The 136,051-nt window shown below is 47.9% G+C and overlaps 7 protein-coding genes across 17 annotated transcripts; 6 read left to right on the forward strand and 1 right to left on the reverse strand.

The window, feature by feature from the left end:
* Positions 1–5,218: 5,218 nt before the first annotated feature.
* LOC144159514 (ras-like GTP-binding protein rhoA) lies at positions 5,219–45,844 on the forward strand. Of its 4 annotated transcripts, none has more exons than XM_077691058.1 (5): positions 5,219–5,745; positions 35,126–35,280; positions 40,051–40,254; positions 43,902–44,084; positions 45,213–45,844. In XM_077691058.1, exons 1-5 carry the CDS (start codon positions 5,742–5,744, stop codon positions 45,261–45,263), a joined length of 597 nt encoding a protein of 198 aa, XP_077547184.1. In that variant the 5' UTR covers positions 5,219–5,741; the 3' UTR covers positions 45,264–45,844. The 4 variants fall into 4 exon arrangements, with proteins under 4 accessions (XP_077547184.1, XP_077547186.1, XP_077547185.1 ...); XM_077691060.1 differs by lacking the exon at positions 5,219–5,745 and adding an exon at positions 20,659–21,410; XM_077691059.1 differs by lacking the exon at positions 5,219–5,745 and adding an exon at positions 20,665–21,401.
* Positions 45,845–47,343: 1,499 nt separating this feature from the next.
* On the reverse strand, positions 47,344–61,615 carry LOC144159513 (ras-like GTP-binding protein Rho1). 4 transcript variants are annotated; one of them, XM_077691053.1, is made up of 5 exons: positions 61,449–61,615; positions 51,950–52,169; positions 50,624–50,824; positions 49,204–49,386; positions 47,344–47,983 (listed from the first exon to the last, which is right to left on the reverse strand). In XM_077691053.1, exons 1-5 carry the CDS (start codon positions 61,460–61,462, stop codon positions 47,936–47,938), a joined length of 666 nt encoding a protein of 221 aa, XP_077547179.1. In that variant the 5' UTR covers positions 61,463–61,615; the 3' UTR covers positions 47,344–47,935. The 4 variants fall into 4 exon arrangements, with proteins under 4 accessions (XP_077547179.1, XP_077547180.1, XP_077547182.1 ...); XM_077691054.1 differs by lacking the exon at positions 61,449–61,615 and adding an exon at positions 54,846–54,980; XM_077691056.1 differs by lacking the exon at positions 61,449–61,615 and adding an exon at positions 52,553–52,683.
* A 4,153-nt stretch (positions 61,616–65,768) lies between these two features.
* LOC144160131 (uncharacterized) lies at positions 65,769–69,007 on the forward strand. Its single transcript, XM_077691734.1, has 7 exons — positions 65,769–65,914; positions 67,565–67,612; positions 67,710–67,799; positions 67,884–67,952; positions 68,040–68,075; positions 68,514–68,564; positions 68,664–69,007. Exons 2-7 carry the CDS (start codon positions 67,610–67,612, stop codon positions 68,910–68,912), a joined length of 498 nt encoding a protein of 165 aa, XP_077547860.1. The 5' UTR covers positions 65,769–65,914; positions 67,565–67,609; the 3' UTR covers positions 68,913–69,007.
* Positions 69,008–70,036: 1,029 nt separating this feature from the next.
* LOC144159519 (uncharacterized) lies at positions 70,037–72,082 on the forward strand. The gene is made up of 6 exons (XM_077691068.1): positions 70,037–70,058; positions 70,158–70,556; positions 70,656–70,928; positions 71,003–71,050; positions 71,150–71,209; positions 71,903–72,082. The coding sequence occupies exons 2-6, from the start codon at positions 70,554–70,556 to the stop codon at positions 71,945–71,947; spliced, it is 429 nt and encodes a 142-aa protein (XP_077547194.1). The 5' UTR covers positions 70,037–70,058; positions 70,158–70,553; the 3' UTR covers positions 71,948–72,082.
* A 196-nt stretch (positions 72,083–72,278) lies between these two features.
* LOC144159518 (chitin deacetylase 7-like) lies at positions 72,279–91,410 on the forward strand. 2 transcript variants are annotated; one of them, XM_077691066.1, is made up of 6 exons: positions 72,279–72,309; positions 72,659–72,761; positions 80,568–80,940; positions 81,304–81,516; positions 88,583–88,825; positions 89,333–91,410. In XM_077691066.1, exons 3-6 carry the CDS (start codon positions 80,573–80,575, stop codon positions 89,868–89,870), a joined length of 1,362 nt encoding a protein of 453 aa, XP_077547192.1. In that variant the 5' UTR covers positions 72,279–72,309; positions 72,659–72,761; positions 80,568–80,572; the 3' UTR covers positions 89,871–91,410. The 2 variants fall into 2 exon arrangements, with proteins under 2 accessions (XP_077547192.1, XP_077547193.1); XM_077691067.1 differs by lacking the exon at positions 72,279–72,309 and having other exon boundaries at positions 72,660–72,761; positions 80,635–80,940.
* Positions 91,411–91,697: 287 nt separating this feature from the next.
* Positions 91,698–115,173, forward strand: LOC144159515 (chitin deacetylase 7-like). Of its 3 annotated transcripts, none has more exons than XM_077691062.1 (5): positions 91,698–92,119; positions 105,324–105,696; positions 106,055–106,267; positions 111,504–111,746; positions 112,406–115,173. In XM_077691062.1, the coding sequence occupies exons 2-5, from the start codon at positions 105,329–105,331 to the stop codon at positions 112,857–112,859; spliced, it is 1,278 nt and encodes a 425-aa protein (XP_077547188.1). In that variant the 5' UTR covers positions 91,698–92,119; positions 105,324–105,328; the 3' UTR covers positions 112,860–115,173. The 3 variants fall into 3 exon arrangements, with proteins under 3 accessions (XP_077547188.1, XP_077547187.1, XP_077547189.1); XM_077691061.1 differs by lacking the exon at positions 91,698–92,119 and adding an exon at positions 99,603–99,719 and having other exon boundaries at positions 105,319–105,696; XM_077691063.1 differs by lacking the exon at positions 91,698–92,119 and adding an exon at positions 99,603–99,719 and having other exon boundaries at positions 105,319–105,696; positions 112,468–112,581.
* Positions 115,174–118,359: 3,186 nt separating this feature from the next.
* On the forward strand, positions 118,360–127,067 carry LOC144159517 (chitin deacetylase 7-like). 2 transcript variants are annotated; one of them, XM_077691064.1, is made up of 5 exons: positions 118,360–118,490; positions 121,092–121,464; positions 121,872–122,084; positions 123,014–123,256; positions 123,854–127,067. In XM_077691064.1, exons 1-5 carry the CDS (start codon positions 118,436–118,438, stop codon positions 124,389–124,391), a joined length of 1,422 nt encoding a protein of 473 aa, XP_077547190.1. In that variant the 5' UTR covers positions 118,360–118,435; the 3' UTR covers positions 124,392–127,067. The 2 variants fall into 2 exon arrangements, with proteins under 2 accessions (XP_077547190.1, XP_077547191.1); XM_077691065.1 differs by having other exon boundaries at positions 123,916–124,079.
* Positions 127,068–136,051: the final 8,984 nt, after the last annotated feature.

Consider the following 136,051-nt stretch of genomic DNA (forward strand, 5'->3'; position numbering starts at 1 on the left):
GCTAAGCTTTGTTAAGTTTTGTTTCATTTTGCGATGTTCTTGTTAGGCTATAGGCTAAGTGTTGAGGGGTGAGGCCAAGTTTAACCGGATTTTACAAGGCCGTTTCGTTCAGTACCCCACACTGATAGCGGATCCCAGGAGGGAAGATGCTAGGCCAGCCCCTAGCTGCGCTATTTCTCCAGCCTTGCTTCACTAGTTCATGCTGCGACTTTTTTTGCGTTTTAGTAGCCCAAGAGAGTCTATCACCTTTAAAATGGTGTAGTAAGGGGTGCGCATACGCATATGCCACTTCTGATCACACTCCAGCAGGCGCTAAAGCCGGCTTTACTGTTATAATACCACATCTGCGGTGATTCACCCTTTACAGGCGACGTGGTTTTTTTCTTGGTTCTTTTTGCTAATGCCACCGGACCAAGCACAAGCTTGAACAGCTCCTCTGTTAGAACAGCGTGTGCGTTTTAGGGGCGAAGCCTCTTAGGGGCTCAGACTGTCGGCGTCTCCTGTCGTCGCCGTCGTTCGTCGTCGCCGTAGTCACGGTACTAAAACACCGGGACACTCGTTTTCCAACGCCTCGCGCTAGAACGCTTCGTGGTTCAAGCAAAGCTGTATACCTCTACCCACCAACGGTTTCATCTCCGTCGGCAATAACACCAAGGTGCCAAGAATACACTTATAGACTGCATGCTTCGCTCCTCCCCAGGTTTCACGTTAGGGAGATGCCCCGAAATTTTCCCTTAATTATCGCCCCGCATAAAGCAGCAACGAAGGGAAGCAGAATACACGCTGCCTAGGGGACTGTTATTTGTCGACTCTACAGACGGCATGTGTAAGTTAAGGCAGTGCTTAGGCTCTTTCAGCCTTGAATTTTTCGTTTCGAGCAACGTTTTCTGCGCTTTTATAAATTCGCGGACACCCAGCTTTCAACTTTAACCACGTAAGATAACAAAGAAATTGAGCTAGTAGTGCAAGTATTAACAGATTTACAACCATGTCGTCTAATTAGGACATCAGGTAACCAGAATCGTCAAACTGAGAAAACAAATTTTCGCGTGTTCCTCTTGTTGTTAGCCCTCCTCCCTCCAGATACCTGCTTACTAACGAAAAATAAAGCTGGCTATAACTGGGGCGTTTCCAAGCATGGCGAAAACACTGCCACTTGAGTTTCGTGACCCTCCCCGTCGTCAGCCTTGTCTGCACCAGAGCTGCTTTTTGTTGCGCCCAGCTACGCGAAAACGAAAGAATGGTGATGGTTCATCGCAGTGGCCATTCCTCAGGAAGCTTTGTGCTTTGATTTCGCTTTCAAGGCTCCACGGGAAATTTGGTGTCGTTTCGTCAGTCCACACTGCCAGAGCCGACAGGGTTCATATCCCACTTTTCTTTGCGCATTCACCTTCATAAAAATTGTCGCAGCTTGCACGAGTGGTGCAAGGCTGGAGAAGCAGCAGAGCTGGCGGACCCTCTCCCTTAATCGGAGACCCGGCTGTTGCACCTCACATGGATTTCCGAACTTGCTGCTGAAAGTTCTCCATGACTGGCAGGCTGGATCGTTCTGTCCGCAGCCTTTCACATCTCTCCCGAAGTGGACCGCGTTAGTACGCGCTAGAACCAGCAGCGGCAACCGGCTTCACGAACTCGGCGTCGCTAGCACGAACTCGGTGTCCGTGCTCCCAAATTTAGTCGGGAACGCTCGTGAACTGGCGAAGAGAAGAGCACGCGAAAGATCACGCCACGAACGCTGGGCAGAGCGTTCTGGAAGGTTGAGCTGGACGACGCCCGGCGCTCCTTACGAGGTTCACGCTCACGTGCGCTCAGTATTTTTATTTGTATTTTTTTGCGAGCTCCGCACGTGGCGCAAGCCTAAACGACGCTGGACGCTCCTCACGAGGCGCACGCTCACGTGCGCTCAGTATTTTTATTTGTATTTTTTTTGCGAGCTCCGCACGTGGCGCAAGCCTAAACGACGCTGGACGCTCCTCACGAGGTTCACGCTCACGTGCGCTCAGTATTTTTATTTGTATTTTTTTTGCGAGCTCCGCACGTGGCGCAAGCCTAAACGACGCTGGACGCTCCTTACGAGGTTCACGCTCACGTGCGCTCAGTATTTTTATTTGTATTTTTTTTGCGAGCTCCGCACGTGGCGCAAGCCTAAACGACGCTGGACGCTCCTCACGAGGCGCACGCTCACGTGCGCTCGGTATTTTTTCTTGGTATAAGAGGGGAAGCACCTTACGGCCGAGGCTTGCCCGTCCGGCGTCCGTGCTCACGGCACAGCACCGTGTAAATCGAAACATCTGATTTTGATTGATTTTAGGGTTTAACGCGCCGACGCAACGCAGGCGATGAGGCGCGCCGTAGTGGAGGGCTCCGGATTAATTTTGACCACCTGGGGATCTTTAATGTGCGCCGAGATCTCGTACACACGGGCGTTTTTGCTGCGGCCGCCGCGGCCGGGAATCGAACCCGCGACCTTGTGCTCAGTAGCGCAACGCCTTAGCCACTGAGCCACCGCGGCGGGTTAAATCGAAACATCTGTGAACAAAAGGTTCACCAAAGGTTAACAAGAACAAAATAAAAGGTTCACAAAAGGTTAGAGATAGATAGATAGATAGATAGATAGATAGATAGATAGATAGATAGATGGATAGATAGATAGATAGATATAGATATATATATATATATATATATATATATATATATATATATATATATAGAGAGAGAGAGAGAGAGAGAGAGAGAGAGAGAGAGAGAGAGACGTGCTCCACATGCGCGAGGATCATTGGACTGGATTGAACTGGATTGGATTAAATTGAATTGGATTGGATTGGATGGGAAATCGTTTGACAGCAGTTAGCACTCTCACGGGTGATTTACGGTGAGAACGATCCCGAATTTTTTTTATGGTAACCTTCGACGGCAGAACTAAAAGCTTAAACAGCTCCGACTACATCCGATGCGTTGAGTGCTTTGCCCAGATTAGGGCGCACAAGCAGCGGAAGGCAGACGAGCCTCCCTCGGCGGAGTTCCGGCGCCGTCAGTTCACCGGGGATGATAAGAGCGGAGCGGACGAACCGCCCTCCATTGCTGCACTGCGCATCGGCGAACCGCGACGCCGACACATGGCCCCTCTTCGCCCCATAGCAGTTAGCTTTTCTGTTGATCTGCGAGGCTCCGTTTCCTTTCCCGAAGTTTTGTCGGGAACTTGTTGGGGCAGAGGCTGGCGAGACAATGTCGCCCTTCGAACACACTTTCACAGGACGCGTGGAATGTATGAAGTATGGTGGGACAATCGCAGAACCACCGCTACCAAGACGAGCAGGCTGTATTTTAATGACCCACCAGCGTCTGTTTATATATATATATATATATATATATATATATATATATATATATATATATATATATATATATATATATATATATATATATATATATAAGAGAAGAAAAACTTCGAACAAGGTAAAAGCACGATTGTGGCCTACGTTTCAGCAAAGAGAACTTGCTTCCCTCAGGGCAAGTTCGAAGTTTTTCTTCTCTTGTGTTCTCTACCATCTTCAAAGTTCTACTACTCCCTATATATATATATATATATATATATATATATATATATATATATATATATATATATATATATATATATATATATATATATATATATATATATACTTAGCTGTCAGTGCACTGCTGATAAGGCACTCGGAAAGAATTAATTTTCGTAGTTTTCAGCACGTTATACTGTGACCATAAAATTTTGAGTTACCTAGCAGAGTGGATAACCGGTACTGGCACGGTACCCGGTCGCGTGTTTCCAAACGCTTTGCTGCACAGCGCCCCACGTGACATGTGTGATGTCACTTCGCCTGCTGTTGTATTGAGCTGCTGCTAAAGCGATCCCGCCGTTCGGCCTCTGTGGACTCCAGGTAGAGTTATGGGTACTTGCGCTGGCGGCCTGGGTTCGAGCTTCAGCGGGGAGCTACTTTAGGTTTTAGTGGAAATTTCTTTTTCTAAACTCAATTCTGTCTTTTTATAGCGGAAGAACTCAATTCGTGTTGTGCTTGCTACAAATAGTGATTTGGTATGTTTTAGGTCGCAGCCTATGACCTTATTTAATTAACTTTCTGCATGGCGCGAAGACACATGCCACGTGTGGCGCTGTCATACAAAGCGTTTGGAAATACGCCACCCGGTACACCTGCGCATGCGCAGAACGAGCTTTGCCGTCTCTGCGCAGTATAGCGCCGGTCGCGTACCGGGTGCCGCTTTGCTATAACTCTCTAATAGAGAGTTTTAGCAGTCCATCTGTTCCGTCGTGTACGTAGTTACCGCGTTGACCGGGACCCGACTGCGCCTGCGCGCGCGGAAGGTCGAGGAGGCGCACCCCACCGTGACGAACGCGCGGACATGGCGAAGGCCGGCCCGCGGAACTAATAACCCTACTGCGACGAATGCACAAGTGCCTAGACGTGTCCCGGTCAACACGGTAACTACGTACACGACGGATCATACGAAGTGCTAAAACTCTATAGTGGATTATAGTGGATTACCGTTCTATAGTGGATTATACCGTTCTAGTGAATATACGAGTGGTCGGTACGGCAGGTGGTAGAAGCAGTATATATGAGTCATTTTGGTGGCGGCGGCAGTACAGATGCTTGAAGCAATGGCTGCTTCGGGCAAAGCTGCTTCGGGCCTCGTGTTCAATTCCCGGCTGGCGGGCTATGTGCTGTCTAGCCTGCTGAAGCGGGGCTATAAGTCGCGGGGATATCACCTGCAAGGAAGCGGAATAATTATTTCTGCATACATCTTAAGGTGCGCTGGATGAACTGAAAGCTCGTGCATGCAGGCAGTTATCATCATGTTACACCTTCATGCGATACCGAAACTTCAGAAGTGCTGGCAACACCAGTAAAAATAGAAATCGTAGATAACTATTGCTGCTGCAGCTGTTGCTGCTGCTGCTACTACTACTATTACTACAACAACAACTACTACTACTACTACTACTACTACTACTACTACTACTACTACTGCGTCACTTCAATTCCCAGCTTTGTGTTTCGCTCATCACATTCACCCCACGCAAAGTCGCCGCAGCGGCGTCCTCCGCCGCGCGAAGCGTCGTCGTTTCCTGGTAGCAAAGGAAACGGGCCGCGCGATGCCACGCTCCCTTCCCCGCCCGGGGATTACCTCACGCCGTCGTCGGCGTCAGCGAGAGGTACGCGGGGCAAGGCGGACACCCGGACGGGAAGCGCGACAACTACGCGGCGACGTCGGCGACGACTCCGCGATACCGTCTCGCCGCCACCTCCGCTGGCGCCGACGCCGAAGCGCACGAGACCGAACCGCCAGCCGCCTGCTGCTGCCGCAGTCAGGTGTCCCTCGACTGACACCCATTGACGCCCGCTCGCGGGCGGAGTGTTCAGCTTGTAGTCAATCGTTTGTGACGACAGGACGGCGCTGTTCGAGAAAATCCGTGCCACGAGCGAAGCCGAGTGTGAGAACGAGTTCGAGATCGAGTTCAACAAGGAGGTGCCTCGTGTGTCTGCCGACGCGGAGTGACTAACGTAACTGCCGGCGAGCCCGCTACTCGGAGTCCCACCGTTTGACAGCGCCGGGCGATCCCTTGGCACGAGACCTGCTGCCCGAGTGACAGAAGGAGACAGTCACCACGCTGTTCCGAGCAGCGGTGAAGAAGCGGGAACCGTTCGCTTGTTCCCTGACAAAGGCACACAAGCGGACACGAGATGGGTGAGACGCGTGCTCTGTGCATTCCGGTCTCTCTTTAGCTCGATAATTTGGTCGGGCGTGTCCTAATTTGATTGTGCGTGTATGATAGGTAGGCTCATTTATTGATTGATTTGCTTATTAATTCATTTGTCCGTTACTTTGGATCTTAGTAAGGTAATTACGTAAGGTAATTTGATGCATGGCTAGATACCCGGCATTTTATTCTACCAATTCGTGGAAGGTTTGACGTGCAATCTGGTGGAAACGGACTGTAACACAGAACTACGAGGAAATAGCATGTGTAATCTGTGCATGGGGTATTCATCATCTCAATGCGCTGTAAAAACACACCGGGCAGTACTCTTGTCGCCTGTAACAATGCATGCCTCAAAGAAAGTCTTGATAAACGAAATAGGCGAACGGGCTCGTTCCTCTATATAGACACTCTAAAACAACCCCGTGGTTCAGCTTCACCACAATGCAGTTTAGTCAGCAATCCATGCCACACAAAAAAAGGAAATTTGGCGAATGACAACAACGCGCATACCATTTGCCTCAAAAGTGTCGTCTGCAGGCGCTCGGGCATAACGCAATACGGGACGTCACGCTTGCATTGCGTGATGATGTCACCATGCACGCAAACCCAACCGTTGCGTCAAATCGTGCGTTCGACATCGTCATTTTCCGAAATTTTATTGTCGGCAGTATGGATTGCTCACTAGACTGCATTGTGGTGAAGCTGAACCACGGGGTTGCCTTACAGTGAATGGTCACGCGTGGGTATGCGAATGTGCACCCGAAGGTGCGCAAATTTTGCCATGACGTTGCTCACTTGTTTTCCATTTTATATCATCATTACCGACCCTCGTATTAACCGCCCTCAGAAAGAAACAACGGAGGAAAAAAAGTTTTTTTTTTCGCTATGTTTTGTGCAAAGATAAATTTAAGTGTCTGGTTCTAACAGCAGGGATATGTTGGATTCCTTCTGTAAAGTACAACTTTCCGACTCGCAGTTCTTTTAGAAGTAATTACTTTGGAGTAGTTCAGTGTAATTAAAATTCTTTTCGCACGGTTATATTGAGGGCAAAAGCTTGCTTCCCGCACAGTTTCAAGTTTAGCACGTTGCTCAACCAGGTTCCAGAGCCATGAAAACTAGCAGCTGTAAATCTGAAATCAAAGGTTGGATGGAAGCCCGTCTGGTCAGGAAGACACGTGACAACAATTAAAAGCTGGCACCGACCAAGAGTGTTTACCAAAACCAAAAAAAAAAGTTTCGGCTCCCGTACGGGTGCCTTGGCACCCGTACGGGAGCGGAAACGTCTTTTTTGGATTTTTAAACACTCTTGGTCGGTGCGGGTGCCTTGTTGATGAACAAGGCACCCGTACGGGAGCTCAAAACGTGTTTTTTTTTGTATTTGGTAAACACTCTTGGTCGGCGCCATCTTTAAATTGTTGTCAGTTGTAAATCTAGAGGGCGATGCCGTTATCGTTCATTCAGTGTGGTTGCGCTTACTGCCTTCGTTCCCTTGTTCAAAATTTCAGCGGTTTTACACTCTAGCTATATCTGCCGCATCAACTATTGTTAACCAGCTTTTGACACGAATTACATAAAAACTACTTATGGCTGTGCAAAGTATTTTTACAGGGTTCATATCCCAGTAGACTGCTTACTCTGTGAGAATATAGCTTTTCTTCGATGGTTTTATCGGGTTCCTGAACGGTCGGCCTCTTGAGCGAGAAAGCTGGGGATGGTTTCCCAAGAACGCATGCCAGACACGCTGGACGCAGACATGCGTCTCGTCCTCTTCCGTTCGCACCAAAATACGAAACATTGAGAAACGGTAGGCCTTGCACCACGTGGTTCTCAGAATCCCGGTGTCAATAGTGATGTCGCGCGACGCGTTGTTATTTATACCGGGAATGCAGCAGCAGCTCGCGACGAGAGGACGTGACGTCTCGGCGGGGCAGACAGTTTCACGTTTCCTTCTACAGGTGCGTAGAATCCAGAATCCCTAGCGAGAAGCGACGCTTGCGTGTGCACTGCGAGTTCGTCCACCTCTTTACTTGAAATGTTTCCCCTTGCGCGGGCTTCGCGAATGCTCGTGATGTTCAGTGATGTCGCAACTGAATCGTCACTTCTCCTGTTTCGCCTTTGTTTTAAAGCTCACACTACCACATTTTTCGCGTGGCCTTGTTGGCAGTTCATTGGGAATTATGTGCGAGATTGTATACGTTCATCTCTTCTTGCATTCCGTCAAACGCTAAAAGGTGCAAACCTTGAACTACGTGCATGTTGTTGTCTTTCATATTGTTTGCTTCGAGTAAACAATATTAAGTGGTAATAATCAAATGTCGCGCTTAACAACGTGATTAATTAGTCGAGTTAACTAGTAATTAGTTATGTGCAGTGCGCGAGGAACTACGTTCTGTGTCTCCTTATTGCCAATCCTTCTTTGGGCAGATGTAACCGGATCCCTGTGCAGACTTATGAAAATGCGCCTAAACGTAAGTTGTTCTGGCAGTCAATCTATTCTTGACAAGCAAGTACACGGGGCAAAGCGATTTTCTCCTGTGTACTTGTCTCCAGTCCCCGTCGTTGTAGTGCTTTTCCCACCATGAACATTTACCAACAAGCGCAGGTCGCAGTTATTCTTGATCATCCTGCCGTTAAAAACGTGTGTGTGTTCTTATAATGAGTCGGCCTGAGAACCACAAGAGATATTCGAACCTGCTAAAAAAAGTACTGCCGAAGATTGTGAATGAAAGCTTGTGAGCGGAAAGCCTGAACAACAACAACAAAACACGTACTCAACAGCTTGTACGGAACTTGCGAAACATGTCACTCACGGCTTGCAAGGAAGTGTATTGTCGGCTTTGCCTTACACATCAGAATCTAGAGAAGATCCTAAAACAAAAAAGATAACGAACATGTTTAATTTCCGCAATGGCGTACACGACCCACTCTGATTTCGGGAACCGTGGGAATTCTGATCTCACGCTTGCTGGAATTGGCCATAAGTCATTGCGCAGAGAAACATCAGCTGTGCTGCATACTGTCGTTAACGGTTCACAATAAAACAAGTTAAAAAGAAACCTTCAAGCCTATTTTAGAACCTTCATAGTATACTTTAGCAGAAGAGTCTCATTTATTGTGAAATACCTTTTTAAGCGGATGAATGTCCGGCGACCGTCCCATTTGTCGCTTGGGCTCGATATTAGTCAGAAGTCCTCTACTTCGGATTTTCCCTTAGCGTACGCAACTTCTCAGCGAAGTGGAATCCAACGTGACGGCTACGGCCCCATTCAAGCCATTTTACTCTGACCGGACCAGGAACAAGATTTCTAGGATGGCTCCTGCTGCGACAACAGCTTTATCAATGGTCATTGTTGTGGCCGCCATTTGCGCCTGTAAAGCGCTGGCTATTTTATCTAAGTACGCATGCGTGCTGCAACCCCTCCAGGCTATGGCGAAAAAAAAAATAACTTTATCGCATGAATACAAGGTAATAAAATGCGTCCACAGAAGAGCAATCGGACCTTTATACGCGCAAGAGGAACACCTCATTCACCCACAACGCCCTAAAACTTAAAGGTTCTCTCCGAAAATTTCTCAATGGCTCAGTTCATTACGCTGTACGGCCGTAGCACACAACAGGCCGGCCCCGTAGAGGCCCCCCAACAGCGTCGTGTGCATCTTGAACGCGGTGCAAGGTTGCCACACGGCGTCTTGCTCAGTAGCCGTGTACAAAGACGCGTAAAAATGAATACGCAGGGGGAAGGGAACAAATTAAGAGGGCTCTGTCCGTAGATGATGGCCGCGCGGCCGATTGCAAAACAAAGGATGGGAGAGCGGCGGCGTATAGAAGCGATTCACTCGCGCGGGTCCGTTGTGATGTCACGAGGCGCTGCTCCGTGCGCGTGGCTGGCGTGAGGCAGGCGCGGGGACGCCTTGCAGCTGGCGACCTTGTTTACCCCCGAGAACCCGACCGCCGTGCAATCCCCTCTTCTACGACGCCGTAGACGCCTGCTCACGCAGGAACGTGCGCTGCCGAGAGGGAGGCTTTTCCTTGGTTGTTTGCACTTTACCGGTGTTTATCTCCACCGACATTTCTTTGTTTTATGTGTGCTTGTGTGTGTGAGAGAGGGGGTGGGGGTACCTGTACACTTTGTATACAGGCAGCAATTCCTCGCCGAAACACGTCATCTTATAGGGGTGAACTTTTTTTTTTTTTCAGGCATATTATTAAAAAAATCCCGGGCCATCTCTACTAATGTGAAACCTGGTGAGAGGCGAAGCATGCAGTGTATAAGTCTATCCTGGGCACCTTGGCGTTTTTGCCAAAAAAGATGAAACCGTTGGGGGTACAGGTATACATCTTTGCTGTAAAAGTCTCTTGTCTTTGAAGCACGAAGCGCTCTAGCGTGAGTCGTAAACAAGTGTGCCGGTGTTTTGTTAATACGCGTTACGAAGTGCTCCAGCGCGAGGCGTAAACGAGTGTCCCGGTGTTTTTGTTTATTGCGCGTTACGTTCTAGCGCGAGGCGTAAACAAGTTTCCCGGTGGTTTTTTAGTACCGTGACTACATGGTACGAACGAGGATTACGACGACGACGACAGGAGACGCCAGCAGTACCAGCCCCTAAAACGCTTAGCTCGTTCAAAGCCTAATTTTACTGATACAGACTAAACAAGCCTGCGGTGCGCTTCCCTTGAAGGTGATGAGTCATTGTCACGCGCACAAAAAAACAACGCGGTTTTTTTGATTGATTGATTGATTTTAGGGTTTAACGCACCGACGCAGGCGATGAGGCGCGCCGTAGTGGAGGGCTCCGGATTAATTTTGACCACCTGGGGATCTTTAACGCGCGCCGAAATCTCGTACACACGGGCATTTTTGCTTTTCACCTCCATCAGAAAAGCGACCGCCGCGGCCGGGAATCGAACCCACGGCCTCGTGCTGAGCAGCGCAACGCCTTAGCCACTGAGCCACCGCGGCGGGTGCGAGTTATTTTTAAAATTTTTAAATTGGGTTTTTACACGCCTAATATACACCTAGGCTCGCCGTAGTAGAGGTCCATAGATTAACTCAAGCCATTTGAGGACCTTTAACGTGCGCCGAAATCTCAACACTTGGCCGTTTTCGTTTTTCACCTTGAGCAGAAAAACGGCTGCCGCAGCAAGGTTCAAACCCGCGTCCTTGGGCTCAGCAGCGCAACGCCTTAGCCACTGAGCCACTCCGTCGGTTGGAATAGCCTAACCAGGGCGTAATTTTGTCTCAGCCAATGAAAAATTGCTAACTTTCGGTTTCGCTTGCGGATGCGAAGTCGATGCGCTGTACGCCCAACCGACTGTTAAAGCGGCAATAAGGGCGCAAATTTGACGGATTTGTATTACAAGAGGGCTTCGTTAAGCGGAATGAATCAAACAAACGCGTTGAATTTTTACTTTAAAGGAAAAGAGCAATTTGCGGACGAGGTAGGGTTTTATAAGCTGCGTTAGAGACAATAATAATTAAAAATATTCCGCGCACGGAATACCATGAGAAAGCGACAAAAATAACCAGCGCGCTTGTGTTATATAGTGTTGACAAATTTGTCAAATGGCAATCACGTAAGGGTGGAAACTAATCAACCAAGCTTTCTTCCAGGACTAGCGCTCGTCCGGTGTTTTCCTTCCTTCTGTCTTCCGTCCTTTCCGCTAGTACAATGTACACAGCATCCATAAATTAATTGGGCCAACTTTCCGTCCTTAATTTCATTCCAAACTTTCTTTTACACGTGTTCCCGTCTTTTTTTGTGTGTGTGAATAATGTCCTCAATATATAAAATTTCCTCAGAAGTAAATATTCGAGTTTGGGGCTGATCTCGCTCCCTGCGCTCCCATTTTTACCATAGCACCGAGAACTTTTAAAATATCGTTGTGACAGAGTCAACTCTTAAAAAAAAGGTCGGGGCATTCACTAATGAAATACTAACAAGTTACTTGTCCCAGTATACACTAGGCACTTAGTAACTGGAGGTAGTAAATTTAGCACTAGTCAGGGTTACAAACTGAAGCAGGCAGTAAGCACCACTACCTCCACTAGTGAAGTCCTAGCGATAGCACTCTTTTGAGCTACATGCGTTTACTAACTTGCCATGCATAACCTAGTCGTAAGCACGACCTTAATCTAGTGCATACTGCTTCCTACACTCAGTTAATTTACTAACCATGCAGTTGCTAGTGGCAGAGCCTACGTACAAAACCGCGGGGTAGTAAGATTCATAAGGGGTTAGTAAATACGGCCGTTACTACCTTTTTACGTCCTTTTTTATTAAGAGTGGTATACAATTGTCTAAGGCAGCACGACTGAAAGAATCTTCTGACTTAAGGTTAGCAGCTGTACATAAGTTGAGCGCCTCTCTCCGTGTGTACGTTACTTTCGCTGATGGGTTTTTCTATTTATTTCGTCTTTCTTATTCGTCCCTCCCTACCTTCGTCTTCTTTTTTTTTTTCGTTCTTGACGCTTGAAGTAAAATAAGAACGCGCGGCCGGCTGGCACGGACTCACGTCAGTGCGTGAGTTGGGGAGTCGTTTCCCGTGTACACATTTCGTGGCTTTCTTTTTCTTGTTTTATTCCTCAATGCCAGGAACGCTTGCCATGAACGGAGCTTGGCGGTAATGAGTTTATCCGGTGTTGCGAAAGATCTGTTCTTCCTTTTCAAGGTTTTTTTCTGTGAGGGTGGAAAGAAAACTGGTTTCAAGAAAAATCAAACAGGGGGAAACACGGACGGGAGGTTCTGACGTGACATCGACGGCGTTTACCTTTGATCGGGCAAGGCACAAGAACGAACGCTTGTACGAAGAAGCAGTCAGTCAGTCGAGAGAGAGAGAGAGAGAGAGAGAGAGAGAGAGAGAGAGAGAGAGAGAGAGAGAGAGAGAGAGAGAGAGAGAGAGAGAGAGAGAGAGAGAGAGAGAGAGAGAGAGAGAGAGAGAGAGAGAGAGAGAGAGAGAGATCGTAAAGACCCAAGGTGGAGTTGAATCACGACCTAAAGGCCAATGCTAGTAGGAGAGAAAACGAGGTCAGGTCGTAAGAATTCTGTTACAGCCGAGGCAGCCGCAAGGTAGCGGCTTCGTGTAGTCTTTGCATTGGCTTCGAATAGGCTTCTTTCTAATCGCAGTATTGCAGTGTGGTCAGATAGAAATGCGCCTCCACATTTTGCATCGTGGTTATCTAGGCCAGTTCACGGTTATGACTGCGCGAGTCGTTCTACTTTGTTTGATGCAACGACGTCGGTGATTATAATGCTAATGGTGATGACGGTGCAAAGACAGATACTAATCCCTTCTTCTTTCATTAAAAAAAAAATAAACGCAAGGCCAACTTTCCTTTTGAAGCAATTGCTCAAAAAATAGACGTTATGACTTATAAATTTGCCCTCAAGAACATACGTACCTACAACACAGCGTGACGTCATTGAGGTACAGTGCCTCTGCATGCATTCGGTAGCGACTGTAATTGCAACAACGAGAATGCGTACGAAAAACTAAGGCACAAATTCCAGTACAAAAATAAAACAAAACAAAGGTAGCATAACGAATTTAGGGAAGCTTGAACTCCCGCGCGAGACTTGAATGGCGAAGCTGTTGGAGGTGGGCATTGCGGGACATATAGCTAAGTTTCAGTATCATTGGTTGTTTGCATAGTTGAGCTAGTAATTGTCGTCGTAGTTTTCTTCGCAGCGAGTGGTAGATGAAAAGTCATCCTCAGCATTGTAGACTGCCATCGGCTATTCGTCATCGACTCGAGGCAGCGGCAAGCCGTCTCGGGAAGGATTGGCACACTCTTAGCCATGTATCCGGTTATCCATAATGGCTTCTAAAGAAGGCGACGGCCGCGGTGACCTCTCACAAGCACAGTGTTTTTTTCATCTTTAGAATTAGCGGTGGAGTTTCCTTTTTTTTCTTTACATACGCGGTAGCGCTAAACGAAAACGCTGGAGTTCTTTTTTTTTTTTTTTTTTTTTTTGCGGAAGCCACTGCACGTGTCGGGGACCCTCGGCGGTCGCTGCGACGCACGCGGTCACGAGCGCTGGGCAACTTCTTAGCATTTTCCTGCAACGGCGAACTGAAGGCTTCTACAACAGCTCCGCGGTTGAAAATTTCCGGAAATGGAAATCGTGGGATGAATGTAAATGCCATTGTGCTGTACACCTACCTCCTTAAAGTTGGCTTGACGTTTACACACAGATGTATTGCCAAAAAAACATTTTTAGGGGCCGTGTAAGCAGTCAGATCTTAAACTAGGAAAGCCCCAGAGCATTTTACTAACACGCCCTTAAAATCCCACGTATTCCAATTTCCTACGAAGCGTTATGCGACCAGATGCTCTAAAGTCAGCTTCACTGTTGCGCACAAATGCATTGCTTAAAAGACTTAGTATTTTTAGGGGCAATATAGTGGCCATGTGTGAAAATATATGTTTTAGGACCTTTTTGGCATTTACTTGAGCGTCGAAAATAGGACACAGCAAGCGTTACAGACGGATATACGGCAGTCCTCGTTGATTCCGCATAGAAATGCCTATGCATTAAACAAATGGCGTGCTTCTTTCGGCAACAGATACAGCGTCTTTTCCGGAAGATGTCCACAGCTACACCCCCCCCCCCCCCCTCTTTTTTTTTTCACCGACACAAAGTAGTCTGTATACACTTATACAATTCCTGTGCTTTAAGTTCTGACCTCTAAGCCACCAAGAAAGGTATGTCGGGCGGAAGGGATTTGACATTGGGAAGTGGTTTTTCAATTTCACTTGGGGGTAACTTTTCTCTTTCTCCTCGAGGATATTCATTTCGGTTATTATTATTTTCGCAGGAAATGTTGTAATAACTCCGCGTTAGAAACGCACACATCCTGCTGCTTGAGTGGTCTAAACCAGGGGTCGGCAGCATTTGGAGGTCTAGGGCCCGGTTGCATGAAGCCGACACGACAAGGGTCGGACGTCAAATGATGACCAGGATGGATTCGGGGGGGACGAGGGGGGGGGGGATATCTTTTTTGTGCCGGTGCAAGAAAAGGAAGTGAAGACTTTAAGTGGGCAATACAAGCTTAAACCGATCTTACTTTGTTCCTGTCTCTTGGAACTTTCGAGGAAGACGAGGATGAAGCTAATCCGAGCTGAACGGGCCACCACCACCACCACCAGAAGGGTACCCGGATGAAGAAGACGACGACCTGGCTAGGCGACAAGATGGCTGCTTAGTTCATGGTTCCCTGTAAATAGAGTAAACCTATCCGCTTTCCATCGACGACGGCCTCGTTCCTTGCCTCCCCGGACGTTCTTCCACACTGTCTAATTCCATTTGAGGCTAAATCGTCATGTGAGCCTTCAGCTAGACAGGAAGTGACACTGGGAGGAAAGGTTCTGACGTCGTGCCGGGAGCCGCTTAATACTTCCCACTGGCCGCAGGTTGCCGACCCCTGATCGAAACAATCATAACATGGTGGGAGCAACGCCGGCTCAACAGCGCTAGAGGAGTCAGCGCAGTGTCGAAATTGGAGCCAGCGTTTGGGCACAACGGCAGTGTTTTTGTTTCTTTATTTGTCCGGTACGTCCTGCTTTGGCGTTGCTGGCCTTACTCATTCAGCTAGTGACGTAAACAGAAAATTTGAACCGGGACGTTGTTGCGAGTGCGAACGTAAGTGACGTGCATATCGGAGAGCAAGGGTGAGCAACGGCTGTCAAACATGTTCGCAAAAAAAAAAAAAAAAAACCGAAAGTGCTTGCAATATACACCGTCTTTCCCTCCGTGAGGCGATGTAGAACGCAAAATTTGCTTTCAAGTTCTGGGGTTTTGCGCGCCGAAGCCGCGCCTGGACGCGCTTTAGTGGAGGGCTGCGGGTTCATTAGGCCACCTGGGAATCTTTTCGCCTGCATCAGACAAACGGCCACCGCGGCCGGGATCAAGTCCGCTTCGTTGTGCTTCTCGAGAAAGCAGGCTAAGTAAGGTTTGATTCGCCTGGCTATACTGAGCATGTACGGAGTGTTGCCATCGCTGGGCGTCAGACATCCGCTAAAAAGCAATGAGAAATCCGCCAGATTCCGCTAGATTAAAAAAAATATCCACTAAATTTCCCGCTAGGGCCTATTTTATTTAAAATAACAGTGCAATTGAGTAGTATAAATACCTTTATCATTCTTAAAAGCTCCCCAAAACTACGAGAGATGAAATAATATATAAAAGAGTATTCCAAGGAGTCCAACAGAACACTTCAGGTTGCAGTGCTGCGGGAGTCGTCATTGGTCAACCACATCACAGAAGAGGCTAAAAGTTATAAATGTTCACACTGATGAAAAAAAAAAAGAACTCAAAGGTCAACGAAATAGACATCGAGGTCTTCGTCGCCGCTGTCGTCGTCTGACACCATCTCCATGGGGATCGCTGGTACTTGTTGAGGGACCAGAAAGGGGACTTGGTTGCACATACGTTGCAGATGTCCCGATTGCACTAACAACTGCTGCGGGAAGTTCGTAATCAAAACAACTTTTCTGGTGTCACTTCAGTCCCGCTCTTACGACGAGGATGGCGTTTGTCGTTTCAGGCTTCAGCTTATTCCTCATCTTGGATTTTACTATGTTAAGGTGACTAAACGTCATCTCTACTTCGGCATTTGAATACGGCAGCACGAGCATCGACATGGCAAATCCGGCCAGCTCGGCGAACGGGTTTTCGCCGCAGGCGTCCTTATAGGAGTGAACTTCACACCAGAACGACTGCGTGGACGATATTTGCTTCCAATCCAGGAGGGTGATTTTGCTCCACTGGTTTTGAATTTTTTCGATTGTCTCAGAGCCGTTTTGAAACCACACGGATTTGTTTGTCTGAGATAGGCGGAGCAAGTGAACAGGAGACCTCCTAACCTCTGAAGTTAAGCAATTTCTGCATTTTTAGAGGACCCGGACATGGTTTCTTGCAGGGCGATTTTGAATCTGTGCACTGCGTGAGGTATCCGTCAGAAATCCGCTATGTATGAAAATGGCCCGTCGAAAAATCCACTAGCCGCTAGACTAATTTTTTCCCCGTCAGAATAAAATGAAATCCGCCAGATTTAGCGGAAATTCCGCTAAATTGGCATCACTGCATGTACGTGAACGAAAGCACGCCACGCGCTGTGATGGTTTAACACGTAAAATGTATACCGAGGTTCGACGACAGAACTATCCGAATGCCATGAGGGGGAGGATAGCGAGTGAGGTAATTATAACTGAAATAAACGTAGTAGTGCGTGCAGAAACACGTACATGCACTTCTTCTGTATGTAAAGCGATATTCCCCCCTCCTGGATCCGCTGAACGACACATCGCCATGCCTTCGTGTGGATCCCGCTCCTCTTAGAGGGGCACAGCAACGAGTCAATCAACTCCCCTTTAACGAGTCCTTCTCTTTTTGTGTGCGTTTTACACTGCTTATATTCAACGTGCACTGCGTACAAGTAGTACTACGTACTACGTATTACGTGCAAAACAACTGGAAAGCAAACTTACGTCGGCTCATCGGACCATGGAACGTAATGACAGGAGTAACGCTTAGGGACAGGAAACGAGGTTCTTGGATCAGGAAGCAAACTCGAGTATAAGATATCATAGTTGAAATACAGAAAAAAGAAATCGACTTGTGCTGGCCATGTAGTGTGACGAACCGACAACCGGTGGACAATTAGGACACGAAGAGTGGATACGAAGAGATGGGTGCAGAAGAAGGGGAAGGTCATTACTCCGATGGGGAGATGAAATGAGAGAATTCGGAGACAAAGGTTGAACTGGGGCAGCTCAGGATCGGAGGGGTATAGGAGCGGTATGGGAGAGCTAGGTTTTCCTCCTGCAGGGGACTTTAATAGGCCGGTGATGATGACGTAGAGGTATAAGAATTACGGAAGATTCATTGTTTCTTTTTTTTTTTTTTGTAACAACGCCTAAGCGTTTGCTCCCTCTCTCTAGCAAACTTGAGTCTCGTCCTAACGCGCACGCCTTGCTTCAGCTTTGGCAGTGCGCCACACGGCGTTTATCGCACGCCCCTCACTCTTAATAAAAAAGGTCGTAAAAAGTTAGTAACGGCCGTATTTACTAACTCCTTACGAACCTTACTACCCCGCGGTTTTGTACGTAGGCTCTGCCACTAACAAATGCATGGTTAGTAAATTAACTGAGTGTAGGAAGTAGTAGCACTAGATTAAGGTCGTGCTTATGACTAGGTTATGCATTGGCAGTTAGTAAACGCATGTAGCTCAGAAGAGTGCCATCGCTGGGACTTTACTAGTGGGGGTAGTGGTGCTTACTGCCTACTTTGGGTAGTAATTCTGACGAGTGCTACATTTACTACCTCCAGTTACTAAGTACCTAGTGTATACTGGGACAAGTAACTTGTTAGTATTCCATTAGTGAATGCCCCGACCTTTTTTTAAGAGTGCTGTATACCTCCGTGCCAACCATGCTTTGCGTTTCTAACCGTCTCAGTGGTCCCTTTTGCTCGCTTTAAAACAAGGGCCGTTGACTGCCTGTCACGCCGCTTGTTGTCCACCAGTATTGGCAATCATTTCGTCGCCGTCACTAACATTCCATCCTATTTCGCCGTCTACTCGGCCCTGCACTCGCCCTACACTCCACTTTACGACGCGTGCAAGCGGGGGCGGGACGCGTCGAGACAAGCCATGCTTCGACTTGACTTCGCCCCAGCAACCCGGTCGGCAGCGGTGGGAATGCAGCGCCACCGCAGCAAATGCCGCCGTTGGCTGGGCTGACGTCACCACTCGCCGCACACGCGCTATCGTCCTCTGCACTGTCGCTTTCTGTCCGTGGGTCGACAACGAGAACTTGTGCGAAAATGCGTCATCTGCTGCTCACGCGATAACAAAAAATTGCGCCCACCTCCCCGCGAGGGGAACCCTGTGTAGATGCGACGCATCGTGGGGTTCACTTGGTGTTTCCGTTGGATTGATTCTGAAATTGCGTGAAGCGTGTCGGGAACGCGTATGATTATTATGTTTTATTATTATTATTATGTTTTATTGGCCAATCTTGGTCAATCTCTCTAAGTGGTATGCTTGGGGCTTCGCTGTCGCAACCACCTTTACTCCATCATTGTTGCTGTAAGTGGGAGCTTCTTTTCTTTTATTGCAAGTATTAATCATTGCCCCATCATGCGTTGTATCAGTAGCTTCTTGACGTAGTTTGAATGAGTCAAGGATATAAGGCGCGTTCGTAGCATTTGTCTCTGTTTTTTGGCGCAGTGGGAAGAACACCATGTACCTCGCGTTCCGCCCACAGGGTCGTGGGATCGAAACCGGGCGCCGCTAACTATTATTTTTTTATATAGTGTAAAGGGAGGGGTGTGGACGAGAGAGGGGCATCGGATAGGAGAGGGGGTGAGCGGCGGAGAGCGCAGCTCGCGCGGCGAGGAGAATGGGGGAGGGGCGCACGACAACATCGCCGACGCTGCATGGACAAGGCGAGTGAATGAGATGCAGTCGCATCTAATATTAGGTGGCGTTTCAGATCTTACTATGCACCAGGTTGCGGGTTCGGTTATTGGCAAGCGAAGTATTTGCATCGTGGAAGTGGAATATGAAAAAAAAACACCTATCATCCCTTCCTAAAAAAATTGAAAAAAAAAAGCTCGAAAGCTTCCTTACATGAACTTGATGATTGATTGCAGGGTTTAACGTGCCGACGCAACGCAGGCGATGAGGCGCGCCGTAGTGGAGGGCTCCGCATTAATTTCGACCACCTGGGGATCTTTAACGTGCGCCGAAATCTCGCTTTCTCACATGAAAGTTGCGTCAAAACCTTCGCTAAAAGTGCGTCCAATCGATCGTCAAACTTTCCTCATCATCATCATCACCAGCCTATCTACGCCCACTGCAGGGCAAAGGCCTTTCCCATTATTCACCAATTATCCCGCTCCTGTGCCAACTGCGACCAATTTATCCCCGCAAACTTCTTGATCTCATCTGCCCATCTAACTTTCTGCCGTCCCCTGCAACGCCTGCCTTCTCTAGGGATCCACTCTGTTACCCTTAATGACCAACGGTTATCTTGCCTTCGCATTACATGCCCTGCCCACGTCTATTTCTTCTTCTTAATTTATACTAATATGTCCTTAGCACGCGTTTGTTCCCTGACCCACTCCTATATGTAGACCCAAACTTTCCTATGTAGACCCAAGTCGTCAACGAAGAACGAACCCATGCGACGATCTTTCACGCACTCAGTAAACGTCCTCACGAACGATCTAAGTGTAAACCGATACGCGTCCTGTGAGTTAAATGCATACTATTGCACTCCTTCTTCATGGTCCATGCGTGTATGGTCTTACTTAAAAGCCTTCCTTCCTCGCGATTTTCTAGTAACCGCTTTGACACAATGGAAGCCCCCTTTTAAGCACGCGCCGTATGTCCAGCGATCTTACCAGAGCTTCTCGGTCGACCAACCGGTCTTTTACATACTTATATCAACGCCGGTGCGTCCCAAGCCGCCTAGGGGGATGAAAAAATGCGATCGTAGTTAAAGCTACCCGAAAAATGGTTGTTGCCGCCGTTACCGTTATCCTTTTTACCCGCTCTAGTAGAACCAGCCCATCGAAACATACAGCGTAACCGGTCCGAGTTCCGAAGGCATCGCAAAGAACCCGCGCGTACACCGAGCGCGCACGTCTTTCTGATCCGCGTGGGGTTCATTGTGCATCCGGGAAGCGGCGTTATGCACGCGCAAACAATGCCGCCAATCGGATGAGGAGCGTCGTGCCGCCCGCAGCGTCGAGCGCGATATGCACCTGCGGTTCAGCGGCGTCGGCAGAGCGGTGCAGCGTCAACAGCTGCTCGCGTAGTCCTCCTCATACGTACGTACTGCGCGGCCTTTGTGCGTCACCACCGAACTACGGGAAATACCTCTGGGCGTCTCACCCTTACGGCTAAACATACATCTCACCAATGTCAAATGAACGTTGCAAACAGACTAAGAACTCTCCTTGGTGAAGATTTGAATCTGTGAAATCTTCGCGGGGAACGATTGGTAAGGTGACGGGTTACCAGGCATCTTGCCTCGGAGGTGTTTGCGTACTCTTAGCGCCGCCAGTTGTGACGCAAGGCCGCGCTGTTCGCCCAAAGCGCTTCGTGCTGGCGGTGACTCGCTCGTCGCTCTCGGAGAGGGAAGAACATACGTAGTCGACGTGCGGCCTCTCGCAAGCACACCGGTGCGGTTGCATGTCGCTCCCCGGCTCGCTTGAATGAGTTTATTGGCCGTCAGCAACAAAGACAGCCCGGTAAATGCTCCCACGCCACCGCTCGCCGCGGCGGTGGTGACTTATCCGTTTTCGAAGATCGGTACGCCGTGACGTTGGGCACGCCGATGACGAGAAGCCGGGCAAGTACGCGATTATGCGCGGCAATTTAGCGGAGGCCACGGTAGTACTTTGCTCGATCGCTGCTCCGGGTGAAATGGACTTCGCTGCTCTGCTGATCCCGCGCGTAGGACGGAGTACCGGAGAGTGTTTCGCGTAGTGGCCCTCGCCGGAGAGAAAGTCATCGCAGCTGTGGCCACTTGAAGCCGCCCACTTTGCTCGGACCAAGAAGCCGGAGTGGTTAAACCGCTGCCTCGTCGGCGCAACATGCTGCCGCTGCTGCTCGTCGGGGGTTTCTCCTAACGTGAGTCATGTGCGTCCTTTCTTCGTCCGGCGTCGTTCACGCGGATGCGAACGTGTACGCAAGGTGCTTAATGTCCACCGAAGGCGCCTTCTAAGGGTGCGAAAGTCTGATTACGTCCGGTGTAGCTGAGGAACTGTCCAAGGAAACGTGTGCGGAGAATTCGGTTTAAGTTTCACGTCGAAACGGAAAGGTAGAGTGATAAAACGGGTAAAAAAGATGGCGGGTAAAACGGGTAAAAGATTGTTCACGAGATGCGTGTACTTGTGGGCGACACGCAATTTCTTTCATTACGTTCCTGATAATGTTTACCCTTATTGTCGGCACAGTTTTCTGCGAATAAATGAGGCGTTTTTTTTTTTTTTTCAAATCCACAAAACGAAACTAAGACAGGTGAAAATGCAGTGACAAGGAAAACTCAGCAACTTTCCCCTAAAAAAGAGGTGGCAAGGAAATAGGCGAGATAACGCCCTGCAAACGTGTACGGAGATCGTAGTTAGTATGAGCCCGATTCTCTGTTTCGCGGGTCAAAATGAGCCAAATACATTTGCCCAATGGGACTTTGCTTTTGGCTTAGCTGTTCGGACTGTTTCGTGAGTGTTTTCAGAAGCTTTTTTTTTTTGCTTTTCGGAGATGGCTTATTATGAATTCAGACGACAATTTTGCGGCGAAAGATCCCCCCCCCCCCCCCCCCCAGATGTCAACGACGAAGAACTGAACGGAAGAAGAAGTGAACGAAATGAACTTTCATCTTACGGCCTCTTTCCGGAAATGAATTAGTATTTTGAAGTTCTCATGAATTTCAAAAAGTGATTTAGCCCTGGCCAATACCCCCTTGTGGGTACGGGCCACAAAGTTTGAGGGCATCGTCATCATCATAGCAAGGCAATGAAGAGCTTGCTTACTTCGTGAGTGCCTTCAGGCGTGCCCAGGAAAATTATCCCACGGAAGAATTTGAAAAGGGCTGCTAATGGTGCCGAGAAGACTCACCTTCTTCTCATGTATTGTTCTACTGTTCTTGAAGCCCTGTTGCATACGTTTAATGCCTTTTCCGCCAAAAACTCCATCGCACAATTCTTGAAAGTCAATTGTAATAAAGTTTTTATAAGAATGCCCCATCAACTTGAGTGTTCGAATTCAATATAAGCCAAATCCAAACTTGTCATCCCAATATTGCTTATATTCACGGCATAACTTTTAATTACTTGTGGCCATAAACGTCCCCTGGCTGACATGTACAACATATCTTATAATAGCTTTGGCAGCGTTGCATTTACGGCCGGTAAGAAACTTTCAATTTTTCTCAAATTTAGGCGGATTTGGCTCATTTCGAAAAAGAAAACGCCTGAAACAGACTTTAATTACTTTATGGCAGGGCAATATTTCTCGCCATTGCATCTTTTGGCCACTGGAAGCGTTGCGTAGGTCATAAGACGGTCGCCACCAGTATTCTGTGGTAAGCGCGTAGTGCAATTGCGGAAAGCTTCAGACAGCTAGGCCTGCTAATAGTGTTATTAAATATCGTCAAACGAAGTCATGGGTGTACTGAAAACTGACTTCGTTATAAGCGGCATTTCGTTACAGTCGGGGTGGTTTGCTTTATTTGCACGGCACCTGAAACAGCGAAAAAAACTTCGCACAAAGCGATTTCGTTATAACGAGTTTTCTGTAGTTTGTTTGCGAAGGGATAAAATTTTACTGGCAAGTCTACCGCGCAGCCACTGCCTGAGAAAGCGATGTAATCCCAGTATGTGCCTGCTCAGCCATCATTGATACGTAAACACGTGTGTTGTTCGTGGCCAGTCATCGCACCCGATTATTGAGGGCAGAGATTAATCTTGCAGGCCGGGCTGCCGATTTCTCCTCTTAATAGCGTGTTGACAGTCGCTCTGTCGCACCAAACTTATCGCGTTGAAACACGTGTGGGCGTGACGCCTGGGACGAGGCGTCTCGCATACAGTCCAGGCACAACAAGGACTACCTTGCGGAGTGCCATTGCGGCTTCTAACAGTGCGAAGGCAGGGGAAGATTCGGGAGAGAGGTAAATGGGTTACGCTGCAATTGAGGCCGGAGACGTGATGGTACCTGGATATATGACCCGGAGTGCTGTGGCGGTGATGCCGATAACATTAACAGGGCAACCCGCCGCGGTGGCTCAGTGGCAAAAGCGTTTTGCTGCTGAGCCCAAGGACGCGGTTTCGATTCCCGGCCGTGGTGGCCGCCCGTCTGTTTGAGATTTCGGCGTACGTTATAGATCCCTGGGTGGTCAAAATTAATCAGGAGCCCTCCACTACTGGGCGCCTCATAGCCTCTGTAGTTTCGGCACGTTAAACCCTTCAATCAATCAATCAATCAATCAATCAATCAATCAATCAATCAATCAATCAATCAATCAATCAATCAATCAATCAATCAATCAATCAATCAATCAATCAATCAATCAATCAATCAATCAATCAATCAATCAATCAATCAATCAATCAATCAATCAATCAATCAATCAACAGGGCATCAGTGGGGGCTAGTTTGTGCTGCATAGCTGGAGCGGAAAAGCGCTCAAACTTGGAACAGGGGAACGAGGACAGTCAGGACAACCCGCCGCGGTGGCTCAGTGGCTAAGGCGTTCTGCTGCTGAGCACGAGGTCGCGGGTTCGATTCCCGGCCGCGGCGGCCGCTTTTCTGATGGAGGCGAAAAGCGAAAACGCCCGTGTGTACGAGATTTCGGCGCACGTTAAAGATCCCCAGGTGGTCAAAATTAATCCGGAGCCCTCCACTACGGCGCGCCTCATCGCCTGCGTTGCGTCGGCGCGTTAAACCCTACAATCAATCAATCAGTCAGGACAACAAAGGATGGCACATACTATACAGAAATGTCCATTTATGGTGTTCGCACCCAATGTGACGATTTCCCTTCGCTCTGGCACGCGGCGTGAACATTATCCGCCCTCGTATGCCCCCCACCCACTCTTTATCAACAGCGCACTGACGCACATCCATCGAGTCTCTGCAATAACACAGCCAGTGGGGCGATACTGATTGCTGAGCCACTTCCGGTTGTAGCCTCATTCCCAACTGCGCCACACTTACTAATCGCACTCCTGCACGGCGCGGGCTGCACATTTCCACGTTATTACTCAACCTCCGTGTTATTTTTGGCCAATTGACTTTGGAATAAATGTATTTCCCGAGAAAATGGACGACAGTCTGAGCTGTCATCCGTTTTCGGAATGCACCTATCCTCCCCCATATTCTTGTGGTCACTTCCAGTAAAAGTTGCCTGGTTAATTGCTTTTCCAGACAGGTTGGTAAGGGTTTGAAGGACTGCAGCCTGTGAATGTTCGCAGCACGCCCTGATTAAATGGACTCTGCAACCCCTTCTGATAAATGCCTTCACTCGTTCGTTCGGGTCTCGAAGCACTCTGAAAGCTATAGTTATCGCCAGCACAGAGCGGCACTGAGGTATTTTTTCGTCGCATCAGATCTGCCTTCCCTTTCTGCTTTGCTTTTGGGAAGCTTTTTTTTAAAAGTGGCTAACGAATGCGTTTATTGCTGCAACTAAAAGGAAGCCAGCCAACAGCCGCTACACCGCTTTACTCGCGTAATTCAAGCGCTCGAAGAATGCCAATAGCTGCAGGGAAAGAGAAAAAAGATCTTATGAGCAAGTTTCTAAGTTATCTGGTGGACATAAATCAGTAATTTTTGACTGAGGTACTTCGCAACTCCCTGCGCTAAGTACTAGATGTTCACTACAGTCTGAAAGCCATTAGGATTTAGAGAAAAGTTGAGAAAAGCGTTGCAGGGTCCCTTTAAAGCCTATTCTGCCGTCCCAGGTAAGCAGGGCCTCCCTGGTCTCCGTGCCCGCGTTTCCGCTGAAACCAGCTCCTGATTTTCGTTGCATGCGAGCGCATACGGTTCTAGTAGAAAGCGGGCATTCGCCAAAATGCTGATTATTGCGCCATATTCATTAAAACGTATGGGAACGTCTGTTTTGCGCAGAAACAATTCTCTGCGTTCTCAGTAAAGAAAAAAAGATGTGACAGGGTTAATTCTTAATTGCAAGGAATTGGTCGCAACACGGAATGGGACGACTACGACAGAAAGCGCCTTCTCCGGAAAGTATATATACTAGCGCCATGGGCGGGATTCACAGGAAGCTTCCACGGGAGCAAAATGCAGTTGTCGTCTGCTGTGCTACCTGCCGTGGATAACTCAGTTCGTACTGACGCAGTTTTTAGCGCATGATATGTTGGTTCGATTCCAACTAGTAAGTGAGTTATTTATTTATTTTTTCTGTTTGGCTGTTAAATTTTTAGGCTGGGTGCTAGAAACTGGCAGGGACAGAAGCGACAAAGTGAGTAAAGTCCGCCAGGAATGCTGCAGGTGTGATATGCGCGTATTATTCCGTCAATCTGTACAAGCATGTGCAGTCATAGACAAATGAAATGCGAACACGAAAATATGAACCAGAACACACAAATAGCACGACTTCTTTCCATGCAAGTCATATTGTCGCGTGGGTTTATTACAGTGACAAAGTTTCGAAATGTGTCTTTCCGAATATACCGCCATCGGGCCGTTATGTGATCCCCACAATTCATGTACTTTGATTTTACGTGTTCTTGTTCATATTTTCATGTTCACGTTTCATTTTTCTGCGACTGTACATGAAGTATACTGGTACCTCTTTGCTTTTCTTTCGTCATCCCAGAACAAACAAACAGTGGTGATGGTGTCCTAGCTCGCCGCAAGGCCAAGTTAACTGTCTCGTCGGCGCTGTTGGAGCGTTTTCCTCGATGTATGCGTACTGATATACAATGGCACTGTTACATCAGGCCATCAGGCTTACAGAAAAAAAATAGCAGTGGCTTAGCTAGGCTATGCCAGGATATCCGTAGCGTGAGCTAAGGTTCAGCTGGTTATTCTTAGGTTTCCTGGAAGTCTAGGATTAGCTGAATATCATGCTTACTGCTGCTAAAACGATTTCCAAACCAATCTAATCCAATCCAGTCCAGTACAGTCCAGTCACTGCTCCTCGCGCATGGCTCCTCCCGCAGCACGGCTCTCCAGGGCCGGTATTCTCGTAACTATCCCTTTTGAAAACGTCCCTTTTGCGCCCCTTCCTCGTGACGTACTTCCGGTTAAGCAGTGAGCGTTGGCAGTAAGTTTGCCGCGCTTGCGTTACGTCACTTCCGGTTGTTTGCTTTTAGCCAATCAGGGCTTGCCAAAAGGTACACTTTTGAAAGGGACGCAAAAGGAACAAAACTCGAGAATACCGCCCCAGGAGCCACGCGAAACGGCTATCAAGCGGCTCCGGCGCAGCGTCAGACTTGGCTACTGCGCAACGGAGGCGCACAGCTAGGCACGCGCCCGCGCCAGAGCTTCTGCCGCGGCTATGACGTCACTCCTCTGGAATGCGCAGACCGGCGAATGTGCAGACTCAATTCTCTACACACTCGTACTCCAATTGAATTGGATTTCAATCCAATTTAATCCAATCCAATCCAATCCAAATTCAATCCAATTTAATACAATACAAGCCAATCTAATCCGATCTGATCTAAACCAATCCAATGCCCCTCGCATTTGCGCAGACGGCCCTTCACGGCCCACGCGGAACTGCTCTACCTCGGCCAGTGTAGCTTACGCTACAAAACAGAAAAACGCGACGTGCAATCTGTGTTCCAGAGTTTGGGCGCTTTGTGTAAACACGCGTCGCGATCAGCGATGACCCCGCACCAGAGTTCAGGCCATTCAAAGGCTACGTGCGCGTGCCGTTAGCGGTATTCTCCGGAGAAACGCGCGATGTATCGGCAGACGCCAACTGGAACTGCGCGCCAAGACGACGAAGCGAACGCGGCCTGGCTCACGACGGAGTGAAATGTTTGGCACGCTTCGGCGATTTTTTCCGTGATCTCGCCCGTCAAAGTTGCTGCTACCTGTGCGGGGCCTGTTTCAGGTGACCTTGAGGAAAGTCGTTAAGAACAAGGAGGCGTTGCACGTAACCCCCGAGAGAATTGAGCCGTCGTAAACACAGACTGGAAGTCAGTTCGCTATCACCGCCTTGTTCGTTTCTTTGTTTTTCATACGGATACCCTTTGGCAAGGGTACCCGCTGTCTTGTTCACTTGTTGCCTTTACTTTGAAGTCCCTCGCGATGATGAAACACGAAGCGACGTAATCTCGTTCTCTCTGTGGTTTTTGTTCACTCTAGCTGATTTATCTTGCAGATTTTGCTGTCTGCGCACTTTGTATAGTGCTGTTGCACTACAGACCCAAGATTGTCTGGTTTTCGTAAATTGGTATGAACTTTTCTCATCTGCTTACTTTTCAACAGAAACTTGGGCTACAGTAAGCCATGAGCTATGCGAGAATATGATCAAACCGGCATACGATCTTTTATTCATTCATATGTGATTCGCAGTATATGGATGAGTTTTTCTCTCGCAAGTCCAATAAACGTAGCTCTGATTTGTAGCAAAATTGTTGTTCCCGGGCGCGTATTCCTTTTCTGTTTTCTTTAAAAGTATTGCCAATTATTATTTTCTACTGAATCGCCACCTGCTCAAGAAAAAAAAAGTTGTTTATTCTTTTTTACTTAAAATTTATTTCTCCGGCGCCACCGGCACCATTTCAATGTAGATTTCCTGTACCGTTCTGGCGTCTTTCCCTTCGTATTGCCCAGCAATGCAAGTGTGTATAGCAGGGAAGCCAACTTTCAAGAGGCTCGATGCACATCATCATCATCATCATCATCATCATCATCATCATCATCATCATCATCCTATTGGTCCACTGCAGGACGAAGGCCTCCCCCACTGACCTCCATCCGTTCCTGTCCTGTGCTGCCCGTATCCATTCTTTGCCTTCGAATTTTCTTATTTCGTCTCTCCATCGAGTTAATGTCCTTCCTCTTCTAGTCCCGTCTCGCGGTGTCCATTCTGTTATCCTTGTGGTCCACCTGTTGTCCGTTCGTCGTACCACGTGGCCAGCCCAAATCCATTTCTTTCTCTTAACCTGAACCATGATATCCTCTATCCGAGTTTGCTCCCTAATCCAGGTAGCTCTTTTCCTGTCCCTAAGCGTTGCTCCTAACATTATTCGCTCCATAGTACGTTGGGCAGACCTAAGTTTGCTTTCTAGTTGTTTAGTAAGGCACCAAGTTTCCGCCCCGTATGTCATCACCGGCAGGGCGCATTGGTTGAATACCTTTCTTTTTTAGGAATAGAGGTATCTTACTTTTTATTATTTGCAAGTGCTGGGCGAATGCACCCCAACCCAGTCCTTTTCTGTTCCGTGGTTTGGGTCAGCACTGATCATCGGGCTAAGTTAGTTATATTCTTCTACTTCTCCCAGTGTTTCGTCAGCTATGCTGAAAAAGTCGCGTTCAGCATGTTTATTTACAATTACTTTATTCATATTTATTCTTGCCAGTGCGCGACACTAATACACCGCAGTTCTTTTGGGAGAGTTCCCGCGGGATGTTTTATGACGACCATATTTGCGGTCCGTCTGCCGACCAGTTGCCGACATTCTATGCGTACATTATCAAAACAATGGGAAATCTCAAATCTACCTTGCCAAGCCTAAGCTCAAGGGAAAATACGGCAAGCGAATTATGCGAAAAATTGGCAGTAAACCAATTAGACAATCAACAGGTAGCAAGATCTCGCAGCGTCCTTTGGCATCAGCTGACCTCGGCGGCACTTCCGGCTGATGGTCGGGATTTCGGATGGTTGCCTGGCTGGGATTTTCCCTCGACGTGTGGCCGTCTGGCGAGATCCGGCGTTGCGCGTTCCGCACAGTGTCCGCACTGCGGTCACTCTGAGGCAATAGATCATGCCTTGTTTCAGTGTTGTGTATAGCGGCAATGTTTTGGACTGTATTAAGCAGGCTGCTTGGTTTTACACTTCAAATGAGCACACGTTCAACTGATGTGTTGGCGAACCAGCTTCCTGATGTGGGCTGGTGCCTTTGTATTGTGGCGAAATCGTGGTGCCGCGTGTCTTCCAGTCAGACCACAACAGGTGATGTTTTCACTGCTGTGGCGAGTAAGGTCGACTCCAAGAAGCCACTTTGAGCACTAGCTGGCAGCTTTAGGCGAGAGAGAGAGAGAGAGAGAGAGAGAGAGAGAGAGAGAGAGAGAGAGAGAGAGAGAGAGAGAGAGAGAGAGAGAGAGAGAGAGAGAGAGAGAGAGAGAGAGAGAGAGAGAGAGAGAGAGAGAGAAACTTTATTTTTCCCAGACAGCCAGAAGGGGAAGGAGTGGGATTGCCCTGCCCTTCTTTTCAGTCGTCGGCCAGGAGTCCTTGAGCTCTGGCGGCTTCTTCAGCTTCTTGGATCAGTAGTTGCTGTAGTAGTTCTTCGGAGCTTAGCAGCGCCGTCTCCCATTGCTCCTCATTAAAGATGTTTATACTTCGTGTGTCTTTTTGCTTTTCTGTGCATGCCCATATTATGTGTTTGACGTCTTCCCTTTGGCCGCATGTTTTGCAAAGATAGCTGACGGTCCTGGTGTAGTAGTAGCCATACAGAAGTGGGTTAGGGAGAGCTCCTGTCTGTATTTGTCGCCGCGCGATGGCCCGGGACCTATTCAGATTGTCGTGTGCCTTTGGATACTTTTTCCTGCTGCATCTATAGTGGTGCAAGATTTCTCTATACGTTGTGACTGGGTTTCTGTCATTCGCTGTTTCATCTGGCAGTGTGTCCGCAGGGGGCTGGGGGAGAACCCCTTCTTTAACGCTGGTCCACGCGTTTCTTAGTGGTCGGGAACAAGACCCTGAGCATCTCATAGTGCTGTATTGGGGGGCTGCTAACGTGGTTCAGTATAGCTTCTGAACTCTTTCTGCGGAGACTTGAGAACTTTATGTGATGAAGTTTTTGTAGTAGCTTGTTGTTCCTAGCCCAGGCATTTGTTCTGCAGTGTGTTGAATGCCAGGGTAAGTTAGAAACTGATTGGGTAATTTTCTGTTTTCACGGTAGCGCTGTTACCACTAGTAGCTGCGCCCTGATATGTTGTTTATATGAATTCTCTTTCCAGCTATCAGCTTCGACGATGAGCGACAGTGGTGGGCCAAGCGAGGAGTGAAAGGGTGTCGCAGTTCTTTCCATTCTGGGCCCACATGACATACGCTGACTAGCCGCAGCTTGTTTTTATGCATATGTAGTACGCCGAACAATGTCTGAGCAGGAGTGAACGATAAAAACTGTGTATATATAGAGAGGGAAGTTTAGGAGCGCGTGGAGAGTTTCGCGTTCAATCTTACCCCTTCTCCATGCCTCACCTCGCCCCACATACACACACTTTTTCTTCGCACAAAAGTCAGGAAGCGACCTTATCGCTCACCGAACTTAGCGACTCCATTGATACGGCTCCGGTACCCCGTTTACATACTCGTATCCTGTACAATGAGGATCTGTTGACGGACCCTTGCCCAGGTCAGAGAACCGCCTTTGCTCATCGATTTGCGCACATATCCTTTTACTTCGTAAGGCGTTTTGAGGGCTTATTTACCCGCCTTACGGGATGCGGTCCGAATGTGTGTCCGTGCTCCCGACTCGCTGCGTTTAAAGATTCCGACATTTGTATGGCTACACATACTCTCAAGGCATACACGTGTTAATCTTTCCCCACTTTCTGTCATTCGCTGTTAACCAACCACACATATGGTCGCTGAGACGCGACAACGACACCAGAAAGCGAGCTTCTGTAGTTTTAGGGGCGAAGCACCTTAGGGGCTCTCGGCCTCTCCTCTCGTCTCCTGTAGTCACGTTACTAAAACATCGGGACACTCATTATCTAACGCCAAGCTCTAGAACGTTTCATCTCCATGGGCAAAAGCGCGTACTAAAAGAACACAGCGGAGCACTCGTTTGCCAACACCTCGCGCTAGAACGCATGCGGAGGAGTGTAAGACGAATACAACTTACGGCCAGTCTGTCTCTCATTTAATTGCTTACATCCGGTTCAACGCATGAGAGGGCGCCACCGCCTCAGCAGCGCGCGATTGCTCCTCCCAGCGGCGCTTCTCCGGCGCCCAATCAGCGCGCGCCGTGTGGCAAAAGGGAGACTTGCAATCTTTGAATAATACTTATACCCTGCATGTTATCGCCCCCCCCCCCCCCCCCCTTCCCAGCTTTACGTTAGTGAAGATGGCCCGGGATTGTTTGGTGTCGCTTGCTGTTCGCATACCTCTACTTTCCTGCGCATTCTTCGAGGATCACGGTATTGTCCTGCTCAGGTACGCGTACTCTAAAATCACCCATGCATCGGCACAGGCCTCGGTGTGGACCGTAGCTCCTCCAACGCTGACCTCAAGGAGTCCATGGAAGGGGTGGGGATTATGACTTAAACGCGACACCCCTTCGCGCTTCTAAACTACTCACCGCTAAACTTCTAAAACGTCTCTACACACATAGCGCTTTTATCGTTCACTACCACAGCAGGAATTTCTCGGTGTAGTATGCGTATACATATATAGAAAAACAAGTTTGGATGCTAAGCAGCGGAATTTATGTAGACCCAGGATGGAGAGCCATGCGACACATCGTGCAACCTCGCTCGTCCCACCGTTGTCACCGACCGCCCACACATAAAGCGGAATTCTTTGATGCAGACGCTGCGTACCGGTGTTGCTGTGTATATCGCGTCGCAAATCCGGTTACTGTACACGTTGCCGTTTTAAATGCAATATGGCGGTGAATGACACAGCATTGCGATTGCACCATGCTTGGCCGCGGTCCGAGTATTTCCCGCTTGTTGGGTAAGCCGTAACGTTCCATCGGCGCGCTCGGAGATGCGAAAGCCTGCAACATCCGCCGATACGAAGCTGTCATTCAGACGCCTCAAGCAACAAACGAGCCAGAATTTACAGCTGGGTCATTCCATGCCAAACGTCCCAGCCGTAAACTCGACCATCACCGATTTCTTCAGTAAAAGTTGTGGCTAATCCTTGCATGTCCCGCAATTCTCTCTCGAAGCATTTTTGTCCAAAACAATAATAATCTTCAAAATTTATTCCTCTGCAAAGACAAAAAAATGTTCCGATTGAATTTTCTGAAGTAAACTGGGATGAATTCTACTAGTGAATGCCTTGTATTTGATACTTTTACTACGAGCACAACAATGCGCAATTTAGGGGAGAATATGGCCCGCAGAGGAGCTTTTTACATATTTGGGAAACATTTTCTCGCACATTTGTTCTTTTTTTCAGCGTCAATATGTTCTTCAGCAATTGTCCACAACGGTGAAATTAAGAAAAAATCTTTCATTGTCCGAGAGGGTGTGCTTGTATTTGATGAGCAGTGGGAGCGTGCGCTGGGCAGCTCGGACCTAGACGTGCTAAAAATGTTTAAAACTCGCAACATCGTGTGCAAGATGAATGGAGTAACGTGAGCAAAAAAAAAAGCAATTTTTTTAAACGCGGCATACGGTAATCCAGGGTGTCAACATGATGTCCAGGAAAAAATGACGGCGCATTAAAAAAAAAAAAAGCAAATTTATGGATTTTTCGGCAGACCTAAGTTTGCATTATGCCGTGGAGATAAATGGGCGCCTACAAAAAGAGAAAAAAAGTTTTGGACAAAAATACTTTGAGGGAGCATTGCGGATAAGGATGAGCCACAATTTTTACTGAAGAAATCCGTGATGATCGACTTTACGGCTGGGACGTTTGGCATAAAATGACCCAGTTGTTAAACTCGACCAAACATCAATACAGGCCTCGTGGAGGCTCCCCTCCTGGTGCGTTACTGGGACTATAATGCGAAATATGCGTGCGTATTAGCGCTGTAACTTTTTCTATTCGGGTATGCCACGAAATGGCACGTGCACCGCCTACATTTCACCATCCGTGAATGATTCCTGATGCGTGCCGGGAACGGTGAGAGATAAGGACGTACGACCACGTCTGGAGCTGTTTCTCGCATGAAAGAGCGTGAACTGCTCGACCTTGTGGCCACTTTTCACATTTAAAGGGACCCTGCAACACTTTTTTTAAACCTTAAATGCGTGCATAACGTGGTCAACCAACCCATCCAGTACCTAGATTAGGGATTCTCAAAGTACCTCAACCAGACATTACGACTCTATGCCTATCAGATTAACTTCAAAACTTGCTCAAAAGATTCTTTTAGGTGTGGAGTACCTTAGGACCGCACAATGTCCGTCCGCGTCCGTGCGGATAGCATTTACAATCTAAAAAAAAAAACAAAAAAAAAAACACACGCACTGGCAGGATTCGAGCCTGTGTCTTGTAGACCAGAAAGAGTTAGTGTCAGTCGTCTTACCCATACGACCATGAGTTTTTTTTTATTAAAAAATATATATAAAAAAAATACGACCATGAGTTTGTACCCGAGAGTCAAACGGCTTACTCCCTCGCCTGTAACGGTGATGAGTATCTTAGGACCTCCCAATGTCCGTCCGCGTCCATCCGTGCGCACACCACCATCAAGCGAAAATCAAGTGAAATTCGATTTGAGCCGTGAGGGAATAATCAAGCTGCAACTCACGGCTCAAATCGAATGTCGGTCGGGGCGCAACCTTGGATGTCATTTCGAGTCCCTGTACTCCGCACCCTCGCCATCATTCACGGAGTGGAGGTGCTGCCATTTTTCTGTTTCCCGATCTTGGCGTTTTTCGACCTGCAAAATTGCGTCATTACAGCGGTTTAGCGGCTACTGGTCGGCTTCTCTTCAGTTGCAACAATAAACGCATTTGATAGCCAAAGAAAGCCACAAAATCATGGCAGAAATGCAAGGCAAGGGCAGACAACGCAAGTTCTGCTACGTCGAGCAAATCACTCAGTGCCGCTCCGTGCTGGCGATAACTGTATAGCTTTCGCAGCACTTCCAGACGCGAAGGAAAGAGTGATGGTGTTGATCGGCAGTGTTGCAGAGTGCCTCTGAATTATTCCTGTATCACCCCCATGATTTGTTTACATCGCTCAGTCATTTTATTGCGCAGGAAGAGGCATCAGTGCAGTATACCGACATCCTGCACCCGTCGAACGCATATCCTTATTTGGGATTGTGAAGTGTCACTTCTAACCACGAAAAAGGAAAAGAAAGAAAGGGAGGTAGATTGCAGCAGGCAGAAAAAAAAATTCATTCGGCACTTCGGTTGCTCATTCGTATCTATTGCGTAGGTACCCGCTTATCGTACCCCGCGGCGTCGTGACGTGTCTATTTGAAGCGGTCGCACGCATGGCACCGATAAGGATTCAGTCGCTCGAACAACAGTCGAGTCAATCAGACAGCGTTTTTTATCCTGACAGTCGGCGCCAGTGTAGCGCGTCGCTTTGTTTCGACACGAGCGTGAAACGAAGCAGCGCACCTTTCTCCAGTGGTCATGCAAGCAGCGTCTCGGATGCACCGACATGCCTTCTGAGCCAAGTTCACGTGCACTGCCGTAGTCGCGCACACTGGCACGTCAGTTTTCGTGAGTCTGTCTTCGTCCTTTCAGCCTGAGAGTAATTGTGAATGGCGTGTAAGCAACGTTCGTCTCTTCGCTTCTTCTTGCTCGTTTATCCGTTCTTGCACTGTGTGTACTTGAACACCTCGGCACTGGATCCTTGGGTGCACATTCTGGATCCTTGGGTGCACGCATGCGCGCACATTCTGAGCACAGATGCTAAAAATAAAACGTATGAGTAGTCAGCAGTTGCTATATCTAAGCGCGTGTTGTGAGAGCCTCGTTCAAAGTGCGCGCCCTTTTGTCTCTCTTCCCCTTCGCAGCGATGCTGACGCTCAAGGTGGTGGTGGTGGGGAGCTGCGCGTGCGGCAAGACGACGCTGATCCGGACCTTCCTGCGCGATGACGTCAGAGCGTCCATGCCGTCCCCCACGGTGCAGGAGGTCTACATCGGACACATGCAGCACGACGGGAAAAAGGTGCGCGCGCAGCTAGCTGCTCGCTATTCTTATATCGCCCCCGACGCGGGAGATTTGAAGAGCGTGCAAACACGAGCAGGAAGCAAGGGGTTGACAGTGCGTCAGTATCTACGGTTCGGGCGACGTTTGTCACCGTATGCTAGCGGAAAAGGAACCAGGATTGGTGTAAACGAGCGAAAAAGCACTCGCCAGTGTGAAAAAAAACTGCAATGCGTCATTACTGCTATGTATACTAAAAGTACCAACACAGTAGATAAAGCGTAGCGGTAAAAAAATCCTAACGTATTTTTTTTCTAGCTGATTGCCACTTTGGAGGGCCAGGAGGTCAATAATATAATTTTGCGATCAGTTATCTCTGTCAAAAGTACGCGACAATGGCGCCAGGTTGGTGGAGTGGAGGGGATTAACTTTATAACGGCAAGCGCGCTCTTCGGGCGCTGTCCAGGTGGGACGTGTCGTATACATATAGTCCAGGCGCCTTGGTCCTTGCTGGCGAGAAAGGGTCTCTCCTCCACCAGCCTACCCTGGACGTCTAGGACCGATCTTGTGTGATGATGACATGGAGGGTATGAGTCAAAACATTTGTGTGTGTGGTCACGCAACTGCTATGTGAAAGTGTGTGCCCAATTCTTGGCCGTGTCGACATGTAGCGGTGTTTTCTTTTTTTGAGCAAGGTTACTAATTAGAAGTAAAGTATAATTATCCTTGCTGGCCACTGACTTCAGCTACATGTTGTATAACCAAGACCCCTCAATTGAACACAGCGTCATTGCAAACAATTCCGCGCAACAAAAAACAAATTAAACAGGTTGAGTGTTATCACTGCCCCTTTGTTATAAGAAGCAAGCTCTACTAGCGAAGGATGAAAATCTAACAACTCAACAGTATGTCGCTGTCAGTGCACTCGTGATTGTTTCCCCTGATACGAAGCTACGGTAGGAGATTGTCTCTTTTTGAGCGAGTGAGTTATCTGTGCCATCATCAGGGAGCATTCAGCGGCCGGTCGGTGCACGTCGCTGAACTGGCAAAACAGCGCTAAAGATGGAAATAAAGCGAATGATGGTAAAGGCAAGACGCCAAGATTTGAGCAATACTTTGAAAGAACCTTACGTTCAGCCGCGACAAAAACATTACAACAAATGGCCTTCCACCTGAGCGGCAAAATCCGGAGATTACCTGTTTACTATACTATAATGCTGAACAGGGCGGCTTCATCAGCGGGGTTCTCGACATTACCGCTTCGCGCCATGGTTTTTTCACGTGGGGTTCATGCCTGTGCACAAGTAATAAACGCAAATGTGTGAGTTGGAGAGTTGGAAAGTTGAGATAGTTGGATCTGGTTCATGTTTAAAGCGCGGACATGAGCGCATTCTATCAATTGTTTATTAAATAAAAACGCACACACACAGTTATACTCGAGTGTTTATTCACAAAACATGCGCAAAGAACTTGAAGATTGCTTTTTTTGCAAATGTTCGCATTCACAATTTTGCAAATGAGTTGGCGTTCAAAATAGGCACATGTTCGTACCTATGCTCTCAGCAGACAAGACTACTGGTTAGACGATCGACAAGGCACCCACCTCGGGGTGACACACACACACGCGCACTCGCGTAGAGTATGTTCGTAAGGTATACGCCCTCGTGTTTCCTGAACTCGCCGGCATTGAATCTCTGTCTGTCCGCTATCTCTCCGTCTAGACGTGAGTGTCTGGACTGCACACATACGGGACGTCCTTTATCGTCTTATCACCCGTACTGCGGAATTTAAAGAGCCACAACTCATCTAATACCAATCCTATTTTTAGGCGTTTTGCCGAACATTTGACCGCTGAATAAAGCTGAGGAATTTTTGCGAAGAAAATTCCCTCCTAAACGCCCCTCCCTCCTGTTCCCCTTCACAACAGATGTATATTTACAGGGTCGCAGCGTTCGTTCACAGCTAATCCTGGTCTTGGGCCGCAACAGCCCGTCTTACGCGTAAAGAACTCCATGTTACCGCATACAAACCACATGGTGATCAGTGCAGTAATTCGCTTGGTTTACGGGTGAGGTTACAAAATGTAGTGGTACACGAACAACAGAAAAATGGCACAGCTTTCACTAGTGGTGCAATGCTGGAGAAACGCACAGCTAGGGGTCGACATAGCTTCTCCTCACGCTTACCGCGGATCCCAAGAGAGAAAGCAGCCGGATCACAGCAGTGCAAAGCTGTTTTGGGCGGCACTGTAAAGCAAAGTATGTACAGCGTTCTATTCAGCAGCCTCGTCATCCCTTTCATCCACGTCTCCCGACGGCCAAATCTTCTTGTAGCGCGTCCCCGCCTTGGTAGACCTCCACCTCTTGGTCAGCTGGTCCGGTGGCCGTCTCCACGTGTGGATTGTGCTGGAATGGCTTTGTTGTTGTAAAATATTTTATTCAAAAAGGGAAGCCCGGATGCTTCGTGGGGGAGTTGGGAGGGGGGGATTCTTGCATCAAAAGGGTTAGTATGAGATCGTGGTCGTTGGGAGGCGGCCTGAGTTTTTTCACAGGATGGTTGTTCAGCATTGAATAGTCTATTCACTGGTGTAGGCCATCCCTATATAACTCGAGCTATACCGCTCTTAGAGGTGGACTGTATGATAAGGGTAATGGTGTGTTCATCGAATGTGAGGGGATCGATATGGGTTGAGGGATCTGGGTGTAGGGAAGTGAAATTCCGGTATTTAGATAATGTGGGGCATATCCGGACGAGCTGGTGCAAATCAGCCTTGACAGCTTGCTAACAGTATGGACATGGATGGCTAGATTAGTCGTCATCGTCTTCGGTGCGGTGGACACGTGGCGCCAGTCGCTACACGATGGCAACGACGAGGGCGGGAGCTCCTCATGTGGCGTAAGCCGCGTAAGCCCACGCGCAAGCCTGGTGACGATGCCGGGCGTCCACCGCGAGGCTCGCGTCCATGTGCGCTCGGTATTTTTTTCCAAAGCCACTGCGCGAAGGTCGTCCCCGGCCGGGCGGTCGGTTTGAGGAACGCGCTCTCGTGCGCTCAGGATTTTCTGTCTCCGCCGGACGCATTTCTGTCGGCCTGAAAAGCTCTGCTGTTAAAAGCCACAGCACACTGCACTGTGTGTCGCCGCTTTTTTTAACAGCGAACCTTTTGAATAAATCGTTTGTGTATGCTGGCCGCTGTTACAAATACCGAGAAAATGCCCAGCGCTCGTTTCAGCTCAGCATTCGTTCCTGTAGGCTGACCCGTAAACAAAGCGAGTTATGAACCTCAAATTTTACCCAATCTTCGACGTTTTCTATAAGTCCTTTTGGCTAGTGTTGCGAATGCTTCGAAGCGCAACTTCACTTTTCCAAACGTAGCACTTCAGAAACTTGCTTAATATAACCCTCCGCGGTGGTTCAGGGGATAAGGCGCTGTGGTGCCGAGTCCAAGGACGCGGGTTCGATTCCCCATCGCGGCGGCCGCTTTTCTGATGGAGGCGAAAAGCGGAAACGCCCGTGTGTTCGAGACTTCGGCGCACGTTAAAGATCACCTGGTGGTCAAAATTAATCCGGAGCCCCCCACTACGGCGCGCCTCATAGCCTACGAGTAGCTTCGGCGCGTTAAACCTCATGATCAATCAATCAATCAATCAATCAATCAATCAATCAATCAATCAATCAATCAATCAATCAATCAATCAATCAATCAATCAATCAGAAACTTGCTTAATATAAGATACACTTACGGGGAGAGTTCGGAGAAATGTAAAAAAATTACACCAACTCCCCGATGGGAACTATGTGGTGATGCAAAGCATGGGAATTCCGTGTAGGTTTCACACTGGAGCAGAACCGTGTAGGTTCCCGGAGCGACAGTGTCGCCCGTGTCTTCCTGGACCGGCACGAGACGAGCACGCTTCCCCTTTAAGGGCTGCTGGAGCGACAGTGTGGCCGGTGTCTTCCTGAGCCGGCACGAGACGAGCCGAGCGGCGAGGAGGAGCGGCGAGGAGGAGAGCAGCGTTGTCACAGCTGGTTAGGGCTCCTGGAGCGACAGTGTTGCCGGTGTCTTCCTGAGCCGGCACGAGACGAGCCGAGCGGCGAGGAGGAGAGCGGCGTTATCACAGCGGGCGTGGAGAGGGGGATGATGAGGAGAGGTGCGGACACCGGACGCCGACGGACGACGGAGGGTCGACTAAGAGATGCTTTGCATCTAAAAACACCCAAGAAAAAAAAAGACGAGACAGCGGAAAGAACACTTACGCGGGAGTAGCGCGCGTAATGTGTAAATGTTCCTTCTTGTGTCCCCGCTTCTTTTGTCGCGCTTTTTACCATGCATGTAAGTTCTATCGTGAGCTCGCCCAAATTTCTGCGTTGAGTAGTTACCTATTCTGCTCGTCCATTCAAGAACAGCACACCGGTTATGGACGCGCCCTTCATCGGAAGAGGCGAGAACTCGACTCCTTCTAGGCACAGGCCTCCACACCGACCTCCATCGGTAGATATGGACGCACACCTCCTCCACGTTATTGCGTTGCTCCTGTAATATACCTAGCTTGCATGTGACGTCTTCATAGCCCTTTCTGGAGCACTGCTCTCAGCTTTCACGGCGCTGCTACAGATAAGTGGAAGATAAGTTCGCAGCCTTCCACCGTGTAAGCAGTGCTCTAACATGGCGGCTACAGTGACACCAGTGCAATGGTCTTACGCCATGCGCAGTACTTTCGCAATTGAAAACAAAAGCGAGCTATGGCTTCGGGAAGTTCTCACGTTAACCCTCTGCGACGGTGGTACCTGTAGGTTCGTCTGGCCATCTGGGACACGGGTGACTCGGACCTGCTGTGCGACCCTCACCGGGCGTCGTGCTACGCCGAGGCCGACGTGGTTCTGCTCTGCTTCTCGGTGCGCGACATCTTCGCCGGCAGCGAGGTCCCCTCTCGCTGGGCGGCCGAAGTACGTCACTTCAACCCCAGCGTGCCCGTGCTCTTGGTCGCCACGCAGATGGTGAGGCATTCTTTCAGGCAATATATACTTTAAAGGGGCCTCGAAGATAAAGTACAAGCTCGGCTCGTTAAAAAGTCTGCTTTATCCCGATAACGATGACAATCGTATCGCAAACAAATAATGGACATATCGAAGAGTGGCCACTCCTCAGCCGCTTTCTCACCATCGGCACACGATCTTGCTGTGCGACCAAAGCCACCACCAAGAAGCATGACTGTGAAGTTTTAAAGCTCTGCACTAGACAAGAGAGAGAGAGAACTTTATTTAGAACCAAAGGCAGTTCAGACAACCCGACTACAGGTCGCCATCTGTGAATGCTGAACTCAGCTCTAGTGCATTTTTGATGTACCGCACCGGAGATAGCTTGTTCCTCGAAAGTAGAGGCGAGTGTCAGCCAGGTTGGGTCAACGGGATATGGCAACTGCGTCGGTGTACCTAAGTCAGGAATGTTGGGAATAGTGCAGGGACATTCCCATAGGACATGTTGCTGATTGGGATAACCACCACAGTGTTTGCACGCTGGTGGTTCTTCTGCCCTTCCTTTAAAGAAAGGATGTCGTCTAGCTGGGGTGCATCTAGTGTTAGTCTGTGCTTGTCACAGCAATACTGATTGCTGCCTGTCTAGATTAGGGTGAGGTTGAGGTAATTCCATTTTGTTCAGTTCAAGGTATCTTAGTGTATTGTGCGTGATGTCACGACAATCGGCCCTCTCCAGGGAAATGTTCAGTGCCCGGATTCTTAACTCACGGGCGAGCGTGTCTGCCGGGACAACTAGGAGACACCCTGTGGGCTGTGTCTCGTTTTTGTTGTTGTCCCTCGTCTAGGGCATCGCTTTAAAACTTCGCCATGTACCAACTCTATGAAACCACTACTCTGATGACTGTGTGACAGTAGTGAGGCCGCTAGTTCCGCTTGATAGATCACTTGATTGCTGGCGTGCAGTTAACACAGGGACAGTTGTTTTAAGGTGACAGTTAGATACCTGTTTCCCGCACCCGCGTCGTGTGCACGCAAAATCAATGGCAGAAAATAATCTCTGGTTATCTCCTCTAACGTGAAACCTGCGGAGGAGCGAAGCATGCAGTGTATAAGCGTATTCCAAATTTTTAAGTCTCTCTCTTGCCACACGGCGCGCGCTGATTGGGCACCGGAGAAGCACCGGTGGGAGGAGCAATCGTGCGCTTGCACAGGCGGTGGTGCCCTCTGTTGCGTCGAACCGGATTTAACCAATTAAATGAGAGACAGTCTGGCCGTAAATTGTCTTCGTGTCACACGCCGCAGCATGGCAGGAAGTATATATGCTTCACAGGAGAAAACCTGGCATTTGAAACCAATTTCAAGAAAGAATTTAATAAATTGTTGTTATAAATGCAATTAAAACCTGATCATTCATGCATTTTAAATGGTTAAATCACGTAGTTTACTTTGAACAGGTTTTATTCATTATACACTTGCTTTTCGACCATCGTTTGACAACTTGATTTACCGTGACGACATGAGATGACGACAGGAGACGCCGACAGCCCGAGCCCCTAAGGTGCTTCGTCCCTGAAAAAGTTGCAGCGTGGTCGGAGTTAGCGCAAGCCGGGATTGGGAAACAGCGGTGCGGGAGAATGGTCGGAGGAGGGCTTTAGAAAGGGCGGCTCCAATGCAATATCAGCCGCTTTAAGAGATGAAGGTACCGACGGTGACAAACTTATGGCGATGGCGAGCGAGAGGAGTTTCGTAGGGTGCTGCCCAGGGGACTGGTCAAGTAACGACGGGCACGACCACGATGCTCGACCACAGATAAACAGAACGTCCAACTAGAGTTTCTCTTTCACATTCTTGGAAAGCTCCAAGCATCTACAGTAATTTTTTAGTTGCCTGTCTGCTGATTTAGGGTAGCACGAGATTTGAGCTTTTCAGTATTTCTGGCGTTATTTTATTAAAAAGTTTTTCGTGTCTGTAATGGCACTTATTCGATTACCAAAACTAGTTCTTTCAAATGTTATACTTTGTCTTCACGGCCCATCCTTTGTGCAAGCCTATTTGGCCCATTCGCTGATAAATCTTTTCCTTTTGCCCTTCAAGTACTTCTGACGCCACTGCTGCTGGCATTCTTTATCGTGGGAGGTTCTGACAGTTTCCAGTAAGAGCAGTGAAGAGTGTGTGCGCGTGAGTAACATGCGGAATAAGTGCTACGTGCCCTTGAATACTCATACAGGAAGTGCTTAAGATAATAGGGAGGGCGTTGACATCTCTGCATGTGAAAGCGTAGTCGTTATCTAAGACTCGGGCGTTTGCCGGTCGAACCACTTACATTACTCGGAAGTTGTTCGCCAGCTTTGAAATAGGCGGCTGCGAAAGGCTGAATGGTGCCGGTCCGTCTTCTGAGCGCTCATATACCTGTTGAAATGAGTCACCTTTCCGATGCCGCACGAAGCGAGTGCAGTGGATACCAATCTGTTGGAAGCGAGCTGATGATGGGTGTCGTCATTACTAGTCCTCCGTTCTCGTGGTTCGTGGTGTTCGTGCCGAAAAAAAAAAAAAAATACGCCACGACACCTTGTCAATTTTTAGTGACCTAGAGTAATATGTAGCTGACCGAGAGGAAGTCACATGCGTTATCTAAATACTGCTACAGCTATACAAATCCTTTTTTTTTGTTTAAAATTAACGGTGCAATCTCACCATCCTGCGAATGAGGAGAGCCCGAAGAAGATTTTCTCATGTACTATTAGATTGCCCATTATATTCCCAGCAAAGACGTGAACTGTACCGTTAACTACCAGTAGAGAACAATCGTATGGCGTGTGCAAGGACTCCATTAGGTCCATGGCCTGACGCTGGCCGTCATAATAAGGTTGTCCAGGCCTTACATGCATTCTTTAACTCGACAGGTATTGCGTCAAAATACAAACGGAGAGTGTAAGCCTTTAGCGCGAATCCATGAAAACGAACCCAGGAGGACATTTTATGGACACAATCTAGACCTCACGAACTTTGTCGGGAACTTGTGATTTTTTTAACCCGGCCTATGACCATTCTATGAAATGAAGTAGCCGAGGGTATATTAGCTTCCAACATTTCCACTGTATAAACCAGTTTATCGACCTACCTTCTACTACAGCTGCACATTTTTGATACGCCTAAATTGATTCTTTCCATTTCAAGGTATTTTCAAAGCGGGTGCTTGTGCAGTTGGCGCTCTCCTTAATTCAGCGGTAATTTTAGTAGGAAAAGTGCTTAAAACAAATTGGGTATCTGGTGTTCCTCTCGGGAACTTGGCCCAAATGTCTTATCGCAGTTATATGTTGCACGGAGCAAGCTTTTAATTATCAAGGCAGCCTGGGAAATTAGCGCGAATCGTCTTGAAAAGCTGCTCATCATAGAGTTGCACCTCGTGACTTCCCTCTCTCCGGAACCTAGCAGAACGACGTTTTAGGCGCCATACCATGAAATAAATCTCTGCGAGACAACTTTGCAGAAGTCTGAGGAACTTACGATCAATTAGTTATGAAAGTAATCTGTCCACAAATTCTGGACATATGTGCGGAATGGTGCAAGTGTTTATGGCTGGTGTGCAAGGTAGACCTCCTCGAAATGACTGACAGCGCGAGGCGTAGAGACTTTCACCGACAGCCCTGTACTCCCTACCGTCGCAGGACCTGCGCGAGGACTCCGTGACTGTGCAGGAGCTGTCGCAGATCAAGTGCCGGCCCTCGAGCGTCGCCGAAGGCCTGCAGCTCGCCCAGAAGATCCAGGCGGCGCACTACGTCGAGTGCTCCTCCATGGACCTGTCCAGTGTGCGCAAGGTCTTCGAGAGCGTGCTGCACACGTGCCTCAAGGTTGGCCTCTCGCGCTCTCTCGTTGGTTGCCTGTGGTTAAAGGGTCCATGAAGACAAAATGCAAGTTTTGTTCGTTATCAAAACCGTTTTGTCCCGGTGGCAAAGATACCAATTTTATCGCAAACAGCAAAAAAAAAAAAAAAAAAAAACTCTGCAGAAATTCAGGGAATTATCTACTAATGCGTAGAATTCTTATGCCGCTTGTCTTGAGTGTGAGTTTTTACAGTCAAAGTTTCTGGTTTTTCTGAGTCCTGTCCGACCAACTATTTCCATTTACGCTATTGTAACGATTCTAAATGGAACATTCGCGAAATCTGCATTATTGTTGAAATGCAGGTCGTTATATCGTTTGCCATTTTCCGTGTTTTTTCATATTTTCGTTATTACTTTTTCAAAATTTCGTACGACCAATTATCTCCATTTACGCTATTATAACCACTACAGGTGGTACTTTTGCGAAATCTGCATTACTGCTGGAATGCAGGGCGTTACACGTTTCACCATTTTCCGCATTTTTTTAATATTTTTATTATTTTCTAGTTTTTCAAAATTTCGCTTGACCAATGGTCTCCATCTACGCCATTATAGCGATTACAGGTGAAACTTCCGCGATATCTGCATTTTTGTTGAAATGCAGGGTATTACACGGTCCTGGCTGTAGGGCTGTGTGGGGCAAAGAATGCTAGGCATTAATAACGAGGATACGAACGAAAACAGGTGCGGCAGTAGCGACTCCCCAACCCATTTCCGGCGACATCTGTATGGCGTCACAGGAAGTTGCTTTGGCGATTGGCGGATGCCGACGTTAGCCTCCGCCAAGAAACATGACTGGTAGGTTGCAGTGGGGCCTCTAGTTCTGTTTGATCGTATCACTTCAAGAATGACGTGCAGTGAACATACTTAACTACCTTCGTAGTGCTGGCACATATTACGTCATAAATGTAACGACCTTCGTTACATGAAGGTCGCGAACACATGGGTTTCAATTGGGGCTGGCAATGGAGAATTGAAAAACTTCGTTAAAGTCAGGAATTAGTTACACCGAGGTTCGTTATATCCAGGTTTAACTGTAGGTCCTTCTGGGCAGTGTAGATTGTGAAGTGTTGCGTTTCTTTCTCCCTTTTGCAGACGACGCAGCACCGACAAAAGAAGTCACGGTGGAAGTGCTGCTGCTGCTGACTTCGAAAAAAATCGCCAGACATTTCATTGTATCTAGTCACATGGTACGACGGCGCCAAAGGGCGGATTTGTGATCTTTCGCCGGAACAACTCTCAGCGACGTCCACACTATACTGTTGCTTCCAAGCGAGCGATCCTCCGCTACCCGCTGCCTGTGTGAAATCATGTACTTAAGGAGGACGTGCCTTGTTTGCTGGTGACCTGATATTTCTATAGCGTGTATTTTATAGAGATTGAAGTCAGGCCGGAGATAATATTTACACCACTCTATGTCATTTGTTTGTCGAGGTGTCGAGAAAGTATTGTAGGGATTGAAAAAAAAAAATGGAAAGCGTATTTTTCAACTGTAGCGAAAAATGTGACTTGCGAACGCTATTGCTGTATTGCATACTGTGCTTCAGATGTCAGGCATAACTGCAGACGAAAACATTTTAAGTGGTGCATGTAGACTTCAAAAAAGATATTTTTAGAGTGATTTGACGCATGCACGAGAAACATTAGCTACAAAGGATAAACTGACACGACGTACTCGTTATGTTTTCTTATGACAGAAGATGAAAATATATTTATTTTGAACACGAGTGGTGCGTTGACTTCCTTTTCAATTTCACTGTGCTAAGCTTTTCCTTCGTGATAAGGGCTGCTTTAGATTGCAACTTCCGCATAGATGTTTGCAGACAGCAAGGCTGTTTTGAAAGCCCGTGAAATTTAGCCCTTAGTGTTCTCAGTAAGCTTCACGGATTTAACTACTGGTGTAGCATTAGCTCGCGGCGTCTTGCATGAAATGCCCCTGTAGGTTAAAAACATCTGCTCCCGTTATGGTGTCCAGCTCAAAAGTGTTGCCTTTTGCCAAGAAAAAAACAACACAAGAAACGCCGCATATTGTAAGGACGGGACCAAGCTAAATTTTTTATTCGCTTTGTTCATATCTCAAAAGAAATGCTGCGAGGAAACTGAGGAAGTACTCTTGATGAACTTTGCGAAAATATCGTAACTGTCTAGGTGTGTTTCAATTTTGGAACCTTAGGGCGCGGTGTAAAAGCGCAGAGAGAGAGAGAGAGAGAGAGAGAGAGAGAGAGAGAGAGAGAGAGAGAGAGAGAGAGAGAGAGAGAGAGAGAGAGAGAGAGAGAGAGAGAGAGAGAGAGAGAGAGAGAGAGAGAGAGAGAGAGAGAGAGAGAGAGCTCTTTATTAGAGGAAGGCAGAGAGGTCTGCCGGCATGTTGTCCCGTACATGCTACTATGCGGGGATGGGGAGGGTGGGGATATCATCACAATAGGAAGTAAGGTGGTAGGGAGAGAAGAAAGAAGGAAATAAAAGAAGTGGAAAAAAGGGGAAAAAGCGAGGTAGCGAGACCGTGAGCCCGACACGTGAAAAGTCTAAGATGGTTGTATAGTGCGAGGATGTTTTTGTCCTATATCATCTCGGCGACACCGATGTCACGGAGGTAATCAAATAATGCGGCTAGCACTTTACGCTGAGACGAGGGAGACGGCCATGGTCCCAGAAGTGCTTTAAAGGTTTAGGAAACTGTGTTTGAGGCACTCGATCTTCTGTGCGTGGTCGTTTCTTGCTTTACATGAAAAACTGCACTACGAACCAGCAGTTTACACTTCATCGTTGTTTACAGCATGGCGAAGGCTGCTGTACTGATGCGTCCGAGGCAATTCCATTAACCCCATCTCCCCTCCTCAAAATTGAAGGGGTCGCGAAGACGAAAGTGCGTTTCTTTCATTGAAAATAGTGCTTTTTCGCGATAACAAAAATGATTTATTCGCAAACTTCAAATATTCGAGATAAAGAAACTATAAAGCAGTGACGACTCGCCAGTCACTGTCCTGCAGGGGACACGCTCTTTTTAGTGTTGACCCATGTTAAGTGACTACAGGCGCGAAATTTGAAAGGTTGAATATTTCTTGCATTTCTTCCGTTCAAAATTGTTTCTCGCAACTGAAATGAAGCTGACGGAGATGCCAAACACCAAGTCTTTCAAATTGAACAAATTCGTATTTTGTCTTCATGAGGCAGAGCTGAACCATTGCAAGCGGACGAGTAAGCCATATAGCGGCAAGATTATTCCAGATGAAGTTGAACACTATAAAAGTTTATTGTTCACGAGAAAGGTAAATTATTATGTACATGTAGGTAAGTTGGCTTCAAAACGACGGTAAAATGGCATTAACGTTAGCAATAAAAGACTCGGTTAAATCAATACACCTCTAAAATTAGTCAACAAGTGTCTAAAACTCTGTGCGAAGGTTTCGTGGTCTCGAGTTTCGGGGCTGGGAGGGGAACGGACACACAATGCAGCCTTCTGTCGGTCGTGTCGTCCGCGCTGAGGTTGACGTCCGACAAAACGTTAGGCATTACTGCTGCTTCCCATCAGGGGTGCACGTAGGAAAGATTGGCGCTTTTGAGATCGGAATTGAGCTGCGGATTTGTCAACTTCCCCCTGACTAGGCACTCCAGGGTCACGCTTTCCACGTGTGCCATGTGTCGTCGCATAGCGGCGTTTTCGGCGCGAAGTCGCGTACTTGGGAGAGACGACTTCAGCCAATCCGAAATTTGTGCCGGATACTCCCTCCTTCCGAGTGCAGCTGAGCCTTGCCATGGCATCTGATCCGTAAAATGGATCTTGTCGTTGGGAGGCTTTCCAGAAAGTAGGCTGTGATGCCTCAGGTGTAAGAACAGCACACCCGGGAAAGGAAGTTGCGCTTTTTTTTCTGCAAAAGACAGAAAAGCGAGCAACAAAATGACAACGCTGAGGCAATGTAAATGTTGGCAGTGCTATTGTCACAAATTTTGGAAGGACACGCACACATATTGTCCCTGTTTATAGGATTCGTGATTGGTGAATTGCCGGCCATGTGAAAGCTAAAGCACTGAATGGCAAAAAACATGCGGGCCAAAATACAGTTTGTGTTATGTCTGCTTTAAGTAGGTGTTTTTGTTTCCGAAACACTTCTTTGTCATTTCTTAAGTGCTCAGACTTATTTAATACTTGCCACTAATTAGTTAAGAAATATTGCTGTTCCATCTCTGCCGAGTTGGGTTCATAGCACTTAAATGGCGTGCGTCGTTTCGTATAATACTTGGATTTTCCTAGTCCCTGGCAAGCGTGTTTTCTACCATGCAGAAAATACAATTTTTTTCTGAAGAAAGGTTGTTGTCCAACTAGACCGCAACTCTACAGGAAGCAGCGCTACTGCGCAGGGTTAGACCGGCCTAATATCAGTCGCTGTCCCATTTGCTACTCAGCTTTGCTATTTAACATCACAAGGCTCTGTTTATGAAAAAGTGCCATTTTGTAAGTGCGGGTGGCTTATGGGGAGGGGGGGGGGGTCGCATAAGGGCATGTTTTGCACGAATATAAAGTTGTGGAAACCCTTCTCTTTGCATAGAAAAAACTACTCTTTCCCGCCTCTAAAGAAAACGGATTAGAGAGGGAATTTGGGCCGTATACGTCTGATGCCGAGGAATCGAACGGCGCTTCTTATTATAGGTTACCTGACTATAACGTAAGTGCCCCTCACTATTCCCGTTCGCTTTAAGCGTGCAGGGTTCATGACGCACGCGTGCCTGATAGGCTGCCTGATCGATGACCTTCCTTCATTTACAAGTATGCAAAAAACAAAAAAACAAAATCTGACCAAAATACGTAGCACAAACAGACACTACAGGTGCTGAGTTACGCGCCTCGTTTAGACCTCAAGGTGATTTTTTTTCTCGGTCCGCTCAACCTCCGCCCACCTAGCTTGTTACCCTCTTGTAAGAGCGCTTGCGGTGCTTGCGTGGTGCTTCTGGCCACGTTTACATTTTAATGCTGCCAAAGTTAACAGAATATAGACTCAAGTTCAACCACGTCATATCATACCAATTAAGGAGTAGAAACGTATACGACCACCACCGGAGCACTGGTGTGATGCCAGACGCAGGCGCTCACCTCAATGGCGAGGCGGCAGGCCTTCTGGATGACCTCGCTGACGCCTACGTTGTCCTTAGCAGAGCATTCTATGTATCCTTTTGCCTTGATCTTCTTGGCTACGGCCAGGCCTTCCTGGTACGAGACAGGACTCTGTCTCCTCTCGCGGAGGATCTCGATGGTATCGGGGTCGTCCCTCAGGTCCTGCGGTACCATAGTAGACCAGGCGAACAGTCCCGATGAGATGCCTGGTACGCGGTAGCCGCTTACAGGTATACGACCTCAAGGGCACGTGCAATAGCCTGAGAGTGAAGCTGGGTGAGTTGGTAGATGTCATAAATAGAACAGCTCTAAGACCGGACACACAAAGAAGTAACTGCGCCCGTGTTTGTTGCTTCCTTCGGTGTCCCGCCATATTGCTGTTCCATTTATGGCAAGGGCTGACGGGCGCGGCGTTGATTAGTTCTTTATCATCGGAATTAATTGATGTTGCAAAAATATTTTTGATGGTTAAAATAAAGCTGACTCAGTTATACGAACGGCCGTACAGCATTGCTCTTCTTCGCGGATATACTAGTCGCAAACTAAAATTTTTCAGTGTTGAAACGTCACCTGTCTGCTATTGTCAGCGAAATTTTTTAATGATCTTTCTGAAATAATTAGTCAGACATCAAATGACCGATATCATCCGTGTAAACTACGTACAGGGGGCAGAGAAACAGACAAATAACTTTATTCAAGTCCTGAAGAACTGCTTTGGACCACCCCTTTCGGGGGGAGTCCGGACTAAAATTAATACGAACACCGAAAGGTCCGAAACACACAGCTTCCGACATATGCTTCTCCGTCTGTCTGCAAAGTCTTCAAACTGCACGCATGCTTGGTTTTTTAGAGCGTTTGAGAGTATGGCCTACTTGTATGGGGAATGCTTTACCAAGAAGCGATGGCGGTGATTCATTGGAGGCACATTTTCACGCTCTGTCGCCACTGAGCAGTATGGGAGTTCCTGTTATTTACTATATTCGGGAGCCAAGCGCCCAGCAGGCTGATTGCAGTTAGCATGACGCACTTCAACGATCGCCCTACTTAGTGGCGAAGCAGCGTGAAAAGGCGCCTCAAAATAAATCACCTTCGTAGCTTCTTGATCAAGCCTTTCCCATAAAAGTAGGCCGCACTCTCTAACATTCTCGAAGATTTGCGCATGCGCGCAGTTTAGCAACTTTGCGGGCATATGCTGCAGCATGCGCCGGAGGGTGTGTGCTCCGTTCGTATTTCTTTGAATCCCCCTGTACAATCTGGTTAGAATATTTCCCAACATAGATTACCCAAAAGATGCGTCAAGCAACTGAAGCAAGAGGACAAGTATGCACCAATTTCGACCAGCCAGAAGGGCTCTGCGTTGGGGTGTGACATCATCGATGCCGCCCGTACAGCACTGTACCTTCTTGTTTCCGACCAGCAGGTAGGGCACTTCGGGGTTGAAGTGCTTCACTTCGGAGCACCACCGGGCCTCGACGTTGTCCAGGCTCTCCGGAGCGTCGATCGAGAACATGATGAGGACGATGTCGGTGTCGGCGTAACTGCGCGTGCGCAGAACATCGTACGTCTCCTGGCCCGCCGTGTCGCACAGGCTGAGACGGACCTGGCACGCGGAAAAAATACTGTTTTCACTAAGAAAATAAAACAAGTGGTTCTACACAGGCGAGGAGGAAGAAAGCGAGAAACTACAGATGCAATCGATGAAGATATAGTTCTGGTAAAAATACGTATTTCTTTCCCTTCTTTTCCGCCTGTTTTGCTCGAGGAACGACAAATTTCCTTCGCGTATAAAAATTCCGAGACTAAATTCTAACCAGTAATGCGAAAATACAGCGCCGACATTACCATAAGTTGCGATGATGCTAAGGCCATGTCACTGCCCTTTTGTTGCCTTTTGTTAACCCCGTAAAAAAAGGCGACATATGAACCCAAAGTGCTGCGACACTCTGGTATTCTTCGATTCACAATCTCGGAGTCTCCGCGGACACTCTACGGAAATACCGATGAAAAACGAATTGCTTCTTGAAGATTCTTCGGACAGTCCGGTACGGATAATCGAGGAGCAACACGCGAATGGATGGATGGAAAGGGTACTATAGCGGATCAGTCGCATGCCAAACATGCACCGACGCCTCGACCCCGGCAGACCTTCACGATTGAATGTGAGCATGCAGTACTGCGTCCTACATGCCCGAGGCTAATCATCATGATTGTTGGATTTTATTGGCGCAAGTCCAGCTAGGGCAAAGAGCGCCCTGAGCCTTATCATTCGCCTGGCCCAAGGACGCCTCGACGGACCAAGTTGGGGCTCGTAGAGATACGTTCCAGTCGAATCTTGAAGAGTCGCTTTGCTCCAAACGATATGACCCATTCTGCATTTTCTCCTCAACCGCCGAAATAGGAGCTTTAATTGTTTAGGCTTTTTTACCGACCAAGATGGCCAAATTGTTCCAAGCGCCGAGTCTGACATGCAAATATTTAGGCGTGCAGCGTTGTGCATCACGAACAGAAAAGCCAAGACGACCACCAGAAGACGCTTGCGGAGTAGTGTCACATAATAACAGAGCATGAATAATAACACCAAAACAAGGTAACGAGGGAATTTTCAGCTACCGCTCGATGTTCCGGCTTACGTAGAATGTTGTTGTGGGTCCCTGAAAAGGGCCCTTTGATTTTTCCTTGTCGCTCCCGAAGGACGCATAAAGTTGAGGAACATCAAACCACGTACCTTCTTCTTGCCGACCTTGACCTCGGTGATGATGGTGTCGAAGACCGTGGCTCGCAAGTTTTCGGAAAAGACGCCCGTCACGTAGGCGCTGAGCAGCGAAGTCTTTCCGCATCCGCCGTCGCCGACAGCCACCAGCTTCTTGTAGAAGTCGACGGTCACCTGGGACACCTCGGGCTTTTCGTCGTCCTTCATGGACGTCCACGAGGCCCGCGCGTCATTTCTGAAACCGTTGCACTCAATCACGTAAGGACATACTCGACGTGACAAGAAAAAACACCCGCAGTCTAGTAGCAACTCGGAAAACTGGCCGATTTCTGTGGGACCTCACGCCTGAGGGAAAAGTATTTTACTGCTGGCGAAGAAACCGGGATTAATACATCGAAGAATAATCCCAGACGTCGCAGGAATTTGTGGTTCGCATAGTTCTGCTGTACCCGCGGGGGCGTGGGAGGGGCCGATGAAAGCGAAGGGGAGAGAGAGAGAGAGAGAGAGAGAGAGAGAGAGAGAGAGAGAGAGAGAGAGAGAGAGAGAGAGAGAGAGAGAGAGAGAGAGAGAGAGAGAGAGAGAGAGAGAGAGAGAGAGAGAGAGAGAGAGACTCGTTACCCCGTCGTCCCTTTCCTGCGCACTTTTCGGTTCACGAAACCCTTAGCGCGCCGTACATTTGTTGGTCAGTAAAGGCAGTTTCGCTGCAGCAGTTTAGTCAAACACTGCCCGTGCGTCTTCATAAAGTGATGACAATGCATATTCGCTTATCGGTCATTCTATCGGGGCTTTTCTTTCCATCCTTTCGGGGTTGTCTGTTTGCCTAGAATTCTCCCGCAAAAGCTGCTTCATTGAAGCAATGCTCTTTACGGTAAAGGCGGCACTATCTTACCGCCGTATAACAGATAACATGGGCAAAAGAATAAAAATCAGGGGGTGTGAACTGGCGTTCTTCTATCTGGTCAGCCGTCTAAGCGTTCAGCAATGCACTTGCAGACACCCCCCCTCCCGGGCATTTTTTTTATTAAGGGCTCTTCACGGCAAGGGAAGGATATTTGATCACCGCTTATCTTTTTCTTTCAGCCTGATACCGTGAGCAACATACTGCTAAAAGGTGACGTGCCTGCCATACCGCAAAGAGTTGTATACCTTACGATTACGAGGGGCTTTAAACACAGCGAGCGATACGCTTCCTTTCGTGCTCATAGCGCGCATTTGTTATCTCTCTGTGGGAATTGTCGCCGGCCCTTAACAAAACCGGTAGATAAAGCCGCAGAGGGAAACACGCACACGTTCACAAATGCATTGGACTGCATAATTTTTAGCGTTTGGCGGGAGGGGCCTTTGGTTCTCTATGTATTCGATGCTTTTTAATTAAAATATTACTATTAGTCCACTTGCACCCTTAGGACTTGCCAGTAAACTAGTTTGAATTGTAGCACCAGCCTGCTCCCTTTCCTCCGAGGCCTCTGAGAAAACACGCGAGTTTCATTCGCCACCCAACGTTATCGCTCCCCAAGGAAACATTTCTTACGCACACTTGCCAAAAGAAAAGAAGCCGTGCTCAGGTGACTTCAAACCGACACTTTCCCTCACCCAATTTGGCTACAGCGCATGTACCCTATCGAATAATCCGCCAAATGTGACCACTGCTCTCAACCAAGCGCCCTAATTTATTTGATCTCAATCGTTCCTTTACCTACCCTCATCTTCCTCCTCTCCTTCCCGATCTGCGGGACCTAACGACCAAGACCAACTTGGACACCCAGTAACTTTTCAGTCTCGATGGAGCTGTGACAGCACGGTCGCACATGGGCTTAGGGACCTCTTACAAATCAACGGCCTCTGGCGACACGTTTCTTTTCCTTGTTTCATCTCGAACCACGCCGCGGTGGCTCAGTGGCTAAGGCGCTGCGCTGGTGAGCCCAAGGACGCGGGTTCGATTCCCGGCCGCTGTGGCCGCTTTTCTGATGGAGGAGAAAAGTGAACGCGCGGGTGTTCGAGATTGCGGCGCACGTTAAAGATCTCCAAGTGGTCAAAATTAATCCGGAGCCCTCCACTATGGCGAGCCTCATCGCCTATGTAGCATCGGAGCGTTAAACCTCATACTCAATCAATAAATTATTTCATCTCGAAAGCGCTCTGTCGGCATGGCCTCAGCACGTTCCTTTTCCTATGCGAACTACTACTCTCTTCATAGCCGCATTTGCAAAACTGGCCGTACGCATCGATATCATGAATGATTTTCCAAAAACCTAACTGAAAGTGCGAACTCTGTAGACTTGTAGGAGGCGTAGTAACGTAGAAAACCGGTCTAGTTGGTACAAGTTGATCTTCACAGCGCAAAAAGAACGGGACAAAGACGGGAGGAAGACAAGGGCCAGCGCTGAACCACAACTAAACTTTTATTGAAGAAACACAAATAACGAACAAAATCCACGGTAAAAAAAGAAAAACAAAATCCGCTGAAGCATCTGCGCAGGCGCGCGTTCTAATCCACCACTTTCATCAAGACACGCCAGTTCTGCGTCGAGAAGCGACAAAGACGGAGGGCTAACGCACGAGTCAGACATTTTTCGATTTTTATAGGCTTCCACAACTTCAGAAGGACTTGCTGTTTGGCGAGTTGGGGCGAACTTTGCGACATGGTTTTAGCGCTACAAATGAACGAACACAAGAAAGAGGCCAGGATAGCGCCTGTGCTGCCCTCTTTTTTGTGTTCGTCCATGTTTAGCGCCAAAACCATGTCGCAAAAAATCCACAACTTCCCTCGCCTTTTGGTCACCATGCCGAAGCAGTACTGTGGTATCATATAGGAAAGGTGCACAGCCGCAATCTTTGCGATACGAAGTGCTGCGACTGGACACAGCAAAAGCGTGCATCGACATACAGTAGCTGGTCGCATCCTACTCACAGTGCGGCGGCATTCAGCAACATCGAAGTCATGGTTGTGTTCGCGCTCTGCTCCGACTATAAGAACACGCTACCACGAAGTAAACGTACGGCACTGAAAGCGCGGCTATAGACGCCGTGTATACACACAAACATAGAAGAAACGCGAAACACTTGTCTGAGAGAACAATAGCCTTTCCTAGCAGCTGCCAGGTCGACATACCAGACGAATTTTGCGGATGCAAAAATCTACTGTGAAAGTGGCGCAGCAGCCTCCGAATTGCATCAGCATGAAGAGTCGCTCATTACTACGGTGAATTTAAAATTTCAACCGACATGGGTGAAAACAAGCTGCAACGCCCAGATGTTTTTTCTGAGCCATTATATCAACGACAAAAAACAAACCAAACCAAAAACACGAGCAGTCGGCGCTGCTCGCTCGCGAGAACGTGGAAAACAGGTGTGCTTATTACGCGTGCCCTTACATAAGCCCGCAGCTGGTCCAAGGGGCTTGTACTTTTTTTTTTTTTTGTTGGGAGGCGCAGGAGTGTCGACCTCAAGAAATCTGTGCGCTTGCTTCGAAGCCTGGCACTTCGTATTGCAAAGATTGCGGTTGTACTAATTCCCTATGTGATGCCAGAGTACTGTTTCGGCAGGGTGACCAAATGGCGAAGGAAATTGTGGAAGCCTTTAAAATTCGGAAATTGTCTGACTCATGCGTAAGCGCTCTGCCTTTGTCGCTTCTCGACGCACAATTAGCGTATCTTGATGAAAGTAGTGGATGAAAACGTGTGCCTGCGCAGATTCTTTTAGGGGCCCGGCCTGGTTACCATTGATTGATTCAGGTTTAACGCGCCAACGCTACACAGGCGATGAGGCGCGCCGTAGTGGAGGGCTCGGGAATAGTTTTGACCACCTGGGGTTCTTTAACGTGCGCCGAAACCTCGTACACACGGGCGTTTTTGCTTTTCGCCACCTTCAGAAAAGCGGCTGCCGCGGCCGGTAATCGAACCCGCGGCCTTGGCCGCAGTGTGACCTGCCGACAGAGTAGAACCAGAGTCCTTCAATGCTTTACTATTGAAGGATTATGGTAGAACATAACCCCAGGGGTCCTTGCGGATACCCTTCCGGCAGCGTTTGTTAAACGCTAATGAATTCAATCAACGGGCAAGTCAAGGGAAGAAACTAAAAGTTGAACGTCAAAGATGCACTGTGACAACGAAACCTGGAACTGAAGTGAGCCGAGGGCGAACAAACCGACGAATATGTAGACACCCTGCCACAGACAGAGGTCGCTGTGAGCGCAGCATTTTATAGTTGTCTGCATAGTGTTTCTTAGTATACTAGTGAAGAAACTGCGCCTCTTAATCCATGTTGGCGTGGGTGGTTATAGCCTTATGGGAGACCATAGCTGATGGATTGTTATGTCTATCGGATTCTTATGCGTCTTCTTGGGTTCGCTTCCTTCACTACACAGTGCTGTGTATTCTAGTTCACTATAGTGCTATGTCTACGAGGTAGCCTCTCCGGCCGAAATGGCCGACACTCGCTTCGTTTCTCTCGCGTCGCTTGGAAACTCGAAATTCACTCCATTAGTTCATGCTAAGACAGCTGCGCATCATTGTAAGCAAGGGGGAGGACTAGTGTGGGCGGGCGACCATCAGTACATATTTGCACAAGTTCAAGCCCTGCCTGTATCAAGCGATGTTACCTGATCACAATTTTTCTGTCGTATTTTTATTTGCATGTAGTACATGCATGTACCCACTCCCCTCTGTAATGCCCTCGGGCCTTGAGGGTAATTGAATAAATAACAAAATAAATGCAGACTAATTAGGTTGTGGAAAGGAGAGTGCGCTTCCGGTTCCTTTTTGCAGTAGCAGTACACATGTTAATAGCGCCCGGACATCTTGACTGAGCGGGTAATTTGCCGCCGTGAAAGTTGTTGCAGATGGCCTGTTCAGAAAACACAAAAGAAATACCGCGAAGGCGATGTTTTCATAGGTACGCGCATAAAAACTTTCTGAGCTTTTCAAACAATTTATAATTTGAAATATTGGCCATATAAGAGTCTTTAATGAGTCTTCTCCCAACACTTTGCATTATTGTTAACTACCAGCTTATTCTGCAGCATAGTAGTCATACCCGTTCTGGCGGGCTATCAGTAAAAAGAGCACGCCTTATTTTTTATTTCTTTAGATTTGGAACGCCGTGTTTTATTTTATAATTACGTAATTACACACTCTTTTTGCGTTTTTGTGTCACTGTATTTCAATTTACGGCCAATAAAATATTTCAATCCAAGCCCATTGAGAAAATTAAGGCGAGCGTGCGGTATAATGGCTGCCCATGACGACACAGGCGGCCTCGATGTGAGGCACATGGACGCTAGTGCCACATTCCTCTCTAGTGTATATAACAAGAAACTCTATGGTCTGTAGGGCACACCAGGACATCAAAAAAGACGTGGTGATTTCTCCACCCATTATCACCCACTGCCTGCTTCGTGCAGTGCTAGCGATGAGAGAGAGAGAGAGAGAGAGAGAGAGAGAGAGAGAGAGAGAGAGAGAGAGAGAGAGAGAGAGAGAGAGAGAGAGACTTTTTTCATTGAGCTAAGTTTAGGGGGGGTGGTTCGACTTGGCGTAAAGAAAGACAGCCGTGGATGCATCGATTACTCCTTGCCTTTTTCATTGCCTACAACCTGATTGGTCGGTTACAATATCGGGGACTCGAGTCTTGTCACTTACTCGTTACTGAAACTGTTCGCTCGTCTTGGTTTTAAGTGCACTTTAGGGGCTCGCCTTGGCGTCGTAGCTCGCTCGGTGGACCCAAGTAGAGCCCTACGGCGTACTGTCATAGAGGAGTCCCGTCGTAGCGGCGTCCCACAGAGGCTTCGAGAACCAAGAAGTTTATATAGGGATAAACTTTTGAAACTCGTGTACCGCTGGCGCTTGTCATACATCTCCACGCTGTTTAGCGCAAAGAAAACTGGAGATACATTTGATGCAAAGTATATGTACATAACCAGCCGACCCCGTGTTCATTTAGTTAGGAACGCTCGTTGTATCGGTATTTACGATAGTAGGCGAAAAAAAGTTGCAGTGCAACGCCGGCACGTGCGGGAGGAAAAGCAAAAAGCGATTTTCAAGCAGGGGGCGCGCGAGCACTGTGAAGGCGGGAAATTTGAATTGCTTTGGACAAACTTCTGTTCCATTCATCAAGCGAGGAGGGAGACAGGGCGGTGAAGAGCGTGATGGGTGGTCGCAGTGAGCGGATAACGGCGCTGCAGCCATTATGGCGGATCTATGCTCTGCACTTCCGGCAACTTTCACATTGGGTGGAAGGGCTTTAATATGTTAGGACGTTACCATGAGCCTTCTGTGTGATAGCGCCCGTGGCTTCACTCGTGATAATCATGGCTATATTGGTGTCTCGGTCAGTGCGGAGACGCTTGCGTAAATTGAATATTACGAACAGAGTTCGTGATGAGCATGGCATCTTTCACAATAGAAATGGCGCCCCGAACCACCAGGACAAGGAAAATGGCGTGCTGATTGTGCGGAGAACACCAACGCAACGTGCGTATAAGGGATACCGAAACTTCTGCTGTTCATATTACGAAGTGCGCCTGCGCATTAACAGCCACTAAAGCTCATCGAACTCTGACATACTGGTCAAGTCTCCGATGATTTCGCGCTTGGAAATACTTAAAGGAGCCATGAAGACAAATGCAACTTTGTTTGAAGAAAGTTAATTTAAATGAAGGAACTTAAATCCTTCATTTAAATGAAGGAACTTAAATGAAGGTCAGCTTTATTTCAGCCACGAGAGACATTAAAAAAAAAAAAAAAAAGAAGCGCAGTTAAGAAATTCTAGTTGCGGACAGATGAGGAAGGGAATCGATGAAAAGGAGACGGTTTTTGAAAAGTTTCCAGATTTGAAAAGTGAATACTATGATCATTTCAAGGCTTTAAGCTTGTATTTGGGCTTGCTCTTGTGACAGCGTGAAGCACAAAAGCGTCGTTTTAATAAGTGGGCGTGAAATTTAAACGAAATTTAAGAAGGGAAGATATTCAAGTTGGATGTTTTATCTCAATAACTGATTAATATCTGAAATCTTGGATGAAAAATGACACATCAAATTGACGCCTTGATGAGACCGAACTGAGAATGTACAACCCTAATCCGCATCGACCGCTTCTTACGATACGGGCTGCGAGCTGCGAGCAGTTGACGGACACTCACGCGCGTACGCGGTAAGTGTCAGGCGACTGTCGTAGCACCCTCATTTTTTGGATGGAAGAGCATGTGACAGTTTGCTTGTTTGCTTAGCGCTCACATGCCAGCCATGCGCATGAAGCTCGGGAACATTATTTTTTCGCTGATATTAGTGCACACCCCCAAAAATAAGAAAAACCCTTACAGTTTTCTCGAATGATAAAACAGGTCCGAATGAAAACACTGACGTCCTATTTGGGCACTCTCAGCAACGTACTCGCGACCAAGCTTGCTTTCGTCAATAGCGTTGCAGGCAGACTCAAATTTTACGACGTAAATGATAGGTGCCAGGCGTACATTTCACTTCAAATTATCGTGTAAAAGGTATTGCATGTGGAAATGCAGAACGTCCCACAACTATATTGCGGTAGAGGTCATTGAAGGTAACTTGAGTGTGCTCCGGAGTAAGAGCCTAACGGTCCAACGAAACGAAAGATGCACCGAGACAGAAGGTCCAATCGAGCCTGAATGTCCAACGAGATGGAAGGTCCACCGAGACGGAATATCCACTGTTGGACCTTTCGTCTCGTTGGACATTTAAACGCCAAATCTGGTTCATGTATTTCCTTTAATATCTCGAATATTTTTTGAAGGTTTCTATAAAATTGGTGGCATTGTTATTGGAACAAGACAGCCTTTTTAATAAACCAAACTTGCATTTGGTTTTCATCGTTCCTTTACAGGGACACCGAAGTGAATTTTTCGAATTGTTATTTCTGGTTGCATGGAGCGGCTTCACCTATGGAATTGATTATTTGACCGCTTAACGAACGTCTAGAGCCTTAGTTCCCTTGTATTGAGTGAGAGAAGAGAAAACGTCGTTACTAACAATTTTAGTGACGTCACATGTATGCTATCACGTCATAATGTATTCAAACATACATAATCTTGACTTTCATGTCGTGGTTAACATATAAATTTTGCTTATCACACCCTGTTTGTACGATGTCAAACCTGCAAGCAATCAGCCAAATTTAACCTTCCGGACCTGGCAGTATGTCGTGAGCAACACGGTTCGGTGGATGGTGTGAGGGAAGCCGCATTCTCGCACGCACCTTTTTTGAGAAAAACTCGCAACATGGCCAGCGCATTTTATAGGCTTCAATTTAAGGCAGTTAGATAATGCTTACAGTTCATTTCAGTCTCTTTGCAATGAAGGTATCTGATGTAACATTGTTTTCCCTAATACCCATTACGCCTGGTTTGACCGATTCTCGCTAGCAAATAGGTGGCACGAAGTTTTCTTCATGTGCTAGCGGAAAATTTCGGGCTCCTTATTATAGCGCATTTCTCGCTGAACGTAGGCGATCGCCAGTAAACTGCTGTAATTACATGATGCCTTTTTTTTATTCGATCACTGCTAGCTGCAAAGTAGATATCATACGGGATCGGATAAATAAATGATCAGCCACAATTTGGCTGATGCAATTTGAAGCCGAAATCAAAGATGATGTCATGTTTTAAGCGATTAGCGCTTCATTGCGTTTAATTTATATGTCAGCCCACTGGGCTCTTGTAAACGCTGAGCTGCTGATACTTTCACGTACAAAATGTGAATTATAAATTGGTTATGTGAAAGACAACGTGGAAAGCAAGCGTTTATGAAAGGGGGAACATCTAAGTCTCGCCACGGCAAATGAGGAAAAGGAGCTGGCAGATTTTTTAAAACATAAAGGTCGCATTTTTTTTTCATTCGACTCAATCAGCGCTTGTGATACTTTGCTTATCGCATGTTGCCAGTTCCTTAGAGCCTTCAAAATTGACGCAATGGCAGGGGAAATTGTATAACCTTCCGAGGCGTTTCCCAAGAGCAACGGTGTCGTTTAAAGCTGCTATGTTCACGTCAGAGACGTAAACAGAATTCCAGTTCGGGGTTGAAAACGCCAAAAAAGGAGAAAGAACATGAAAGAAACAAAACAAAACAACGAAAACAACAACAAAAAAACAGGGAATCAGAAGTAAAAACTCCGATGTGTCATGAGCGTACTTTGCATATCAATCATCATCATCATCAGCCTGCTCAGCCTACTGCATAGCCTTATGATTATTTGTCATTTAAGTTTAGTTTTCTCAGGGTCGTTGAACAACGGCTCACAACGGCAGCAACGGCAGAACAAAGGAGGTAGCAGCAGACATTAAACTCTCTCAAGGCTGTGTGAAGCTTGCGACAGAAACGTGATTACCAGTAGGCGCTATTTAATGATAGCCACAGTTACTTGCCTCGTATTCTTCCCCCCCCCCCCCCCCCCTCCCCCGAGCTGGAAAGTTTCGCCCCGTCCCTGCGTACGTCGGTAGTTCAAGGCAACACATACTCAGGAACAATGCGGTTCATGGAAAAAAATCTTACTTTGCAGCTTCCATTGCGAGGAGCCAGAAAATCCATGGATCGTGATGCCGCCTCCAGCAGAGTTCACGGCCTCCACCTGTGTACTCTGTTTCTCGGCAGGAGTGTTTCGCGTTGAATGCGACGGCCAGGGGGAACAAAAGCGCGGTCAGATAGGGCACGGTCGTGCGTGCTACTCGCATAAGCGTTCCTCGCACGATAAGCCACGCGGATTGTTTTATTGTTTTATTGCTATCAGATAGCATTTTTGAACGCACCCGCCCCCAACTCCGCACGCCGGTTGAGAGGACGCAACTATGCTATCGCTGGAGCCCGTGGCGCCCTCCTTCAGAATGTCGCCGATCCTTTTCTGCAGGGCCGCAGCCGGCGCTTGGTAGAGGAAGACATACGATTTTCGAGCGAAGCTGTCTGTTGCTGGGATCCAGCAGATCAGCTCCCGCGAGAGACCGAAGGTAGACCACCAATTTTCAGCGCATGAAAAAAAAAATCTATAAGAAATTGGCTGGCGATTATGATTCTCCCTAATACGATATTTGGGCACGACTGCTTAGCTGTTTTGACTGTGCAAAATATGCTGAGGCAAATAATTTCAGACGGACATATTTGTATGGTTACAGAAAGCTCGTATTTCCAGTGGCTGACGAAGCACATGCACCCTTTGCCTCGCTCATTGTTCAGCACTCACTCGGGGTTCTGGCGTCAGCGGAGCTGGGCTTCCGCTTTGGCAGCTCGTTTAGCTGCAGCGGCTGACGAAGCGCACGACCGGTTGCCTCACTCGCAGTTCAGCACCCACTCCTGATGTCTGCAGTGCGCTGAGGAAGCACTCACTCGTGGGTTCTCTCGACGGTGAGCCTCTGCGATGGCGGCGCGAAGTGCGTCTCAGGAAGGGAACGCGAACTGCGTCTTAAACGAACGCACATCATAGTCACGCGCATGCCCCCCTCACGTTTTCGCCAAGCGTCGCGCCGTCGAGCGCCTCGTGCGGGCACAGCATACTGCCCCCTCCCCTCCCCACCGCACACTTTCAGAAAGCGCTGGCTCGCGCCGCCGCGGCGAATCGCCCTCCCCTCTCAATGTCGCGACGCTTTCCTCCTTTGCTTTCTTTCACTCCTAGGTCTTCCATTCATTTTTCACTCATCGGTCTCCCCATCGTTCACTCGGTCTCGACGATGCGGATGAGCCCAGGGTCGGGCGCCAAAGGGCTGCGCCCTAAAATGATCCCTGAGTCTCCCTATTTTGATATAACACGTCCTATATTGCAGCAGGAGACGAAATATTCCTAGCAGTACATTAGTGTTTGTAGATGAAGCCGACTTCCAGGGAATCGGTGTAAGCTTGATCTTTGTAAGCTGGCTTCCTCGCACTGTGTGTTGCACAGTGTGGCACGGTAATCTACAAAGGGAGTACGGCTACAGCCTCACTTTACACTTCATGCCGCCTCCGTCTCTATCCTGAGTCGAGATTCGTCGCGAGATTGACCTGTAGGAGGCGACAGCGTCGCGCTGCCAGTGTGGATGCTCCGCTGAGAGGTGGCGGGCGAATGCACGCTGTGGGCTCGCTTTGTGCCTGTTTCACGCCGTATGTGCACACGAACGGTGTTGACAAGAGTGGTATGCTGTAGTTATGTTCCTGGACGTTCAAAGTATTGCACGGAAGCCGTAATATGTTTTCATTACAACGTCAAAAAGCGGCGACCCACCGGGAATCACTGAACGGCCAAAATAATCCCAATGAACCTGCACACCGTGGCTCGTAGAAAGCTCTATCTGTCCCGAACGCGACTTTTAACATTGCATAAAAAACATGCATAGGGACAAATCAGGAAGCCCCGATCTCAGGAATTCAGTTGACAGCAGTTTCAGTCGCTTTTATTGGTAACATGACGCATAATTGCATTTACAGGATGCCCTGAAACGGTAACAGAACTCACATTTTTTTATAATAGCTAGCCGAATTTTTTACATTCCCTACGTTCCCTACGTCCCTACGTTCGAAACGGTCGCACAGAACACCACGTTTCCCGCTGATATCGCGGCCGATTTCTGAAAGGAATCGATGAATTTTCGCCGCTGGTTTCCTTTTCACCTTGGGCATACACAGTCCGTGCACTGTATCCAACCATTGCGGCCCGGGGTTTATTCAGAATTTCGATTTGGAGAGGGTGTAAAAATCCTCCGTGGGGAGGGGGGGGGGGGGGGCTGTTGAGGGGGTGTGTATATAAATCCCTGGGCGGGGTGCCAGGCCGTGGTTGTGAAATCTTTTTTTTTTGGGGGGGGGGTTCCAAATCCTTGGGGGGGGGGGGGGGAGGGGTGTCATGGGGTGTTGAGCGTGTATAAATACCTGATTTCGGCGACCAACCGCTCCTTTTAGATGGGACGCATCTCTTTAACTCTTAAAGGCGAGTTAAGCCGGATGCATGCATCCGGCGTCCATCCGCGCGCCTCTCCCCCATTCTCCTCGCCACGCCAGCTGCGCGCTAACGCCGCTCCCTGAAATTACTAAGATAGCGCCATCTTTAGATCTCACCGCGTTTCGCCCTCGCCCGCGCTCCTTGCTCCTTCGTTTTTTGCCATTTTCTTTTTCGCCAGCGAACGCCGCGCGCCATTGGCCAACGGCCAGTGACGTAGTACCTCGTCCCCGCGTTGTTTGTTTTTTCTTCTCTTCGCCGCCACTGTCAATTCGCTTGTGTTGTTGTGCCGAGTTGTTGTGCCTTCGGCTGCTTGAATAAGGTCAGTGATGGAAAAAAACTTTTCCTAATTCCGACCGGCCAACGCAACGCTGAAAGGAGAAAAGTTTGGCTGCACAGAATTGGACGGGCAGACTTCAAGCCCACGCTATCATCACGACTTTGCGAGGTAAGTTTTTGCACTTTTTGTTCCCGCTTTGCCAAATTCTGCGCACGTTTGAGCGGCCACTTAGGAAGAAATGCGTATTCACTGCGCAACGGTCGTCCACCCTTTGTTCTAAGCAGGCATTACGAACTGCTGGCAGTTTGTCACACGTCGTAAGCTTTGCTTTAGAACTGAGGCCGCGTATTTGTTGTGTGCGCGCTTACTTTCGAGCAGAATCAGGGGCGCAGTCGGTTTTCGTAAGGTTGCCGTGCCGAAATTGAGTTCACGCGTATTCGCGCTTGTTTTGTTCGACGGCAGCTTGCGTCCGACTATGTAGCGAATATGTGTTCAGCGTGCGGGTGTTCTCTCTCGGCCAATGGGTACGTTTTTGCACTTTGTTCCCGCTTTGCCAAATTCTGCGCACGTTTGAGCGGCCACTTACGAAGAAAGGCGTATTCACTGCGCAACGGTCGTCCACCCTTTGTTCTAAGCAGGCATTACGAACTGCGGGCAGTTTGTCACACGTCGTAAGCTTTGCTTTAGAACTGAGGCCGCGTATTTGTTGTGTGCGCGCTTACTTTCGAGCAGAATCAGGGGCGCAGTCGGTTTTCGTAAGGTTGCCGTGCCGAAATTGAGTTCACGCGTATTCGCGCTTGTTTCGTTCGACGGCGGCTTGCGTCCGACAATGTAGCGAATATGTGTTCAGCGTGGGGGTTTTCTCTCTCGGCCAGTGGGTACGTTTTTGCCCTTTGTTCCCGCTTTGCCAAATTCTGCGCACGTTTTGGGCGGCCACTTACGATGAAATGCGTATTCACTGCGCAACGGTCATCCACCCTTTGTTCTAAGCAGGCATTACGCACTGCGGGCAGTTTGTCACACGTCGTAAGCTTTGCTTTAGAACTGAGGCCGCGTATTTGTTGTGTGAGCGCTTACTTTCCAGCAGAATCGGGCGTAGTCGGTTTTCGTAAGGTTGCCGTGCCGAAATTGAGTTCACGCGTATTCGCGCTTGTTTTGTTCGACGGCAGCTTGCGTCCGACTATGTAGCGAATATGTGTTCAGCGTGCGGGTGTTCTCTCTCGGCCAGTGGGTACGTTTTTGCACTTTGTTCCCGCTTTGCCAAATTCTGCGCACGTTTGAGCGGCCTTTTAGATGCGACGCATCTCTTTAACTCGCCTTGTTAAAAGCGAGTTAAGCCGGATGCATGCATCCGGCGTCCATCCGCGCGCCTCTCCCCCATTCTCCTCGCCACGCCAGCTGCGCGCTAACGCCGCTCCCTGAAATTACTAAGGTAGCGCCATCTTTAGATCTCACCGCGTTTCGCCCTCGCCCGCGCTCCTTTGCTCCTTCGTTTTTTGCCATTTTCTTTTTCGCCGGCGAACGCCGCGCGCCATTGGCCAACGGCCAGTGACGTATTACCTCGTCCCCGCGTTGTTTGTTTTTTCTTCTCTTCGCCGCCACTGTCCATTCGCTTGTGTTGTTGTGCCGAGTTGTGCCTTCGGCTGCTTGAATAAGGTCAGTGATGGAAAAAAACTTTTCCTAATTCCGACCGGCCAACGCAACGCAGAGAGGAGAAAAGTTTGGCTGCACAGAATTGGACGGGCAGACTTCAAGCCCACGCTATCATCACGACTTTGCGAGGTAAGTTTTTGCACTTTTTGTTCCCGCTTTGCCAAATTCTGCGCACGTTTGAGCGGTCACTTAGGAAGAAAGGCGTATTCACTGCGCAACGGTCGTCCACCCTTTGTTCTAAGCAGGCATTACGCACTGCGGGCAGTTTGTCACACGTCGTAAGCTTTGCTTTAGAACTGAGGCCGCGTATTTGTTGTGTGCGCCCTTACTTTCCAGCAGAATCTGGGGCGTAGTTGGTTTTCGTAAGGTTGCCGTGCGAAATTGAGTTCACGCGTATTCGCGCTTGTTTTCTTCGACGGCAGCTTGCGTCCGACTATGTAGCGAATATGTGTTCAGCGTGCGGGTGTTCTCTCTCGGCCAGTGGGTACGTTTTTGCACTTTGTTCCCGCTTTGCCAAATTCTGCGCACGTTTGAGCGGCCACTTACGAAGAAATGCGTATTCACTGCGCAATGGTCGTCCACCCTTTGTTCTAAGCAGGCGTTACGAACTGCGGGCTGTTTGTAACACGTCGTAAGCTTTGCTTTAGAACTGAGGCCGCGTATTTGTTGTGTGCGCGCTAACTTTCCAGCAGAAGGAGGGGCGTAGTCGGTTTTCGTAAGGTTGTCGTGCCGAAATTGAGTAAACGCGTATTTGCACTTGTTTTGTTCGACGGCAGCTTGCGTCCGACTAGGTAGCGAATATGTGTTCAGCGTGCGGGTGTTCTCTCTCGGCCAGTGGGTACAGTCTTTGTCAAAATTTTGTGGGCCACGGTGACCGTGGCCGGAGCAGGCGCGCGGCCGTGCAGGGGCGCTGCGCTTGCCACTGTCGGCTGGTTGCGCAGCTAAAGAGAGCGAGGGGAACTTCTGCTCTTGCTTTTGTAGTGTGCCCGGCGCGACAAGTGCTGCGCAAAGTACGTGCGCTGAAGCGAAGTGCGCCTGCTCTGAGAAGCCGGCCCCGCTGCACTTATCGCGCCAGCCATATACTACGAAAGGAAGCGCGAAAGTTCCCCTCACTCTCTTTAGCCGCGCAACCAGCCAACAGCGGCAAGTGCAGCGCCCCTGCTCGACCGCGCGCCTGCTCCTGCCATGGTTCCCGTGGCCCACAAAATTTTGACAAAGACTGTACGTTTTTGCACTTTCTTCCCCCTTTGCCAAATTCTGCGCACGTTTGAGCGGCCACTCACGAAGAAATGCGTATTCACTGCGCAACGGTCATCCACCCTTTGTTCTAAGCAGGCATTACGAACTGCGGGCAGTTTGTCACACGTCGTAAGCTTTTCTTTAGAACTGAGGCCGCGTATTTGTTGTGTGCGCGCTTACTTTCCAGAAGAATCAGCGGCGTAGTCGGTTTTCGTAAGGTTGCCGTGCCGAAATTGAGTTCACGCGTATTCGCGCTTGTTTTGTTCGACGGCGGCTTGCGTCCGACTATGTAGCGAATTTGTGTTCAGCGTGCGGGTGTTCTCTCTCGGCCAGTGGGTACGTTTTTACACTTTGCTCCCCCTTTCTCAAATTCTGCGCACGTTTGAGCGTTCACTTACGAAGAAATGCGTATTCGCCCCGCAACGGTCGTCCACCCTTTGTTCTAAGCAGATATCGCGCACTGCGGGAAGTTGCCTTGTGGACAGCAGGAGCCACAGTCTCCGAGTGGGCTGCTTATGTCTTCTACCTTCTTCTTTGCAGCCGGCCCTCCAGTGGCCAACGCAGACATTCCCGGCTGCTCCTGGCATGGTACAGACTACTCGCGTACTGCACTGCCACTTGGCACTTATCTTGCTGAGATGAGTGATGTCGTGTGACAGTCTCTGCTGGTGTGTTTCATCTGCAGGCGCTCAAGCTGCTGCTCGACCTCAAGACCATCTCCTGGCTGCTGCTTCACCTCAGTGCCATTTCCTGGCTGCTGCTGTCCACCAAGACCGTGAGTGCCGCTTGCATTGCGTTGTAGGCATGTTTCACTGGGAGACTCGAAACCCTGAATTCCACTTTGCTCTTTCACACGCAGGTCAAACTTCACCCTCTAGTCCAAGATGCTTCCCGGCTGCAGCAACGTGGAACGCATCCTCTGCTTCCTGTAAGTGTTTGCCCAGTGGACAGCAGGAGCCACAGTCTCCGAGTGGGCTGCTTATGTCTTCTCCCTTCTTTGCAACCGCCCCTCTAGTGGCCAACGCAGACATTCCCGGCTGCTTCTGGCATGGTACAGACTACTCGCGTACTGCACTGCCGCTTGGCACTTATCTTGCTGAGATGAGTGATGTCGTGTGACACTGTCTCTGCCGGTGTGTTCTTCAGGCGCTCAAGCTGCTGCTCCACCTCCATCTCCTGGCTGCTGTGGCCCACCAAGACCATCTCCTGGCTGCTGCTTCACCTCAATGCCATTTCCTGGCTGCTGCTGTCCATCAAGACCATGAGTGCCGCTTGCATTGCGTTGTCGGCATGTTTCACTGGCAGACTCGAAACCCTGAATTCCACTTTGCTCTTTCACACGCAGGTCAAACTTCGCCCTCTAGTCCAAGATGCTTCCCTGCTCCAGTAACGTGGAACGCATCCTCTGCTTCCTGTAAGTGTTGGCCTTGTGTACAGCAGGAGCCACAGTCTCCGAGTGGGCTGCTCATGTCTACTCCCTTCTTCTTAGCAGCATCCCCTCCAGTGGCCAACGCAGACATTCCAGGCTGCTCCTGGCATGGTACAGACTACTCGCCTACTGCACTGCCACTTGGCACTTATCTTGCTGAGATGAGTGATGTCGTGTGACACTGTCTCTGCCGGTGTGTTTCTTCTGCAGGCGCTCAAGCTGCTGCTTCACCTCAAGACCATCTCCTGGCAGCTGCTTCACCTCAAGACCATCTCCTGGCTGCTGCTTCACCTCAATGCCATTTCCTGGCTGCTGCTGTCCATCAAGACCATGAGTGCCGCTTGCATTGCGTTGTCGGCATGTTTCACTGGCAGACTCGAAACCCTGAATTCCACTTTGCTCTTTCACACGCAGGTCAAACTTCGCCCTCTAGTCCAAGATGCTTCCCTGCTCCAGTAACGTGGAACGCATCCTCTGCTTCCTGTAAGTGTTGGCCTTGTGTACAGCAGGAGCCACAGTCTCCGAGTGGGCTGCTCATGTCTACTCCCTTCTTCTTAGCAGCATCCCCTCCAGTGGCCAACGCAGACATTCCAGGCTGCTCCTGGCATGGTACAGACTACTCGCCTACTGCACTGCCACTTGGCACTTATCTTGCTGAGATGAGTGATGTCGTGTGACACTGTCTCTGCCGGTGTGTTTCTTCTGCAGGCGCTCAAGCTGCTGCTTCACCTCAAGACCATCTCCTGGCAGCTGCTTCACCTCAAGACCATCTCCTGGCTGCTGCTTCACCTCAATGCCATTTCCTGGCTGCTGCTGTCCATCAAGACCATGAGTGCCGCTTGCATTGCGTTGTCGGCATGTTTCACTGGCAGACTCGAAACCCTGAATTCCACTTTGCTCTTTCACACGCAGGTCAAACTTCGCCCTCTAGTCCAAGATGCTTCCCTGCTCCAGTAACGTGGAACGCATCCTCTGCTTCCTGTAAGTGTTGGCCTTGTGTACAGCAGGAGCCACAGTCTCCGAGTGGGCTGCTCATGTCTACTCCCTTCTTCTTAGCAGCATCCCCTCCAGTGGCCAACGCAGACATTCCAGGCTGCTCCTGGCATGGTACAGACTACTCGCCTACTGCACTGCCACTTGGCACTTATCTTGCTGAGATGAGTGATGTCGTGTGACACTGTCTCTGCCGGTGTGTTTCTTCTGCAGGCGCTCAAGCTGCTGCTTCACCTCAAGACCATCTCCTGGCAGCTGCTTCACCTCAAGACCATCTCCTGGCTGCTGCTTCACCTCAATGCCATTTCCTGGCTGCTGCTGTCCATCAAGACCATGAGTGCCGCTTGCATTGCGTTGTCGGCATGTTTCACTGGCAGACTCGAAACCCTGAATTCCACTTTGCTCTTTCACACGCAGGTCAAACTTCGCCCTCTAGTCCAAGATGCTTCCCTGCTCCAGTAACGTGGAACGCATCCTCTGCTTCCTGTAAGTGTTGGCCTTGTGTACAGCAGGAGCCACAGTCTCCGAGTGGGCTGCTCATGTCTACTCCCTTCTTCTTAGCAGCATCCCCTCCAGTGGCCAACGCAGACATTCCAGGCTGCTCCTGGCATGGTACAGACTACTCGCCTACTGCACTGCCACTTGGCACTTATCTTGCTGAGATGAGTGATGTCGTGTGACACTGTCTCTGCCGGTGTGTTTCTTCTGCAGGCGCTCAAGCTGCTGCTTCACCTCAAGACCATCTCCTGGCAGCTGCTTCACCTCAAGACCATCTCCTGGCTGCTGCTTCACCTCAATGCCATTTCCTGGCTGCTGCTGTCCATCAAGACCATGAGTGCCGCTTGCATTGCGTTGTCGGCATGTTTCACTGGCAGACTCGAAACCCTGAATTCCACTTTGCTCTTTCACACGCAGGTCAAACTTCGCCCTCTAGTCCAAGATGCTTCCCTGCTCCAGTAACGTGGAACGCATCCTCTGCTTCCTGTAAGTGTTGGCCTTGTGTACAGCAGGAGCCACAGTCTCCGAGTGGGCTGCTCATGTCTACTCCCTTCTTCTTAGCAGCATCCCCTCCAGTGGCCAACGCAGACATTCCAGGCTGCTCCTGGCATGGTACAGACTACTCGCCTACTGCACTGCCACTTGGCACTTATCTTGCTGAGATGAGTGATGTCGTGTGACACTGTCTCTGCCGGTGTGTTTCTTCTGCAGGCGCTCAAGCTGCTGCTTCACCTCAAGACCATCTCCTGGCAGCTGCTTCACCTCAAGACCATCTCCTGGCTGCTGCTTCACCTCAATGCCATTTCCTGGCTGCTGCTGTCCATCAAGACCATGAGTGCCGCTTGCATTGCGTTGTCGGCATGTTTCACTGGCAGACTCGAAACCCTGAATTCCACTTTGCTCTTTCACACGCAGGTCAAACTTCGCCCTCTAGTCCAAGATGCTTCCCTGCTCCAGGAACGTGGAACGCATCCTCTGCTGCCTGTAAGTGTGCCTTGTGGACAGCAGGAGCCAGTCTCCGAGTGGGCTGCTCATGTCTTCTACCTTCTTCTTTGCAGCCACCCCTCCAGTGGCCAACGCAGACATTCCAGGCTGCTCCTGGCATGGTACAGACTACTCGCGTACTGCACTGCCACTTGGCACTTATCTTGCTGAGATGAGTGATGTCGTGTGACACTGTCTCTGCCGGTGTGTTTCTTCTGCAGGCGCTCAAGCTGCTGCTTCACCTCGAGACCATCTCCTGGCTGCTGCTTCCCACCAAGACCGTAAGTGGTGCTTGCCTTGCATCATCCGCATGTTTCACTAGCAAAAACCGTATATGCACTTCGTAATGTGCAGGTCAATGTCACCTGCGTGTCCTTTTAATTGTTGGAGTTCTTGAGTAATGCTGATAAAAGATTTTCTTGTGAACACAAGGACCATATTGGGCTCACATCTGAGATGTATGATGTGAATTTTCTGAACTTTGAGCAGGGTCTGAGTTTAATGGAGAGACCCACTGAATTGGATTGGGGCTTGGGAAAGTTGTTTCATCTTTCTGAAGGAGGGAAACAGCGCAAAATTAGACACACACACACAGTAGAAGGAAACGACACGACACTCCTGTGCGCCCAATTTTGAGCTTCACCTCAAGACCATTTCTGAAGGAGGGAAACAGCGCAAAATTGGACACACACACACACACAAGTAGAAGAAAATGACACGTCACTCCTGTGCGCCTAATTTTGCGCTGTTTCCCTCCGTCAGAACCCAGTGAATTCTTTTCTTGTGTTCTGGGGGAGCGGGAGTGGTGCGGAGATCTGAATATCTGCCTCTAGCCTAAAGGTGTGCGAGTGGATGTAAAAGTGTGTAAAGGCAGGTAATGCAGTATGTACAAACATGTGCATCTTCTGTGGTAATTTTCACCTTTTTTAGTGCCTTTAGGATAGAAATGAACTCTTTTTCCACATATCTTGCAGCGATGCTTCCTGCTCCACTCACTCCTGAAACTGCAGCAGCACTGAAGAAGCGCATAGAGGAACTGGAGGTCCAATTGCAAGCTTCTGAGCGGAGGGTGCGACTTGTCCAAAAGCAGAAAATGAAGGCCATGCAAGAAAAAGAGACGTTGAAAAAGCAAATGCACCGGTTCCTTGCCCCTGATCAGTTAAAGAGCATAGAAAAGCACACTATGCGAGGGACTCCTTGGACGGCAGCAACCATTCAAAAAGCCCTGAAATTGAGACTGTCTTGTGGGTCCCGTGGCTACAACATTGTGCGGGAACTCACAGCGCCATTGCCGAGTGAGCGGACCATTCAACGCCACGTCGAAAACTACAAGTTCTCACCTGGGGTACTCTCCGGAATACTTCAGTCATTGGCTGTTAAGGTCAGTATGTGCAATCTACCAATTTTCTTAGCAGTGGGGCATTTTTTATTAGCTTGAGACAACGTATTATGCTCATAGCATACAGGGTGCGGGTAGGTTTGTTGTTTTTCTGTAAAGCTACTTATTGTTGAAAGTTTCACCTCTTTATTTGGCAAAGCACGTGGCTTCGTACTCGTCAACTTTTGTAACTGCAGATTTGGATTTCTTTAATCCGCGCCTTGAGGTGAAGTTGTCGAGTTCTGTAGCAAATACTGAAAGAAATTGCCACCACATAGTGCCTTTCTCGCACTATGTGGTGGCAACGTGGCCAGAATTCTTCGTAATGTTCTCTATTTCACTGCATTCCCAGGGGAACATGATGGAGCAGCACGAGCGCCACGCCGTTCTCATGTTAGATGAAATACGGCTAACACCCGGACTTGCGTAAGACCCTTCAAGCGGCGCAGTGAATGGTAGGCCGACCATTCCCTTGGCAGATGGGAGCTTCCCTAAGGATGCTCTTGCTACACATGCCCTTGTATTCATGTTGGGTGGAGTCACTACAAGGTGGAAGCAGACCGTTGCATATGAATTCACTGGAAACTCTTTTAGTGCAGCTGCAGCTAAGAAAGTCATCGTTACTATTCTGACAGTGTGAAAAAATGGGACTTGTGGTAGATGCCATTGTCAGCGACATGGGGGGTGGCAATCAGGGCTTATGGAAGGAGTTTGGTATTGTTGTAGGCAGGTACTCCAAACATGCAGTCTCGTGTCCCCATCCTTGTGATCAAAGCCGAAAGCTGTACTTAATGGCAGACGTTCCACATTTGTTGAAAAACTTGCGAAACTACCTCCCTTACGGCCAGGCCATTTTCTTACCAGACGACATTGTTAAAAAGCACAGATTGCCATCTGCAGAAGTAAACCTTAGTTATGTAGAAAAGCTTGTCGTGGAGGATTCAAAGCTTAACTTGAAATTGGCACCGCACTTAAAGGAAGCTTGCTTGGGACAAGGGCACTTCGAGAAAATGAAGGCAGGATTGGCTTTTTCGCTTTTCAACCACGACACTGCAGCCGGCCTTCGTAATCTAGTTCAAATAGGAAAGCTCAAAAAGAAAGCTCTGACAACCGCTTCGTTTTTTGAGGTAGTGTAAGTGGTTTAAACTAATGACTTCACGTACAGCCAAGTTGGCTGATGTAGAGTAGATGTAGAGTAGAATGATGTAGAGTAGAGTGAGGTGGCGGTGGGCGTGAAGGCAGTCCATCATGCGGCCGAATGAGACTTAAAAGAGTACAGAAGGCAGGTAATCGCCACTGTAAAGCGACAAGTGGGACGCACAATTAGTGACCGCCTATAAAAGAACGAAGAAGCTCCGTTCTTTCATAAGCAAAGCTACGCTGAAGTAATTTCCAAACATCTGTGCCACGCACCCAGCCACATGGACAGAGTGCACTGATATTGTCCAAACATCTTTGTAATCGGGTGCTGTTAGAGAGAATTCGGTTAGTCAAATTCATGACACGTGTCAGTCTCATCGTGTTAGTCGAAAGCATCGTCGTATAGTGTCCTTGATTCACTGACAGGAAACCGCTGAACCGCAATAGTCGGCTCTGGGGGTATATTGTTCCACGGCCGTTGCGCCGGAATACATAAAAACTATCTAGGCACCCGTGCGTCGTCGTTTTCGACGTGTGCGTACTGTGCCTCGGGAATACGACACGCCAGCTGTCCGACGGGGGAGCGGCAAGAATCGCTTCGCCGTTATTTCAGCTCACACAGTGCCGCTGCGGATTACAATACGAATCTTCGCCCCTCATCTCATATCCGTTGCTCACACAGGTAGGCCATAGTCACGTACTCATACGGTTTTCAAAACAGCGGATTAGACCAAAATTGGGTACAACTCAAGCCTTCGTTGTAAGGCTTTCTCGGTGGTGGTGATTCAGTCACGCAATGCTATTTACGCGCACGCGACCACGATGTGATATCCTAATGGGACAGTGAACCGATTTTTGTGCAGTGCATTTCCTCTAGCCCATATGAAAGCCAGAGTTTTGCGTACTAGGATAACCGCAAGGAATTTGCGAACAAGCAGGCGAAATTAATTTTATTTTGCCCTTCAATTTCTGAAGTCTGAAAGGGGGCGCCACGTGGTGTCTGAACGTGACACTACCGTACGTGTCCAAACAACTCGGTCGGTTTCCACACGTGATTCAAAAGCAGCATAAAGGGATAGAAAATCATCATCGTCATCCTTATCAGCCTACTCAGTTCCACTGCAGGACAAAGGCCTCTCCCTTTGACCTCCAACCGCTCCTGCCCTGCGCTGCTCGAGTCTACAGTTTACCTCCGAATTTTTAAATTTCATCCCTCCATCGGATTAATGGCCTTCCCCTTGTTCTAAACTAATCTCTGGGTATCCACTCTGTTACCCTTATTGTCCACTGGTTGTGGGTTCGTATCGTTACATGACCAAGTCCATTTCTTTTTCTTTATTTGAACTATGATATCTGCTACTCCAGTTTGGTCTTTGTTCCAGGTTGCTCGTTTCCTGTCCCTGAACGTTATTCCCAACATTATTCGTTCCACGGCCCGTTGAGCCGACCTAAGTTTGCTTTCTAGTTGTTTAGTAAGGCGCCAAGTTTCAGCTCCGTATGTCGTCACCGGCAGCATGCATCCGTTGTAGATTTTTCTTTTGAGTGAAAGAGGCAGCTTACTTTTCCTGATTTGCAAGTACTTGCGGAGTGTTAGCTCCCCAACTCATACCTGTTCTGCGCCGGATTTGTCCCTCGTGGTTGGAATAAGCACTAACCACCTGACCGAGATAGTTATATTACTTTACTTATCATAGCGTTTTGTTTCCTAAGCTGAAGAGGACTCTTTCGGCATGCATACTCCCCATTACCTTAGATTTATTCATATTTAGTTTTACCCCCCTGGTTGTGCTTTCTCATTGTAGTCCCTCGAGCATTATCGTGTGTTCTGCACTGTCACTAATCAAGACTATTTCGTCCGCAAACCTCAAACGGCTCAAGTATTCCCCGTTTGTACCTAATCCTATGTCTTCCCAGCCAGCTTTCTAAATACCCCCTCCAGACATGCTGTGAATAGTTTTGGCGAGATGTTCTCTCCGTGTTTTTACTCCCCTTCGAATGGGAAATTTATCGCTTTGCTTGTGGAGGGTTATCCTGCCCGTGCACCCTTATATATGCCTTCTAGAAGACGTAAGTACGTTTCCTGTATTCCCTGTTCTTTGAGTGCTTCTAAAACGGTTGCAGTGTGTACTGAGTCAAACGCTTTCTCATAGTCTATAAATGCCATGTAACGGGGTTTAGTGCACTCTGCGGATTTTTCTATCACTTGATTGACGAAATGGATGTGATCCATGGTTCAGTCACGGCCTCCATCGAGCGGCCGTGGTTCAGTACTCTTTTCCAAACCCAGCTTGCTCCCTCGGTTGTTGGAAATTTAGGCTGCCACCTGTGCGGCTAACTAAATTTGGTAAACAGCTTGTAAACGACTGACAGTAGGCTGATGAGTCTGTAATTCTTCAGGTCCTTGGGATCTCACTTCTTATTAATCACTTAAACGCTGGCGTTTTTTTTTCAGACTATGGGCACTTTTTGAGTCTTCCGAAAATGGTACAGCATGATTTTCTTTACAATATCTTGTCCTGAAACTCGCCACCCTTTCCTGCACCATATAGACCCTGGACTCAGAATGAGGCTACCAGAGCGGATCCCACGTAAGCTTGAGACCCTATACAACCGGTTGCGCCTCAGCGTAGCGCTCACGAACTCTTACCGCCATCTCCTCGGTCTAACTGCAAATCCTTATTGCGATGATTGTGGATTGCCCGAAACAATAGAGCACGTCATTCTAGAGTGTCCGGCATCCATCCAAGAAAGAAATCACCTCGCAGAGAAGATTGAGTGCCTCAACAACGCATCTATATCTTTGAAAGGTCTCCTTGGACCCTGACCCTCTCCATCTTCCCAGAGAAAACTGTTGGTTACGTTTTTTGACTATTTACGTGGAATCGGCGTCGCAGAGACAATTTAGAACTGTACCTGTGAGATCGTGTGGACTTTTACCTCACCACGCAAAGCTTCGTGTTCACTTTCTCTTTTAACCTCTTCTTTTCCCCCTTTTTTCTGCCCTACTTCTTTTAGGGCTTTTACTCCCTTCTCCAGATCCCCGCAGAGTAGCATGTAGGCGGGAACATGCCGGAAAATCTGTCTGCTTTCACCTAATAAAGAGCTCTCTCTCTCTCTCTCTCTCTCTCTCTCTCTCTCTCTCTCTCTCTCTCTCTCTCTCTCTCTCTCTCATCCCTCCTTCTAAAGACTTGCGGTTATGACGTCGTCACCTGCAGCTTTCCCTATCTTCATTCTTTGATAGCCATTCCAACATCCTCTTTAGTTACTTGTGGGACATCGCAATTCAAGCTTGTACTGTCAATAGTTTCCCCTGGTCTAACGCCGCTTGCATACAGCATGGTGCGTAATTGTTCTGCTACCTTAATTATCTCGTCCGAGTTTGTGCGCAATGTTACCCTGCTCGTCTCTGAGTGCGTACATCCTGTCTTTGACGACGGCTAGCTTTCTCTTAGTCATACCTCGTCAAAACTGTGCGCACTCACTCACACTCACAGAGGAAAATATATTTTTCTTCACGCACTCACTGACACTCACGCTCACGAGTCGCCCTCACCACTCGCCCTCACTCGCACTTACGCTCACTACGCGCCCCCCACCGCTCGCACCCACTCCCGCTCACGCTCACCACTCGCCGTGACCACTTGCGCTCACGCTCACCGATCGCCGTCACCACTCGCACTCACTAGCGCTCGTGCTCACAACTCGGCATCACGACACGCTCACCATTCGCCGTCACCACTCGCACTCACGCTCACCCCTCGTCATCTCCTCTCGCACCCGAGTGTGTACAGCTGACCCTCCATGAGTCATGACACCGAACAGTATTATGCATTACGGCGTCAAAAGGCCATATAAATCATATTCATAAATCAACACGTCCACCACAGATATATTCTAGGGTGCCCCTTAGCAGGAGCTCAGTGACGACGTATTTCCGAAGCTAAAAGCAATCCCGCTTTAACAATCATACAGTGAGCAGCTCCTGCGACGGGTAGTACAAGCGCAATAGTGGCGCTCACAGCAGTAAGCCCTGCAAATGGCGCGAGTAGCGCGAGTGCACTCACGAATGGTGAGCGGGGTTCACGGTGAGTTGCACTTGCACTTGCACTCGCGAGCGGTGAGCGGGGCTCACTGCGCGTGGGCTCACACTCACTCGCATTCACACTTGCCAGTACAAAACGATGGCGAGGCTCACTCACCACTAATTCAAGAGTGGTGAGGGGGGGGGGGGGGGTGAGTGCACCCGTGAGTGAGCCAACTTATGCTTTTTGTGGCTTGCAAGCTTCCGCCTATTTGCAGCGTTTGCCCAACCACTGCCATGTTATATGCATGAATGTCGTTTGTGTTACTTCTGTTAATAGGTTTCTACAGGAAAGAATGCACATTATTGTTGTTTTGGCGTGTGCACAAGTTTTTAAAATCTATTTTCCTCTCGCGTGCAGTTAAATGTATGTTGCCGCACTGCCCAGTGTCATGGTTGCCAGCATTACTTTTGCCGGGGCAGGTATGGCTGATAGATCTAAAAACCGGGGATGATCCTTCTTTCATAGGAATCGGTAAAACACGAAAATGCCTTCATAGGAGCATTTGAATGTTTATTGTGCACCGATATGAACTTGCACATCGCTACCTCACACGAATACCTTTACTTGTGCGCAATGGCTAGCGTTCATTTTCGCTAAGCGCACATGGTCGGAAACAGTTTTCTTGCTATAGCCCCGCAATCGTATACCTCGCTAGATTTCGCCGGTGTGGAAAATCATTCACTCAGATTGTTTCCTCGATGAAGCCTCCCGTACTTTCCGGTTCCTAACTCGCGTGCGTGAAAGATGCGTGCAGAAGAGGAAGGACGCGGCGCGGGTACGCGACGGCCCGACTAGTCATGATGTCTAACGTTGTCAACCCCGCAGCTCGAGATACAATAAGCGCGATGTCGCTTTGCACGAACTGAGGCTCAACTTACAGGCTACATCTAATTAAGCATGAGCCTAGGACGTTAGGCCCAACGTTAGGCGCAGAGGTCTAACGTAGTCAACCGGTACCGTCGGGGAGAAGTACTCATTTCTGTAGTTGTGCGTCAGTATAGAGTGATAGGTAAAACCTCAGAACGAAACGTTGAGAATACCCTCTGACGCGTATTCAACAGGTTCTGCAGCTATACTAGCAGATGGGCACATACCCATAGAGTACCACCTACTCGCAGGTGCATTTCAGAACAAGCTGCCTGAGCAGGAATGCGTGCCGCTGCAGCGCGCGTTGCTACGTAGCAGTGCCTACAGGGACATGCACCGAGCAATCTATTATTCAATTAATTTGTTACTTAGATCGGAGCCCCTAGGAAGGTCTACTGCAAGACACCTGGGACTGTTTACTGGGTACTGGGTACTGAGACATCGGAATTCTGTTTCTTCTATTTCATGTCCCTTTCAAGGTGTCCGTTTCCAGCTAGCCCTGACTGGCCGAAAGCAGGCGGCCGAATTTGGCGCAGAACATCTATTGGTCAGAGGCTTCGCAAGTGCTACTACGTCACAACTGAAACGGACACGAAACAGACACAACTCAGAATACCTCCCGTGCTTGACTTTCCTAATGGTTGCGATCTAACTAATGGATTAAAACTTAATTATCCACGGAGCGCCCCGCCCCCGATGTCCCGGATTCCACCCCCCTATCGCAGCCTATACCTCCACAACATCAACTGGCACTGCCCCAAACCTTCTCGCTTTCTCGAGAAACGTTTACCCTTCCTTCCCACGACACCACACCTTGCACTGAATTCACATCACTGCCACATGATACCGTACGCTACGTTATCATTTATGCCACGAAAAGCGGCCTAATACGGGCAATTTAGCATCGGTCTACATGTCTTATAAATGATGCCTCCTAAAGGCGATCTCCATAGGATTGAACACCCTTCCCTTCATCCCCCCTCTTTACTCGCCAGCCACATGCCTTCCTTTCTATTAAAGCGTGCAACAACAACAACAACAACAACAACAACAAAACAACAACAACACCGACAACCACACCGACAACAACGACGACATCGAGAACGATGGCAAGACAACGGCGGTGACGACAACGATGACAACGATGACATCGACGACACCAACAACGACATCGAATACGACGGCAAGACAACGGCGGCGACGACAACGATGACAATGATGACATCGACGACACCTACAACGACATCGAATACGACGGCAAGACAACGGCGGCGACGACAACGATGACAATGATGACATCGACGACACCAACAACGACATCGAATACGACGGCAAGACAACGGCGGCGACGACAACGATGACAATGATGACATCGACGACACCAACAACGACATCGAATACGACGGCAAGACAACGGCGGCGACGACAACGATGACAATGATGACATCGACGACACCAACAACGACATCGAATACGACGGCAAGACAACGGCGGCGACGACAACGATGACAATGATGACATCGACGACACCAACAACGACATCGAATACGACGGCAAGACAACGGCGGCGACGACAACGATGACAATGATGACATCGACGACACCAACAACGACATCGAATACGACGGCAAGACAACGGCGGCGACGACAACGATGACAATGATGACATCGACGACACCAACAACGACATCGAATACGACGGCAATGACAACGACAGCAACAAGAACAAGAGCATCATCATCATCATCATCATCATAACGATCATAATCATCGTCGTCGTCGTCAACAACAACAACCAACAAATCTGTGGACATTCTCTGAAGCCTACCAAAGGACTATATTTCCACAGAGTAGCATATGCACGAAGTGAGGTATTTAGCAACGCACTACAGGGCCACACGCCCCGCCTTCACTTTCGTTGCTCCCGTTATGTTTCAGTTAAAACTTACCACTTGCCTAACGACGGGGAGTCCTTCTGATGGAGGAGGTGGATACCTGTAGAGCAGCGCCAGGAGGATATGTAGTTCAAACGACGCTAGGGTAAGTACGATCACCTACACCGCGCTCTTCCTTAGATACACCGCTGATTTCAGGCTAAAGATAGCAGAAATTATTGTAATCATGACTCGTCACCCTAAATAGATTCATACGTACGCTTCGCAAGTGCAGGTACAATGGAAGTAACGCCAGCCGGGCCGTTGTGCCTGATATTCCTGTGCTTCGTTGCCGTCGCCAGTGAAGCTGCAAAGTGTGACCCCAAGGAGTGCCGTCCCGAGGACAACTGCCTCTGCATGAGCAGGCAGCCGCCTGGAAACCTGAGCGTGGAGAAGATGCCGCAGTTCGTGATGCTGACCTTCGACGATCACGTCAACTCAGAGAACATGTACTTCTACCGCCGGCTGCTGGAACCGGGTAGACGGAAGAACAGGGCTAGCGACTGCAACGTGGCCGCCACCTTCTTCGTGTCGGCCGTACGCACGGACTTCAGCTTCGTGCACGAGCTGCACAGCACGGGGAACGAGGTCGCGCTTCATTCGATCACGTGAGGGGGAGATTTTGATTTGTTGCTCATTTAATGCTGGTCCATAGACCAATCAATGATTGATTGATTGATTGATTAATTGATTTTCCGGTTTAGGACTGGCGTTCGGCCCCTGTATTTCTTTCCTTTGTGTCGTCTTTCCGCCCTAATATATAATGTCTCACTATCAGTCTGCCTTTCCGCAGCAAACGGCGTTTTCTCCGTACCACTTGTCTTACGACGCCTTTTCTTTATACCCATTGCCACGTCATCACCAACAAATTAGAGGAACGAAGTTCCTTACGAAAGTTGGACGAAGCCCATACGCCATGAAGTCCGGTCAAACGCAGCGTTTCGTTTGGTCTCTGGTGGTCTTCGTCGCAGCCACCGGTACAATTACACGTACTGGAAGACCCTGGACGCCGTGGGCTGGGAGTCGGAGTTACTGGGCGGACGTGAGATCCTTCGGGACTACGCCCTCATTCCGGAGCAGGACATGGTCGGGGCCAGAGCGCCCTTCCTCGAGGCCGGAAAGGGAGACAGCCTCTTCGTGATGCGGAAGCACGGCCTGCTGTACGACTCCTCTGTGACAGTCAAGTAAGTTCAGACTAGAAGCTCTGGCGCTTTCTTTGTTTATCCATCAATCAACTTTCGTCCGAGTGTTTTTTTTTTCTGCTCCTTTTCAGACTTAAATCCCCACGCAATTCATATTGTATGGGCCAGAGGTTCCGAACGATGGTTGTACAGGGTATCCCTTTCGGGCTTGCAAAAGTGATGGGAGACCCCAGGGAGTTTAGGTGAATCTGTGTATTAATCTCAAACACTTTTCATTTGAAGATTATTCCTCTAATATTTATTCAACGCCCGCGTTTAGTATGTGATTTTTATCTCCATGTGTGTCATATTGTCAAGCGATTTGCTCTCGCAGCTATAAGTTACGCGAACACCTATCCTCGGTATTCTATGGCGTGGAATGCATGCAGGCAACCAAGTGTGCGCCGCCATAGCTGTGGCCAAGCGTGTGTTGCTAGGCGACGTTGTGCGCACGGCCCGCAGATCAGGCACCCCTCTTCTCTCCATGCAGCCGCGTGAGTGCGCCGACGGCCTCCGTGATCGGCATCCGGCGGCGCGCTCGTTACGTAGGGCTCCGCGGGATGGCGGCACTTGTCCGGGCTAACCACGACTGTGAAACACATGACTGTGTTTCACTTTACGAACTCTTCGCCGAACGCAAAGTATTGCGTCGAGTTCACTCTGAGTGCGATTAATAACATCTCTGTTGGCGCCACAGTTTAGAATCGGATTGGAATGGAGCAGATGACGCACGCCGGTGTCTTTTTTTTCTTCGGCGTGCGGCAGCAGTGGCCCAGGCTGCGCCGTGTCCGTGGCGCATCGGCCATGTCTGTGGCCGTTTCCAGTGTTGCCAAGCGAATAAATTGACCGCTAAACTTTTCAATATAGGTTGTATTCGCTGGTGAGGCACGCATGCCAGCAACCATGCGGGTGTGCCGTCTCTGGTTACGTCGGTCTCCGCGGGATGCTGGTACTTGTCCGTGCTAAGCACATGATGTGTGTTGGACCTTCCAAACTCTACACCACCGAAGGCAAAGTAATGCCTCGACACGAATATGAGTGCGATAATAACATCTCTGTTGACACCACGATTGAGAATCGGGTTGAAACGCAGCACACTACGGACGCCGGTGTCTTTTTCCTGCGACGTGCGGACGTACTGGCACAAGCCGTGCTATGAACGCGGCGCTTCGGCCATGCCCGTGGCCATTTCCAGTGTTGCCAAGCAAAGAAACTGACAGCTAAACTTTTCAGTGAATACCACCTATGTACTGCTATTTGTGTGTCCGGATATTTCGCAGAGCTGGCGTGCTGTGCAAAAAGGTCAATGCTAAATTAGGCTACGCGGAGAAATAATAGGCATTTTCTCTTTTCCATTCTCCCCTCCAGCCCGGGGCGGTACGTCGGTGTTGACATGCCGGCCGGCATTTCGGTTTCCACTTCTGACAAAGTGCTTTCTCTCTTCCACACTCATATCTATAAGATTACCCAAAAAGACCAATGTGCGAAGAATGTGGAGGAAGTCTGTAAGTTGTCCATGTCTTAATTGAGTGTACGCACTGTGAGGATGTGAGACGGTGACACTTTTCTGAACTTTACGTTTACTCACATCCTTTGCAATTTTCACTGCTTGTCGTAGATTAACCATTGTTTTTATCTGATCGCCTGTGGTGGTAATTTCATCATACTGAATTTTAAACTTGCATCTTAGTGCGCGTAACCTTAGGCTCTCCCACCAATGAGGGTGCTGCTGAGGGTTGCGTCGTACGCGCGATGTCCCTCATCTCCCTTGAGAGGGCAAAAAGCATGCTTCGTGGCTCCTGGCACCTTGCATGCCTTCACCGTTGTCATTATCGTCTACGATTGTGGCCACCTTACCTTAACATTTTAGAATCCCAATTCACGTTACATGGAATCGGAATTTAGGCTGCAAAATTGTCATAAATAGACCTCGCAGAATTGGCTTGGCACTATTTAGCTTGCGGTGCCCTTGTGCCATAAACTACAACTACTTGTAAGTAGCGGTTAAAGAACTTACCTCTAGGACAGACGAGTAATGCACCCAGCAGCCCCTTGTACTATAATGACAGGGGTGACGAAGAGCGTGAGAAGACAGGTTCAAAAAGGATAAACCTAGCTAAATACGATAGCGTGAAAGTGCCTCCCTTCACCGGAAGTGCATCCAAAAGCTGTACAATTCATTGACCTGCGCGTCCCGACGCGTGAACATGGTGATCGCGTGTAAGCACGCAGAGCGAAGGCAAGCATTCAAAATAAGCAAATTAAAGGGATTACACACTTTGCATTGAAAGTGTGGGTGTTATGCTGTATATACCAGATTGCCGAATTGGTAAGACATTCGAGATCTAATCGAAAGGCGTGGGTTCGGTCCCCACTCTGGGCGCGTGTTTTTCTTTCTTTCTTTCTTCCGTATATTTAAAAAAATGTTAACTTATTAACCGTAGTAAAAAAAAAAAGAGTCTAACCACACCCCTATGCCGCCCTTGGCGTTGTAGACTGCCGACCTATCTTTCTGTATTTCGTGAACGAGCCCCTCATTTCTTTACTATATTATTCTGCGAAAGCCTAGCGAGGGTCTCGGTTCTGGCAGCCTTGATGCCTAGGTAGCATAAGAGGGCTTCCCGCCAGTTACCCGCTCATGACAGGCTGTAGACGTTCGAGTCACGCCCCGGGGGTTGAAAAGAAGGTCCCCTTCTCCCCGTGTAGTCAGAGTGGCGCTGGCTACCACCCTCAAGCGTCAGATATACTTCTAGTAAATATAAATAGCCCAGAAAGTGAAGAACACAGTCGCCCAGATTGTCGAATTCGTAAGGCATTCGAGATCTAATCGAAAGGCGTGGGTTCGGTCCCCACTCTGGGCGCGTGTTTTTCTTTCTTTCTTCCGTATATTTAAAAAAATGTTAACTTATTAACCGTAGTAGGCACCAAAGGAGGCACCCCTATGCCTCCTTTGGTGTTGTAGACTGCTGACCTATCTTTCTATATATATATATATATATATATATATATATATATATATATATATATATATATATATATATATATATATATATATATATATATATATATATATATATATATATATATATATATATATAAGGTTAGTAGATACAGAGACAAACGAGAAATACGTAGAAGATAAAAAATAAGTTTACTGACGTTTCAGGGAGAGGACTCCCTTTCTTCAGACTCCCTTTATTTGGTACTCTGAAGAAAGGGAGTCCTCTCCCTGAACCGTCAGTAAACTTATTTTTATTTTCTACGTATTTCTCGTTTGTCTCTGTATCTACTAACCTTATGTTTTTCGCGCTCTGTGTGAGTTTTATCGTTTTAGACTATGTATATATATATATATATATATATATATATATATATATATATATATATATATATATATATATATATATAACTTCTACTCGACACCGATATTGTTCAGCACACAGCCTAACCACTTTGATATTTATTAAAGACGATAGTCTTTCTTGGGCTACTTAAACGCAGAAATTTTAATTCAGAGCATTTCAGCAACTCACGATATCACCCGCGTTGACGTCCGTAGTCGTAGTCCGCACCCCTCCCCCTACACTATATAAAAAATACTATCCGGCGCCTGGTTTCGATCCCTCGACCCTGCGGGCGGAACGCAATGTACATGGTGCTCTACCCACTGCGCCACAAAGCCGACACAGAATGGGAGGCTACGAACGCGCCTTATATCCTTGACTCATTCAAACTACGTCAAGAAGCTGCTGATACAACGCATTCACTACCAGCAACTCCCCAAACACTAAACATTAACGCAATACACTCACCCCCTATGCGACGCATTTACTCGAGTCCCCCTCGCGGGGAGATGGGCCCAATTTTTTGGTCTGTCCGTCTGTCTGTCTGTGACTCGATTCAGCCACCCGGCCAAAGTTAAACAATGCCTGCGCTATAGGCTTGTATAGTCACAGCTAAATCTACCCGTCTAAGTCCGGTGTAATGTTCATACTTGTCAACATTGTTGAAGAAGAACAAGACATTACGCAAATATAAGACAACGAATTAATACAGAAGTGATGCTTGCAGTGTTCCTTTATAAAAAATCATACATGCTTGTCTTTGGCGAAATTAAATGCTTAATCAACTCCAGAAAAAAAAAATCACTTCACTGTCGCCTGCTGTCGCCCGCGCCACTATAGCTTCTTGCGGCATTTTAAGGCATCAACCGGCAACAGTTACGAAAGGTTCCACTAGATAGGTTCAACGTTCTGCTTGCAACGCACGTGGAGTAGGGAAACGCGGTTCTATAAACGTTGAAGTAGGGCGCCTCGATTCACGCGCGTCTTCGCCGTACGGCAGCGTTGGCATCGAGACTCCCGGCTAGGAGCAGTAGAACACGGGAAATTTAAAATAATTTAAGCAAACCTTTGGCATCTTTACCTTGGGAGGAGCGCGACGCAAGGGGGACAACATGAGAGGTGAGCGAGAAAGCGAAGGGAGGCATTTACTTGGCAAAAGTGGATAAAGACTATCGTCTTTTGACGACATTTGCAGCGAAAGAAGCAGATACGCGGCCAAGTTTTTTGCTGTGTTCAAAACGTATTTGTAAACCCCCCGGAAAAAATGAGTGTGTGTGTGTGTGTGTGTGTGTGCGTGCGGAGGGGGAGGTTTGGCAAACACGAGAAAATAACTGGGGGAGGGTAGTTTCGGGGAGGGTTTGGAGGGCCCCTGAAATGCCCTTTTGGGACCTCCATTTGAGCACCACTGGTATAGGCCGTGATGATTGGTAGCGAACGTAATGTGATACCCTAATTCGTAACGGGATATGCTTTCCGCTTCAGGATGTTAGTTCCATTCACTCCGTTAAAAAAAACACGGTAGGGCACCCTTTCGACGGTGCATGACATCGGTTACGCGACTTCATCGCAGAAAAGCCAGCCGACGCGTTCGTGTCATGCTTGTAAATTTAGAGGAAACTGATTTCCACAAATTTGAGCTTTCGTCCGTTCGTCTGTCCTTGCGTCTTTGCCCATACATTCACGCTATAATTAAAGGACAAAAATTGCTTCCAAATTTCAGGCTTTGATTTTGTACCCCTCTGCTTGCTTTAAAGGGGCCTAGCAGACAAAATACAAGTTGGGTTCACTCGAAAGATTGCCTGGCTAGAATCGTACTGACACCTCTTTTAACGTAAACTTCGCTCAAATAAGCTATGTAATTTAGGAAAAAAAGGGAATGGCCATGCGACACACTAGATCATTTCCCGCAACCGAACCTATGATTTCATATGCCAAGCTCCGCGATTGGTTTAGGCCGGCAAAAGCAAGCGCAAATTAGGCAGTCTTTATAAGCTTGCCCAACGAGCTATTTGCACTTAAATTTAGGAAAAATGTTTTTATAGCAGTGAGAATGGTGTGGTAAGCAGTGGAAGTTACGAAAGTACACGTAAGCATAGAAGTACAGACGGGTACTGCCGTTGGTACTGCGCGCACTATGCGTGGTTTAACTGCACAGCACTGCTGCACTTTGGGATTGTCTCAGGCGACACTGGCCGATTGGCGTAAGCGACGGTGTCCTACGTGACCATATTTGTAGAGGGAGCACCATGTTTAGCGAAACGATTATTTTCTATTTTAACAAAAACGAGCCAGGTGCAAATGCGGTCAAAGACAAAGCAAAGGCTGCAAATGGCCCGGCGTAGCAAGGGGCCGCCGTATAGGAGAACTGATGGTAAAAAAGGCTCCGCAGTCGGCTGCCGTGCCTAATGGCGCATAGCTTTCGCTTGAAGACCGATTCTCATTACAGCATTGTAGACGTCACGAAAACACCTGATTTGGCGGGAGAATGAAAATTTTAACCTAAATTGATTAATTGCTCAGTGAATAAAGCATCGTTCACTTCCGGACAAGCGCTGGGAGCACTATAAAACACGAAGTCTTTCGAATAAAATAGGCTTGCATTTTGTCTGCATGGCCTTTTTAAGGGAAACCACTGCGTGATGCCCCACGTGTGCTTTTTAAGGATCGCGCTTTGTCGACAGGAAAGCGAGCAATGTTTGATGCTTCTGGCCCCGTTTCTTTCATTCTGGGAGGACGCAATGAAGCGCGATTGAGCAGATATCCGGTGTGGTGCTTTGAAATAGCCTGAAGTAAAGAGAATTTGTTAAGAAAAACACACAGCGAGGTCTGCATGATTGTACCAGCTCTGTCCAGCCACTCAGTGTGGCCGAAAGGGGAGAAGTGGGGTGGGTAGAGGTTGACAGGGGTGACAACGATAAGGGAGGGATGAGGGTACAACTGTATCCAGATCATGAATGCCCCTAACATATACACTCCATGTAGAACAGGTCAGAAAGTTTGCTCAGCAGACAGGTATGCTCGCTAAATGTCTCTAAATGTTTCTCTGCAACAATTTACGTGCCGAGCTGCTGCTTTGTAAAACGTGATTCCAAAGAATACCGGCCATCGCTCACGTATTAAAGCGAAGCTTTCAGTCTTTCACTGATGTCGTCTGTAGCCCGCACAAAGCGGACTGTAAAAAAGCCAACTTTCTTTGACGATGATGATGATCGTGGGTGAAGTGGAGAATCGTTAACACGCTACTCGTGATTGGAATCGGCCACTCACAGTACGAAGCCGACGTCTATCTGATAGCGCCATTCCGACACCTTTTATTGTTTAATTGTGCGCCATTCCGGCATGGTTGAAGCAGTTTGGATTTGGAGATGTGTGCATGGACGTGAAAAATTAGACAGAAATATCATGCGCCCCTCCGCCTAACGGCAACAGTGGTTGAACACGAAACTTTCTTCCCGCGAAATCAAATGGTGAAAACTCAAAGTCAAAGTCGCTACGATCAAAAGTACAAGGCACGTGCGGTTTATAGTCAAAGCCCAGTGAGTCAAAGTCCAACCTCAGGCGACAACGAAGAAATCCCTCACGAGAAAGACTCGCGTTCAACCATCGTCGTCGTCAGACGGAGGGGTGCGTGATTTTCGTGTACCTGCCCTGATATATTGTTCAAAACCCAATTTCTGTGTCGCAGTCTAGGAACAGTTGCACGGTGTGTTTGCCTCATTTCACAGTTACGTAGAAGAGCCCGACAAGCTTCGCGTCTACCCGTACACCCTGGACTATGGCTTGCAGACATTGTGCGTCATCCAGCCATGTATAGAAGGTACCTACAAGGGCCTGTGGACTGTGCCCCTGAACGGGTACTACCGCACGATTCAAGACGACACAGGATCCCTGGTTCAGAGCCCCTGCGCTATGGCAGACTCGTGTGACCCGCAACCACTCACACGTGCTGACACATTCGCACATCTGAGGTGAGAGCTGTGCTTGGCTACATACATGGCGGAATCGGGGGAATGGTAGCTTATGAGTGAGTGAGTGAGTGAGTGAGTGAGTGAGTGAGTGAGTGAGTGAGTGAGTGAGTGAGCGAGCGAGCGACGGCACTGAGACGGGAAGGGGGGGCTGCAGGCGACCCGCGTGTAGTAAATGGAATGAACTCGAACACTGTTTACCGTATTTTTATTCATCTCAGAAGGTGATTGCCATTTCAGTTTTCGGTAGTTGCTCTCCAGACTGATTTGGGTAATCACTACACCATACTTTTGTCTAGTGGGGTCATTTTCGTTGGTCTGCGTGCATATCGATAAATTGAAGGAGAATTACTTATATGTTGTGTGGACGCCCCCATGTCGCTCAAATATCATTCCACATAACAGTGCGGCTTCGCGATTGTCAAAAAAAAAAAAAAAAAAAAACGTTGCCCGCAATGCTCCACATTAGGCCCCCAAAACCTCAATACCCATTTATTTTTTCTCTTGCAGATCGAACTTCGAGTTATGTTATCACTACAACAAAGCCCCATTTCCGATTTTCATCCACGCCCAATGGGTGGAGGAAGCGGAACGAGCTGAAGGATTAGTGGACTTTGTAAACTGGCTGCTTACCATGGACGACGTGTTCTTCGTCACCGTGGAAGAAGTCGTGCGGTTCATGCAAAACCCGAAGCCACTAAAAGAATACGTGCAGTCCAAGTGCTCCAAAGCGACAGAGTTCACTCTGTGCCCCGAGATACATTCCTGCGAATACGAAGATGCCCAAATCGTAGGAACTCGCTTTCTTACGAGTTGCAGACGGTGTCCTGAAAAATATCCGTGGATTCGAGAAGTGGCGCGAAAGGAATCAGAGCGCGGTAGGGCAGCAGATGCCACCACACTTGAGCAGCTGTACTACAGCATCAGCTTCTTCTTCCTACTCGGCTCAGTTCTCGCTTTTTTCTTATCTGTTTTTGCCTGCAGGCTTAGTGTGCTGTTTCGGACCAGACACCGTGCCAGTTATTACAGTAAAATTAGCCTGGCTTAGTGGCTTTGAGTGGATTTCACAAACGTGCTGCTATAGATGCAGTGGAGAAGGAATTTGTGTTAATTGGCAGTAAAACTGTGGCAAAATTCAATGTTGATAGATTCAGGATCTCGAGTGACTGTTCTGCTGTCAGAGGAGACGCAAAGGTACTGCACTAAATGAATTGTATTGCAGTGAACCTCGTCTTCAACGTAAACTGTGAAGAGAAGTGAAGTCGAATAAATCGCGCGACAGAATGACAGGCAAAGTAGGAAGGTTGTGAGCAGTGCGTCGTTGTGGCCAATTCACGTTGATGCTGGTGAGAACCCTCGTCTCGGGTCTAGGTTCTCCTGGGTAACATTTTTTTCCCGCACACAGACTAGCCGTCCTTCAGAACTGCTCTATTTTATTATTGCCCGCGTTCCGCGCAGCCTTCGTGTAATCTAGGTTCAATAGCAGGGCCTCTCTGGGAAGAGTCTGCGGTACGTTGGTATTTTCGCTCTTGGTAAGGTAATGACTGCCGTAATGACTTGACTCCGGGAGTTGCCCTCTTGGGCCTCGCAGAGGCAATTGCGCTCTTACATTTCAGGTCGCGTATAAAGGTTTGGCTATTTTGGCACAGCGAGCCGCATAGCCTTTCCTCTTTCTTTGTGTCTTTCCCATTTGTCTGTTATGGTTTGTTGCTTGGCGAAAAAGACCTGAGTGACCCTGGTGTGACCATCATTGCTACTGGGTGGGCTAATTGGGGGACGGCTTCTTCGAGTGTTTTCTTTATTCAAGGGACCCCGCAACACTTTTGTCAGCTTTTCTCGAAATCTTAAAGGCTTTCAGAGTGTAGTCAACAAACAGATCTAGTACTCAGAATAGGGGGTCACAGAGTATCTCCGCCAAAAATAACAGCTCTATGCCCATCAGAAAACATATAACCTTGCTCAAAAGATTTTTCTCTCTTTCCCGGTCTTGGCGTTCTTCGAGCGCTTGAATGACATAATTAGAGCTATGTAGCAAGTATTGGCTGGCTGCTTTTCGGTTGCACAATAAACGCTTCCGGTAACCACTTTTAAAAACGCCACATAAGCAAAGGAGAAACGGAAGGTGTAACTGATGCGATAAGCTAATCTCCCAGTGCCGCTTTGTGCTGGTGATGACTCAAGCTCACAATATTCTTAGACCCAAAGGAAAGAGTGAAAACGTTTATCGGAAGTGTTGTAGAGTCCCTTTAAAGTTCTCTCTCGGTCTGGCGGGATGAGGACGCGGGTTGCTGTGCACGGCCCCTTGTTTGGCCCTTGAAGTAAAACGCCGGCATCGAAAGCCAGGGCGGATGCAACAGTTTAACGCATGCGATACAATACAACTGTAAAGTGGCGTCACTTCCAAAAGGCATCACCCGAATGATGTCGCCAGAACCGTGACGTCAGTAAGTGATGCACTGATGGGTGTGTAAGCAGCGGACACGTTGTGGAAGATTGATTGATTTATTGTAGGGTTTAACGCCCCGACGCAACGCAGGCGATGGGGCGCGCCGTAGTGGAGGGCTCCGGATTAATATTGACCACCTGGGGATCTTTAACGTGCGCCGAAATCTCCTACACACGAGCGTTTTCGCTTTTCGCCTCCATCAGAAAAGCGGCCGCCGCGGCCGGGAATCGAATCCGCCACCTCGTGCACTGCAGCGCAACGCCGTAGCCACTGAGCCACCGCGGCGGGTTAAAATCCTGGTAAATCACCTGGACCTGACGGACTCAATGCAGCTTTTTATAAAATGTTCAAGTCAGAAGTAGCTGGATATCGCTTCTCGGCCTCTTGGCTAAGATAAATATGTAGCTGAATGGTAAGGTGATAAGAAGTACTGTTGTATTCCAATTAATAAACTACGTGATGGAGGGCTATTTTGTAAGAGGGGCCGCAACCACGCAAGTAGCCACATGTACAGAGTGCTAGCTTTCTGTTAGATTAACTCTTGACGTGCCTGAGAGAAAGTATCATCGAAAAGCCTTAATTTGCTGACAGGAAACCGCTCGATCGTAAAAGACTGCTGTGGTCGTATATCATTTCCCGGACATTACAAATAAATACAGAAAAGCTGTTTAGGCTCCAATAAGTCGCTCGCACGTGTGTGCGCTATGCCCTAGGACGACGCACCCCGCGATTCGCCAGCTGTCAGACGAGGCAGCGGTAAGTGTCACGACGCCACAACCTCAGGGCGCGCGAGTGCCAATGCGGATAACGTTTGCAGCCCTCCGCCCGTTTCACATCCGCTGCTCACAAAGGTAGGTCACGGACCCGTATTGTTGCACCTGATAAAGGGGGCTTGTTGGTACATACTGAATTAAATGGCAAACTGTCTTGTTTAAGCGCTGTTTTAAGGCGAAAGCCTCCTTAGTTGGACCGATAGCGTGCTGCAAACAACTAATGATCTTCCCCGTATGCCGGTTCGCCGACCAAAAAGCTCTGATAAGATTTCTGGACACGCGGCCCATGCGTGAAACCGGGCTTTTCTCGTGTCAAAGCGGTTACTTGAAAATCTCAAAAAAGGAATGGTTCTAGGTAAGTTAACATGTCATGCGTTTGGCTCTTTGTAATGGAGAGGCTTGTACTGCCCTCTTATGTTGCTGTTACGCCAAACAAATAATTGCTATTTTATTGCCGAACATAAAAACCAAATACGGGACGTTTTTTTATGTTCCGTTATCACTGACTTGGAAACAGTCAAAACCTTTATTTCTTTAGTCGGAAAACAGTTTTGAACCGTGCGTCGTGCGAAACTGCGCCTGCTGCAAATTCACGGAAATTTCACTGCGCCGAACATAGAGGTCCATTCTAATACCTAGAGAGGGCACTGGCGCTGCAATCGTTCAACCACCATGAGTTGATTGTGTGAAGTAGACCGGTGATTTTCGAACTTGGCTTAACTTGAGGCTTGAAGGTTTTTCTGTGTACATGGTTTTGGATTGTTCGGCGCCATCAGCTACGGTTTCGGCTTAGAAAGTGTCGACGGATTGTTCATGGGCACAATTGTCGTTAGCGCCATGTTACAGTGGCTGCAAAGAGCAAATAGTGCTCTGCTGGAATGAAAGGAATTGGAAATGTTGTAGCATCGTCATAGCCTCCACAGGTCGGCAAACCCGAAAGAGCTCACTCAAACTGAAGCACATTTTTGTCACGCTGTACTCACTCAATCTCAGACTCAGAAAGCTGATCAGTACTCAAAGTCACTCGTGCTCCTTTGTACTTTTACTCACCTGTACTCAAGCTCACACATCTGCGCGAGTAGTCGTACTCAATCTGTATTCACTCGTACTCATACTCAATCTGTACTCACGAGTACACTTACTCAATCTTCACTCACATTTACTCGCATTCAAAAGCGTTTCTACTAATTTGTGCTAGCAATCAACCATTTGCATTCACGTGCTGAAGTACGTCAATGGACTTCACAAGGTAATAGAAGTTCAAAGGCTACAGGTTCTTACTGAGGCTATAGTTACAAAAGGCTACAAGGCCCTTACTGAGCTAAAATGTTGGTGTTTAAGAATGGTAGAGACAATTGCGACGCGTTTTTAACGTAGCTGCAAACGAGCGTTATCAAAGTAAAATGCACATCTAGCATTATGTCCCATATCATCATTTTAACAATAGTGAAATTCTCCTCCACACAAAAAGTTTTTCTAAGGGGCAAGGAGGGGAGATCGAACGGCCGAGCCACGCTCACATTTCAGCATAGACAATTTTCCCGACGCAAAATCAAATTTATATTCCATCCGTGCAGAGCACAAATACTGCATATCAATCGGAAACTCAATTATTAGCAAACACCTTCGTTAACTACATAAAAGACAAATCTCTCTAGGGAGGAACAAACCTGAAGCTTCCAGCACTTCAAGCAGTATCCTTAGGGGTACACACGCAGCACTTATATTCGGTAGCACGCCAGAACGAACTGTGCCAACAAAAACATGCACCCCCAGGATGTGAATACATTGAAGAATGCTGCAATGCTTGGGAACTTCGAGAACAATTGTGAAGAGCCGCTGCGAGAACCCTTACTGCAAGTTAATATGACTATAGCTTTGCGGACCGTATCATCTCTTTTTGCACAACTGGCCTGGGTTGCCCAGGACGCCCTCATGAGGCTGACCATCTTACTCTTTGGTATATATCTAACGCAAAGCCTCTTCGGGGCTCGGGCTGTCGGCGTCTCCTGTCGTCGTCGTCATTTCATGTAGACACGGTATGAAAATTCCGGCCCACTCAGGCCTCGCGATAATATTAAACCTGGATGTAACGAACCTCTATGTAACAAATTCCTGGATTTAACGAAGTTTTCAATTCCCCAACCTTGACGTAACGAATTCCCTATGTTGGCGAGTCATTGTTTTTGTTGCAATTTTTCTGAGAAATAGGGTAGAGAAATGCACAAATTTAGCGAATTTCGTACGCCCCGCTAACTATAGCTCGTTTCCAGGTGTGAGTGCGGTATCGGTTAGGTGCTAGGCCTGCCTGTCGGCCAGTAGTTGTGCGTTGCCGCTGCTACCTGTAGTGTTGGTTCTGCTGCGAGAAAACGAAATTTTTTGTCGTATCAAGACAAACTCGAAATTTTAAATGGCCGTCTCCGCCGGCGAGAAAGAAGAACGTCGCCTCCCGGAGAACTATCCCAGCTAGCAACCCCTCAACAATTTTGAATGAGTAAAAGAGCCTCAAGTTCACCAAAAGGCGCCCTTTCAGCCTACGTTTGGTCCTTGAAGCGTGATAGTGCACCGAAAAGTGTTTAAAGGCAAAAGGGATATTTGAGTTAGGGTTGCGCATACGGTGGTAAGTGACCTTACTTCGTTGGAATGCCGTGTAGTGATTAAGCTCGTGGAAAAGCAACAGGCGCAAATGCAGTTTTTCACTAATAAATCCTTGAATGGTGAGTTCACAGTCACTGATGTCTAGCAGTCTGGTTTCGTTTCTGATTCATTCACGCAAGCCTTAACTCGAAGCCTGCAGGCAACTAAAACCTGGATGCAACGTAAAATTGCGATTTTTTTGTCAACTTCGTTATATACAAGTTTAACTGTAGAACGTAACACGTATTAAAGAACACACCGGGATACTCGTTTTCCCACGCCTCGCGCTAGAATGCTTTGTGCTTCAAAGACACTAGACTTTTACAGCAAAGCTGTGTACCTCTACCCCTCAACGGTTTCATCTCCATGGGCAGAAACTGCAAGGACCCAATAATACCTTATACACTGCATGCTTCGTCCCTCATCCGGTTTCATGTTAGTGGAGAGGGCCCGGGATGTTTTTATGCTGGGTGACTTTCAACGGTAGCAAAAAAAAGTATAGTAGATATTTGGAAGGAAGCAAGCATCGAATCTCGCCACTACACTCCCGTACCATGTTGTACCAATGACCAGTGCCGCGTGAAGACGGGTAAGTACCAAAAAATGCGTGAGACAAAACATATCCACGAGAAAATACCGGCAGCAACAAAAATAAAAAAAAGAGCTCCTGGCAACGAATGAGGGCACTAGCTATGAACGACGTAGATTTTAACGTTACAGGGCAAGATTGTCTGGTTTGTACACGGATCTAAAAACTTGATTCTTGTTTTTCTCAAAATTTGACTTTTGCCGTTTCTTCGTGCGGGGACAATTGTAACTTCAAAATGAATGATTGTATTTCATTCAAACTTCGCAGGCTAATTGATTTATTCCCATACTGTGCAATTAACTAGGAATTTTAGAAAAAATGGTGAGTTTTGATGTATCATGGTGTATTTCAAGAAATACCGATAAAAGTGACATTTTGTTTTCTTTTGTATTTTTACTATAACTTGATTTCCAAACATCGGATGGCAAAAATCCTAGTTAGTTGCACGGTACTGGTAGTTGGCTACCTCTGAGCCAAAAAGTTCGCTATTCCTGCAATCCAATAAATACTTATGAATGTTCCCGTAACAGCCAAAGTACGGGTATTTTTTGTCAATTGTTAATAACAAGCATCGATAGTACTATTCTCACTATTTTTCACTTTTGAACATCATAAAAACGGTCCTTTGTAAGGTTCATGTGAAACAAAAATTCACCGGTCAAAATTGAAAAAAAATGTGAAAAAGGTGGTGACACATACCGATCGAGGGACGACGACAACAACGTTGAAAAGAGAAACAGGATGTGGCTAAGCGCCTCACTCTAGTGAATACGTTTAACAATTTGCTAAGAGGAAGAGGTAAAACCGTAAAACCCTAAGTAAAAAATCCGGGGCCATCTCCACTAACGTGAAGCGTGAGGAGAGTGAAGCATGCAGTGTATAAGTGTATTCTTGGCGCCTTGGATTTTTGCCCACGGAGATGAAATTGTTGGCGGCGCTGCGAAACGTGCCTCCGTGACGTCGGCTTAGGGATTCTCGCATTTGCCGTCTGCTTTACTTGGACTCGCTCTCCCTGCTGTTTCTTTGCGCTCCGTTGACGTCTGATGCTTGTAGGCGCCATATTTTGTGTGTGCGTAACTTGTTATCGTCATAGACTTAAAATCACATACAAAAGCGTAAGGCACGAGTTAAAGTATAGTTCTGCACACCGCTACAGAAGAAAAATTGCCGGCGTCACCCAATAGCTTGCGGAGCCGGTCCTGTGCGGAGCGCGAAGAGTCGGACCTAGGGGTCAGCTTCTATATTAAGCAATATTTCGAACAAGGAGAACAACCAGCTACTAGTAACCGACAATAGCGAAAATACAAGACAAAACCAATTTCAGGCCTTTGGGGCTGTCGGCTTTGGCAGATCTAGGCATGACGATTCCCGGCAATAGTATACAAGGAGATAGTAAAACAGTTTTTGTAACCTTGGCGAACGTTCGAAAGTATTGTATCACATCACTTTACGTTGTCATGTCATAAAAGTATGCCGGCATACACTATGGGCCATAAAGAATGTAGGTTGAGTTTCAAGCAACCTGCTGCGTGTACAGGCACATGCTGGTTTTATACCAGGCTTCTAACCAGTATGGAGGTTTATTGAGCAAAACGAGTCACGTCTACAGCAAAAATACTGTAAGACTATGTTTGTTCAGACCTGGGGGGAGTGAGTGAAAACATTTATTTGACGAGAGGCCATGGGACCCTGGTGGATGACGACTTGCATATCAGGTAGCTACTGTCCGACCTGGGGGGATATTTAGGTACATTTCCCACAGCCATATCTCCCCAATGTTCAGATATGCGTTATAGGAAATCTGCACTCAAGGGGAAAAGGAGGAGGAGAAAACGTTATTTAACAGTAAGGTCGAGCAGATTAGTGGGCTGGGTCCTCAGTCCAGGAAAAGAGAGCAAGAGTAATTTTGTTCAATTCATAGAACGGCATCCCAAGTAGACAAAGATTTGTTTTTTTACGCCTGGAACCGTTGGAAAACGATAGAGCTGCTTGGAAATATTCATCAGTTTCGATTCTTGTAATATATAGACGAATGCTATTTATTGCGTTCGTTAGCAAGCATATCATGCCTTCAACACCGTAATCATGTCATAAGTGTCCGGGTTGAGTGTCAGTTCGTTATGATAACGATGGTTACCACAGAAATTCGGACCACAAAAGCCGCCTTCAAGTACTATGGGCAACGTTGTCTGGGGCGCGATCGCGGTGGCGTAGCACAAACCTCCTCATTGTGTTTTCATGTGAATAAACAACTCACGCTGCGCATGTGCACCTTCTTTCACGACCCCATAACGAAGGCCAATTTGTGAAGAAGGAAATGTATTCCATACAACCTGAAGAAAATATCCACACGATCTTTGTGAGCCCTTAAAACATCCCCAAACCTACTAATAAGATGTTTGTGACGGTGCAGAAAAATTAATGCCTTGGGCATAGAAAAAAAGAACATTAATCTGATACAAGTCAACAACAACGAAAGAAATAGAAGACAGCCAGCCGCTTTATTTCCTGCTGTGCGATGCGGGTGTAAAGGCCCGCTGCTTGGCAAGTATCATTAGAGTGTTGAGTCTTCATAAGAGTATCTCAAAAATACTATAGGCAAGCCTACGCATTTTGAATACGTATCTAGGAACTCTGAGCTCTGAACTTCGCCAACACGCTATATAGAAAGGGCGAGTTACACATGATCTTCTGACCGAATACCTGAAGAAGGTTATCTCTGTCCTCGTCTGCTGCAAACTTGTGGGGGATACAGCTTAAAATTATTCAGAGGTGTCAGAAGCTGGTAAAATAACTGAGTTACTAGAAATGCGCTTTTTAATGCACTGAAGCATGGAAGCGGGCGATTTCTAGATCAGGCGCTGCTGCCCTTCACAATCGGAGCGTAGCAGACGACAGCGGCGCGAGTCCCTAAGCCGACGTCAGAGCCAGGGGGCGCCACTCAAACATCTCACCGCCAATTGCCAACATTGTTTGACAAAACGAAAACATTAACATTAACATAACATTACCATTAACATTAACATTGAGGCAGGAGATCAATGCATAATTGATATCTGCAGTGTTATATTAATTAAAACTACATGGCTTCTTGATTTTTGCGATAGCAACTAAGAAAACTAATTGAAAAAAAAATTTTTGACCCAAAAATACAAAAAGCGCTCGCACCCCTTCGGGGCGTCATTCGACGGAGTACAACAGTCGAACGGTTCCAACAGATGGCGCGCGGGCATTGAAATGCGGCAAAAATGAATTGAATAGAGCAAACCTACACTGTGTTTATCATGGGAGGAGCGATACGGGATAGGAAAGCATGAGAGGTGGGCCGCGGATTGAGAATGCAGGCACTTACGGGGCAGGGGCCGTAGAAGGCTGTCGTCTTTCGACTACATTTCCAGCGGAGCGAGCACGACGCTGCCAATTTTTTTCCTCGTAGAAAGTCGTTCGTTGTTACCTAACCATGTTATTTTGCAATACGCGGCACTTGTTACGTATTCTTTGTTTATTTTTCTTATTAGGGCAGATGCTGGGTTGCGTATGATTATGCCACTGGCCGACTTTTGTTCATTTTTACTCACTTTTGCACTCGTTAAAACATATTGGTTGATTGATTAATTGACTGGTTGATGGTGAGGTTTAACGCTCCTACGCTACACAGGTGATGAGTCGCGCCGTAGTGGAGGGCTCCGGATTAATTTTGACCACCTGGGGATCTTTAACGTGCACCGAAATCTATGTAACACACGGACGTTTTCGCTTTTCGCCTCCATCAGAAAAGCGGCCGACACGGCCAAGAATCTAACCCGCGTTTCTGGGTTCAGCAGCGCAGCGGCGGGCCGTTCATTAGAACAACTGGCATACGAAAAACTGTGGGCGACTTATTAATGTCGAGACCTCCATCTGTATATTGCGGCCTAGCAAAAGTGCTTGTTCTACTACTGCAAACTGATTTCAATTTTAATGGGAATATTTTTTTCCGATCTCGGAATTTTAATTGAACATTTGTGATGTTTATATATTGTTACATTGTTACATATCTTTATTTAACATGTACATGTATGTCTGTAAAATTGTTTATGAATTTTGTATTTCTCCGTGGTTGAGTTAAGTCACGACCGTCTCGACAAATTCGTCTAGCCCACCATTGTTAATGGTGATTAGACGTCATGTTTGGAAACGTGTGTATAGTGGATGAGGAATGTAACTCATTAATAAAGTACTCTCGAACAAGGCTAGCGATGGATGGCGCAGTACACGACGCCGATCGGTTAACTTGGGTCGTGCAAGGTTCTGGAAGGTCAGTGTTATAAAATGATTGTCGGTAGTATTCCTTCATATAGTGCTGTTGTAGTAGGTGTTAACATGGTTACTGTTGCAAGCTTTTAGTTGGTTAGTGACGTAGGTGAAAATGCTGGTTCAGTTGGAGTACACTGGCTCAAAAAGGACGTTCAGGTACGTAACCCAAATTCCAAACCATTTGCCATGCTTTAACCCTCCGTAAAAGTCCGTGCTGTACAAAAAGAGGTACTAGACGAGCTACACATGTGGTGAACTGGGACACCGGTAAGACGTGTGTGCGAACCAGGACAAAGGTGTCGGAACTGCGGGACAAAAAACCCACACATAAATCATCAGTGTGACCCGAAGTTCCTACTTGCGGTAAGAAACGCCTAAAACGAGACAAAAGGTCCAAAAAAACGTCTTCCGAACACTGTACATTGTCAAAAAACGACAATGGGAAGCCAAGAAATGGGACGGAGAGGAGACAAGCCAAGAAATGGGACAGAGCCGCTGGGAACGGCGCCGCAGCAACAGCGCGAGCGCAGGGGCTCACACTCGCGGTCGAGCTCCTTCCCGAGGCTACCATCGCTGGGCGTAACCCGGGCCAAAAGCCGATCCAGATACAGATCCAAATCCAGGGCCAAGGAAGGCACAAGCAACGGCCATAGCCTAATGGAAGACGAGAAGACAGCAGGAAACAAGGAAAATTGGTTATACAGAGCCTCCAGAAATTGCGACACAAATAAGAAAGAGCTTGTCAAAAGGCTAGCTGTAAAGTTTGGGATTTTACGACAGATGAACAACCGCTAATTATAGAAATTAAACAGCTTAAAAGCGGCCTCCGGCAAACGCCTGCGCAGCCAGTGATGCGGAAATAAGAAGGGAAGGCACATAGCCCGGATAGGTGCACGTTCGCCTCGGTACCCCCACCTCCTAAAAGGAGGGCTGCAGAGCCTCCGGTGCAACCATTGATGGAGGTAACAAACATGTAGGAAGTCCTGTTTGGACTCATTGATAAGTTTGGGTGTATTAAACGAAACTGGAGGAGTACATTCAAGACGCCCTGCGGCAGTGCACGGCGCAACTCAATGCCGATTACTCTAAGGCGTGGCGAAGACCACGAACGACATAATTCAGGAGTTGAGTGCGAGATTCATGCAGGTCAAAGCTAGAATTCAGCTTCCATCTAACTTATTCATAACGACCGAGTGGCAATGGAATTTTCGGGGATTCAGCGGAAAAAGGGCAGTGCTTCAGTAGCTCCTCGTTAATAAGAACCGTCCCGAGGTTACAGGATAGCAAGAAGCTAGGATAGCAGTCAAAACTATCACGCTACAGAACGCACACTAAAGAAGGCACACACCCGCATACAGTACCTCTTATAAACGGAATGTAACTGCCGTGCAGCACGAGTCTGGCATTGACAGCATTGATCATGTCATTGACCATATTTATGGTGCCGAAACCCAAGAACCAGAGGCCTCGAGAGGTGAGCTTCTCCGAGCGGATTTGCCTTGTCTTCGACCGCCCTTTCACCTTTGGGGAACAAGATCAGAGCCGCCCTTACAGCGAACCCTTTAATAAATCTTCGGGACATCCTGAGAACAAGAATAAAATACCAGCCGGGCCCAATACTGCCCTTGCCGACACTTATGAAAGCCGCATTCGAGTCTGCGTACCCGACGGTATCATCACGCCAGCCTTTGCCCCGTTACTACGATCCCATCCTTAAAGGTGTCTGTGAGGATGAACTGGACGATGGAGGCCCTATAGGAGAGACGGCGAATCGCCCGGGAGCAACCGACAGATGTGATCGGCAAGGTTGAAGACTTTCTTTCCGAGGAGCAACCACCCATGCGTGAGTTGACTCACCTGTTAAAAACTCTGACTGACCGAAATGATTAATTGACCGAGATTAACCGAGAATTGGAAAATACGGTGGAAAACGAGAACATGGAATCTGATGGGGTTGACGCATCTTACTTTGAAGGCACAGTAATATCTGCAAAAGTGAAACTAGACACGAAAATAACTGAGACCCGAACTAACCGGCATGCTCTCATTGCGTACACCACAACCCGAATTCCGTCAGAGCTCGGACAGCCCCGGAACTATGATGGTAAAAAAACTGATGTTACAAAAATTGCAAATGAAAAGAATAATTTGGTCACCGAACAACACAACGACGTGAGTCGAGCAGAAATGAATTGGCAAGACATACCTACAACTCAAGGCAGCTGTCTCGGTTTCTTCGTTGAAGCCACCAGCCTGCGTACAACGAGTGGTCAGAAGAAACTGAAACGACCGTGAGAGTAGTGAGACATCCGCGACCATAAATAAACGTTGACCACTAAGCGAGCGACTGGTTTGCATTGCAACACCACTCGTTCAAGCCACAAGTGGCACCAGAGGATGCGGATTGCCACGATGAAAAAGAAACACCAAGTGGACGACAGCTTAAAGGAGCCATGAAGAGAAAACAAAAGTTTGTTTTATTTGAAAGATTAGGTGTTTCATAGTACCCCAAGCGCTTTCCCGGAAGCAAACGATGCTTTATTCACTGAGAAATAAGGCAATTTAAGCCAGAATTTTAAATCTCCCGCTAAAATTGCACATTCCGGGACGTGAACAATGGCGCCATATGAGCCGGTCCATGAAACAGATACTTAGTATGTCGACTCCATATAGCACCCACACGCAGGGAGTCGACCGAGACGGCGGATATTTTAAAAATACTAGTAAAACCTAGTGCACCCGCAGCCCTAGTCATGGAATCGCCTGATCCGGAGAACAAAACTCTCGCCGAGGAGCTCGGGCTTGCATTTAACAACCTCACACCACTTGAACGCTCAATGCTTCTAAGTGCACGAGCGGCAAGAGTTGTGGGATACGCGATGGACGGGAAAGCGACCATTCCGCGATAGCCACTACAGACGAACGCCCTGCCGTCGGCACCGCTGCCTCGTCGCGACGGACGAATACAGATTGGTACGTATATGCCGTATTTTATTACGGTTAATAATAGTTCAATTTCAGTAGCAATATCGCTTATGCCAGTTGGCCGGTGTCGTGTATGGAAAGCCGTTCGCGCGAGCTCTCTGCTTCGACCAGAAAGATACGAGCGTCAATGCGCGGTGTTTACGGCATTTTTTCCCCCAAGGTCAGAGCGCTTTGACGGCGATTTGACGAAGTCGGTGACGAGCGCCAGCATGTCCCAGGAGTGAGCTAACGTAAGGGTCCCTGCCGTAATCACTTCCTCGGAAATGAAGCGAGCACACTCGTACTTCCTTTAGCTCTCTTTCTCCTCCGTTTGATAAGTTCACAAAACGTAGCCACTTGCTTCGCCGATGTCCGTCGTTGGGCAGCACATGAAAGGAGATCTCCTCACCGGCGGGGATGTCGCACTCCCTCGACGATTTGCCCGTACTACATGGGCATTTCAAAGCGCAGCAACGAAATTTCATTGTAAAGTACTCGAACAAACTGAAGTTTTCAGTGGTTGTAAACTGGAAACGAGCTCGTAACGACAGCAGCAAACCAACACCATTCGAAACTTCTGCGACGACTGGCACTATCTCGTCGCTTCTTGCTTTCCTTACTCCCCTCGTTTCTATTTTCACCTTTGCTGGTTGGCGATATGACGGCCAACCTCCTGTCAAGGGATTAAGATACCAAGCAAGGTAGCGGCTGTACGTGCTGGAATGGTTCGTTGGCCCCTAAGAGCCTCGAACCCGAAAATTCGTCTGCGCGACGGCGAGATGTCGAGCTCGGCCGGCGGTAGTTTCGTACGCATTGGCGCACACGCTTGCGTGTTCGTTCGGAACTTCAACCGTTCACTCCACCGTTCGTTGTCATAAAAAGAATGTGCAGTATGTTTCACGGGCATCTAGCTCGCTATGCAAACTGTAAGCCCTGCCTAACATGCGTTTGCTTTTGCCGGCCTCCGCCAATCGCAGAGCATTCTCGAGTGACATCATAGGTTCTGTTGCGGAAAATGAGCTGGTGGGTCGCATGGTCATTTCCTTTTTTCCTAATTATGTAGCTTATTTGAGCGAAGTTTCCGTTATAAGTGGTGTCATTATGATTCTAACGAGGCAATCTTTCGAATGAACCAAACTTGTGTGTTCTCTTCATGGCTACTTTAAAGGCGACAGTGAGGGTGAAGCGAAAGAAAGGACAAAGAGAAATAGTCACTTTATTTACAAGGATGTCTACGAGGCGCACCAAGGGGATACGAAGAAGGCCAAGGTCTGGGATGGACGAAACGACTGTCGGCTGGCGAACGGAGTTTACACCCATAAGCGGTGATGATAGAGTCGGTTCGCGGACTCCATTCTTTAAAATCTGTTCAACGGCGATTCACCAAATCAGAAGGTCTACGCTTGGGCACATTAAGAAGCACCGTTGTTATCGTTGGAACCAGAAGCGGCGAGGTTCCCGACACCGCTTTCTTCTACTGATATCAATAACAATGCCTTTCAACGGGACGGCTTTGCCTCCATGGAATCCAACACGCAGTGAAATTTATAGCCATTTTCGCGCTGGGGAGTATGTTGAAAAAGATGACACCTGGCTTCCCTTCTGCCCATCACCATCATCAAGTTGTTCCATTAAAGCACTTATCATAGCGGGTCTTGACCGCTCTTCCCTTTTTCCATAACGGACACGAAACGGATATTTACAAAACGGACACAACTCAGAACAGCGCCCCTGCTCGACTTTCCTAGTGGTTGCGATTTAAGTAATGGATTAAAATTTTATTATCCACAGAACGCCCCGGCTCCGATGTCCCTAGGGTCACCACCCCATAACAGCCTACCTCAACCACATCATCTGGCACTGGCCCAAACCTTCCCGCTTTCCCGAGAAAGGTTTACCCCTCCTTCCCCCGACACTGCCACATGATACCGTACGCTACGTTATCATTTATGCCAGAAAAAGCGGCTTAATACGGGTAATTTAGCATCGGTTCACATGATTTATAAAGGATGCCTCTTAAAGGCGACATCCATAAGGACTGAACCCCCTTCGTTAGCCTCGTTCCCCCTTTTTCGCTGCTGGCCACATATCTTTCTTCCTATTAATGATTACTACGACAACAACAACAACAACGACGACGACGACGACGATGACAACAACAACAACGATAAAAACGGCAATGAGACCGACGACGACGACGACGACAACGGAGACAACGGCGACGACATCCTGACAATCCTGTTCTATCCAAAGATTTCGTTTTCTACTCTCAATATTTTTATCGTACTTCACTTTTTTCTCTCTCTCTAAAATAAACAGGGGCACAGCCTAATCATTACAGGCAGCTTCTTTGCCAATCCCCCGCGTGGGTACGCGCCATGACTTAAGGATCCAACCAACAAGAGCTGCGGCAGCAGCAGCAGCAACAACAACAAGAAATCTGTGGTACGTCGTTCTCTGAAGCCTACCACAGGGCTACATTCCGACAGAGTAGCATATGTACGAAGTAACAACGGCGCTACAGGGCCACACGCCTCGCCTCCACTTTCATTGCTTTTGGTATATTTTAGTTAAAATCTACCACTTCCCTAACGACGGGGAGCCCTTCTGAGGGAGGATGAAGACACCTTCACTGTGGCCCAGGTGGGTATGAAGTTCAAAAGCCGCTCAGGGAAGTGCGTTCACCCCCACCGCGCTTTCCCTTAGATCAACCGCTGATTCCAGTCTAAAGAAAGGAAGGTGAATGCAATGCTGACTCGTCCCCCCAAAATCAACAAATATGCCTCGCCAGTGCAGGTCCGATGGGAGTAGCGCCAGCCGGCCTCCTGTACCCGATCTTCCTGTGCTTCGTTGCCATCGCCAGTGAAGCTGAAAAGTGCGATCCGAGCAAGTGTCGTCTGGAGGACAACTGCCTCTGCATGAGCAGGCAGCCTCCGGGAAACCTGAGCGTGGAGGAGATGCCCCAGTTCGTGATGCTGACCTTCGACGATCACGTCAACGCAGAGAACATGGACTTCTACCGTCGCTTGCTGGCACCGGGTAGACGGAAAAACAGGGCAAACGGCTGCAACATGGCCTCCACCTTCTTCGTGTCGGCCGTACGCACGGATTTCAGCTTCGTGCACGAGCTGCACAGCGCGGGGAACGAAATCGCTTTGCACTCGATCACGTGAGAGAGAGTTCTTTTTTTGTTTATTTGTATGTAGGTCCGTCTACCGCTCAGCTGATTGATTGATTGATTGATTGAATGTCCGGTTTGAGGACTGGCGTTCGGCGCCCGTATTTTTTTCCTGTGTCCTGTCTTTCCGCCTACTATACAATGACTCACCTTAAGTCCACCTTTCTGGAGCAGATGGCGTTTTCTCCGTACCACTTATCTTACGACGTATTTTGTTTATACCCATTGCCACGTTCTCACCAACGAGTTAGAGGAACGAGGTTCCCTAGGAAAGTTTGTTGAAGCCCATACGTCGCGAACTCCGGACAAACACAGATTTTCTTTTGTTCTCTAACTGTATTTGATGCAGCCACCGGTACAATTACACCTATTGGAAGACCCTAGACGCTGCGGGCTGGGAAGCGGAGTTATTTGGAGAACGTGAGATCCTCCGGGACTACGCCCTCATTCCGGAGCAGGACATGGTCGGGGCGAGAGCTCCCTTCCTCGAGGCCGGAAAGGGCGACAGCCTCTTCGTGATGCGGCAGCACGGCCTCCTGTACGACTCCTCTGTGACTGTCAAGTAAGTTCAGACTAGAAGCTCTGCACTTTGTTTATCCTTCAATCAACTTTCATCCGCGTGTTTTTTCATGCTCCTTCTCAAAAAGAGACTTAAAAGACCACGCGATTTACATTGTATAGGCCAGTGGCTATATATGATGGTTGTGCCGGGGACTCCTTTCGGGCTTGCAAAGTTATGGGGAACCCTATGATTGTTTTTGTTGATCCGTGTCATCACGTCAGACAATTTTGACTTGCAGCTTAACTCGCCATCATCATTATACAATTCCCAGCTTCTGTGTGTCACAGTTAGCTGAAGTGTGTCATATTGTCAAGCAAGTTGCTCCTGCAGCTAAAAGTTACGCAAACAGCTATCTACTGCCGTTTGTGTGTCCGGCTATGTCACATCGCTGCCATGCTGTGTAACAAAGCCAACGGTAAAACTTTCGCTAGGCGGAGAAATTAATGTACAAGTAGCGAGGCCGCCTTTTACTGCGAAGAAGTATACCTCTAACTAGCCATGGAAATGTTACTATCTACTATTATCATGTTACTATCTACTGTTACCAGGCTACTATCGGCTACACAAAGAAACATCCCAGGCTACTACTGGCTACACCCAGGCTGCACAAACAAACGACAGGCCCCCCCGGGGATCGACCCTGGGGCCGAAGAGAAGCGGAGCGAGCGGCCATCGTCTCCCGACTAAGCTACGCCCACACGTGCATAGACGGGGAGACAGACGGCGGTTTGGTTACAGCGCCTGGGAGGGGGAGATCGCTTTTTCTAGGCGACACACGAAAGAAGAGTGAGGGGGAGGCAGTGAAAGAGATGGCGCCATAGCCGCGCATGACCCCCTCCTCCTTACCCTCAAAGGACCCTCCTCTCCGTTTTGTTTCTGACGACGCTGCTGCGTTGGGCGCCGCCCCCGCGAATCCTAGGCAACCGCTGGCAGAGTCTCTCGTTTCCCCCTTTGTAGAGCCACGTGTGTGAATTGAAGTGACGCCGCATGGGTGATCGTTGTGGGTGTCGTTTACAGGTGTGAAGTCCGACCACCTCCACAGCGTAAATTGGATTTTTTTTTTTTGCATTGGTAGTAAAGTTTCGCTGAAACGAGGATATAAATGGGGGAGTGTAGTTTTGGGAAGGGCTTGGCGAACCCCTCAAAGACCCTCACCGATCCCCGTTTGAGCACCACTGGTTTATGTCATGTTGATTGCTAGGGATCGTAATGTTGTACCCTAGCTTGTAAAGGGATATGCTTTCCAGTCCTCGATGTTAGTTCCGTTTACTCCATAAAAAAGAACACGATAGGGCATCCCTTCTACGGTGCATGCAATGGGATACGCGACCTGATTGCAGAAAATCCGGCCGACGCGTTAGTGTCATGCTTGCGAATTTAGAGGAAACTGATTTCCACAAATTTGTGCTTTCGTCCGTTCGCCTGTCTCCCGTATTTGCCCATACATTCACGCTAAAATTCAATGACGAGAATCGCTTCCCAATTTCGCGCTTTGAACGCGCACCGCTCTGGTTGCTTAACGGAAACCGTCCCGTGACGCCGCACGCGGGCTTTCCAAGGATTGCGCCTTCTCGACAAGAAAGCCAAACCACGTTTGGTGCTTCTGTCGCCGCTTCTTTCATTCTGGGCGGACGCATTGAAGAGCGGTTGAGCAGGTACCCTGAACGCTGCTTTGAAATGGCCTGAAGTAATCATAATCTCTTACATAAAAGAAATTGGCGCAACTTGCGCTAGTGGTGCAAGGCTGGAGAAACAGCAGGGCTGGCGGCCCTTTTTCCTTCGTCGGAGACTCGGTGGTTGCGTCTCACATGATTTTCCCAACTTGCCGCTGAAAGTTCTCCATGACTGGCAGGCCAAGATCGTTTTGTTCGCAGCCTTTCACATATCTCCCAAAATGGACCGCGTTAGGACACCCAAAACCAGCGGCAACAGGCTGCACGAACTCGGCGTGTGTAGCGCGAACTCGGCGTTTGTGCTCCCCACTTCAGGCGTGAACGCGCGTGAACCGGCGGGGAAAACACCACCCGAGAGATCACATCGCGAAAGTTGAGCAGAGTCAGAGTCCTTCAGCAGTGTGTTCTCGGAGGTCGAGTTAGACGATGCCGGGCGCCCGTCACGAGGCCACGCTCACGTGCGCTTGGCATTTTTTCTTGGTATTTTTTGTGAGCTCTTCACATGGTTCAAGCCCACGCACAAGCCCTGCCCACGTTGGGCGCTCCTCACGCGGCGCATGCTCATGTGCGCTCGGTCTTTTTTCTTGGTATTTTTTCTGTAACGCTATACGGCGGAACTAAGCTGCTCTGCTGTTAAAAAAACACACTTCGAGTTCTGCATGACCGTATTAGCTCTCGCCAGCTACTTTGTGTGGTGGGAAGGGAGGAAGAAGTGGTGCGGATATTGGGTGGCAGGATGACGGAGATGAGGGAGGGCTGCGGGTGTAACTTTTTGGAGCTTAGGGCTGCCTCTAATATATGCGGTTCATTGAGAACAGGTTATAAGTTGGCCCAGTAGACAGGCATGCTTCCTAAATGTCTTTAAATGTTCCATTCCTACAATTTAACTGCCGAGTCACTGCTTTGCAATATGTACTCGAGAGAATGCGGGCAATTTGTCGGTAATAAAGCGAAGCTGTAATACCGAGAAATTGCCGGCTTTGATTTCGCTTGTATATAGTCAACCAAAACACACTGTAGGAGACTCAATTTCTCTAACGATGTTGATGATCATGGGCGAAGTGGAGAAAAATTACAACTCTTCTCGTCGTAGCAATCGGTCCCCCGTATTATAAAGCCAACACCTAGCTGATTGCGCGATTCCGACACCTTTTTTATTAACAGTTAAGCTGTTGAGCTAATTGCTACTGTACGGTGTCCTTAGTTAAAAAAAGCAAAAAAAAAGCCGAGCGCACGTGAGCGCGTTCCTCGCGGCGAACGCCCAACGTACCCGGCGTACGTTTGTCAAGCCAATCATACCCACTTAGGGAGTTTGACGAAAATTGCGTTGACCAACCGGAAATTAAAAACAAAACAAAAAAAAAACAAGTGCCGAGTGCTCATGTGTGTGTGCCTCACAGCGACCACCCAGCGGCCCCGGCGCACATTTTTCAAGTTAAGCACACCCACTTACGGAGATTGGCCAAGATTCGCCAAAAAAAGAAACACTCCAGCATTCGCCATGACGTGGCAACACTTGCTCAGAACGAGAAAGACACGTCATAACGTACGCCCCTTCAAGGGAATGTCCAATGACTATCAGTTCCAAAGGAATGAAGTTCACACTTATAGCTACAATGCTGGAGGAGGAGGAGGAAACAACTTTATTGAGACCTGCAGATGAGACGTGGCCTAAACGTCGCGTCGGTCTGCCGCACGTCGCCTGCTACCTCTTCATGCTGAACCTCCGAAGGAGGTAGCACGTTCGGGTCGCTGGCGTTCGAGGGCAGCCAACACCTGCTGGACGGCCAGAAATTGGATGTTGTAGTCCTTGCTTCTCGCCGCGTCCATAAATTGCGGCGGGATCACTGTGGCTGCGTTGGCCTTGCTTGGATTCACTTCGCAGTTCCATAGGATATGAGCCGCAGTGGCTCTCTCCTTCTTACACAATACACAGTTATCACTTACATACACTTCAGGGCACATGTGCTTGGCTAACACCGGGGTTAATAGCGAGTTCGTTTGTAGCTGTCTAAATGTCACTGATTCTTCTCTTGTCAATTTTGGGTGAGGTGGCGGGAGAGTCCGGCGATTAATGCGGTACCACTCGAGGATGTCCCCGTATGTGATGAGTGGCTCCGTCTCCACAGGCTGGGTCGACTTAGGGGAGGAGGCCGGACTATCAAGCGCGCCGCGGCCGGTGAGCGCGAGCGCTGCCCGGTCGGCCTCCTCGTTCCTGTTGTCATGCCCTTCGCGGAGACCCAGGGGGCCCACATGCGCTGGGAACCACCGTAGAGTTATTGGCATCGTCCGGGGGGGTAGGGCACCGCACACCCTCACTGCACCGGGGGACACATGGTTCGTGGCATAGCTCAGTATTGCGGGTCTTGAGTCACTAAGCACTGTAGTGCACTTTGGGTTCGTGATGGCTAGCGCGATGGCTAGCTCTTCTGCGTGGTGGGCGTCTCGGGCTGTAAACTTCCTGCAGTGTACGTCTCTCCTGACGCGGCTGCTATCACTACCGCGGCGTAGGTATTAGGTCGGTTGGGATACTTCGCGGCGTCAACGTAGTAAGCGCCGGTGTCTGCAGCGTGTGTAGCGGTAAGCGCCTTCGCCCTGGCGAGTCGGCGTTCTTGATTATGCTCCGGGTGCATATGTCGGGGAACCGGAGGCACGTGGAGGCTGCGCAGTAGGCTCTGTGGCAGGGATAACGGGACGTTGTTGTCCTGTGATTCTTGTCTGTGGTAGCCAATGCGCTGCAAGATGTAGCGTCCAGTGCGGGTCTGTGACAGTCTCGTGAACTGTGCCATGCGCTGGGCTTCGGCTATTTCGTCCAGGGTGTTATGAACGCCCAGTTCGAGGAGCTTGTCTGTGTTGGTGTGTAGGTAGAGGCCGAGTGCCGCCTTGTATGCCTTGCGGATGATGATGTTGAGCTTTTGGCGCTCGACGGCCTTCCAATTGTGAAAGGCTGCCACATAGGCAATGTGACTGATTGCAAACGATTGTATTAATCTGAGAAGGCTAGCCTCCCTCATGCCTGGAGAATATGTCGTTGCGGCAGCGAATGAGAACCTTATCAGATGAAATTCTGAATTAAAACCATTTGTGATGGTCGTTAAGGTTGCGTACAGCTTCGGTACTTTTAGGTCTTACACGTTAGTGTGAGCTTCCTTCATTTTCAAAATATTTTATTGCGCGTCGTTCCGGCACGGTTGGAGCAGCTTGGATTTGAAGGGGGGTGGTGGACACGAAGATTAGACAGAAGTATCATGCATCGTTCCGTCTAACGACAATGATGATTAGCTTTCTTTGTGCGAAACGAAATGGCGAAGGGCCAAAGTTAAAGGCGATGGTAAGCCCGAAGTTTGTGCGAGTCAAAGGCAAAGCTCAACGGTCAAAGTCCAAACAGTCCAAACTCAGCCTACGACCAAGGAATCCCTCGCGAGAGAGCTTCGCGATGAACCATCGTTGTGGTTAGACGTACGAGTGCATGATTCTTATGTGCCTGCCCTATAACGCTTAGCAATATTTCTGCGTCGCAGTGTAAGAAAAAACTAGCCTGGCGTTCTTGTCTCGTTTCGCAGTTACATGGAAGAGCCCGATAAGCTTCGCGTCTTCCCGTACACTCTGGACTATGGCTTGCAGACGTTGTGTGTCATCGAGCCATGTCTAGAAGGTACCTACAAAGGACTGTGGACGGTGCCCCTCAACGGGTACTATCAGACGTTCCAGGACGACACCGGATCGCTGGTTCAAAGCCCCTGTGCTATGGCAGACTCATGTGAACCGCAACCCCTCACAAAGGCTGACACATTGGCATATCTAAGGTGAGGGTTGAGCTTGGCTACATGGCGGAATCAGAGAATGGTAGCTCCTGATTGGTTGATTGATTCATTGATTGATTTATTGATTGAGTTAGTGAGTGAGTAAAGGAGTGAGTGAGTGAGTGAGTGCATGCGTGGGCGAGGAGTGTGTGAGCGTGTGTATGTGTGAATAACTGTGTGAGTGTGTGAGAGTGTGTGTGTAAGTGTGTGAGGGATCGGGCGAGCTAGGGATTGGGTGAGCGGTGAGTAAGCGAGTGAGGGAGTGAGTGCATGAGCGAGCTATGTCCATTCATCATGGTTGCAGATTACCCGCGTATAGTAAAAGGAATAAACTCAGACAGCTTTTACCGTGTAACTTTTTGTTGATCCCAGAAGATGATTACCATGTTAATTTTCGGTAGTTGCTCTCCAGACGGACCTGCGTAATAACTTAACCATACTTTTTGTAGTGTAATCACTTTTGTCGGTCAGCGTGTATGTAAAAATTTTCATTACAATTGCTTAAATGTTTTTTGGAAGCACCCGTGTTGCTCAAATATCATACACCACAAAATTGTGCCTGTATGACTGTTGAAATTAAAAAATATATAGTTCCCTGCACTCCTCTACATCAGGCCCCAAGAAACGCCAATACACTTGTGTTTTTTTTTTTCATTTTGCAGATCGAACTTTGAGTTTTCTTACCACTACAACAAAGCCCCATTTCCGATTTTCATCCACGCAGTATGGCTGGATGAACCGGAACGAGCTAAAGGATTAGTGGCCTTTGTCGACTGGCTGCTAACCATGGACGACGTCTTCTTCGTCACGGTGGAAGAAGTCGTCCGCTTCATGCAAAACCCGAAGCCAGTGAAAGAATATGTGCAGTCCAAGTGTTCCAATGCGACGGCGTTCATCCGCTGCTCCGAGATACACACCTGTGAATTCGCAGAGACTCAAATCAATGGAACTCGCTGGCTCAGGAGTTGCAGACGGTGTCCCGAAAGCTATCCGTGGATTCGCCAAGTGGCGCAAAAGGAATCACAGTGGTCTAGTGCAGCAGGCCCCGCCTTACTTGAGCGGTTGTACTATACCATAAGCTTTGTCTTTATACTCCGCGCAGTTTTGACTTTTTAAAGCGAAGGTTTAGTGTGCTTCCTGATGTTGTGCGTCAATACACCCAGCAGGAAAGCCAACATTCTGTGACGATGATGATGGATGATTGTAGGTGAAGTAAAAGATAAAAAATTCCCCCGCACCTCCCCGAAGGGAATCGTGCAGAAATGCGAATGCATTGGGTGCACCGATGAGTGTGTTGCGAGTAATGGCGTAATTAATGACGAAAGTGTGAACGTAAGCATTTATTCATCAGCACTTGTTTGTGTTATCGTTGTACCTGACGGCCACAATCACTGCCTTGTGATCGCTAAAGTGCACGGTCAAAGGGTCTTTGAGAAGCATACGCGCGTCACAGTTTCGCGTAAAGACCAGATCAATGCAACTCCCGTGAATGGTAGTGGGGCACGTGTCGAAGCCGGCAGAGAGACAACGCATAGAGTGCCTGGTCTGCATGTACTCGACTAGCCACACGCCACTCTTCTTGCGCACGTCAACGTTGAAGTCGCCAACCAAGGCTATGGGGTCAGAGGGTTTGGAGCGCACGCGCACACTTTCATAGCCGTCCAGCTGCGCGGCAACGGCGTCTCGAGCGAGGTTGGGCGTGAGGTACACGGTCACCACAAAGACTCCGTCTCCGGTGTAGGCAAGGGTATACAAGTCCTTGTACGGAGACGTGTCTCGAACGGGAGACGTGGCAACGGCGTGCGATATCAAGTTTCCTCGGGCGTGTCCTCTCCCCTTGCCCTCCGCTACTCCCGCCCGAGCTACCACCTGCTCCGGTTGCTAGGCGCGCCACAGCTGTTGCTAGGGGCGAGGAGGAGCGCGGAGAGATAACACCTGCGGGCGCATGCCGACGGACAACCCCCGACTAAGAAATGCATTCGCATTTACGACGACGACGAAGGCAGAACTACGAGGCGCGCGCTCACGTGCGCTCGCGCTGGAGGAATGCAGGCGCACGCCGGCCAACGGAGCAAGACAACCCCCGGCTAATAAATGCATTCGCATTTAAAAAAAGACACTTCGCGTGCACGGAATCGAACATGGGTCCTTCGCGTTATGAAGCCGAAGTGTATCCAATTGCTTCATTTCGACATGTTTTTTCTAGGCTAGGAAAAATGCTGAGGGGTAAGGCCAAGTTGAGCTGTATTTTGCAAGGATTTTCCATTGTGTCCCCCACATTGACAGCGGATCCAAGGGGGAAAAAAGCTAGGTCCACGCCCAGCTTCGCTGTTTCTCCAGGCTGCAGCACGAGTGAAAGCTGCGCCTTTTTTAGAGCGTTTTAGCGTCTCAAAAAAGTGTTACCTTGAAAATGGTATTGTAAGAGGTGCGAGTGCGCATGCGCCCCTTGTGCTCTAATTCGAACGGGCGCGAAAACTGGCTTCAGCTATAATACCCTATTTGTGGTGGTGCACCCTTTCTGTACGTCGCAGTTTTTTTGGTATTTTTTTGCTAACGCCACCAAACTTACCTCGGGCTTAAAACGCTCCGCTGGTAATAAATTATGCCAATGCATAATGTTTTAAACATTTTGAAGTACAAAACATCCCCCCGCTTGTAGAAGATGTTCAAGTCCACCCATGTAAACCCGTAGAAAATACCGCCAAAGTTGGAGGTCTTTCGCACTTTTTTTCTGAGTTGGCGATATTTCACAGGTTAGTTTTTTTAGTTTCCTACGCCTTAACTCGCAGCTTTACACACATGTGGGAACAAGGGCATTGAAGTAATGAACACCCTTCTTGGTTGGTGCTGAAATGCTGTGGAATAGGTGTTTGGTATTTAATAAAATTTTATGACATATTAAACGTAATCACAACCTCACGACTAAAACGTTTTTTGCAAATCCGCATGCAAACTTATATATGCTGACATTGAAATGCCTGATTCTAATATTTGCTCTAAAATATCTGATTTCTGCGACAAGACCAGCGACTATATCAGAGAACTTTACTCTGCTGGCTATAAACACAAGAGCAGATGCATTGTTAAGTATGTATACTCGCTGTCCCCATGCATCCGGTTGGCTTTCTTGGTCAATTCCTTTGTGATCGAAGTGTGACCTGTGCGTGTTGAATGCGCATGTATGTCATGCTGCACGCTCAGCTAACCCACATTGTCACGCGTAGCATCTCTGCCCACAACTTGTTTAGCGTGTTAAGCAACCTTACACCCTCATTTTAGGCGGTTCACAAGCGCACCCTTTTTTCACCCAAACACCACTTTTTAGCCCAAACACCTTCTAATGGTGTGCGCCATTAGATAAGATTTTTACACCCTTTTTGACCAAAAACGGTGTAAAAAAGTTTAATGTGCACTACTGTAATGACGTCACTCAGGATATGACCTTTCTGTTCCTCGCAGAAGGCATTGCGCTCTTACATTTAAAGTGGAGCATAAAAGTTTGTACTTTTTTGGCTTAGTGAGCCGCGTAGCCTTTTGTCTTTCTTTCTGTATTTCCAAGTCGTCTGCAACGTTTTGCGTCAAAGCAGATCACTTGTTGCTTCATGAATACGACGCAGAGTGACCCTGCTGTGACCGCCATTGCTACCGGGTGGGTTAAGTAGGGGACAGCTTCTTCGAGAGTATTCTTTGTTCGAGGGACCCTGCAACAGATTTCTCAACTTTTCTCCAAATCTTAGTCTTTCAGGCTGCAGTTAACAAACACATCCAGTACTTATGTCACCGTTTCCTTTAAGAGGGTGCGCTCTTAAGAAGATACGGGGAGTCAGCTCTTGCGAGCAAACAACCTCACCGAATCTATAGGACACCAGTGACGATGAGGTGGCCGTCTGATGCGGGACTTTCACCGACAACAGCGGAAAGAATGAAACCGGGCCGTTAACGGAACAACCACAAGGAGAGGCTTATTTTGTAACATGCGAGTAACTGCACAGGCATGAGAGTATGACTGTTAGTGATAGGTAACAAAAAAAAGATAGTACAGTGGCGAGAGTTAAATCTTACAGAGGATTCAAACGAGTAGCGTAACAACGAATAGTACAAAATAGCTGAGTTAACTACGGGAAACAAATCGATGATGCACCGCTGACTATGCATGGCTGTCCTGAGGGTGATGATGGATACCTGTGAAGCGGAGGTTCGACGCAGGCCAGGCTGACCGGGGACAGACGCGGTGATTCAAGACACGGGAGCACGTTGGAGTCCTCCAGGGCGCGGGTCGCCGTTGATGATGTACACACGGGCCGAAGCTGTTGCTAATCCCCGACCTCCGAACGTAACTGCTTTTGTTTTGGCGCGGACGCTGTTTTATAACCGCGGTATCGAGAAAAAAAAACAGAAAAAAAGAACCACACACAGAGTGTGCAGAGCTGTCGCCTGGAATGTCCCTCTTCTGGAAGATTCGGCGCGGTTCAATGCTGGTTAAATACTGGTTCAATGCTACGCGGCGTTTCACGTTTACAAAGCTACCACCGCTTATATTTTAAAGCCGATAGCCTTTCTTGGGGTACTTCAACTTAGAAATTTTGGTCTGTCTGTCTGTCGGTCTGTCTGTCTGTCTGTGGCTTGATTCAGCCACCCGGCGAAAGTGAAACAAAATCTGCGCAACAGTCTCATATACTCACAGCGAAATCTAAATGTCCTTGTCCAGTGTCAGTGTTCATACACGTCAACACTGTTGAACAAGAACAAGACATTCCATAAATATAAGAGAGAAAAATATTACACAATTGATATTTTCAGAGCACCTTTACAAAAAAATACACAGATGTTTGATTTTGGTGAAGTGTAATACTACATCCACTGCAGGAAAAAAATTCACTCCGTCGCCTGCTGTAGACCGCGCCACTTTAGCTTCTGGCGGCATTTTAGGAAATCAAGCGGCTACAGTTACGAAAGGTTTTACTAGATAGGTTCCACGTTCTGTTTGGAACGCACGTGGAGTAAGGCAAGGTGGTTCTATAAACATTTAAGTAGGGCGCCTCGATTCACGCGCGTCCGCCGTTCGGCAGCGCTGGCATCGAGGCACCAGGCCTGGAGCAGTGGAACGCGGTAAATTTAAATTGACTTGAGCAAACCTTTAGCGTGTTTACTTTGGGAGGAGCGCGACGGGAGAGGAACAGCATGAGAGGTGAACGGGAGAACGAAGGGAGGCATTTAATTGGCAAATGATGACAAAGACTATTGTCTTTTGCTGACATTCGCAACAAAAGGAGCCGAAACGTGGCCAATTTTTTGCTATTTACTTTGCACGCTGACGTACGTGAATTCGATACGCCTCCGGTTCACGCCGGTGGGCGAGCGAGGATTCAGAGATGCTCTGTTCAAAAACTTCTCGGAGGTTAGAGGGCGAAATAGAACAGGAAAATTTCATGTGCAGAGGACATGTATTGCGTTAATAAAATTGCTTTGCGATAATTATTAGATGCTGTATAATGATGCTAAGAATTTCTACAATGATAGTAGACGCTGTACGCGGGTGTTTGCGACAACTTGGAATAGGGGATCGCAAAGTACCTCAGCCAAAAGTGACTGTTCTGTGCCCTTCAGATAACGTAGAAACTCGCTCAAACGATTTTTCTCTCTGTTCCGGTCCTGGCGTCCTTCGAGAGCTTGAATAACGTAATTAGAGCGATGTAATGAGTATTGGCTGGCTGTCTTACAGTTGCAACAAAAAAAAAAAAAAACACGCATTTGATTGCCACTTGAAAAAAAAAAAAAAGAACGCCACAAAAGCAAAGCAGAAACAGAAGGCGGATCTGATGCGATGAGCAGATCACGTACTGCCGCTCTGTGCTGGCGATAACTCAAGCTTTCACAGTGCCCGAAGGAAAGAGTGAAGGAAAGACCCGAAGGAAAGAGTGAAAGCGTTTATCGAAAGTGTTGTAGAGTCCTTTTTAGGTTCTCTCACTGTCTGGCGGGATGAGGACGCGGGTTGCGATGTACGACCTCTTGCTTGGCCCTTGAAGTAAAACGTTGGCATCGAACGCCAGGCCAGTTGCAATAGTTTAACCCGTACGGGACAATGCAACTGTAAAGTGACGTCGCTTCCAAAAGACATCACCACAATGATGTCGCCAGTACCGTGACGTCAGTAAGCGATGCAGTGGTTGGTGTGGAAGCAGCGGACACGTTGCGGAAAAGACTCTAAAAAACCTCAGACGCCGCGTAATTGCCAAAGTGAAGGGCAAGCTGTATGGTAAGGTGATAAGAAGAACTGTTGTATTCCGATTGATAAACAAATTATGGAGGTGTAACTTCTAAAAAGGGCTGTAAGCACGCAAGTAGTTACATGGACACTGATATTGCATGAACAATGTTTTATTAAGCAATGTTAGCTTGCTTAGATGAACTCATAACTGGCCGCAGAACATTCATCGGTGTCAGCTTGTTTGTTGAAAGTATCATCAAAAAGCCTTAATTTGCTTACAGGAAACCGCTCGACCCTAAACGTCTGCTCCGGTCGTATATCATTTCCCGGAAATTCTAACTAAACACAGAAAAGCTAAGGCCTCAATGGTTAGCTTGCACGGGTGTGCACTATGCCTTGGGACGACGCACCCCACGATTCGCCAGCTGTCAGACGAAACAGCGATAAGTGTTGTGACTCGAGTACTTCAGGGCACGCAGCGCCAATGCGGATAACGATTTCAACCTTCCGCCCACATTTCACACCTGCTGCTCACAAAGGTAGGTCATGGACACGTATTGTTGGAACTGAAAAATCCGGCGTGCTGGTAGATACTGAATGAAACAAGAAACTGTTTTGTTTAAGCGCTGTTTTAAAGCGAAAACCTTCTTAGTGGAACCGATAGTGTTGTCAAAAAACTAATGCAACCGGGTTCGATCATGTCAAAACGGTTACTTGGAAGCTTCTAGGTAAGACAACACACCCATCATTCATGAAGAAGGCGAGAGACAGAGTGACAATTCTTTAATGAGACCGAAGACGTCAACCCTTCCATAATGGTGGACTTGCTACTTGAGATGGTTGGAGAACATAGAGTGATGAAGGAGGAGGACAATAGTACAACTTTATCTCAAAGGCCACGTATTGGTGTGCATTTAGACCGTTCGTAGATGCGTTTACTTAGTGCACGAAAGTCCGACGCAGGGGTTCTTTCTTCGTTAGCTATTTTCATCGTTAACGTTTGACGATTGATTGGACGCACTTTTAGCTTTCGCGCTTTTCTCAACTTTTTTCAAAGGGGGATGATAATGTTATCATTCACGTATGCGGGTTTTTTGAAACAGCGGACTGCAGATTACACCTGAATGGGGTGCAAAGTAATATAAGCTCTGTCTTCGCTCTAACGCTTTTTTTTTGTATAGTCGTTTTTCAGTCAAGCAGTGCTGGAAACAAGCATGCTATCCCAATGGGATTTCTTAACCCGGTAACGCATTTAGGGCTTTCAATTCTGCGCGATAGTATACTTGAGCGGTGTAGACATCTTTACAGCAAAGCAGTTTCCTGCACCCCTTTAACGGCTTGATAGCCGTGGGTAAAAACAACCTCGGTGGTCAAAAACGCCAAGGCGCCAAGGCTTAAGACGCAGACCGCATGCCTCAAAGTAATTAGGCATACAGAATAGAGCTCAGAATTCGTTCAATTAAACCACAAAACAATAATCGAAACCGCATTGTGTATGATAAGCCGCCCGCGAATCTGGTTATCAGCAGTATCATTGTGGTCTAGTACTGTTTTAGTAAGCTGCATGTCATTAAGCTTTGTGGTTGTTAGTAACATAGCTGGAAACGACAGATGATTGGCCTGGATTGGCTAAGAGAGAACGCTTACGTACGCAACGCAAATGCTAAACCATTCGTTATGCTTTTTCTTTGTGAATTCTTATCCGTATACTAGCAGGAATTGTCACACGCTGGACATGCACTGTTTTCAACCTTCGGAAAACGAGGAGCATGACGATATTTCAGAAAGTAACAGCCGTGGAGGATTTCGAGGAAGGGTATATAAAGGCCAAAGCCGACGTTGTTGACAATCAGAGGAGAATATCAAATTAGAAAAAAAAACAGTTAGGCAGTAAATCTGACGTACGTTTACTACAATGATAGAAACATTGAGACAAAGAAATCCCCGATAACCTCCTGTTAGTTCTTGCAGCATAGAAATATTCGGAATCATGCCTGCGCCCATGTAGTTACGCTTACTCAGGGTCGTTTCATCATGAACATCTTCATGATAATGAGTGCTGCTGCTAGATTAGAACTCAATTGATGTCGTGCTATTCCGAAAATTTTACCTCGCTGAAAATCATCCCGTGGTAAATGCGCACCTGAATAAGAAGAAACCTAAACAAATTTTTCTCCCGCTCATATAATCCCACTTAGCGGCAAAGCCGTACTTTATGACGCCATTACAAGTGTAAAGTTGAAATTGGGGTTGATGTACCTTCGATTATCATCATCACCGTTATGTGAAGTACATTATGTTAAGTTGGTTTTCTTCAATGCGCTTTTACGCCATCTTTGAGGCACAGAAGGCTTCGCTTTAACAGGCTTGGTAGCAGCGACTTTGAAGCATGTGTTAGAGACCCGTGCTGAGGCCTTAGAAGCAATTTAAGCTAATTACGGAAGTACCAACGTAAGTTTACTCCATTGACGTTTAGGTAAACTAACATGAACGAGGATGAAGAAAACAAGAAAGAAGAAAAGGAGGTAAAGGGAGATCGATCAATAATGTGGAAGAGAGAGAGAGAGAGAGAGAGAGAGAGAGAGAGAGAGAGAGCTAGAAGGCTCTTTGTTGAAAAGGCAGACAGATTAATAACAGAGAACAGAAATTCACCGCGGACGCGTTTCCGCGGTCGTTGCTCTCTCTACTGCGATGGACGCAAGCGTCTGTCTCTGAAATGTGTGAAATGTGGCCGCACACAGAAATGCGCCTTCGAAAAAGATGCCGGGGGACGTCAAGAGAGCACTAATATATACCTTGTTCCTGACTGAGCGATAATGAGAGAGAATTGAAGCATAGGCTGTCACGTATCGGCCTTTATTTTCGTTGATTCTATTATACTGTAGCGCTTGTCTAGGCCGAGGCAAATCGAGAATTACCTGCTGAGAAGAAGGGAGATACTTTAAGATCGGGTCTAACATTGCAAAGATGTAGCCTTTGCAATGTTATACTTAAACTGACGTTAGTGGGAATAGCGGTATCCTCCCTACCACCGTACCCTCTCAACCTTGATTACACGACTGATGTGAGGCCAAACTTAGGGCAGAGCAATGCAATCACATCTCTTCACCAAAATAAGAACGTACGCATCACGAGTGCAGGTGCCATGGCGGCAGCACCGGCCGGCCTGCTGTGCCTGATTTTCGTGTGCTTCGCTGCCGTCGCCAGTGAAGCTGCGAGGTGCGACCCGAGCAAGTGCCGTCCTGAGGAAAACTGTCTCTGCATGAGCAGGCAGCCTCCGGGAAACCTGAGTGTGGAAAAGATGCCCCAGTTCGTGATGCTGACCTTCGATGATGAGGTCACGGAAGGGAACATGCGCTTTTACCGCCGCCTTCTGGCACCGGGTAGACGGAGGAACAGGGCCAACGGCTGCAACGTGGCCGCCACCTTCTTCGTGTCGACGGTACTCACGGACTTCAGATTGGTACATGAGCTTCACAGCACGGGAAACGAGATCGCACTGCACTCGATCACGTGAGAGAGATTTTGTCTTGTTGCTGTTTACTTATTGTCACTCCATTGGCTGAGCAACTGATTGATTGATTGATTGATTGATTGATTGATTGATTGATTGATTGATTGTCCGGATTAAGGACTAGTGTTCGGCCCCTACATTACTTTTCTGTGCGGTGTCTTCCGGCGTTAATATACATTGCCTCCCCATCAGTCTGCCCTTCAGGAGCAGATGGTGTCTTCTCTGTCCCACTATTCTTTATATTTTATATTACGATGCCTATTCTTTATACCCATTGCCACAAAATCAACTCATTGCCAACGAGACAGAGTGATGAAGTTCCTTAGGATAGTTGGTCGAACACCATTGTTCGCGTAGTTTGGCCAAACGCATCTTTCCTTTTGGTCTCTGATGGTCTTCGTCACAGCCACCGGTACAATTACACCTACTGGAAGACCTTGGACGCCGTCGGCTGGGAGGCGGAGTTGCTGGGCGGACGTGAGATCCTCCGGGATTACGCCCTCATCCCGGAGCAGGACATGGTCGGGGCTAGAGCTCCCTTCCTTGAGGCCGGAAAGGGAGACAGCCTCTTCGTGATGCGGGAGCACGGCCTCCTGTACGACTCCTCTGTAACCGTCAAGTGAGTTCAAACTAAAACCTATGGCGCTTGATGTGTTTATCCGTTAATGAAACTTAATTCGTGTGAATGTGTATTTTTCTGCACCATTTCAAAAAACAGGCAAAAACCCCACGCGGCAAAGATGTATTGGCCATGGTGATGGGTAACGAGCGCAGTTTGGGGCCATAACTAGTAACGCCGTATGCTTCCCACTTCCGGGGGCTGGTTCCGTTGACTTTGTAAGTCAGAACGCGGTATATAGGGGCACCCCTTCTACAGTGCACAACACGGCATATGCGATTGTCTTGGTGAAAGGACAGCCGTCTTGTTCCCGTCATGCTTTCAAACTTCTAGAGGAACTCATCTCTTCAAAATTGTTTGTATGTGTGTTCGTTCTTGCCGCTGTGGACGTATATTCATACCAAACATAAACAACCAAAAATGCTTCAGAATTTTTCGCCTTCGAATTCTAACCGCTGTGCTTGCGAAATGGAGACCATTTCGTGGCACCACATGTGGGCTTTACAAAGATTTCGCCCTAAGTCGAGAGAAAGCAGGTCATATTGGATGCTTATGTCACGGCTTTTTCATTCTGGATGGACGCCTTGAAGAGTTTGGCCAGATGCTCCGTATGAAAGGAGATGGCATGAGGGACGAAGGTAAGGGAGTGCTGAGGGCATCACCTTATGCTGTTCATGGATGCCTCAAATACATGCACTCTATGTAGGACAGGTCAGCAAGTTCAGGGCAGCCGACAAGCATTCTTGCTAAATTTCTGTAGATCTTCCTCAGCTACAATTTAGCTGCCGAGCCGCTTATTTCCAAAACGCTATAGCAAAGAATTCCGGCTGTTGCTCACGTAGACGCGCCTTCCCTGAAGTGTGTGTAGCGCTCATTTTGACTCGCGATGTTAGGGAAAACGCCCGTTGTGTTTTTGTATCGTTTCGCAGTTACGCAGAAGAGCCAGACAACCTCCGCGTCTTCCCGTACACACTGGATTATGGCTTGCAGACGGTGTGCGTCATCGCGCCATGTATAGAAGGCAACTACAAGGGACTGTGGACTGTGCCCCTCAACGGGTACTACCGAACGATTCAAGACGACACCGGAGCGCTGATTCAGAGCCCCTGTGCTATGGCAGACTCGTGTGACCCGCAACCACTTACACGTGCCGACACGTTCGGACATCTGAGGTTAGAGCTGTGGTTGCCTACATGGCGGAATCAGGGGAATTGGTGGCTGCTGATTGATTGATTGATTGATTCATTGATTGATTGATTGATTGATTGATTGATTGATTGATTGATTGATTGATTGATTTATTGATTGATTGATTGATTGATTGGCTGAGTGAGTGAGTGAGTGAGTGAGTGAGTGAGTGAGTGAGTGAGTGAGTGAGTGAGTGAGTGAGTGAGTGAGTGAGTGAGTGAGTGAGTGAGTGAGCCAGCCAGCGAGTTAGGTGCGTTCAAGTCGGCGTTAGATGACCCGCGTGTAGTAGTGCAGTAAACGGAACGAGCTCAAACACCGCTTAACGTTTATCTTTTTACTGATCTCAAAAGGTAATTAACTGACAGATTCGTGTAGTCAGATAACTAAATCATAATTTTTTTCTTGTGGGATCATTTTTGTTGGCCTGGATGTATGTTCACAAGTTCAATGAGAATTACTTCTATGTTGCGGGAACGTGCCAGGGTCGCTTCAGTATCGTTCCGCACAAAAGTGGGGTGGCATGACTGTCCGAAAAAATTGCGCGCCCAAACATTGATACACTTTCCTTTTTCCCCTTGCAGGTCAAACTTTGAGTTATGTTACCGCTACAACAAAGCCCCCTTTCCGATTTTCATCCACGCAGAATGGGTGGAGGAAGCGGAACGAGCTGAAGGATTAGTGGCCTTCGTCGACTGGCTGCTGACCATGGACGACGTGTTCTTCGTCACCGTGGAAGAAGTCGTGCACTTCATGCAAAATCCGAAGCCACTGAAAGAATACGTGCCGTTCAAGTGCTCAGAAGTGACAGAGTTCACCCGCTGCCCTGAGATACATTCCTGCGAATTTCCAGATACTGAAATCAATGGAACTCGCTGGCTCAGGAGTTGCAGACCATGCCCCGAAAGATATCCGTGGATTAGAGAAGTGGCGTCAAAGGAATCACAACGGGTTAATGCAGCAGGCCCCGCCTCACTTGAGCAGCCGTACTACATCACTAGCTTCGTCTTCCTACTCGGCTCAGTGTTCGCTTTCTTCCTGTCCGTTTTTGCCCGCCGGCTTACTGTGCTGTTCCGGGCCAGACACAACGCCAGTTCATATACGAAAGCCAGCCTGGCTTAGAGGCTTTGGGATAATTTGAGAAATTGCCGCCTTAGATGCGTGTGTAATGGAAGATACACCAGAGCAACGGGGGATACAGAAGTAAAACCATATTTAGGTGCAAATTAAAAGCAGCAATGGCTAACGTATTGTATCCCTTCACTTGCATTACTGGATGTCAACATGCGCGCGAGCTTTAAAAGGACATTGTGGTTTAGGCGTGAATCGTCAGCTTTTTGTCCCCCAGTTTTTTGTCGTCACTGCAGTAATTTATCATCATCATCATCATCCGCTTACTCAGGTCCACTGCAGAGCAGTCTTCTCCCACTGACCTCAAACAGCTGCTGTCCTGCGCTTCTCGATTCCACAGTTTACCCCCGAATTTCTCTATTTCATTCCTCCATCGTGTTAATGCCCTTCCCCTTCTTCTAGACCCACCTTTTGGTATCTACTCTGTTACCCTACTTGTCCACCAGTTGTCGATTCATCTCACAACATGGCCATGCCAAGTCAACTTGTTTTTCTTTACTTGAACAATATCTTCTACTCCATTTTGTTCTCTGACCCAGGTATCTCATTTCCTGCTCGCAGTGTTATTGCTAACATTATTCGTTCCATGGCCCACTGAGCCCACCTAAGTTTGCTTTCTGGTTGTAGAGTAAGGTACCAAGTGAAAGCTCTGTATGTAATCACTGGCAGTATGTACTGGCTGTATATCTTTCTGTATAGTCACATAGTCACATGTATAGTCACATGCCTCTCTCATACGAAAACCCAAAGGTATTCTGCAAAACACAAAAACAACACAAATGAAAACCAGCCAACTAAAAGCAGACCTAGCGCCGGCAATCGGTTGTCGGGTGGCTCGTCTTAAAATATTGTCCATACCGTGCACACCTATGATTGTCCCCCGCGCCGCGAAAATGTCTTTGCTTTGTAAACACGTCCAGCGTATAACAATGTCTGGTCGCCTGCCCATTGACGCATCCCAGCCGCCGAGTCTCCAGGGTCAGACGTCTGACGAACGGAAACTTCGCCCAGTATAGCTTTGAGACAGAACGTCTCAACTGTGGTAGACAGAACGTCTGGTGCCCTTTTCCTATACCTTTGACCCCTTGACTGACCTCCAGCTCCCGTCCGGTGCGGGAATTCTCATGGCGGTAACTGCGGTCGTTAAAAGGTCTATCGTCCCCCTCCGCCGGTTTTCCAAACGAAAGAAATGAAATCCTCCTTCTAAAGCCAACATTCCTTTCAACTGTTTTGGGGTGACCAACGCATCTATATAAGTTCTCTCTGGGCCCGCTCGTCGGGTGAACATAATTGCGAGGCGAACAAAAATGAGGATTCCGCGGTTTCTCCCCGCCCCTCGCGCCCAAGTCAGCGCGACGGGCGTGAAAAGAAATGTTCAGAACCCACCGAACGATACGCAGTTGCCAGGCGGTATTAATTAATTATGAGGAGCGCGAACCTAACTCCTTGAATCCGCGGAAAAGTACAAAATTGCAAAGTAATTACACCAAATCGCTATAATGGTATAACTTTACATCATTTTCAAGAAGAAGCGAAAGAAAACTTAAAAACAATAAAATAACCCAACGTCGTGGGCTCCTTGATTTGGCTGTAAAAAATTCGTACTGTAGACAAGTGGCACAAGCATTCTACGCATTAGTAGACGTTTCTCTGAATTTCTGAACGTTCTTTTTTCATTGGTACTGCTTAACATCATCAAGTGGTCTGAGTTTGGGACGTACGCAGGTTAGGGCTGCATGCATTTCTGTTCCGCGTCCGCCAAAAACGCCTTGCGGTGGAGCCATCTTTCTTACGAATGCCCAGCATAAAACTAGTATAGCCCTTGTTTCATCAAAACTACCTCGCAAGAAACTGTCTGACGACTAGCCGCTGAGGCGAGTATATCAATGAAGTTCATTGTCATCATCATCATGAATAACTTTTTTGAGAAAACAATACAAATAGATATTAACTGCAGAGGAGTGGTGAATTTCATTTAGATTTCCTAGGTAGTTCACAGTGAACTTGCCAATACGAAATTGTTGTAAGATGACAATATATATGGGGTTGAATGGCGGGGAAACGGACAGCCGCATGTTTGTGCGCTTGGATAAAACTCGATACTTCCTGAGTTTGATCAGGTAATCACAAAACGATAGTCACTGCCATTATAAAATGGCGAAAAGAACAAATATGTTTAGCACCTTTAACCATGTGTCGAACATGTATCATATGCATACAGCTTCGCCTATCATCCAGCCTCACATATCGTAATGGCTCCTGATTTTTTTTTACGACTGGTGTTGATAATTCAGCACTCTCCGTTGGAAAGCACGCATTCACTTCGTAAACATTGGCAATGAAGATATAATAGTATAGGGAAAAGACGAGTGAAATATAATGTTTCCCTTATAAATAAAATCTCCCGATGAGACTTTACACGTGCAGAAACGTGAGGGCGTTAGTTCATTCAACAAGGGAAGGGCAAATCTTTGAGAAAGCGAGGTGGAAAATGAGGTGCACTCGATATCGCGTCGATGTGGTTTATTCGCGTTATTGCTGGCGACTGCCTTCGTCTGGAGCCTCTGCCATCCTGGTTTCTGGACTCATACGTACAAGACTAGAAACACCTCTCTTTCATCCTGTTCTCCGTGCAGCCTTTGGCAGAGGACCACAGGTAGTTAACGTTTTAGCACTTCGTGGCCTACTGGTCTTGCGCTGTGCAGTCATATGGTTTGTGGCACTCTCGCGTCTCGTAGATAGCATCGAACTTTTGTATTTGAGGTGGCGTGCGGTGGGTTTGGCCGTTTCGGCGTAGCCGACCATTTTTTCTTGGTGTATCAGACATAAGAACCCTGCTGTGACTGCCATTTATACCGCGTTCGTTAGCTTGGCGATTGCTTCCTCCAGAATTTTATTTCTGGTTTGCCTTCTTCAGATTCTGTCGCCTTCTGGAGAGAAAAGGAAACGGGTTACGATGTTTGGCCACTTGCTTGGCCCTGGAATTCAAAGGTTGGCATCGAACGTCGGTGCAGGAGCCCCTGTGCTCCCAGTGTCACCGTGACGTTCCGGTACCCACACAGGATATTCCGGTTCTGTGCCAAGTTAGCAGCGGGCCTCCAGGCGCCTGCAACAAAGTGTAGATATTTACAAAGAGCGACAAGACGAAGAGAAGACGAAGGGAAGAGTGAATACACAGGACAAGCGGTGATTAACATTTGAATATTTTATTCAGACGGAAAGAACCCCCCATGGTTGTCCGTGCCCTCTACGGATAAGAACAAAAGTAAATGACATGCTGACAACGCCATGTGTTGTCTAGAAATGCTTCTTCGCATTCCATTCACTGTTGAGGAAATCATTGCGCGTGAACTCAATGTTCGTGCTTCAGAATTCAGCGGTGTAACCGCAAGTAAAGCATTGAAACGAAAAATGCTGACGTACGGTCCCCTTTAAGGTGCTCTTCTGATCGCGCAAACAAACGTTAAGGCAGAACCCCGTTCGCCCAACATAAACTCTACCGCAGAAATGGGATCGAGGAAACAACGTTGCTGCCGCAAGGACAAACTCTTTGGGGGTGCCTGATACAACACTCTCGCCGTGTCAGGACATCCACACGATATCTTGCTTTTTAATATTTCTTCCTTCTGAGTTCCTATTTGCTTGTCAGAGTTGAGAAGGAAGCCTCAAACAAAAGAAAATTGCGTCGTACCTGGATCGTAAAGTTCACAGACGGAAAACAAGCGCTAAATAAAAACACAGGACGAGGAGTGGACGGGACAAGCGCTAACTTTCAACAAAACGTTTATTGCAGAACCAGCGCTTATAAACACGTCTGGCCAGCATGAAGAGAGGGGAAAAGAAAGGGAAATATCAAAAACGGTGGGCAAAACAAGAAAAACAGTGACGTGCCGCCTATGACAAAAAATCCAAATCAAGTTTCGATAAAGCTACAGACGGCCTGCTTACGCATTGATCCCCCGACCTTGCTATCTCTGCCGCTTCCCCAATTTCTCTTGTCAGGCCCGAGCGGTGAAAATACAAGACGGTTGTTTGGTCGTACAGACGATGACACGGGTTTCCCGAGACACATTTTTTACAGTGGGCAGCCAGCTGGCCGTCGGTGGCAACGCTCCTGACCTTGTTCTTGTTGTCTTATTTAGCGCTTGTTTTCCGTCTGACGATGAACCAACACCCCCGACCTTTTTCCCTTGGTAACGTTGATGTTGACGGGACAATATGACTGGAAAGTGGCGTCACTTCCGATAGTGTCACATACAGACTGATGTCACCAGTACCGTGACGTCAGCAAGGGAAGTAGGTGGGCGTGGAAGCAGCCGATCACGCGGTCGAAGACAGACTGAAACGACCTCAGCCGCCTACATAATAAGGGGTATTGCGTCTCGATGATTAAACAAAGCGACGCTACTTGGTAGTTTGTAAAAAAGGACATCGCAACACAAGCAGCCGCATGGGCAGAGTGAGCTAATACTGCTGGAAAATTTCGTAAGGGGGTTTTGTTTCCTTTCGGTTGTATAAACCCCCGATGTGCTTAGGTTTCATTTTATTAGCTGAAAGCACCATCAGAAAGTCCTTGATTTACTGACGGAAAACCACTCAACCGTAAAAGTTTGCTCTGGTCGTACATCGCTTCCTGGACATTGCACCGACGTATAATAAAAATATCTCGGCCCCCCTGGGTCGTTCCCACATGTGCGTACTCTGTACAGGACGACGTACCCCACGATACGCCAGCTGTCCTACGAGGCAGTGATAAGTGACACGGCTCCGTTACTGGATTGCATGTAGTTCCACTGCGGATAACAATATCAACCCTCCGTTCTTTGTTTCACCTTTCCATCTCAAACAGGTAGGTCACAGGCACGTATTGTTGGTTGTTTCAAAACAGCCGATTGTAGATTAGGCACGAACGGGGTGCAACGTAATAAGCTATTTGTCTTCCTTATTTATGCCTTCTTTGGTTACGGTTATTTAGTCAATCTGTGCTGGCGACACTCATGCTATCACAATGTGTATTCTCAGCTCAGTAACGCCTCTAATGCTTTCAATGGCGCGTGATAGCTATTGTACAATTTTGCGGTTTAGAAAGTTTTAATGACCGTATTCTTTCTTGGTCTATTAAAACACAAAAAATTGTCTGTCTGTCTGTCTGTGCCTCGATTCAGCCGCCCGGCCAAAGGTTAAAATGAATTCTTAAAGGAGCCGTTAATGGAGGCAAAACTTTTTCCAAACTACTAGATCTTGTGGCGATGTTCATATTTGCCCACATTGTTGGGCAAAAAGAAAGGACTAGGCAATTTTGAGGCAAAAGATCAACACATAAGAGATATTTGCAGTTTTGTTTTAATTAAAGCAACATGGCTGCTTGACTTCTGCGATAGCCAATAAAAGGAATACGCATTAAAAGAAACTTTCTGACCCAGAAATACAAGTGCGCGCGGTGTATTCCTGGCGCGGCATTGAAAGATTAGCAACCGTAATAAAACAACAGCAAGAACAGTAACAAAAGGTTCCACAGGACGGCGCGCGAGCAGGGAAGGGGAGAAGTGAGCAGACCTACACTGTGTTTATCGTGGCAGGAGCGAGGTAGGTGAAGAATAGCGTGATAGGTGGGCTCAAATGAGAATTGCGCCACTTACGTTGCATGGACCACAGAAGACCATTCATTATATTTCGACAATATTTGTAACCAAGTGAGCACATACGCGGCCATTTTTTAAAGACGATAGTCTTTCTTGGGCTACTTAAACCCAGAAATTTTGGTCTGTCTATATGTCTGTATGTCTGTCCGTCTGTCTGTCTGTGACTCGATTCAGCCACCCGGCCAAAGCAAAAGAATGGCTGCGCAATAGTCTTATATAGTCACAGCTAAATCTACCCGTCTTGGTCCGGTGTAATGTTCATACTTGTCAACATTGTTGAAGAAGAACGAGACATTACGCAAATATGAGACAGCAAATCAATACAGAAGTGATATTTGCAGTGTTCCTTTATAAAATTCAAACATGCTTGACTTTTGCGAAATTAAATACTTGATCAACTGCAGAAAAAGAATTCACTCCGCCGTCGCCTGCTGTCGCCGGCGCCACTATAGCTTCTGGCGCCATTTTAAGAAATCAACCGGCAACAGTTACGCAAGGTTCCACTAGATAGTTTCCACGTTCTGCTTGCAACGCACGTGGAGTAGGGAAACGCGGTTCTATAAACGTTGAAGTAGGGTGCCTCGATTAACGCGCGTCTTCGCCGTACGGCAGCGTTCGCATCGAGACACCCGGTTTGGAGTAGTGCAACGCGCAAAATTTAAAATGATTTAAGCAAACATTTGGCGTCTTTACCTTGGGAGGAGCGCGACGCAAGAGGAACAACATGAGAGGTCAGCGGTAAAGCGAAGGGAGGCATAAACTTCGCAAAAGCCGATAAAGACTATCGTCTTTTGACGTCATTTGCAACGAAAGGAGCAGATACGCGGCCAATTTTTCTCGTAGAACATCTTTCGTTTATACCACAATCATGTTATTTTGCAATAGGTGGCACTTGTAGCTAATTCTCCGTTTCTTTTTATGTTAGCAGACATGCTGTTTCGCATATGATTCTGCCATTTGACCATTTTGTTTATTTTTTTACTCCCGTGAACGTTCATTAGAACAGCTGCACATGAAATACCGTCGGTGATCTATTAATTTTGAAACTTGCATCTGTAGATTGCGGCCATTGCAAAACTGGTTTTTGTGGTACTACGATCACATTTTAATTCTATTGCAATAGTTTTTTTTTTCAATCCCAATCTTTAATTAAGAATTGTTTTGTATGGTTATATATTTCTACATTTCCATATTTTTTCATTTAACACATGCATTTAGTGTTGTAAAATTGCTTATGAATTTTGTAATTTTTTTTGGTTGAATAAAGTCACGACCGTCTCGGCCTAATAATGTCGCCGTCCCTTGTTAAGGGTGATTAGACGGCCGCAGGATGATGATTAGAAACCTTCCCGTAAGGGCTAAAGAACGTTCTTCATTTAAAAAAATCTCATCGAGAAAAGCTGGCGATTGATGGCGTAGTATTCGACGCCGATCGGTTAACTTGGGTCGCGCAAGGTTTTGCAAGATCAGGTTGTCGATCGTCGATAGCATCTTTTTATTCAGTACTGTTGCCTGCACATGGTTAGTGTTAAACGCTTTTCGGTGGTTAGTAATGTAGGCAATAAATACGGTTCCCTGGACCACACTGGCAAAAAAAAAAGACGTTCAGGCACGCAAAACCAAATGACCATTTGCCATGCTTTCTTTTTCTTTTTGCCAATTCTTATCCCTATCGATACTGGCTAGAATCATCATATGCTTTGCGTGCAGTGTGTTTTCAACCTTCGGAAAACAAGGAGCATTAAGATCATTTTTCAGGCGAGAAGAGGCACTGAATAAGGTATAGTAGTAGTTGTAGTAGAGACTTTTTAGTCGGCCGAAACTACAAGCCGCGCATGTCGAGCGCCTCGGCGACCAGTTTGTGCTGTATATATAAGAGCACAAGCCCTTTGTTGAAAATAAGAGAACAATAAACTAGAAACACGAATTAGATAATAAAATTTTGGATGTGGTTCAAAACCATGGCGGGGCCCGGACAGACATAAAAATCGTCGATGAACGCCTGATGATACTTATAGCCTGAAAATGGTCGTAGTCGTGCATCCGTACACGAGCGTTATATATAAGCATTTTATCATAATCATTATCATCAACAAAAACAACGGCATTATCATAATCACCTCCACCACCACCGCCACCGCACTGGGTATAGCGGCCAGATTAGAACCCAACTGCTGTTGTGCTATTCGCAAAATTTCGCCCCGCTGAAAACCAACCCGTGATGAGCGTGTACCTTACATGAAGAAACCTTCGCAATGCATTGTTCTCGGCCACAAAAACATTTATTCTGCTTAGTGTCAAATACCTGCTTTATAAAGCTATTATGAAGGTCAAACTAAAGTTGGAGTTTTATGCACTGAACCTCATAATATACCGCCTTAGATTAAAAACATTCCACTCAGTTCAGTTCGTTACCCCCATTAAATTCAGTTCATTTCATGAGCGTCGTTTAATGTAATTTATTTCCCAAAACTTTTTAAAAAGTACGCAAAAAGGCACAACACACATGAAGACTAGACAGAGCTAGCGCTCGCTTGTTTATTTTGCAGAAAACATCGAGCTACATAAAGAAAGCTTCACTGTTCTATATAAATGCTGCCTCATTGCCACCCAGACAGCGATGTGTCTCTGACCCACTTATCACACCTGCCTTCTTGGTACGCCCCCATAGCTGCAAGCGCAGTCCGGTCACAGCTTCTGCCCCCAATATTTGCCTACCGAAATACTGGATCGCATCCACAGCTACTGCAATGTGTAGGCAAGCGGGCCCCGGGCAAAACTGCTGTTTTTCTAGGGACAGGTCAATGCGCTTCGCACGGCGGTTTAGGAAAGAGAAGTTTACGCATGTTAAGGATTGTCTCGACAGGGTGTGTGAATGCGGGCTTGTAGATATACATAACTACGTTCGAAAAAACCGCGCTACGATTGGACGATGACGGTCAGACAAGGCTGGGCAGTGAACTAACAACAAGGGGAAATATATATCTGAAAGGCAAATATATATCTAGGAAAAACAAAATTTACCGTAAAGTGTGAAGGAACAACGCGCACTTCCAAATTTTAAGGTACATGTTCGGAGAATTGTGCAAGCCAATCGTCTAGATAATCATGCTCTTTTTCAGCAAATCGATGGATGCCATGAATTCTTCTCGCTCTAAGAAGAATCTGCAGCAGTTCTCGTCATCGCGTTCTACTATCGGCAAGAGGGGCGGCATTCCATCTCTGCTATAAGGAACGCCCTCAACAGGTGCTGCTCACATCATATACGAGCGTCAGTTCTTCGAATCAGAATGTCCGGTTCACAACGGCAGAAAAGCAACCAAAATCATACAATCAGACCCCAGCCTACCGCCGCTAGACTCGCGTCTGTCCAACCTCATCCAGGCTAGAGACAGCCTCAAAAACAGACTGATCCGCCACAAACACAGCCGTGGCCTACGCAGAAAAATAGCTTACATTAATCGGGAGATTGAGAATCACGCATCCAGATTGGTATCGGAAAACTGGTATTCATTATGTGATTCCCTAAATCACACTTTCAGTACCAAAAGGACTTGGAATATCTTACGCCACCTTCTTGATCCGACGTCGACCAAGTCGTCCCACAATCAAACGGTGTCCCTTTTGATACACAACTATCCGGGGACGCGACATGCACTCATCACATATTTACACAACAAGTACATACCACAAGGCCCTCCAACAGAACACCCGCCATACACCGGAGAGGCCAACGCCGCCTTAGATGCACCTTTTACAGAAGCCGAGGTCAAGGCTGCCATTTATAAGCTAAACATTAGGTCGGCCCCTGGCCCTGACCAGATTACTAATAAGATTCTATGGCAGTTGGATGACTCATCCATTACTGGAATCACGGCACTTTTTAATGAATGTTGGACACAGGGTAAAATTCCGGAAAAGTGGCGAACGGCCAAGACCATACTCATTCCAAAGCCTGGGAAACCGCCACACATCGATCATCTCAGATCCATATCCCTAACATCGTGCCTAGGGAAACTACTAGAGCATGTTGTTTTGACCCGACTCACGGAACACGCCGAAGAGACTCAGCTGTTCCCTCACACCATGCTAGGATTTCGCCCTCGTCTATGCACTCAGGATCTTATGTTGCAACTACAACATCACATTTTGGATTCGGCATACGCGCCAAAGCACACAACTAAGGTTATCCTCGGCTTAGATATCTCCAAAGCCTTCGACACTGTGCGACACTCGGCTATACTACAGATGGTGAACAAGAATGGCTTTGGAGAGCGCACGTACAACTACATTAAATCGTTCCTCTCATCTCGTATACTCACCCTTCATTTCGGAAACATCCAATCGGACCCATTAAACTGGGTAGCCTAGGAACGCCCGAAGGATCAGTACTGTCACCTTTCTTGTTTAACCTCGCCATGAGGGACCTTCCGGCCCTTCTCTCGGACATACCCTACCTACATCATTCCATATATGCAGACGACATCACCCTGTGGGTTGCTCGAGGCTCCGACGGCCAAATCCAGGAAGCCCTGCAACGGGCAACCCAAACCGTTGAGGAGTACGCAGCAGTGCGCGGCTTGTCGTGTTCCCCCCCAAAATCGGAGCTTTTCATCTACAAACCAAATCATAAAATCCCACCAATAATAACCGTAACCACATCATCAGGAGCCAACATTCCCATAGTTCACTCCATAAAGGTTTTGGGACTCCGCCTAAATGCTAATGGCCGGCATACAGATGCACTCAGAGAGATCGAGAAGGGGGTATATCAAACTACCCGACTCATCTCCAGGGTTTCGACGAGGCACAAGGGCATCAAGGAGTCCAACCTCATAAAGATGGTGCAGGCCTTCGTCATCTCGCGCGTTGCATACGCATTGCCGTTTCTCACCCTGCGGAAGACGGAGCAGGAGAAAGTTGATAGCCTCATCCGTACGGCACACAAGCGAGCGCTCGGCCTCTCCCAACACACATCAACTGCAAACCTACTGCGCCTCGGGATACACAATACCCTCTCCGAACTTATAGAGGCACAGCGAACCGCACAGCTAGAGAGGCTTTCTCGCAGCTCTGCCGGTCGGTGCATCCTGAGGTCTTTGGGCCTGGTACCCCAAACACCACACTACACGCGACTTGTTGCCATTCCGTCTCCTCTGAGGAATGTCATCAGAGTGTCCCCAACGCCTAGGCGAATGCACCCCATCCACAATAAGGAACGCCGTGAGGCAAGAGCGAATGCCCTTGCCAAACAACACCCACCGGGGTCTCCTGTGGTATACACCGATGCCGCCCCATATCAAGACAGGAACGCATCGGTACTAGCGGTGGTCGACTCCAAGGGGAGCCCCATCGCTACAGCATCTGTAAGCTGCACTTCCTGCACAGAGGCAGAGGAAATGGCAATTGGTCTAGCCATAGCCCACAGCCGGTCTCCGCATCTTAACATCATAACCGATTCTAAATCGGCCGTACTAAATTTTTTAAACGGCAGGGTATCATCTAGAACATTGGCAACCATCTCGCAAGGGCCCAAACCTCATAGCCGGACCTTCCGCATCATCTGGTCACCGGCACATTCTGGCCTGATGGGAAATGAGAGAGCCAATGAGACTGCTCGAGATATGGTTCGCCGAGAGCCTCATAGGACCCCTGAAGATATCCCGCAACCTTTCGGCTATAAGGACCGCCTCCATACTTTCGGCGATATCCTTGACCATTTCCGCCAGGATCGGACACTTTTTCCACCACCGCATCCATCGCTCAGTCGAAGTCATGCAGTCCTTCTCAGGCAGCTCCAAACATTATCATTCCCCACTCCGCATCTCATGTCCATCATATATCCTGGCGAATATAAGGACGCTTGCCCCTTTTGTTCTGTGGAACGAGCATCACTTCACCACATCATTTGGTCATGCCCATTAATACCCGCATAACGTAGAATAAATCATCCCATCCTTCATAGCATATCATCCTTAACAGAGTGGGAGGCTGCCATCTCTAGCCCAG

This window comes from Haemaphysalis longicornis, unplaced genomic scaffold (genome assembly GCF_048455015.1).
Source record: "Haemaphysalis longicornis isolate Haplotype H1 unplaced genomic scaffold, Haemaphysalis longicornis Haplotype H1 scaffold_10, whole genome shotgun sequence".
Lineage (NCBI taxonomy): Eukaryota > Metazoa > Arthropoda > Arachnida > Ixodida > Ixodidae > Haemaphysalis > Haemaphysalis longicornis.

Excerpts from the sequence above, each read along its gene's own strand:
- LOC144159517 (XM_077691064.1), top strand. The coding sequence starts at position 118,436 with ATGCGGATAACGATTTCAACCTTCCGCCCACATTTCACACCTGCTGCT. Across the intron at positions 121,465-121,871 it reads ATCGCACTGCACTCGATCAC|CCACCGGTACAATTACACCT; the intron begins GTGAGAGAGATT and ends TCTTCGTCACAG. Across the intron at positions 123,257-123,853 it reads GACACGTTCGGACATCTGAG|GTCAAACTTTGAGTTATGTT; the intron begins GTTAGAGCTGTG and ends TTCCCCTTGCAG.
- LOC144160131 (XM_077691734.1), top strand. Across the intron at positions 67,800-67,883 it reads TGCTGCTGTCCACCAAGACC|GTCAAACTTCACCCTCTAGT; the intron begins GTGAGTGCCGCT and ends TTTCACACGCAG. Across the intron at positions 67,953-68,039 it reads GAACGCATCCTCTGCTTCCT|TGGCCAACGCAGACATTCCC; the intron begins GTAAGTGTTTGC and ends CCGCCCCTCTAG.
- LOC144159519 (XM_077691068.1), top strand. Across the intron at positions 70,929-71,002 it reads GAACGCATCCTCTGCTGCCT|CCACCCCTCCAGTGGCCAAC; the intron begins GTAAGTGTGCCT and ends TCTTCTTTGCAG. Across the intron at positions 71,210-71,902 it reads TGCTGCTTCCCACCAAGACC|CGATGCTTCCTGCTCCACTC; the intron begins GTAAGTGGTGCT and ends CATATCTTGCAG.
- LOC144159515 (XM_077691061.1), top strand. The coding sequence starts at position 99,676 with ATGCTGGTTCAGTTGGAGTACACTGGCTCAAAAAGGACGTTCAG. Across the intron at positions 106,268-111,503 it reads GACTCCTCTGTGACTGTCAA|TTACATGGAAGAGCCCGATA; the intron begins GTAAGTTCAGAC and ends CTCGTTTCGCAG. Across the intron at positions 111,747-112,405 it reads GACACATTGGCATATCTAAG|ATCGAACTTTGAGTTTTCTT; the intron begins GTGAGGGTTGAG and ends TTCATTTTGCAG.
- LOC144159514 (XM_077691057.1), top strand. The coding sequence starts at position 34,595 with ATGGCACCGATAAGGATTCAGTCGCTCGAACAACAGTCGAGTCAATCA. Across the intron at positions 35,281-40,050 it reads TGCAGCACGACGGGAAAAAG|GTTCGTCTGGCCATCTGGGA; the intron begins GTGCGCGCGCAG and ends TGGTACCTGTAG. Across the intron at positions 40,255-43,901 it reads TCTTGGTCGCCACGCAGATG|GACCTGCGCGAGGACTCCGT; the intron begins GTGAGGCATTCT and ends CTACCGTCGCAG.
- LOC144159518 (XM_077691066.1), top strand. The coding sequence starts at position 80,573 with ATGGAAGTAACGCCAGCCGGGCCGTTGTGCCTGATATTCCTGTGCTTC. Across the intron at positions 80,941-81,303 it reads GTCGCGCTTCATTCGATCAC|CCACCGGTACAATTACACGT; the intron begins GTGAGGGGGAGA and ends TCTTCGTCGCAG. Across the intron at positions 88,826-89,332 it reads GACACATTCGCACATCTGAG|ATCGAACTTCGAGTTATGTT; the intron begins GTGAGAGCTGTG and ends TTTCTCTTGCAG.
- LOC144159513 (XM_077691054.1), bottom strand. The coding sequence starts at position 54,877 with ATGACTTCGATGTTGCTGAATGCCGCCGCACT. Across the intron at positions 49,387-50,623 it reads TGCTGGTCGGAAACAAGAAG|GACCTGAGGGACGACCCCGA; the intron begins GTACAGTGCTGT and ends ATGGTACCGCAG. Across the intron at positions 47,984-49,203 it reads CCTGCCGCCTCGCCATTGAG|AAAAAAAAGCGCAACTTCCT; the intron begins GTGAGCGCCTGC and ends TGTCTTTTGCAG.